The sequence below is a fragment of the Maylandia zebra genome, linkage group LG10, assembly GCF_041146795.1.
Source record: "Maylandia zebra isolate NMK-2024a linkage group LG10, Mzebra_GT3a, whole genome shotgun sequence".
Classification (NCBI taxonomy): Eukaryota; Metazoa; Chordata; class Actinopteri; order Cichliformes; family Cichlidae; genus Maylandia; species Maylandia zebra.
Window position 1 is genome coordinate 33170121 of NC_135176.1, and position 139812 is coordinate 33309932.

The 139812-nt window shown below is 44.9% G+C and overlaps 10 protein-coding genes across 21 annotated transcripts; 6 read left to right on the plus strand and 4 right to left on the minus strand.

Annotated features, from left to right (window-relative positions):
• Positions 1-8099: 8099 nt before the first annotated feature.
• LOC101473547 (Na(+)/citrate cotransporter) lies at positions 8100-28837 on the plus strand. Its single transcript, XM_004556879.4, has 13 exons — positions 8100-8364; positions 15329-15457; positions 15621-15757; positions 15855-16087; positions 16699-16866; positions 21551-21734; positions 21821-21943; positions 22068-22280; positions 25638-25741; positions 25831-25952; positions 26379-26540; positions 26766-26903; positions 26997-28837. The coding sequence occupies exons 1-13, from the start codon at positions 8119-8121 to the stop codon at positions 27123-27125; spliced, it is 2088 nt and encodes a 695-aa protein (XP_004556936.2). The 5' UTR covers positions 8100-8118; the 3' UTR covers positions 27126-28837.
• An 11557-nt stretch (positions 28838-40394) lies between these two features.
• med31 (mediator complex subunit 31) lies at positions 40395-42412 on the plus strand. Its single transcript, XM_004556880.2, has 4 exons — positions 40395-40636; positions 41445-41519; positions 41598-41694; positions 41810-42412. The coding sequence occupies exons 1-4, from the start codon at positions 40627-40629 to the stop codon at positions 42024-42026; spliced, it is 399 nt and encodes a 132-aa protein (XP_004556937.2). The 5' UTR covers positions 40395-40626; the 3' UTR covers positions 42027-42412.
• A 1241-nt stretch (positions 42413-43653) lies between these two features.
• On the plus strand, positions 43654-53574 carry LOC101474141 (uncharacterized). 2 transcript variants are annotated; one of them, XM_004556881.3, is made up of 9 exons: positions 43654-43833; positions 44600-44830; positions 45106-45244; positions 46571-46716; positions 47276-47328; positions 48723-48847; positions 49218-49325; positions 50707-50916; positions 51067-53574. In XM_004556881.3, the coding sequence occupies exons 2-9, from the start codon at positions 44628-44630 to the stop codon at positions 51376-51378; spliced, it is 1296 nt and encodes a 431-aa protein (XP_004556938.1). In that variant the 5' UTR covers positions 43654-43833; positions 44600-44627; the 3' UTR covers positions 51379-53574. The 2 variants fall into 2 exon arrangements, with proteins under 2 accessions (XP_004556938.1, XP_023010810.1); XM_023155042.2 differs by having other exon boundaries at positions 44605-44830.
• Positions 53575-55019: 1445 nt separating this feature from the next.
• Positions 55020-66640, minus strand: LOC101474425 (P2Y purinoceptor 3). Of its 4 annotated transcripts, none has more exons than XM_076889466.1 (7): positions 66504-66640; positions 63545-63606; positions 62744-63033; positions 60022-60122; positions 59839-59953; positions 58410-58995; positions 55020-57326 (listed from the first exon to the last, which is right to left on the minus strand). In XM_076889466.1, exons 6-7 carry the CDS (start codon positions 58850-58852, stop codon positions 56417-56419), a joined length of 1353 nt encoding a protein of 450 aa, XP_076745581.1. In that variant the 5' UTR covers positions 58853-58995; positions 59839-59953; positions 60022-60122; positions 62744-63033; positions 63545-63606; positions 66504-66640; the 3' UTR covers positions 55020-56416. The 4 variants fall into 4 exon arrangements, with proteins under 4 accessions (XP_076745581.1, XP_004556941.1, XP_076745582.1 ...); XM_004556884.6 differs by having other exon boundaries at positions 60022-60185; XM_076889467.1 differs by lacking the exon at positions 66504-66640 and adding an exon at positions 64180-64314 and having other exon boundaries at positions 60022-60185.
• im:7136398 (uncharacterized) lies at positions 64634-73079 on the minus strand. 3 transcript variants are annotated; one of them, XM_004556885.6, is made up of 8 exons: positions 72940-73079; positions 71956-72020; positions 71638-71833; positions 70030-70142; positions 69177-69258; positions 68241-68351; positions 68045-68162; positions 64634-67307 (listed from the first exon to the last, which is right to left on the minus strand). In XM_004556885.6, the coding sequence occupies exons 3-8, from the start codon at positions 71827-71829 to the stop codon at positions 67213-67215; spliced, it is 711 nt and encodes a 236-aa protein (XP_004556942.1). In that variant the 5' UTR covers positions 71830-71833; positions 71956-72020; positions 72940-73079; the 3' UTR covers positions 64634-67212. The 3 variants fall into 3 exon arrangements, with proteins under 3 accessions (XP_004556942.1, XP_012776139.1, XP_012776138.1); XM_012920685.5 differs by lacking the exon at positions 71956-72020 and having other exon boundaries at positions 72940-73074; XM_012920684.4 differs by lacking the exons at positions 71956-72020; positions 72940-73079 and having other exon boundaries at positions 71638-71945.
• Positions 70138-83401, plus strand: LOC101475361 (P2R1A-PPP2R2A-interacting phosphatase regulator 1). Of its 4 annotated transcripts, none has more exons than XM_076889470.1 (10): positions 70138-70272; positions 73817-76423; positions 77126-77210; positions 78319-78375; positions 78514-78560; positions 78632-78689; positions 78936-79000; positions 79079-79134; positions 79218-79302; positions 79377-83401. In XM_076889470.1, the coding sequence occupies exons 2-10, from the start codon at positions 76335-76337 to the stop codon at positions 79498-79500; spliced, it is 666 nt and encodes a 221-aa protein (XP_076745585.1). In that variant the 5' UTR covers positions 70138-70272; positions 73817-76334; the 3' UTR covers positions 79501-83401. The 4 variants fall into 4 exon arrangements, with proteins under 4 accessions (XP_076745585.1, XP_076745586.1, XP_076745584.1 ...); XM_076889471.1 differs by lacking the exon at positions 70138-70272 and adding an exon at positions 73121-73188; XM_076889469.1 differs by lacking the exon at positions 70138-70272 and adding an exon at positions 73145-73224.
• A 329-nt stretch (positions 83402-83730) lies between these two features.
• Positions 83731-87096, minus strand: bacc1 (BPTF associated chromatin complex component 1). Its single transcript, XM_076889472.1, has 6 exons — positions 86813-87096; positions 86051-86145; positions 85717-85818; positions 85070-85299; positions 84726-84830; positions 83731-84644 (listed from the first exon to the last, which is right to left on the minus strand). Exons 1-6 carry the CDS (start codon positions 86831-86833, stop codon positions 84580-84582), a joined length of 618 nt encoding a protein of 205 aa, XP_076745587.1. The 5' UTR covers positions 86834-87096; the 3' UTR covers positions 83731-84579.
• An 86-nt stretch (positions 87097-87182) lies between these two features.
• On the plus strand, positions 87183-89233 carry rnasekb (ribonuclease, RNase K b). The gene is made up of 3 exons (XM_076889473.1): positions 87183-87412; positions 88377-88459; positions 88613-89233. Exons 1-3 carry the CDS (start codon positions 87335-87337, stop codon positions 88755-88757), a joined length of 306 nt encoding a protein of 101 aa, XP_076745588.1. The 5' UTR covers positions 87183-87334; the 3' UTR covers positions 88758-89233.
• A 1641-nt stretch (positions 89234-90874) lies between these two features.
• LOC101479067 (uncharacterized) lies at positions 90875-102924 on the plus strand. The gene is made up of 9 exons (XM_076889474.1): positions 90875-90975; positions 96455-96749; positions 98906-98965; positions 99075-99137; positions 100022-100050; positions 100304-100324; positions 100422-100844; positions 101678-101908; positions 102376-102924. Exons 2-9 carry the CDS (start codon positions 96455-96457, stop codon positions 102634-102636), a joined length of 1383 nt encoding a protein of 460 aa, XP_076745589.1. The 5' UTR covers positions 90875-90975; the 3' UTR covers positions 102637-102924.
• Positions 102925-113471: 10547 nt separating this feature from the next.
• Positions 113472-135141, minus strand: nup98 (nucleoporin 98 and 96 precursor). Of its 3 annotated transcripts, none has more exons than XM_024799982.2 (35): positions 134978-135141; positions 132948-133056; positions 132428-132523; positions 131937-132122; positions 131583-131725; positions 131374-131481; positions 131106-131286; positions 130853-131019; positions 129281-129418; positions 128228-128360; positions 128050-128142; positions 127793-127930; positions 127504-127637; positions 124522-124709; positions 124321-124437; positions 123986-124178; positions 123537-123636; positions 123335-123448; positions 123082-123220; positions 122062-122239; positions 121694-121849; positions 119945-120184; positions 119501-119633; positions 119153-119400; positions 118758-118942; positions 118239-118501; positions 117896-118165; positions 117615-117772; positions 117135-117275; positions 116818-116954; positions 116522-116743; positions 116002-116243; positions 115573-115727; positions 115006-115117; positions 113472-114801 (listed from the first exon to the last, which is right to left on the minus strand). In XM_024799982.2, the coding sequence occupies exons 2-35, from the start codon at positions 133024-133026 to the stop codon at positions 114605-114607; spliced, it is 5484 nt and encodes a 1827-aa protein (XP_024655750.2). In that variant the 5' UTR covers positions 133027-133056; positions 134978-135141; the 3' UTR covers positions 113472-114604. The 3 variants fall into 3 exon arrangements, with proteins under 3 accessions (XP_024655750.2, XP_076745591.1, XP_076745590.1); XM_076889476.1 differs by having other exon boundaries at positions 127793-127927; positions 128228-128363; XM_076889475.1 differs by having other exon boundaries at positions 128228-128363.
• Between the last annotated feature and the right edge of the window lie 4671 nt (positions 135142-139812).

Genomic DNA, 139812 nt, shown 5'->3' on the forward strand with positions numbered 1-139812 from the left:
GACTCTTTCCTATAAAGTATCTAAATGTGAATCTAAGTATGACATTTTATCACCTTCTTTTCATCATTTTTGGCATTAATTTGACAAAATGTTCAGTTCAGCAGGCTTCAGTTTACAGTAGGTGCCCCACACCATGTGAGTCAAACACACTAAAACACACGTGGTGTTAGTATTGTAGTTAATATTCAGTATTTTCACTAGACATACCCGTGCTCACCTCAACGCCCAGCTCTGGGGTTGGACTCTGTTCTAGTCTGGAGTTGGTGAAAGGCAGTGAGCAGGGTATGCTGCAGGTTTCACTGAGGGATGAGAAGGTTGCTTACAGTTTGGTCAGTGAGTGGGGCAGTGGAGCTGCTTCATCTGGTGACTGTGTTGTTCTTCTGGGAGATTTCTACGCTCACATTGGCAAAGAGACCTGGAGGGTGTGTTTGGGAGGAGGTTTTCTGTAAAAGCGCGCCACTTTGGGTGTGTATACGTTCCAAGACAAGTTAACTTCTGAAAAAATTTATAATTTCGTGTTGTTTTTTCACAGTATTCACAGCGTGTGAAGGCTATGAGGCTGATAAAGTGTGGATGCACTGTGTCACTCCTAATCAGCACACTCCTCAGGGACAGCAACACTTATAGGGCTTTGGAGCGTGATGTCACAGGGGTGGGCGTGGAAAGGATTTTGGCCTGATGCGCCATTTCCGGGTCCAAACAAAGCGCAAGCGACAAAGGAGCGAAAGCACACACAACAGCCGTGGTTCGTACTTGCTGTGTGGTCGGCTGCAATGTTCGATCGCACAACCGGCACAGGAATACGCTTAAAAAGGGTTTGTGTTTTTATTCTTTGCCAATCTGGAAGCACCATGAGGCAGCTCATATGGCGGCGTTACAAAAAGAAGGCGTCCAGCCTGGATAGCAGCCGTGAGACGAGCTGATATCCAGTTCACTTAACTTACCGGACATTTTCATTCCAGTAAGTTCTACATACTGTATGTGTTCATATCACTCTTTATAGCTTAATAATATTATCGTTGGTGGTTTCGGAGGTCATAGAAATTGCGAACCAACATCGAATGGAGTGACTTTGCAGACATGCGTGTTATGTAACGATTCGCTAATTCTTTCGCACAACTGTAGGGAAGCCTGCCTATGAAATGGATGTAATATGTTGCCCGATTATCAATGTGGGAGTTTGCATCAACTTTACAATTATGGACACATAATATGACAACGAGATTTTAGCAGTTCATTGATTAATGTATAACATCAACTGTGGTGGGGGGTGAACCATGGCTATTACACTCGATGCGCTCCAGCTGACTTACCCTGGTTTGAATGATGACGTACTCACAGTTTGGCGGCTTGAAAATAGCCAAATCTGCACCCAGCCGTTAGTAAATTGGATGTGAGCCTCCAGCGACTTGTAATTACGAAACTGGTTCGCAGTGTAAGCGCGTACTCCACAAACAAGATATGTGAAGGTAGGACAGTGGCGGTAAGTGGTCGGGGTCTTTACTCCACGGCCGTATTTCATACGGGTCCACATTTGCGATGCACTCTATTTTTTTCAAGTAGGGGAGACCGGGGATAGTTGTAACATTTTTGACATTTCTATCTGTAAATTGAAGCTCTTTTAAGGTAGTGGATTCAAAATGTAATGCAAAGTATTTACATGTCTCGGCTATTAAATAGTGCAGCTATTTTCTCTGCAGCACAATTACCCATTGCATGGTATGGCCTCAAACACAAAGAGTGAAATGTTATAATTAACCCCATAGTGTGGGTTAGTTGTAACATATCCTGGGGTGAAATGTAACACAATGAAATAAGGGTACTAACAAAACATTAACATGTAATCTTTGTTTATTCAACACATGAATGCACTTAGAGCCATTTATGTAGCTGTGTGTGTGTGTGTGTGTGTGTGTGTGTGTGTGTGTGTGTGTGTGTGTGTGTGTGTGTGTGTGTGTGTGTGTGTGTGTGTGTGTGTGTGTGACAGAATGCAGAAATCTAGCTTTTGAACATATTCCAACCCCCCAAAAAAGACAAATTATGGAATTTTCTGCAACTGAATATTTCCTTAATTTTGGTTGGTCTTCCTTGAGTTTGGCCTCATTGGCTCAGTGGGCATTATAACCTACAACTCTTGCACCAATTTTGAACATAACAATGAAGCTGAAAAAATGTAGTTGTTCACCAGCATCGCAATTCCATTACTTTTTATCATGGCTTACCTTGGTGTGGTTTGCAAAGTGCTTCAGAAAGATGAGGAAATCTGTTTCTTGCACCCATCCTGACTTATTTCCACTACCAGTACTTCCTACTGGTCCATCTCTGACACAGTGGTCTGCATAATGTATGTGTGGGAACACAAACAGTGGAGGAATTGTGTTGCCAATGGCATTAACCACATATACAAATGCGACCAGTGAAGCTCTCTCTGCTGATGTCGTTGCCTCAACTTGTTTAATATAAGTTAAAGTAATAGTGTGGTAAGTTGTAACATCTGCATTATTGTTACAACTAACCCAGACTGTTGCTGTTACAACTGACCCAGACTCCTATAGCCATGAACTAGCTAACATTACAGCCAACGGCTAAAACATTAGCACTAAAGACCTACACAGAATATATCCCCATAGACATACAAATAACATAATTTAAGTTTGATGAGTTTAACTGCAAAGCAGATAATGCTATTACAAATTGAAATAAAGTAGAAAAACTTACTTTTTGGCATACAAATTACTTTTTTTCATGTTAAATTGTCTGTGTTTGACAAAATGTGCTGATTTTTCACATGTGATAGCAGAACTGAATTGGGCATGCACAGGACGAGTCACATCATTTGAAACTTAGCCCTGATTGGAGAAATTGGAAGTGTTACAACTGACCCACGTTACAACTATCCCCGGTCTCCCCTACCGCCGCTTCGCCTCTGGACGCAGTCGGTCTCTATACCATCTGTTTTCTTTTGAGCTGCTTTTAACCGTGTTTCTTGTCGTCGTCGTTCCAACACAGTGTGTTTGTTTTGATTTGTGGCGCCGCGCTCCCACTATACATTGCGGCGTGACGTCAACTCCAAAGCCCTATAAGGTGTTGAGACCCCACAAGCAGCTGCTAGAACAAAGTCACTTCCCAAACAGAAGCAGAAAAAGCCATCATCCACCCTACACACCACCCATATCCTGGGGACACGACACCTGCGTGTATGGACCTCTGAAGAGTCGCAGCGTGATCTCAACTACCTACAACACTCACTGCCATCACACAAACACTGTGAAGCACAGCAGACCGTGACTAAGTGTGACACCAATGAATAACAATAAATAATATTATTAGCTTCAAAGGTTTTATCTGCTGAATATGATACGACAAAATTACATTCACACTCAATCAAGAAATACTACAGATGAGTTGGTAGTGAACAGTTTTAATTCAGTGTTTTAGTTGGAATAAAGGCGAGAAAAAATGAATGCAACAAACTTAAAATGAACCAGTGTGAACTCACATCAGTTTGGCACAACAATCCACATTTACTATGAAACATAAACTGAGTAAAATTTAATGTCTCAAAATATAAAGTTTTCTTTTTTTCTAATTAAATTCCAAAGCAGTCATCAAAGCCTCATACTGCATATTTTATGTGGGTCCATATGTAAAGGTCCACTTTCATGATTGTTCTGAGTTACAGCAGTTTTTCACATACTGCAGTTCGGTACATGAACACTGAATTTCATGTTCAGGAACATGAACCAGTGGATGAAATTCATTTCATGCTGCTATGAGTCTGTGTTGCTATTTAATATCTCAAACTATAAACCAGCACACTCGTCAAACAGACTCTCCAGATTAAAATAAATGATCAGAGCTGTGGACAGACGATCTCAGGCTTATGTTGTTCGCCAGCCGGCACTGGTTTACTTTTTTAAACTCTTTCTTTGGACAGGTGATTTTGGCCTTCAAGAGTTTGCCAAGTGAGACACCAGATATCTGCTCTGTGACTTTAATAACTGAAAACAGATAAATGTTGAAAAGCTGAAGGAGGCTTGGTGCAGTTCAACCTGTGTCCACTGAGCGGCAGCAGAGGACCAACTGCAGACCGTAAAAGCGACAGAAGCCAAACATTTTATCCAGCTGTCATTTTTCCAAACACACTACGAACTGATTTGAATCGACGTGCATCTGTAACATGCCTGTGACCTTTCTCTCCAAATAAACTAAAACTTGTATTTCTCAATTTAATTCTGGCAAAAAGAGTAAAGTCTAAAAAAAAGGATAAAATAACATTAAAAGGTGATGGAATATTATTAAAACATTTAGTTAACGACAGTAGCAAAACAGTGCAGGTGTGCAGCACAGCACACAGATTGTCTGAACATATGCACTATATACGTGCATGTTGCACTGTGGTGTTGGAGCTGCTCTATGCTACAGTTAGTTTAGCTTTAGATTCTAGCTGTTAATGAAATGGGACCAAACGGAGCAGCAAACTGAGATGAAACATTTATCTCCATAAAACAAACAGTCCAAAGACCACTGGATGACATCACTGTGGTTTCATCCTGTCACGGTTCTGGGTCGGTTCGACCCGGCATTTTGAGTTTATTATGTTTTCGTTTATCTCTTGAATGATCGTTGTGTTACCTTTGTGATTTGTTGGTTACTATTTAAGTTCCATGTTTCTGTTCACTCGTGGTTAAGGATTTGTGTCATGTTTTGTGTGAGTTTAGTTCTGCGTCCTCGTGTAGTGATCGCTTGTTTCCTGTTTTATTGTGAAGGTCTGTCTCATGTGAGTGTTCAGTTTTACCTCTCGTCTCGTTGATTATTCCCAGCTGTGTTATTCCCCTGTGTTTCTCTGCGTGTATTTTAGTCGTGTCCTCTGTCATTGTAGTTGCTGGTCTGTCTGTGTATCTGCCATGTTTCATCCGTGTGGTCCCTGCCGGCATCATCATGTACCATTGTCTTCCTTCCTTTATGTTCAGGTTCGTGTTCGTGCTCAGTAGTTTAGTTCTCCGTTTGTCTCTCTTTATTTTCGTGTTCAATAAATCACCTTCACGGCTGCCTGCGTTTGGATCCTCCTTTTCCTTTTCCACACGGCTCTTCTCAATCGCCGTGACACATCCATCTTTTACATACTAAACAAATGAATGTGTGCTGGATTTAAAGTAAGAAATGCACAGAATGAGAAAACCCAAGCAAAGCATACAGAGCCTGTATCTACTGACCCTGCGGCGTTTAACCCCCTTGCGGTCACAAGTGTTGTTCGTCTTTTATAGTTTAGTTCAACCCTTTTATCAGTAACAGATTGGGGTTTTTTATTCAGCTGACTTCATTATGTTGGTACCAGTGTCTTGTATTTTAATCCACGTATGTGCCAGAACCCGATTTTTCTACTTGTGACTAACTTGTTTATCCAGACTGTTTAAAAGGTGTTTCCATGTCTACTGACATGGCCTTAACTGCTGATTATTAGGTCAGGGTTAGAGAATATTTATTTGTGTAATGCAGCGTTGCCCCAATTACAAAGACAGATGGCCTTTGTCTGACTCAGCTGGTCTCACTGAGTCTAAAACACAGCAGGAGGACGACAGAACAAATAATCAGAGTTGGAGAGAGGGGAGCAAAAGCTGGAGTGAAGAGGAAGAACAAGGAAGGTCATTTTAGGGCAGGAATTACAAAAGAAGAAGAAATGTTTGAGAGAAAAACTCAGTTGTACATAATGATGTTAATTTTTAGTTTAGTTTCACTCATTTGAACTGCAAATATTTTAATAACCAAAAGGCCTCTGTTGGCCAAGAACAAAAAAGTTCTGGTTGATTGGAAATCTTAGAGAAAATGACTCTTTGTAAACACTTTGTCTGCACTTTTGGTCTCAGTCACTAGTTTAAAGTCTTATTGAGTACAGCAATGATCACTTTGTAAGTTATGGTCTGATTGGAGTCAAAAAGGCTGCCAACTGTCCAATGACCATGCAGCGTCCTTCAGTTTCATCTGTGCTTGTGGCGTCTGATTTCAAGCATGGTGACAGGAATAAAGGGGGGGTCATGATTTTAGAAACACTGTTTAATTGGAGCATAATATCAAGCTGGGATATTGATCTGGTCAATGTGTGTGTGTGTGTGGGGGGGGGGGCTAGTTTCAATTCTCCAGGATGGCACATGAATACGTGCCATTGCCTGAAGGTTTGCTGTGTCTCCCAACAGTCTGAGGAGCATGGAGGAGATTCCAGCTGGCAGGCGGTTACCCTACGAGAGCTGGACAGAGCCATAGAAGGCCTTAACCCATCAGTGGGTCTGGTATATACTCTGTACAGGATGAGCATGCCCAGAGCTATAAAAGGAGCTCCAGCAGGCTGCTGGTGTGAATGTCTCTGACCAAACAGATAACTTCATGAGGGTGGCCTGAGGGTCCAATGTGCTCTTATGGCCCCTGTGCTCCTTTTTTGGCACTGTGGAGTCCGAATGGCATTTTGCCATAGAATACCAGAATTGGTGCCCTGTTCTTTTCATAGTGGCAGCAGGTTCACCCTGAGCACATTCAGAGAAGCCACGCCTGTAACATCCTTCAGTGTGATCAGCTTGGTGCTGGTCAGTGATGGTCTGGGGAGGCATATCCATGTTGGGAGACACAGACATCCTCAGGCAACAACATCCTGAATGGCATTAGGTATCAGGGATGAAATCCTTGGACTCACTGTAAGACCCTGCGCTGATGGTTCCTGGTTTCCTCCTGGTGCATGAGAACGTCCGGCCTCATGTGACGAGAGTATGCAGGCAGTTCCTGGAGGATGAAGGAATTAATACCACTGACTTTCCCCTGCACTCGCCAGACCTTAATCCAGTCGAACACCTCTGGGACTTTTTAGTTCATCTGTCCAGGAGGTCAACGATGAGCTCTCCCTAAACATCCCTTGTCTCATTAGAAGCATGCCCCAACATTGTCAGGCATGCAAACAAACTGGTACTTTTTGGAGTTGCTTCAATGAAATTTCAGCAAAACGAACTAACCTGCCGTTGATTTTTCGGGTGTCTTTGAATTCAGCCCTCTTGATCATTTTATTTTCCATCAAACGATGTGACGCCCTTTAGTGCCGAACACGTTGCCCAGTCCATTTCAGTAGAGAGATCCTGCCTGATTTTTCTCCCATTGAGATTTTTTGAGCAGTGTATATTTGCTTGGACTACACCCTACTGTCTATTGGGGGCTCAGTGCCATTTCTCTCAATGCCATTGGATGGGAGCATCAATAGGGCCGGAGTTTGACTGTAAGTACAATTTTAATGTCCTTGTGACATAATCAACAGTCAACGGGACAGAAAGCGTACACTACAGACAGGCAGAGCTAAACATAAAAAGCAACATCCAATGGTGGTTAGAAAGTAGTCCAAAGTCCAACAAGCAGATGTAAGAACATCAAGTCTGGGACAAAGGCTATGTAAGCACACAGGATGTCTGTAGTTTCTCACTCCTCCAGGTCATGGTAGTCTCAAGAGCTTGAACAAAGAAAGCAGACGGACGTCTTTAAGTTTGTGGAGATGTTTCATCTTTAGCCTAAGATGCTTCTTTGGTTCTAAAAAAGGAAAAGGTGGAGAGTCAACTTCTTTGTTTGTGTGTCTCTTGTCTTTGGATCTAGACATTTAAGGGTTCTTTCGTGGTTTGTCTGTGTTTATGTCTCAGTCTGATGTCTTTCCCCCTTAAATCTAATCCTTTTTTCTCATTTAAATCGAATTGGTTATGAAACATTAATGGATAAAAAAAAAATTGATCCTGGACAGTAGGCTACTTTACTTTAACTATATTTTTATTCTTCAACATGTCCTTTGTTTCATTTAAACATTTTAAAAATGTTGAACTTTTATCCAGCTCCGCTTTTCATGTGATCCATCCGAGTGCTGGCACAGTGAGGATGAAGAAGTGCTCGGATGTGTTGACCCCGAGCAGCAAGATAACAGGTGAGACTGACGCAAACGGATCTGATTTCCACTTCAGTGTTTGTTCTGCTGAGAGTTTAGATAAAGTGTGTGTGTGTGTGTGTGTGTGTGTGTGTGTGTGTGTGTGTGTGTGTGTGTGTGTGTGTGTGCTGTAACACACATAAAGTTAATATTTAGTGTTGTGAAATGCATCACAAATGTGCCGGAGACAGAGTGAGAGAGAAACCCGGGAGCAGCCTGCGAGCAGGACGCAGCTGCGAGGCACCGATTCGGCTTCATTCAGCACTGACTTTTTGTTTTCATCTTCATCTTCATCACCACCATCAGCCATGTCAGTTCTTCCTCTGCGGGTGAAAATGCTGCGACAGGTCTGGAGGCTGAAGGGCGTCGTGATTCTCGTCTGCAGCCCGTTCCTCCTGCTGCCGCTCGCCGTCAGCACCACGGTGAGACGCTTCACTGACCAGTTTAACCCACCAGTTTACTGAGAGGTGACCAGTTCACTGAGCACTTTAACTAGTTTTCATGAACAATGACTGGTTAAAGTTACCAGTGAACCAATGTACAGGACAAACTCATTTTAACCTGTTAACTGACAAGTAACCAGTTATACTTCCAACTTTACTGAGTACTAGCTGTCCTGAATAACCATCTCACAGAGAAATGCTCGGGTTAGTACTAACTGGTGTAAATAACCAGTTTATGGCACAACAAAGAGTCAGTTTGGCAATGCAGCCTAAAAGTCCCAAACAGATCACCTCCAACCTACCAGTGTAACATAAGTGATCTAAATATCAAATTTGAAGAACGATGATTAAAATAATTTAATTACAAAATTATTATTTTCTGTTTTTTTTATTAAACTGAACACTAACCAGCTCTCCTCCATTCTTGCTACTGCTGTAGCTTCTGCCGACTTTGCTATTTGTGAACTAGTGCAGCATAGTTACAGGTTTAATGAGCACTTATTGGTCTAAATATTACCAAGAACAAACTTTCAACCAATCAGCACTCATCTAAGTAATCTGTTTAAATAATCAGTTTTCTGAAACAGTGACCAGTTCAAGTTATTGATTTACACTCAAGAGAACAAACCTGTTTAATGAAACTGTTAATGAGAACCTGCCAGTTTAAACTGAGCAGCAACCAGTTTAAATAGCCAGTTTTCTGAGAAATTACCAACTCCAGTTAAGAGTTTACTGAGCAGTTTATTAACTAGTACATCCTAAAAGTTTCAGAGCGTGTTTGAGCAACCAGTTTAGTCTAAAGAGATCAAGTTTCCCGAACAATGACCAGTGAAAGTCACCAGTTTATCAGGACAGAGACGAAACTGGTTACATTCACCTGGTTTTGATCACTAACACATCAATAAGTGCTGTTTACAAGCGTTTGAGCACTAACCAGTATGAATGGCCAGTTTACTGAGACTGTAATGCAGCAGTGAACCAGCCTAACTGATGTCATACCCGTGTGTGTTTAAAATGACCAGTTTTCTGTATGATTAGTTAAAGTTAGCAGTTTAGTGAACACGTGAATAAATACCAACATAAACTCAGAGTGTGAAAGAACCTCTACGATCGGACAATCAGCCTTGTGTCGCTGTTTCATCATCGTTTTCTACTTTATTTTGATCTCAGTTTTACACAAGCATAGGTGTCAAACTCTGGCCCGCGGGCCAAATGTGGCCTGCAGCCTAATTACATTTGGCCCTCGAAGCCATACCAAATTACTATCAGAGCTGGCCTACTGCTATACAGCTAATATATATATTGTTTAGTATTAAGCTTTGCTTGTTCCATATTCAGTTTTCCAGCAAAACGTGTCCATAAGAAAAGATTCATTCTTATATCAGGAGGAAGATTTTGTTTTTCAGTAAATATTAGCGTTAGCCCGCGACTTTGTTCCAGTTGTGAATTTTGGCCCACTGTGTATTTGAGTTTGACAGCCCTGCACTAAAGTGCCTTTTACTCTTTACTGGGTTTGATTTAGAAACCAAGGTCAAAATGAAGACACGGGAGGTAGCTAATATTTTGCTCTCCTCAGGTGTATTAGTTAACCTTAGTTAGTTAACCTTTGAACCTTTGTTCTGATTTGCGCTCAGCGTGAGCTGAAAAACAACAAACAGCAGATTTTCTGGAAACGCTGAAGTTTTGTAAAAGTGTTCACAGCAGAGGTGTTCCTAATAATCTGCTCTCAGATAAGAGCTCATGAAAGTTTGGAATAACTGCAGCTGTGTGTGTAATAGAAACAGTGTCTTTGTTTTCCTGTCACTGGCCGTTGTGAGCTCGATGCTTCGGTGATGAATAACCTGAGCGCTGCGCTGATGTGCAGCCGCTGCGTGTTTGCACAGCAGCTTCTTTCACAGTTTCTTGTCACTGATTGACAAACAGACTGCAGACGGTCTGAAAGGTCACGGAGACGCTCTCTGAAAACACAGAGTGCATTTCTACAAACCTGAGAAGACTTTGGGGGGTTTATTTAAACTCATTTGAAAATGATTTCACACTGTCGTGTATTTCACACTCCAAACATCTCGTCCACTTTGCAGTTTTTAGGCGTTTTCGTGGATTCCTGGTAGTTTTTCGCAGCAGCTCTTCGTCACTCACACAGCAGTCAGTCCGGCCTTTGCACAGGGCAGCTGGACTGTTGGCAGGTCGAAGGCTGCTTGGTGCCCGATGTGATCAGGACTGATGCAGTCAGATTATTAGAGATTAGGCCAACCAACAGCAGGGGAGCTGAGGGAGGTGAGAATAGAGCCAATGAGTTGAATCTGTTTTTCAATAGATTCGACACCACAGTGTCTGCTCCCACCACCACAACCTCACCTGCAGTCAGCCTGGAATCCAGAGCCACACCACTGTGCCAGCCTCTCTCCTCACATGTTGCCTCCTGTGAGATTCCTGACACCCCTCCCCCACCCATCACCTTCACTCAATACCAGGTTGAGATGCAAATGAGGAGACTTCACTCAGGCAAGTCTGCTGGACCAGACGGAGTGAGTCCCCTTGTCCTCAAGACCTGTGCCCCCCAGCTGTGTGGAGTCTTTCATAAACTGTTTATGCTGAGTCTGAGTCTGCAGAGGGTCCCGGTGATGTGGAAGACATCATGCCTCGTCCCTGTACCAAAGACGCCTCGTCCCAGTGGCCCCCAGGATTACAGGCCCGTGGCACTGACCTCCCACATCATGAAGACCCTGGAAAGGCTCATCCTGGACCAGCTGCGACCCATAGTAAGACCACATCTGGATCCCCTTCAGTTCGCTTATCAGCCTCGTCTCGGAACTGAGGACGCCATCATCTACCTGCTCAATCGTGTCTACACCCATCTGGACCAGCCGGCGAGCACTGTGAGGGTCATGTTTTTTGACTTTTCCAGTGCTTTCAACACCATCAGGCCGACCCTCCTGGGTGATAAGTTAGCAGCGATGCAGGTGGATGCTTCTCTGGTGTCCTGGATTGTGGATTACCTGACAGGAAGACCACAATATGTACGTCTCCCACAGTGTGTGTCTGACAAGGTGATTAGCAACACAGGGGCACCACAGGGGACTGTCCTCTCCCCCTTCCTCTTCACCCTCTACACCACAGACTTCAGCCACTGCACAGAGACCTCCATCTTCAGAAGTTTTCTGATGACTCTGCGGTGGTTGGATGCATCAGCAGGGATGATGAGACAGAGTACCGGGCTGTGGTCGACTCCTTTGTCACGTGGTGTGAGCAGAATCATCTGCAGCTCAACGTGGCAAAGACCAAGGAACTGATCGTGGACTTCAGGAAGACCAGGAAACACTTGACCCCTGTTTCAATCCAGGGGGTCAGTGTTGACATTGTGGAGGACTATAAATACCTTGGAGTACACATTGACAATAAACTGGACTGGGCTAAAAACACCACAGCACTTTACAGGAAGGGCCAGAGTCGTCTCTATTTTTTGAGGCGACTGAGGTCCTTCAACATCTGCCAGAAAATGCTGAGGATTTTCTATGAGTCTGTGGTGGCCAGTGCGATCCTCTATGCTGTTGCATGCTGGGGGAGCAGGCTGAGGGTCGCAGATGCCAACAGACTTAATAAACTGATCCGTAAGGCCAGCAATGTTGTGGGGATGGAGCTGGACTCCCTCAAGGTGGTGTCGGAGAGGCGGATGCTGTCCAAGATAAAGACAATGTTGGATAACACCTCCCACCCACTCCATGACATGCTGGTCAGTCACAGGAGCTCGTTCAGTGAGAGACTGAGATTACCCATGATGCACCACTGAACGACACAGGAAATCTTTCCTGCCTGTGCAACTCATCCACTTAACACACTGTATACTGCTACAGCTACACGTTTCTTTTCCAGCTATTTATTTATGAGTGACTTATGTATGTATGTATATATATCTATATATTGTACTATTCTTAGTTAGTGTATTGTCTGTCTTGTCTTAATGTTGGTTTATAATGGCGCACTGTAACAAAAAATAATTTCCCCCAGGGATCAATAAAGTATTCTGATTCTGATGATTCTGATTATAAAATCCCTCCAAAGATTGAATTAAATTGTATTTATATACTGCTAATGTACAACAATGATGTCACCAAACATGATATTATCAGATAAAGAAATATAAAGAAATTACAATATCTGAGAGACATCCTCTATCAGCAGTACGTGGCAAAGGTGAGGAAGAAGAATCCAGTTTTGACAGGAAGAGACGTCCAGCAGAGCCAAGGGGCAGGAGGGGCGGCCGTCTGCAGCTGGAAAGGAGAGAAAAGAGGAGAAAGGCTCAATGCATCATGGGAAGTTCCCAAACAGCTAATAACTGCCAGAGGTTTCTTCCTGTTAAAAGGGAGTTTTTCCTTCCCACTGTTGCCAAAGTGCTTGCTCATAGGGGGTCATATGATTGTTGGGCTGCACCTCCTCAGCACGCCAAAGATCCGGGTCACACGGCACCAAGTTGTTAAAATCTCCCAATTCTTTTAATCTTTGGGCTGAAGGAAGGACAATACTCGGTGTATAAATGCTCAATCAACAATTCTTTATTTCCATACAATTCAACAATCAGAGCATTACAGCGTCCGGACGGGAGAGATGCCTGCAGAGGGTCAACAGCATGTCTCAAAATGGTAGCAACTTTCACAGACTTTTATAGCTAGTAACAGCCCCCCTCTTTGTCCTAAAAGCTGCATCTTCACATGTTTTTCTAATTCTTAGCGAGCCTGGCTCCTGACCTTGCCTCCCTGTCTTTCTGTGTGAAGTAGGAAGGGGGGTAAGGAATGTGGTTTTATCTCTTCTCCCCAGACACCAAGTCCCCTGCTTACAACCTTCTTCATATGATTCAGCAATAAAACATTTCAAGAAAACAGTGTAAGACATTCACAGCCGATCAAGGATACAGAGTAATGCACACTTTATCTAATGAACTACAAAATGATTATGTTTCTTTTATTCAAGAGTATAATAAAGACTAAACTACATACATAGCACACCATCAGAACTAAAGGATAATATATGGCCTACAGCTGTTAACCTAATTTACTACATTGACTACTGGTCATAAAATGGCATATGTTTAACTACTAGTCTCAACACTCTGTATCTATGAAGCGCCTTGAGGCGACTTATGTTGTGATTTGGCGCTATATAAATAAAATTGAATTGAATTGAACAGAATAAATAACGAAGTCACCTGATCACAGGACTAAAACCTTTATGAAAGTTTGGAGGGTGAATGAATGAATCAGTCCTCTGAAATACAACATCTGGATGTAAAGAAATAACATCTGGTGTGGGATGTAAAGCTGCTATTGGGGAAACAAACACAACGAGTTAATGAAAACACAACGAAGGAAATCCTTAACCAGTGACAGCAGGGTCCACGTCTGAGACTTTAGTCACGTTTCCCAGACTTGCTCACAGTGTTATTGCAGGTTTCATTGTCTTTCACTTTGTTTGGACTCAGTGGGTCCTGTCAGCAGACTCCCAGCAGCCTCTGGGGCTCTGCTCATAGAAAGAAATACAATCTTTCCCCTCATCGTCACGCACTCTTCCCCCGTCTCCTCAGAATTACAAGTTTCCACCAGCTCGATGTATGGAGGTGGGTACAGTACTAGTAAATCCTGACACGTGTTGGGTTCAGCACCTTAAGCCCTCTGAGTCCTGATCAACACATCTCCTCTTCTACAACAACAACTTCAACGTGTTTTTACAGTTTTGGGTATCGACAGGCTGGAAAGTGAAAAGAGCGTCACGGTTTAAACCTGACAGCTTAGAGGTGTGTGATCCTGCTCCAAGCCTCAGTTAGACAGAGTTTGGTTAGATTAATAGACTCGAATAGAATAGAATAGAATAGAATAGAATAGAATAGCCCTTTATTGTCATTGCCCATGTAACACAGTTGTGGGTGCTCCACACCAACTGTGCCAGATTAAACAATAAATAGTAAAACAGCAAGAATAAATAAAAAACTGAGAAATACATACAAATATATTTAATATTTAAATGTCATTCAGACACAAAAGCAAGAAGAGAGCCGAAACATTTCTATTTGATAATTAAGCCTTTGATTCATCTCCTGACTCTGTGCAGCAGTGTCAGAAACGACTACAGCAAAACCATAGATACTAATTTCCTGTGCGTTTGTTCCAAAAACAAGCAGAGGCTGGAAGTGAGGTCATGTCACAGCACACACTCTATTTTCCAAAATATTTCAGTGTAAAAAAAAGAAAAAATTACTGTATTACAAACCATTCCTACCATTTTGTGGCTAAATGGACCTCAGTAAAGAATAGTAAGGTGCTCTGAGAGGTCCCGTGGGGTAGAAGAGCACGTTTACCTTTTAAGTCTGTGTGTTGGAGAGCCAGCCATCCACCCAGACCTCCTCCCTTGGGGGAGGGGGGTGTAAAGTAAGCTTACATAAATATCATCCTTGCTGAGCTCAACATGTGCAGTGAAACTGGACTGGATGTTTTCTGTTGGCAGCAAAGTGCTGGATGAATTTTCTTTTGTCACAACGAAAGACTCAAAAAATGCGAGTAACATTTTATTAATACACAGAGAAGAAAGCTAATTGCAAAAACGTGGTCTGAGCGCTAGCACGCTACTGCGTAACACGTTACACCTGTGAGATCAGTCACGGTTACACGTGTCCGTTTGAAGCATCTGTCTGAAAGTTTTGTCTGTTTGTTTGTTTGTTTGTTTGTTTGTTTGTTTGTTTGTTTGTTTGTTTGTTTGTTTGTTTGTTTAACCATCATTTATTCTGCAGAAGCTTAATAACAGCCACTGGAGCATTAGCGCCCTCTGCTGTATTATACGAACACTACGTTAGTGCATTGAAACACCCATTTGTTCACATCTTGTGGATGTTGTGTTAAAGCTGCAGGTTTCAGGTTACATTTTGACCTGGACGTGTTTTCTGATGTGTGCATAGGAGGCAGCCTGTGCTTATGTCATAGCCCTCATGGCGGTATATTGGTGCACGGAGGTGTTGCCGCTGGCGGTGACAGCGCTGCTGCCAACCATCCTGTTCCCAGTCCTGGGCGTCATGGAGTCCAAAGAAGTAAGACCGTGCACATACACATCGTATACTACATCTGGTACTACAACTTTACATGTACATTTATACAAATAATGATACCGAATTATCAAACTGATTTTTTTTTGTCCTGCTGCATGCTAACTTTGTATTTCCATTATTTTGTCTCCTCCTTGTTTTTGTCCAGGTGTGTATGCAGTACCTGAAGGACACCAACATGCTGTTTGTCGGGGGCCTGATGGTCGCCGTAGCCGTCGAGCACTGGAACCTCCACAAACGCATCGCGCTCCGGGTGCTGCTGATAGTTGGAGTCCGACCTGCCCTGTGAGTCAGCTGAACCTAATCTGTCCCCACAGGGCTGCAGTGGAAGCCGATCACTTCCCCTGTTTCTCAGGCTTAATCCAATCCCTTCCCCTCACAGGTTGATGCTGGGGTTCATGGGAGTGACGGCCTTCCTGTCCATGTGGATCAGCAACACGGCAACCACCGCCATGATGGTTCCCATCGTCCAGGCCGTCCTGGATCAGCTCCACAGTAACGTAGACCCTGAGCATTCGGCCAAGAGTAAGAACAGGAGTGAGGCACTACCTCAGGAGCATCAGGAGAAAACCATCAGCATCCTTCAAGCTGTTAACCCAAACATGATGGAGATAGGTACGATGTAGGCTTCTGGCATATAGCTACTTTCTAACCACATGGAAGCGATGCCAGAAAAAGCATTCCTCTAAGGTACTGATAAAGTACTAAACGTACTGCATTACAAAGACAGTGGAGCACCTGTCAGGTTGGTCTATCACAGACTACATGCTAGCAGTTTTGTGAGACAGGTTTTAAAGTGGCCTTATTCTGCCTTTCCTTATTTTCTCTCATTTAACAGAACATTGAGGTAGTACAGGTGCTGCCCCTCAGCAGGCTTCCAAAAAGTGAGCTGTTAGAGAGGGTGGCCTTCAAGAGACGCTTATTTCAAACTTACCATAAATTGAGGGGGTGCATGAGTGGTCAGAATAATAACTGTGAATCACGAGGAAACTCTGGTCAAGACCCTGAATACAAAGTACAGAATAGGTCCTCGTTCAGGGAAACAGTCAGGCTGAGTCTGATAAAGTTTGCTTGAATGAAAGCATTAAAGAAAGGAAAGAGGAAGAAAAGTCACTTTGATGTTGATGTGAAAACCCTAAACATGTCGTCACTAACACTGCATGAGACAGCTCAAATATTCCTCTGTAGTCTGACCCCGAGGTATTAACTTATAGGTTTGTTTTTAGGTCTGAATCTATCAACCCAAACTCAAGGCAACTCAGAGAAAACCAGAGACCTACAAGACAACATGTTGCCTGAGCATAAAGTGGTGTCACTGGGTCAGATGGATACAAAGGAGATTGTCAAACCAGCACCACAAGACAAACCTCCATCAGACAGCAGCAGCAGTCCCGGTAAGTCCACAGAGGCAAGGAAACCTGACATCTATGGGAAACAGACAGATGAGCAGATACAGAAATCACCTTGAAGAAAAAGCTGTAATCAAACGTTTTTGTTTCTGAGTTAAGTGAGTCACAACCTTTGGACCAACTGTCCAAATGGCTGAAGTAGCCTGAGGGAGGAATGCTTGTTCTGTCACTGTTAAAGAAAAGAAGGTCATCGAAGGAATCGTAGGGCCTCTCAATATTTGCAACTTCAGAATGTTCCAAACAAAATGCTAAAGTTGTGCCGCTGTACAAAACCGGGGATAGACGCCACTTCACAAATTACAGGCCTGTTTCTTTACTACCACAATTCTCCAAAATCCTAGAAAACCTGTTTAATAAACGATTAGACAAATTCTTAGATAAATATAAATTACTCTCTGACAATCAATATGGATTCAGATCAAAAAGATCAACATCTCTGGCATTAATTGAATCAATTGACGAGATTACAAGTGCTATAGATCAGAAACGCTCTTTGGTTCTGTCCACCAGTGCAAAAGTTTTGGCGCGAGATATGTGAAGACTTATCAAAGTGTCTGAAATGTAACATTCCAACTTCCCCCTTAGTGTGTCTACTGGGCAGCTTAGATAATGTCACTTCAGAAAAGAATATAGCCCATATGATCTTCACTGCCCTATGCATAGCCAAGAAAACAGTCCTCATGAACTGGAAAAATAAAAATAATCTTAATTCTAACCAATATAGAAATTATCTATTAGATTACATTAGTCTTGACACAGCCTCTGCCACCACATCAGATCAATTGCTCTGGGCCCCTTTTATCAGCTCCATCACCTAGTAGGGGTGGGGGGTCATAGTTTGGTCCCGCCTTCACTGTTGTGATTGGTGAGGGGGTAGGGACAGGCTTAGGGCGTCGGGGGGTTCCCCGGAGGCATCTTCCTTGGGGGGCTCAACCCGGGGTAGCGGTCATGTCTGGTTGGGGGCTCTGTTGGCTCTCAGGTGACTGTTTCCTTGCGGCTGCATGCAGCGGGGCTAGGGGAGGGTCTGTGCTGACGGACGTGGGTTACTGACCTGGCAACCTGGCTGCCCCTGGGTGGGTCCGGGATGGGCGTGAGGTTCTGGGGGCGCTCCGTCTCTGGGCTGGGGCCCGGGCCGGGCCTCGGGGGCTTGGGTCCTGGTTGGTGTGTTGCCGGGGTTGTGGGCGGGTGGGTGCATGGGGGCCCGGCCCTGGAGCAGGGTGCCGCCGGTGCGTCGAGCCGCCTGGGGGGCTCTTCATCTGGTGGGGGGGATGGTCACATCTTGCAGGAGCTTTCTTCTCTTCAGGAACTCTCTGCGGGAGGGGGAGATACAGGAGAGGTGGAGGAAGATCTCAGCCTGGGCGTTTACCGTCTTATGTAGTCTGGAAGATGTGTGGATGGTGGGGTGGGTGCAGTTTTCTCTGTGGTGGGGTTGGGTGGACTGTCCAGGGCTCTGTGGAGCCGGAGGGCGCTACTGCACTGGGCCCCGGTCTGATGGGCCTGGGCCCCCCTTCCCTGGCGGGTCGCGGAGGGTGGGAGTGCCTACTGGGGTCAGCGGGGGAGCTGGCCCCAGGGAGGGGTTACCTGCCCCTCCCTTCCTTCCCTCCCCATCTCCAGCTGCCTCCCTCTTCCCGCTCCTCCACAACCACCCACACATGCAGGGCCTTGGAGTGGGGGTATGTCACCAGGGTGCAGAGGAGGCATGAGGGTGGGAATGGATGTTTGTGTCTGTGTGTGCCTGTATGTCTGTGTCTATATGTCAGGTTGGGTATCAGACGCCACCTCTCTGGGGACACCTCAGGCCCTCCAAGGTTTGGAGGCCTATCTCCACCCACCACCACTTCCCCTGCCGGTGGCGGACTCCCTCAGGTGTCGGTGTGTTGGTGGTTCTTTGTGTCTGGGGATGGGCGTCCGGGTACACACCGGCTCACTCCTTGGCGGCCGCTTGTCGGGGCCTGGGGCCTGGGGCTCGCTCGGGCCCCCTTTGGAGGTGGGGTGCCCCCGGCCTCTCGGCCTGGGGCTCGGTCACTCAGGCGCAGCTGGCTGCCGGCGGAGCTCACGGGCGCGTCACTGCAACTCCCCCTGGCTTCTGCCCCGCGGCTGCTGGGCGAGCCCTCATCTGGGACTCTCCTCAGCTCTTACTGGAACAGTGGCGCGGCTGCCCCTCTGTTGGTCTTCCTTGGTCTCTTGTGTTCTGGGGGCCTCTGGATATCTGGAGTTTTGATCTCCTCCATACCCGCTTCACACCCTGGAGGACGGGGCTGTGGCCCCCCCACACTCCCTAGCAGATCATTACATGGAGAAACCTTTGGAATGCAAGCATGCTGATCCACACAGGTATGCACACATGGGTATTCACAGACGCGGACTAAAGCTTTCTTGGCTGCTACCTCAAAGCACACTGTGCGCTGTCTATCTTGCGTGCTGCACAATATCGTTTATTATTTAGTAAATATTGATATCTATGGCTAGCTAGTTTATTGTGATGGTGCTTTGTTTTCTCTATTATTATGTTGCTCTTTGTTGTTTGCTGTCTCCTCTGTTTGTTTTTTTTTTGTTTGTTTGTTTTTTTTTCTCCATACAGGTGACCCAGGAGTTCTTTTTTTTTTTTTTTTTTTTTCTCTCTCTTCCCCCCCCTTCTCACCGTCTCTTCTCCCCTTTGGTTTTCTTTCTTTCTCTCCCCCTCTTTCTCTCATTCATTCCCCCTGTCCTATTTATTAAAAAAAAAAAAAATGACAAAGGATGAACTGAAGCTCTGCCATCACGTAATGTTGCATACTGCTGTTTCTGATGTCATTTAGAAAAAAAAAAAAAAAAAAAAAAAAAAAAAAAGAAACAGTATGCAGCTGGAGTATCTGTGGATCTCAAGAAAGCATTCGACACAATCAATCATGACATATTAATTAATAAACTGGAATGGTATGGGATCAGGGGGGTTGTACTGCACTGGTGAAAAATTATTTATGTAACAGGAAACTATTTGTGAAGCTGGGTGTCCATTCCTCATCATGCTTGTGGTGTTCCACAAGGCTCTTTACTGGGTCCAAAGTTATTTATTATTTATATAAATGATATTTGTAAGGCATCTGATATATTAAAATTAGTATTATTTGCAGACAACACAAATATTTTCTGTTCTGGGGGGAAAATAAGGAGCTGCTGGATACAATTACATCAGAAATGTGCAAAACTGAAAAATGGTTTAACAGGAACAAACTATCGCTAAATCCATCCATCCATCCATCCATCCATCCATTCGCTACCTCTTATCCTTTTCAGGGTCGCGGGGGGCGCTGGAGCCAATCCCAGCTGTCTCGCTAAATCTAAGTAAAACTAAAATAATCTTATTTGGGAATTCCCTTAGAAAGGCACAAGTGCAGATTCATATAGATCAGGGGTCCCCAATCCCAGTCCACGAGGGCCGGTGTCCCTGTAGGTTTTAGATCTCACCCTGGGTCAACACACCTGAATCACATGATTAGTTCATTACCAGGCCTCTGGAGAACTTCAAGACATGTTTAGAAGGTAATTTATCCATTTAAATCAGCTGTGATGGATCAAGGACACATCTAAAACCTGCAGGGACACCGGCCCTCGTGGACTGGGATTGGGGACCCCTGATATAGATGGTGTGGAACTGAAAGAGTACTTGAACATAAGTTTCTTGGTGTGATTATAGATGATAAATTAAACTGGAAGTCTCATATAAATCATATACATAACAAAATTTCAAGAAGTGTCTCAATCTTGAGTAAAGTAAAACACATTCTGGACCACAAATCACTCCACATTCTCTATTGTTCCCTGATTGCACCGTATTTGAATTACTGTGCAGAGGTTTGGGGCAATACTTACAAATGTTCGCTATCATCAATCTTTATATTACAAAAAAGGGCCATAAGGATAATTCATAAAACTGGTTACAGAGATCATACAAATCCACTATTCTTAAACTCAAAAATTCTAAAATGCACAGATCTGGTTAATTTTCTCACTGCACACATTATGTATAAAGCAATAAATAACCTGCTTCCTGACAATATTCTAAAAATGTTATCTAGAAGGGAACGGGGATACAATTTGAGGGGGGAATTAAATTGAAAACATCCTCGTATCCGTACAACATTAAAAAGTTTCTGCATCTCTGTGTGTGGAGTGAAGCTGTGGAACAGACTAAGTAAAGATATGAAGCAAAGTCCGAGCATGGCGCAGTTTAAACAGCGGTTTAAGGATGTTGGTTTTTACAGCGTACAGGGAGGAGGTGGAGATCTGAGCGGCTGTTCTTGTCCAATACTTTCATGTATCATATCTGTAGGTTGTGTATCCTTTGAGGTGTTACTGGGGTTATTGAAAATGTGTATATAAATGTGTATGTATATATGTATATATGTATGGGATTATATGAGCTTATGCTTCTTCCTGCTCCTTTTTGAACATGAAAGTTATTTGTAGTTGTGGTTGCTCGTTTTCCTTTTGTTTTGCTTTGTTTCTATGTTGTTGTACTTTTTCAACATGTTCACAATAAAGATTTAATCAATCTATCTAAATGAGTCCAAATCAGAAATAAAGAGTCAAACATAACGTGGAGAATACATTCAGATAAATGCGAGTGTTCGCTCAGTAGCTGTTGTGGGTAATAGGTTCATTGGTTAACACTGTTAACTGTTTTCAGCGGTCGTGACCGTGGAGAGCAACTTCTGTCAGATGGAGCTGGAGGAGCTGAGTGACGTGGAGGAGGAGACAAGGAGGATGAGTAAAGGCCTCCTACTGTCGGTCTGCTACGCCGCCAGCATCGGAGGCATCGCTACCCTGACAGGAACCGGGCCAAACCTGGTCCTCATCGGACAGATGAACCAGTACGAACTCACAGCAACGGCACCCACATCATGTGACCACGTGTCCTGTGAGGCCTGACTCTCAACTTCCTGTTTCTTCCTCGCAGGCTCTTCCCTCAGAACGGTGACGTGATCAACTTTGCCTCCTGGTTTGCCTTTGCTTTCCCCACCATGGTGCTAACGCTGACCCTGGCCTGGTTCTGGCTGCAGTTCCTCTACGTGGGCTGCAAGTAAGTCATTCACCAAAACACAACCCCAACATTACTGTGACATCTCCCACAGCTCCCACAGCTCCCACAACTCAACTTTACAGTTACAAACATGATTGGGTTTTTTTGCTTTTGTGCACCACAGCCTGAGGAAGACGTGGGGTTGCGGTGCGGTCAAGTCGCAGAAGGAGCGGGCAGCATACCAGGTCATCAGGGACGAGCATTCCCGTCTGGGACCCATGAGCTACGGAGAGTTCAGCGTTCTGGCACTTTTCATCCTCATGGTGGCGCTGTGGTTCACACGAGACCCGCGCTTCATGGACGGCTGGGCGACGCACATGTTCAACTCCAAAGCTGAGTGAGTACCAGCGAAACCTTCATGAGTGCTCGCTGCTGAAGCTGTTTTAGTGTTTTGGGCGGTTCAGAGAGCGGCGCAGACCAAACCCAAATCAGTCACGTCCTCGTGCGTGGCTCCGCCCAGATCTCCACCGCCATCTCAGCCTTTTAATAAAGCAGACTAACTGAGACTCTGAGGGCCCAGCCTCCTCGGCCAACGAGCTGTGACCGGCAGGTCACTGACACCTGCTCATCCAGTGTTACCCGCTCGGCCGGGTCGGCGAGCTTTCGGCTTTAACAGCGCTCAGGGTCGGAGGGTCTGCTGCAAGCTTTCTGCCAGTGTTACTTTAGCAGCAGGAAGCTGTAACCAGGCGACGAACATCACCCAACAGAATAACATCTGAGTTTCACACAGGAGCCGCTCTATTGGTCAGATAGTGTCATTAAAAAAAGACCAGATTACTTCCTTTTTAAATTACGTCCTGTTTTATTTCCAAGGTGTGTTTTTTTTAAAATGCACTTTTCTTGTTCTGGTTCATGTTTTTAGATGAATCTGCCTCTCCACGTTATCGTAACAACTTTCTAAGCTTGTAGTTTATTCATTTGTTTATTGTGTTAAATGAAAATATAAGAATTTGGATTTAAGTCTCATTTTCAAACTGAAAGTAGATCTTTTGTGAAGCACTGGAATGATCCTTTAAAGGGGTGTTTTGAGTTTTTTTGAGCAGAAACTCTGAGGTCCAACTTTCACGTGTTCGTCTCTGTTCCTGCAGTAATGTGAGATGGAAAGAAAGGGCCTGCCTCGGGGCAAACTCCCAGAATAAACAGGACTCAGAGGCGAGGAACAAACACTGGACGTGTCCTGGGTACAAATGCTGGACTTTAGTGTCACAGCTGCAGCTTTGACCCGTGTTACACAAATGCAGGAGGCATGAACTGAGCTCACCTCCACACCGCACATCGGGCCTAGTTAGTCTGATTTTTCTTTCAATTAAATGTTATTATCTCAGCTTTTATTATTCAACCCTTTCAGCAGCATTTGCATGATTAGTTTTTGTGAATTAAATTTTAGTGTATCAGCTGGTGATACTGGACTCACTGGTTTCCAAATTAGGTTAACCATGTATTTAATCCATTAGATTATATTAATAGTTAGAAGCTTTTCCGTGTAGTCGGTTCTTTGCCTGCAGCTGCGACTCTCTGACGCCTGCACAGTGTTCGTGTTGTTGCACTTTGCAGAGTTTCTGCGTTTGAGAAAACGTCCAGAACAAAATCACAGAAACAAGCAGCAGCCTGAGGGTTGTCACGTTTATTTGCTTCGCTTCTGCAGTATCAGAAATCATATATGTCTGACTGTATGTGAGTATAGCACAAGCTCATAAATAAGGAAGCAGAGTCTGTCTGTCTGACTCATACAGGAAGATTTTTAATCTGTAAATGTATGTTTTGTAACTCTGAGACGTTAAAGTTGACTTTAAACCCCGACCAGCACCACCACAGCTAAACACACATGCGTATTTAACCATGTGGGAAATTGGCAACACATGACATGACTTTCCTGTTCATTCATAAACTCCCGGTGGGGTCACATGACCAGCGAGAGTAGCGCAGACGTCACGCATCGACCTGTTTGTTTCTGTCGTGTTGTTGTTAAGGCCGAGACGGGAAATAAAAAAATCCTCAGTTTCTGAGAAAAATGTGAGATTTAACACGTAAACAGAAACATTTAGAATATTCAAAAACATCAATAATCAGTTTAACTGAGAAATACAACAGCTTTGGGGGGGTTTTCTTGTCACTGAATTCACAGTTTAGTCCCATCAGAGCGTTTTTCTCTTTGGAGCATGAATGTGGAGACAAAGTCTTGAAGAAGCTTCCAGAAACCATGAGCTCGTGTTCAGAGCTTTCATCATAAAACACGTTAAAATGAAGAAACAGCTGGATGGCAGATGTTTGCCCTCTGTGGACTGAAGCTTTAGGGTTTTGTTGGAAAGCTTTTTCAGACTTTTTCCGATTTTTCTCCGAGCGGTCGCAGTTCTGGATGTTACTGAGCATCAGTTTGCAGGTTGCTGATGAAGCGAAGGAGCATTAGCCTTCAACTTTTCAGCAAAGATGAAAAATATCAATATGCTCCCAAAGAAACCTGCGAGTCAGCAGGTCTGTGTCCACCGATGAAGGCTGCAGGAAAAGCTCATAATTATTTTTATTATTGTCATTATTTCTTAGACATGAGGACTTTTTAACTCCCTCTTCCGTCTTAAGTGAAAGCCCTTCAGCTGTCATTGACTCTGTTCACCTCCCGTCTAATATCGACCGCTGAGTTCGTGAGAAGGAGTTTCACCACAGCCGGAGGTTTGGTATTTGCACACACTCAGTGACCATGCAACCACTGGGTTTATGTTTCTACATCCACCTCCTGTGAGCTTTGTACTTTTTGACCTTTTAGGGGTTTCAGTTATTTGAAATACTGATTTGGAGACAGGAAGCAGGCCGTGCCCTGTGCCTGGTAACATCTGTGTGGAAGCAGTCAGCTGCAGGCAGACTCTGAGATCTGAATGTCTTGTTTTCACTGAAGGAAAATTCCTTTGTTGCTGCACAGTCATTGATGACGTAGTTCACTGTAGATATTTATTATAGTTATAGTTACTGAAAATAGTTGCTGCTCATGTTATTGTCAGGCTGTGACATCAGCTGAGGGCGACTGCACGTCGACTGTAAACCTGTGTAATCAGGAAACATTTCAAAATCCTCTGTTTGCACAAACCAAAGGTCCAAGGTAACCAAAACTAGACCCCTCCCCCTTCAACACCAGGTCAGGTGATTTGGCTCCTGTGTCTGACCCAGACCTGAGTTCAAAGTATTGGTTATTGTTTATAAGTCATTAAATGACCTGGACCCTGAACACACAGCTGGGATGTTTCATGAATACAACCCTGGGATCAGGCATTCACCTGCTATGCTGTCACATCTTCTCCTCGGCAGATTTTAAACAGAAGCTGAACAGTGTTCCTCTTTCAAAGCCCCGTGACCGACTGTAGTGTTTAGAAGGTGCTAGAACCTGTTGCTTCAGTCGCAGGAAGCAGCAGGAGGCTCCGAGTTTTGTTATTCCTGTTACAGAGAATCTTATTTGCACTTTGACCGTGATATCGCGTAATGAGTCAGTGAATAAGCATAACCATTTTGCAAAAGCTACCATGGTGATCTTGCCAGATTACAGCACAGCCATTAGAGTCCCAGATGTTCGACTCAACATAACTCTTTAAGGCTTTAATCTTCCCGAACCACCTGTGGTCTTTGGAAGTGACAGTATCTAGTTTGTTGTTTGATGCTGAGTGGATGAAAGTAGATCCTGCATTGAGCTCTCTCTCTGTGTCTGCAGGTTCGTCACAGATGCAACCGTTGCCTTGTTTGTTGCTGTTTTGTTGTTTGTTCTTCCCTCCGAGCCGCCGCGATACCTCTGCTTCTGGAGGCGCTCCGACACAGGTACCACAAACACACAACATGTGGATGGGACACAAAGGCAATTTATGTTTTTATGTTCGTGATTTAAATTGTTCGTTTGATCCAATTAGAGTCTCAGGTCTCTCGAGGCCCCGCCCCTTCTCTGCTCACCTGGCAGGTGACTCAGAAGAAGATGCCCTGGAATATTGTCCTGCTGCTGGGAGGCGGCTTTGCTTTGGCCAAAGGCAGTGAGGTAAAACCTTTGAAGAGTAAACAAGGACCAATAAGACAAATCGCTCCACCAAGTGCACCACAAGGCTTTTTTACTACATCAGCCTTGATTTATAGTTGCTGACACTTCAAAGACATTTACAGATTCCGGCCTTCTGTTACATTCTTTTATGCAGCCTTAGTTTGTATATTTTTAGAAGGAATAAACTAAAAGTACATTTTGAATAGCCAAGAGAACAACACAACTAAGACTTTGTGAGTAAATGAAAATGACGCTTCTGCTCTGTATGGGCACAGTGCAGATGGTTTGATGAGATTAAGTAAATCTTATATATATTTTGGAAAAGTGAAGACACCAGATGGAGTTTTCATTCAAAGTAAAGACCACAGAGAAACCTTTGCTTTCAGACTCAGACTGAAGTCCGGCTTTTTCTTGTTGGTTTTTCAGGAGTCGGGTTTGTCGCGTTGGCTCGGTGATCAGATGACGCCGCTCCACTCAATCCCTCCATGGGCCATTGCCATCATCCTCTGCCTGCTCGTTGCCACCTTCACTGAATGTGCAAGCAACGTTGCAACAGCAACTCTCTTCCTGCCCATCCTGGCTTCCATGGTACCAAAAACACAGCCAGCACAGACTATATTTGTTATTTGCAGATGTTCCTACAGATGTTTCATATCATAAGGTGACAGAGAACAGAAGGAGCTTCACCCTTGAACCACTGACAGACTTTTATTATGATACATCTAAACAGGAAGTGTTGAAATGTAACAAGAAAAAAGCCATTGAAGCCAGTTTATGGGTAAAGTTGATGACTCTGTTGTTTTCCCAACCCAGTCCCAGTCCATCAGCTTGAACCCTCTGTACGTGATGATCCCCTGCACCCTCAGCGCCTCCTTCGCCTTCATGCTGCCAGTGGCCACTCCACCCAATGCCATTGTGTTTTCCTCCGGTTTCCTCAAAGTGTCCGACATGGTGAGTTCTTCATTTCTTCCAGTTGGAAAGAAATAATCATTCTGATTCATTATGTCATCATAGCCCCCCCCCCCCCCACTGTGCCCCCTACAGGCAAAAACAGGGGTGGTGATGAATATCATCGGCATCGGCTGCATTAGTCTGGCCATCAACAGCTGGGGTCGGGTCATGTTTTCTCTGGACACTTTCCCCTCGTGGGCCAACGTCACTGCACCCGTATAGGAGCAACATCCTCCCACATCTTTATTTATGCACATAAAGACCTTTTCAGATTTGATCTTTCAGCTCCAGCATCTGGCATTTCCCAGCCAGGAGTTTGTTTTTTATATTCGTGTTACACCCACAAGAAACATCATCTCGATTTTGTTGTTTGTGTCATTGTGCGTGTACACGTTCTAGTAAACTGTCTACAAAGTAGTAATAATGGCAATTAATGGACTTCCACACACAAGCAATGTAGTCGACGTTACCTTTGGTGGATTGAAAAACTAGATCTACCTTTATATGTTTGTACAGATGGTGTAAGAGAAATACACACAAACTGAGGTCACAGTATTCGTTCTTAGTGTCTTTAAAGCAATCTTAGGGCCAGACAACAGTGACAATAAGTCCCCAAGTTTTAAATAGATTCTCAAAATGTTTTCTGAGCTGGACTGTGGACTCTAACTACAAACATTCACATTCCTGTTGACCCTTTAATTTAAAAAAAGAACTCTTCAGTGATAATAATGGATTGCATTTATATAGCGCTTTTCGAGAACCTCAAAGCGCTTTACAATTCCACTATTCATTCACTCTCACATTCACACACTGGTGGAGGCAGCTACAGTTGTAGCCACAGTTGCCCTGGGCAGACTGACAGAAGCGAGGCTGCCATATCGCGCCATCTGGCCAACACCAGTAGGCAAGTAGGGTAAAGTGTCTTGCCCAAGGACACAACGACCCGGACAGAAAGCCCAGGGATCGAACCGGCGACCTTCCGGTTACAGATGCGATTCCCAACCCCCTGACCCACGGTCGCCCTAGCCACGATCTGTCACTGCGCCCCAGGGCGGCTGTGGCTACAATGTAGCTGCCATCACCAGTGTGTGAATGTGTGTGACTGGGTGGATGACTGGATGTGTAAAGCGCTTTGGGGGCCTTGGGGACTAGTAAAGTGCTATACAAATACAGGCCATTTTTACCATTTTACCATATTGATGAAAATTTAACAGCTGAAAGAAACCTGAATTTCAACAAAAAAAAATCACCGGCTTTTAATTTGAAACATCTGCAGAAAGCTGACTGTCAGTGGTGTAATATTATTTTGTTTAAAGGCAGTGAAACAGAAGAAGCTGTGAAGAATGAGAGGATGAAAGCACAGTGTGAGGAATGCGAGGAAACCACGGAAACATGGAAGAAGTTTAACAGAGGGTGAAAACAGGATGATTATAAAACACTTAGTGTTGTCTGTAAGAACCATGTCATTTAAAATTGTTCTTTTTGTTTGAAGTCCTGATATTTATTTGCTCATCATAAATGTGTGAAACTGCTTGTTAGCAGGCGTGCCACCGGGCTCTGTTCCAGGTCTGCAGTTTATGTTAATGAGACTGATTCTTCTGCAGATGATGCTGTATTAAAACTTTCTTCCAGATTGCTGGTCTTTTATTTTCTTTGTGATTATTTCACTGTTGGAGGACTGACTCTAGCACAGCTGCAGCAGAACTGTACTGACTGGGAAAATTCCCAGTGAAGAAACTATTTTCCCTGTGAACTGGAATTATTTGAGCATAATTACTAAATATGTTTCGCATTTTTAAGGTTCATATTTAAACATAATAACACCATTTTTATGCGAGCTGATGAGTGTTCTGTACATACATGACATTTCAGAGTTTTGTACCATCTTGTTGACAGTTTTATTTCATATTAATAAAAATTGATCTTTAAATGCAGCTTTTGTAAATTCTGCTGTTTTTTTTTTTAAACAAAAATCTTCCAAAATGAACTAAAGTTAGAACAGAAACAAACAGAAGCTTGGACTTGATGTCCAAAACGTCTGTTTTATATTGAAGTGATATCAGCTGAAGTTTAACTGATGCCAGTGTAGCTGTTGCTGTTCTGAGAGTCTATTGTGCAAGTGGTGTGATATGCCCATGTAGAAAGGACGGCACTGCAACGCTGGACTTGCCCTTACTCTGGGCTCCCTCTTTATTCTGGCAACTGGTACAAAGAAAACAGCACACAGTCTTCATTAACAATCTGCAAAGCAACTGCAACATTCAGTTCACCAGCTTGGGAGTTTTTTTCCTTTTTCCTTTTCCAAACATAACACTTAACAAATGACTAAGATATATTTATACAACACAACATCAACAAAATCTTTCTTTTAAAAGTTCTAGCTGAAACCAAACTTGTGATCGTATAGTAGCAATATTATTTATTTATTTTTCTCCTTTTTCCTAACCAACAACAACAATAACATATAAAAACAGCTTTTCTATTATAAAACAATCATCATTGTTCATCATTTTTTTTCCTATACAACAGCATCAATTAAAACTTATACTTAACAGCGCCTACCTGGTACAAAGAAAACAGCACACAGTCTTCATTAACAATCTGCAAAGCAACTGCAACATTCAGTTCTGTTAAAAAGAATTAGAACAATCACAATCTCATAGAGAAGCATTAGAGCTGAGTGCAAGTCAAAAAGCACCCGACTAGCTAACGAGTATTAGCTTAGCATGCTAACTAAAAATGCTACTCGTGAATAAAGTTACTACCCATGCATCAAAATGCCTGTAACTTTCGGGATACATGCTAGTACTGCTTACAATCAAAATACATGTTGACAATTACCACTATGAGGGTGTTTTCATTAATACAATTACAAAATTGACAACAGTATCGCTCACTAGCACCTACCACCAGCTTGGGAGTTTTTTTCCTTTGCTGAGGCATGCGCTGTGCAGCAATTTGGAACCTTAACAGTTGCAGTTGCTGTGTTTGTCCACCAGGTGGCTCCAACTATTCACAAAGCACATCAATTTTGAGGAAATTCATTAAGCTATTTTCTAACTCTGTTACATCCACCCCCGCAGAATTTCACTCAAAATTAAAGATGCACAACCCACAGCATCCACCAAAATCAACAAAACAAAAGAGAAACCCAAAAGAAAACAGACCCGACATGGTTATATAGACACACCAACTCAAGAAGTATCCCCAAAAGGATGAAGCAGAGTGAGCGGCGCCAACTCACTACCAGCTCCTGGATGCAGGATGCTGTCTACACCCCACACAAACCATGCCCCACAGAAAAAGAAATGTCCCCGCATCGGGACCGAAGTTCAAACATGGTGGTGCAATGGAAAACCAGAATGGAACAAAGAATACACCAAACTGGAAACCACAATGTAGAAAATAAAAAAAACTTACTGAAAAGCCTGACATAATGACTTAGAGACTTTGCCAATCATCTGACTTGCATCATTAACAACCTCTTGAGTGGACATTACATGGAGCAACCGATTGACTGGTTTGACAATGCGTCCAAAACGAGATCTGACTGGTTGTACATCGCCAGGACCAGAGTGGGTGGAAGGCGTGAGTTGTCTGTTCCCTCCCTGAGTGATAGTCGAGGGGGCCGATAAGCAGTCTCGTTCAGAGGTCACTGAACCGGCTTGATGGTGCAAATCACTCACACTCTCAGGCTCATCAGCCATGCTCAAAACATGACCAGAGGGCTCAGCGCCCTCACAGCTGTCCGAACGTGCAGCCGACAATTTGTCAACCCATTGCCGAGTTCTGTTCACAGAATCCCCACTCTCTGAGAAAGACAGCAATCCCGTCGCATCCATGGCATCGCCAGATCCAGCTTCAGAAGAAGACTGAAAGGTGCGATCTGCGTGACTGTCCACGTCCACAGGCAAGAAGTTAACAAGCATCAACAGGTTACGGTGCACAACCCTCTCCTGTCCAGTGATAGGATTCTTGATCACATATGTGTGAGTAGCAGGTTTCACACCAACGACAGTGTATATGGTGGACTCCCACCTGTCTGCTGTTTTTCGCTTCCCTCTCTCACGTCTGTTGGAAACCAGGACTCTATCACCCGTAGCGATCAAGTTCCCCTTCACACGGCGGTTATAGAGCTCAGCCTGACGTCTCTGTTCTTTGTCAACATGTCCTTGAGCAATAGCCATTGCCTCTTGAAGATCCTTTGTCAGGGACACCACGTAGCTATCATAACAACCGATTTCAGGATCTTTCAGTATGTTTTTGAACAGCACATCAACTGGAAGACGGGGGACCCTACCAAACATGAGATAGAAAGGAGCGTAACCTGTTGTCTCATGCACAGTACAGTTATACATGAATGTCAGGGTCTGGAGGCGCCGGGGCCAGTCGTGTTTCGCATCAGGAGGGAGGGCACGAATCATGTTGCCCAGTGTCCTGTTAAAACGTTCCACACTACCGTTGCCCATTGGATGGTACGGCGGCGTCCGAGACTTCTTCACACCAGCAACCCTGAGCAATTCGGCAACCAGCTGACTTTCGAATGATGCGCCCTGGTCAGAATGGACCCTCTCTGGGAATCCATAAATGCAGAAATACTTGTCCCAGAGTTGCTTCGCAACCTGTTTAGCAGACTGATCTCGGCAAGGGAAGGCCTGGGCCATCCTAGTAAAATGGTCTGTCACTACCAGCACATCAACAGGTTTCTTGTTAGAATCCTCCGCAGTCCAAAAATCAATGCACACAATTTCCAAAGGTGCAGATGTCTTGATACTCTCCAGGGGTGCCCTCCCCTCAGGATCAGCTGCCTTACCAATGACACACCGCTGGCATTGTCGCACATAATCCTTCACATCTCTGTCAATGTGCGGCCAAAAGAACCTCTGGCGGGCCAGACACAAGCTCCTAAACTGCCCCTGGTGGCCAGCATTGTCATGTGTGCCCTGGAGGACCTCGGGTTTAAGGGCATCAGGAACAACAAATTGGTATCTCTTCTTCTTGGAGACCTGATCCCTAGATACTCTGTAAAGGACACCATTACACATCGTCAGTTTGTCCCAGTGTTTAAGGTACCTAATGACCATGGCACACTCACTGGATCTTTCCCTCCGGGAAGGTCGACGGCCACGTTCCACAAAGTACAGCACTCTGGAGAGGACAGGATCCCTCAACTGCCCCTCACGAAGCTCACTCTCAGAGAACACAGGTTGAGCATCCGTTGCAGGGAGAAGTAGCTGTGGAAGCTGTTGGAGGATGTCAACAGCACGCGTTCTGGCACCCGACTCCCAAAGGGTATGTGTCTCAAAGATGGCAGAGACCTCTTCTTTAGTCAAGGACTGGTTCTTAGCATGCACCGACACATTAGGCTCCTCCTCGACCTGGCCATCGAAGAGATGTCGACTGGAGTTCGACTGTCGAAATGCCTCCTGTACTGAGCCAACAGAGATGGGAAGAGCTTCTCCAACTAGGTTGCTATAGGGACAGCAGAGCAACCTCTCTCCGACAGCCAACTTCACAAACGGTCGACGGCTTAGTGCATCTGCGACAATGTTCTTAGAACCAGGGACATATTTTATATCAAACTCGTAAGATGCCAGCTTCGCCACCCACCGCTGCTCACAGGCGTCCAGATGAGGTTTAGTCATAATGTGTGTAAGTGGATTATTATCAGTCCACACCCTGAAGGCATGTCCCTTGAGCCAGTGGCTGAACTTGTCACACACAGACCATTTCAACGCAAGGAATTCAAGGCGATGAGCAGGGTAATTACGCTGGGCACGGGAAAGGGATTTACTGGCAAATGCAACTGGTCTAGCCACAAAATCACCTTCCTGAACTTGTGAAAGAACTGCTCCCAGCCCATCCAAGGAGGCGTCGGTGGACAAGACAAAAGGGCGAGCAAAGTCAGGATGGGCCAAAACTACTGAGGACACCAAAGCAGCCTTCAGATCCTCAAATGACTGTTGATGATCATGTGTCCAGTCAGTAGGTGTCAGCTTCCGAGATTGCATAGCACGGCTCACACGTGCCCGCCCCTTGCGCTTCTGCTTCTGGCCAGACAGAAGGTCAAAGAGGGGCCTTGCCAAGGCAGAGCAATTGGGCACAAAATGCTGGTAATAGTTCACCATCCCCAGAAATGATCTGACACGGGACTGTGACGGGGTGATCCCATCAGGCTCCATTAGGTCCGCAATGGTCATATTGCTGACAGCCTCGACCTTAGCAGGATCTGTGGACACACCAGACTCATTAATGATGTGCCCGAGGAATTTCATCGTCCTCCTGAGAAGCCAGCACTTCTTTGGGGCCAATTTCAGGTTGTGTTGGCGAAGTCGGCTGAAAACCATTTCCAATCTTTCCAAAGCCAACTGCTCAGATGGTGCAAAGACCAACAGGTCATCAAGGTAGCACAGCAGGCTGAGGAAATTTTGATCGCCAAAAATGCAGGTCATCATTCTCATGAAGCTGGCTGGGCTGTTGCACAAACCCTGAGGGAGGCGGTTATACTCGTACAAACCCATGGGTGTTGTGAATGCAGAGTATTTGCGATCCTCCTCATGTAGCGGCATGTTATAGAAGCCAGAAGTCAAGTCCATCGTGCTAAAAAACGCATTGCCACCAAGGGCTGCCAAGCAATCAGCTTGATGTGGCAGGGGATGAGCGTCCTTTAGCGTCCGCCTGTTGAGCCATCGAAAATCGGTGCACACTCGCAAGTCGCCATTTCTCTTCCACACAAGGACAAGAGGTGAGGCAAACTCGCTAGTAGACTTCCTGATTATGTCTCTCTCCTCCATCTCGTTAAGAACCTGGCGGAGCTTGTGGTATTCGGCAGGAGGCACACGCCTGTAGGGGAGACGAAATGGCCTGTCATCTGTCAGTCGAATCCTGTGTACAAAGCCCTTAGCCTCACCACAGTCCAGATGATGGCGGGAAAAGACATCTTGATAATTGACCACAAGGTCAGCCAACTTTTCTTGCCAGTCCGATGACACATCACAGGATTTCAGGTCCAGGTCACCCAGGCCAACACGGTCCAGCCTCCCCTGTACAGTACCAACATCCACTGTGGGTACAGATGTCCCAGTGGGCTCTGTACGAGTAGACTGTTGACTGAGCTCTGGAACCTCCATATCCTCCAATGCAAGGCAGGTGTAGACATCAGCAAGCTTGGCATTCCTCCGCAGAATAACAGGGTTGTCTGTGACATTAAGGAGCTTGAGTGGGACCCACCTGTCTCCCCAGAGAGGAGTCACCACTCTAGCGACCATGATGCCCCTGGGTGCAGAGCGAGAGGTGGTTGGCTCAGTAACTACAGTAGAGCCGGGAGATATCTTAACATCTTTCGGAAGTTTCCCCCATACAAGAAACTCACTGTTACCTGGCAGGGTGACAGCCCTGTTGCACCTGACTGTGCCCACTTTGTCTGGTATCTCAGTACCAGACCAGCGTTCCAGGCCAGCAAGCAGAGAGAGGAACTGTTCAAGTTCCTGATGCCCTGAACGCGACATCGAAACTGCCTCCCAGTAGCTTGCATCTTTCTTGAACTGACGGATTAAATGTCTGATGACATTCGAGCCAACTATTAAGTCATCTTGTTGATTCTCAACAACAAAGGTTGGAACCAAGATACGACACCCATACACTTCCATGTCAAGCTCCACCACTGATTTAGGCTTCACTCGTACACCACCACAGCCAACAAAAACAACAGTGGGCGCCCCCTGATTTCTCAAATCAATAGCACCAGCAGCAGCAAGCCTCTGCAGCGCTACTTCACTCAAAGAACAGGCCATTGAACCACTATCCAACATAGCACCAAGGGATGACTTGCCTCCGATTGTAACAGGAGTGTAGAACAGGCTGTCACTGCTGCTGATTCTCTGTGTGTCCTGAAAAATAACTCTCTCAGACTTGTCTAAGTCCTTTACATTGTCATACAGTTCTGCTGCATCATGTGTGTGGGAGTGTTCTTCATGACCTGTACAGCCTCCCTCAAAGCACAGGTCGTCTAGTTTCCCTGGGCATTGTCACCCGTAGAGGCCCCATTGGCACACGAGCGACGTGTGTGACCGGGCTGAAAGCATGTGAAACAGAGTCGGGCAAAGCGGCAATGGGACTGTGTAGTGTGGTCCTCCTTATTACAGACCTGACAGCTCCTGCCATTGAACAAAGGGGCCCGATTCTGTACTCGTCTGCCACCCTGCCGTGAGGGGGAATGTCCATCCCCAGCCTTCGCTTTATTCAACAGCTCCCTGAGCATCGACATCATCTCACCAAGCACAGCATTGTCGCTGGGCTGCTGACTGTGGGGGAACTGCTGCTCAGGAGCAGGGAGGGCAGACTGCTTCTGGTAATGCAGGGGAATAGTCTGGCATCTATTCTGAGTTGAGGTCGTCGGATTCCGTTCCCCATCCTGTGACAATAGAGGAGGAACAGTGGGACAGCTTGGAGCAAGAAACATCTGCTGCGTCTGGGACAAGAGAGGAGAGGGTGAGACAGAGGGTCCTACCCCAGGTGACGGGGGTGACGTAGGAAGCGCGTCAACACCAGAAGACTTCCTGTCATCGTTATTCAAGAGCTCAACACGCGTGTCATCACGAATTAGCGCTGCTGCATGGGCCTCAACCACGCGCACTCTCACAGAAGACACCCTCTCGCGCCGATACTCATCTATCCTCTCCTGAATCTCCTTGCACGTCCACTCATGTATCTGTTTGTACTTAAACACAGATGCGAGCTCAGGATCTGGGCAGTGTTTCACAAACATTTTAGCGATCTCACCACCAATGTCCTCCATTCGCCTGCCTTGACGCTTCAAACCTTCCTCAGCCATATCAGCAGCCTTGTTGAGGCGTATCCAGTAATCAACAGGATTCTCCCTGTGAGAAGGCAGAGTTGAGTAGAAGTCCTGCAGGGGTAGGCAAGAGGAAGTGCTGCTGAAGTACCTTATCAGCATGTTGAATATGACATCAGGGGCGCAGGAAGTAATAAGCGCAGGATCACTTCTCAAGCCTATCTTAACTACATCCCTGGCCTTCCCCATTAGCCTCCCCATCACCTCCTCTGTCTGCAACGACACATCAAGACTCTGCTTCCTGATGTATGATTTCATCAACTCAACCCATTCAGTCACTGTGTACTTGTCTGTACCATCACCCCTGAAAATGACAGGTTCCCTGTCGGATTTTACAATAACACTGAATTGAGTGTTTTCACTAGGTGTATTCGTATCGCCACCCGAATGTGAAGTCTGGTTATGTGAGTGAGCATTATTTCGGTCGACATCACCAACAGCTCCACTAGACATAAGTCTGGCCGCAATAGATTCACCTATCTGTGAACCAAGTTGAAAGATCATGTCACTAAACTGGTTTAATGTGTCATTCCCATCACCGGGAGTGGAGTGACGTGCTTCGCCCCGCAAAAATTGCCCCACGGGAGACTCATCCGGATCTAAATCCGACCCAAAGGCTCCAACCCTCCCAGGCAACACAGGTGAAGCTCCCTCATCCCTCCCAACTGACCCATGTGACAGTAAATGAGCACGTGCTGCACCTCTACCCCGCCCAACAGAGGAGAGAACATTTTCACATATATCACTCAGCTGGAATTTGCTTGCCATATTAGCATATAAACAGAAAAAAAAAGGAAAAGCAAGAAAAACAAACCAAAACAAAACGTAGACAATAACAAATATTCAGAGTTGCAGGTGTCAGCACAAGCAGTCCGGAGAGAGTCCCATCAAATCAAAGAACAAACAGTCCAGTACCTCAACGTAATTCACAGTCCAAGACGAGCAAAGGATGAATCTTTAAGCACAATACACTGCAACCTGGGTTGGAGATCTGCATCAAGTTGATCTCAAATCACAGAGTCACGGCACCAATGTAGCTGTTGCTGTTCTGAGAGTCTATTGTGCAAGTGGTGTGATATGCCCATGTAGAAAGGACGGCACTGCAACGCTGGACTTGCCCTTACTCTGGGCTCCCTCTTTATTCTGGCAACTGGTACAAAGAAAACAGCACACAGTCTTCATTAACAATCTGCAAAGCAACTGCAACATTCAGTTCACCAGCTTGGGAGTTTTTTTCCTTTTTCCTTTTCCAAACATAACACTTAACAAATGACTAAGATATATTTATACAACACAACATCAACAAAATCTTTCTTTTAAAAGTTCTAGCTGAAACCAAACTTGTGATCGTATAGTAGCAATATTATTTATTTATTTTTCTCCTTTTTCCTAACCAACAACAACAATAACATATAAAAACAGCTTTTCTATTATAAAACAATCATCATTGTTCATCATTTTTTTTCCTATACAACAGCATCAATTAAAACTTATACTTAACAGCGCCTACCTGGTACAAAGAAAACAGCACACAGTCTTCATTAACAATCTGCAAAGCAACTGCAACATTCAGTTCTGTTAAAAAGAATTAGAACAATCACAATCTCATAGAGAAGCATTAGAGCTGAGTGCAAGTCAAAAAGCACCCGACTAGCTAACGAGTATTAGCTTAGCATGCTAACTAAAAATGCTACTCGTGAATAAAGTTACTACCCATGCATCAAAATGCCTGTAACTTTCGGGATACATGCTAGTACTGCTTACAATCAAAATACATGTTGACAATTACCACTATGAGGGTGTTTTCATTAATACAATTACAAAATTGACAACAGTATCGCTCACTAGCACCTACCACCAGCTTGGGAGTTTTTTTCCTTTGCTGAGGCATGCGCTGTGCAGCAATTTGGAACCTTAACAGTTGCAGTTGCTGTGTTTGTCCACCAGGTGGCTCCAACTATTCACAAAGCACATCAATTTTGAGGAAATTCATTAAGCTATTTTCTAACTCTGTTACACCAGGCTGTATGGAGGACCACAAGAGCCACGCGCATCGAAATAAAAAGTTCTGTGCTTAATTAATGAATTGTAGAATAAAATCTGTATTTGTAAATTCATTTTTGAATTCCAATTTAATAAACTGCATTTCAACTCCAGAGAATACCACCTGGTTCAACAATCTTTTCATCTGATAATTGGGAAAACCGTTTTCTTCTGAGAGATGCTGCTAGAGCTGAAATTGAGCCCAAAGAAACAACAAAGTTCAGTTCCTCTGGATTTTCCATGGAAAATTGTTTTTTCACTCATCCAGGTGACTTCTCCGGTGTCAGGGATGAGTGATGAATGTATCTCCTCACCAGTGTTGGGAAGGTTACTTTTAAAATGTATTCCATTACAGATTACAGATTACATGCCCCAAAATGTATTCCGTAACGAATTCCGTTACGTTACTCAATGAGAGTAACGTATTCTGAATACTTTGGATTACTTAATATATTATCATGCTTTTTACAACTACGTGAATGTACTATTGCTGTGTGATTTATTACTATTACTGAAGGTCCGCGACTCCGAACTGTAGTAAAGGGACCTCTGACTAATACGGCGGGGTCCCTGTCGGCTCGTAGCCGAAAAATAGCTTTACTTTCTTGTGTGGGTCAACTTTTCTTGCGAGAGACAGAGAGAGGCGTTGAAAGGCTGCTCCAACGGAACTTATTGTTTTTGGAGGAAAACAGGAACACGGTGTACAGTCGAGTCTTAATAGCTTACTTACAACTGGGCTCGTCAGGCTCTCTTCTTGGCTGCAGTGGTTATTATTATATTTACATGCTTCCAGCTCCCGTTTTTCCTCGATGTCAACTCGTACCTTTCCACTCCCCTTTTTCTCCCTCCTCGCGCTCACAGACCCATAACGTGTATGGCAGTCCATTCTCCCTGCAACACGGACTACACTGCCCATGATGCTACATTCTTTAGAGCTATACCTGTAGCATTCTGCCTGTTAGCTTAGCACAACAACAACAACAACAACGAAAAGGCCTCTCTCACCCAGGAAACACACAGTCACAGAGAGAGAGAGAGAGCGTCGCCCTGTAACCATGGCAACCGTAACCCTGCCGCCTGGAACAACAGAACGTAGCTGTCAAACAAAACCCAAACAGTCCTGACCCGCAACAATATGAAACAGGAAAGTACCGCAGTGTAATCCATTTATTTCAACAAAGTAACTGTATTCTGAATACCACCTTTTTAAACGGTAACTGTAACGGAATACAGTTACTCATATTTTGTATTTCAAATACGTAACGGCGGTACATGTATTCCGTTACTCCCCAACACTGCTCCCACTGGAAACCATTGTGTCCAGTTAAAGTCAATCGACTTTTGTAAAGGAGAGTTGTTAGATGCTGTGCTCATGAGGACAATGGTTTTTAACTTGCAGCACAACACAAAGCTGCCGTACTGGATCAACGATCAAAACACTTAATTGAGCAGAATTAGGTCAAAATGTAATATCCTCATATGATGACACATCACACATGACCAGCATTGTTCTAAGAATGCAAACTTTCTTATTGGACGTTTCCACAGCTGCCAGAAAGGGACAGATTTCTGGCTGCTCTTAACAAGTGCTCGTTGCTCTCGTTTTCTTTGGAATTCCTGCACAGAGGATGTAACACCCATGATAAGCACTGAGGTGCGTCCTTGTCAGCAATCAGCCATCCTCAGCTTCCAGGTTAGGAAAAGTGGAACCAGAAGATATTCAAATGCATCTCTCCACAGCTGCCGATGAATTCTACAAAAAACAAAGTTTGTTAAAAACATTTGCAGGTGAATCACCACTGATTTATCACTGACATCCATTTACTCAAAGATTACTGACAAGTGGACAACTAGAATATATAGTTTATAATTTCAACAATGTACTGTAAAAAATGGAACTTTATATGACAAACGTGGTGCTTGTGGAATTTTTAACAAGGACCCTACAAAACTTTACAGTACTCATGCTGCCAAACTTCTGACAGCTAGGTGTGCAGTTCCTGCTTTAAATGCATTCACTGTTAAGATTAAGGAATCTAAGTGATAAGAGGCCAGAAGTGTTTGAACTCGCTTATGAACCTAAATCACTGAGGCCGTCTCTCCTGCATGAAGTCCAGGTGCTGGTTTTCCAGTGTGTGCGTCTGATGCCCCAAAGCTGCCTCAGAGCTGTAACACCATCAATGGCTGCAGTATGGAACAGATGTGGGTGTGTCCTCATCTCTCAGAGTCCAAACCGTCATCAAACAGCCCTACAGACACAAAAACTGTCCCTGTGTGTTGGCCCTGCGACAGACTGGCGACCTGTCCAGGGTGTACCCCGCCTCTCGCCCTATGACAGCTGGGATAGGCTCCAGCGCCCCCCGCGACCCTGAAAAGGAGAAGCGGAAGCGAATGGATGGATGGATTAATTAAATATGTCAATAATTATTAAATGTGCCAATAATTATTGAATTAAATGAGTTGTAAATATTTATTTAATTAATTATTGCCACATTTAATTAATTATTTAATGGTGTATTTATTAATTCATTATGTCAGTCCTGGCGTTCCATATCTGTGGGAGTCTGAAGGCGCTTATCTTTTGCCTGCTGTTGCCTCCCTCTTGAGGCCAAACAACGAACAGCAGGCAGCGTAAAGCGACGTGGATGTCGCGAAGGCGGAAGTTTAACGTTTTACGTTTTAGTCTGCACACGTTTGATGGCGGCGATTAAACCCGAAAAGGGCAAAACCCGGCTTTCTGTTCTTATTTGTGCTTCTTAAGTTTTTATACAGTTTATCTGACATTTAAGTCCTTCATCTACATACTGCTGCCTTCAGGCTGTAGCCATGGAAACAGGTTTGTAGCAGATTGTTTGGTCAATGCTAATCTGCTAGGCTAATATTTCCTGTAAGACAAAACGCCATAAATAAATCCGTAAGTTTTACTTTGTTGGCTTTAAAAGCGTGTCTGTGAGCAGCTGATGGTATTTACATGTGCTCCGTCTTGTTTTTCTACTTTGACTACGAAGCATTCCGCAAACAGACAAAGCGGCGTTAAATTGAATGGAGTCTGGCGGCGCTGGGATTACGTTTTATTTAAGGGAGTTAAAGGGAGTAAAGGTTCTGGTTGTTTTTAAATGTAATTGAATGTGTTGTTAAAGACGTTGGTACACTCATGATTAGCTTTAAGTCAGGCTGCAGAGTGTCGGCCTTTTCTGTCCTGATCACAACGTCCCAAGAAATTATTCCGATTGACAACAAACCTGATTTATCAGCTAACGTAAGTGTGTTTGAAGATGACCTGGCATGGACGCTGAAGACTGTACTCCGAGACTCGCTCTTTAATTCGGCTCTCAATAATTCATCCTTATATTAAATTTAATTTCCGAGCTGCCTGTTTAAAGTTTTCAGGTTGAATTAAAACAATGTGCCTCTAAATTGCTTTTTTTCTAATGGAGTCTGGTATAGAAACATGCGTTCTCGTGGGTGTGTTACGTTGGCGTGTGTGTAGTGTGGATTGAATCCTTCGAGATATTATTGAGGTTTAGATTTAATGTAATTAAATAATAGAAGTTAAAAGCATGTGCTCCTGATGATCTCAGGATAATCTGTGCTGTGGGTTTGAATGTCGTGTTGCTGATTAACTCGTGTGCTTCCCGGTGCAGACGAGCAGGCCAGGAACCGTTTCCAGTTGGAGCTCGAGTTCGTCCAGTGTTTGGCGAATCCCAACTACCTGAACTGTGAGTGACTCTGTGATCAGAAACTCGCAGCTTCACATTTGCCAGAGTTTAACGTAGGTTTTGTGTGTTTGTTTCCAGTTCTGGCTCAGAGAGGCATCCTGAGGGACAGATCCTTCATCAACTACCTGAAGTACCTGCTGTACTGGAAGGAGCCTGAGTATGCCAAGTTCCTCAAGTACGGCGACGTGTTTGATCCTCAGTTTAGATGATTTTCTCTTTGAGGATAAAGTTGTGATGTTTGTAAACCCTTCTGTCAGCTGACCTCTGCTCTGTGACTCCGCCCCCTGCAGGTACCCCCACTGCCTGCACATGCTGGAGCTGCTGCAGTACGAGCACTTCAGGAAGGAGCTGGTGAACGCTCAGTGCGCCAAGTTCATCGACGAGCAGCAGCTGCTGCACTGGCAGCACTACTCACGAAAACGCATGCGGCTGCAGCAGGCGCTCGCTGAGCAAACGCAGGTGCAGCCACAGACGGCCCCGCCGCACGGCAATGCTGCCGCAAAATGACGACGGAGTTGGAGTGCTGCTGGGATACCGAGGTTATTTCTCCATTCACGTGAACATTAAAGACCGTGGGGGAGGAACTGAGGTGGGAGCTGATCAGCTGATGGGAAGCATCAAGCTTTCAAGCTAAAATTTCTCCTGGATTTATGGATGTAACTATTTCCTGGAACTTGTCAGTCCTATGGTCTCAGCAGGAACAGACTGAAAACAAAAAGGCAGCAGAGGTTTTCATTTAAAGTCCCGCTGCTCAGCTGCAGAGTGAGCTCCTGCCTGATGGGGGCGTGCTTTTATCTGCGGCGATCACCTGAGTGTGACTGAAGTGTTCCGGGAGAGGGGAGTGGCTCGGCCTGTTTTCATCCTTTGTTCTAATAAAATGTTTGAAATGTGAAGAGTTTGTTTCTGTTTGCGTGTTGATTAAACCAATAAAGTTATGCAGGCTTTCTTTGAGTTAGTCTGCTCAATAACAACAATGACCTACCTCCTTTTCCTAACCACTTTTCCTTGACCTGAAATATCCTGACGTGAGGGAAAGAGGAGGTGCTCTGATGCAGGTCACATGAACAAGATCTCACTTCATCACAAAGTTTCCCTCCATCGTCACTTCTACAGCAGAGCATTAAACAGTGATTCAGTGAGGGTAAATGGTAAATGGCCTGTATTTATATATAGCACTTTACTCGTCCCTAAGGACCCCAAAGCGCTTTACATATCCAGTCATCCACCCATTCACACACTGGTGATGGCAGCTACATTGTAGCCACAGCCACCCTGGGGCGCACTGACAGAGGCGAGGCTGCCGGACACTGGCGCCACCGGGCCCTCTGACCACCACCAGGGTGGCTCATGATGTGCATTTAAAGAGGAAACTCAATATTTCTTTTCTATTTTTAGATCCCGTTAGATTTAGATCCCGAAAACAGATCCGGTGGAAAAGAGCAGAGCAACAAGACAAAGCATCCCTGGCTGCAGAGCCTTGAGCACAAACACAGACAGAGAGCCCTCCTGGTCCCTCTGTTTATTGACTGAGGGTGCGTTGTTACCTGCTGCTCTCACCTGTAAGAGTGTAAGCGCGTGTTTATGACAGGACATCTAAAGCAGCGGGAACCAAAACGGATGAAGGACCGAGGACTGAACGTGCAGTGAGGAGTGCAAACACCATTCTCAGAGGTCAGCTGGCTGATACAGCTAACAAACATTTTATTATAAAATTAACTTCAAAAGAAACCCGGACATGTAGTTTAAGTCATTTTTGTTAAATACTGACACGACAAGCAGCCGTAATAGGATGGTTAATACACTAAAACCTAAACTATCATCGAACTATTTTTTCAAAATAAAGTCCGTTTATCTAAAAACAGGAAGCGTTGATCGGAGGACTGTTCAGCTAAAATAAATACACAAATAGTTCGATAGATAAATAAAATAATACCAGCAATAAAATGTAACAGAGGAAACAAAATCATAATAATACATCTGAGTAAAGTAAATCCACTCAGGAAACTAAATGAAGCTAAAATGTATTGAAAATAGAATAAAATAAAATATTATTTTTGCCGTTTTCTGGCGCTAAACGTCCTTATCTGCTTTTATTGTGAAGGACTCCGGAAGTTTTTTGATTACGTTAGCGGAAGACACGGGACCGTTTTCTCCGTAACACCAGGGCCGTTGTGCGGTAACCGAGCGGTGTTGAGACGTGAGTCGTGCCTCGGTACCTGGATGGACGCCCAGCGGTTCAGTTAGCTAACGTTTAAGCGATGTTTTCGCTGATTTCCGCGGACACCGGGACGGGAAACGGTTGAGCGGGACGACGGTAACTCCTTGTTTCTTCATCATCACTGATTAATCGGGGTGTTTTGTTTAAAAGTGCCGACTTTAATGTAGCAACGGAGCGATCTGCACTGACAGGTAGACTTAAAAAGTTTGTGGCCGCCTGGTGTGGGCATGCGCAGTTTGCAATATGGGGTTGAATAAACGTGATTTATGAAACTGTGGCTGAGTTAGCTTGTTAGCATTCTGATAAGGGAGTTGTTCATATTTGCTCATCTGTGAAGTGTGGAGGAGCGGAGCTAATGGCTCGGACTGTAAAGTGGCAGCCTGCAGGTCCAAGTCCAGGCTGGGTTAAACTGTAAATTAGAGTCACAGCGTCACCTGTGACCTTTAGACTCACATACCTTTTATTCTTTGACTCTAACAGGGTTCAAAATAATCAGAGCTTCAGTTCCGCTAGTTTCAACTCCTGCCTCTTTATGCCAGTTTTCTTCTGATTGGCTGCCCCTCATAAACAGAACATTTAATCAGCAGGTGGGCGGGGCTTCTTCTGGAGCGCAAAGCCAAAACCAGCAAAATGATCATTTTGATGCTCGGAAATATTTCACATTAATCAGTTATCACCTAGTTATCCGTCTGTGTGCTGTGTTTGATGTGAGCACGTAGCACTGGAACATAGATTTACAACAGGAAATGAGGTGGAGCAGATCAGCACGTACTGTATTCATACAGCATGCACACTCATTATTAGCTGTTTACTCACTGTGATAACCAGACCTCATCTCGAGCGTTTGTGTCTCCGTGCTCAGTTCAGGTGGAGTCACCAGCACAGACCTGATGTTGCAGCGGGTGGCGGTGGTCGGTGCCGGAGCAGCCGGACTCTGCGCAGCCAGGCACATCCTGTCCCGTTCAGGCCGCTTCGCTCCTCCGGTGGTGTTCGAGCTCTCTGAAAACGTAGGCGGCACCTGGTGTTACGACGAACGTGTTGGAAAGCTTGATAACGGGCTGCCGGTGCACAGCAGCATGTACAGAGACCTCAGGTAGGCTCACCTGTCTGCAGACCATCGATGGGCTCGCTGCGAGGGCCGGCTCCACGTTTCACGAGAGCAGCTTTGCATAATTTATGTTGTAAAGTCATCCTTAACGCTTCAGTCCTGACTCGACTAAAGCCTAAAGTCACAGTTGTTTCTGGTCCTTTCCTGTGGGCTCGTTCTCTCTGCAGTCTCCTACATTGACATGAACATGAGAGAAAGGCTGAGCTGCAGTGAAGTTTCCTTTCTGTGCTCGCAGTTAATGTTTTCTGATATTCCGACAGGACCAACCTGCCCAAGGAGGTGATGATGTTCCCGGACTTCCCCTTTGAACCCCAGCTTAGCAGCTTCCTGCCCCATCAGGAGGTCCAGAGGTACCTGGAGAGGTACTGCCAGAGCCACGGCATCCGGCCTCACATCCGGGTGAGTCGCCCGGGATTCTTCTGAGTCAGATTTAAGCTGCTGGCTCTCATAACACAGTCTGTGATGTCATGTAGTGAAGGGTGCAGGTGGCTGCTTTGTGATACGTGTAGACTTTACGATTCAGTTAAAATCTTTATCGATGGCAGCATTTTGTATTTAATGCCCTTCGAGTGCAGAAAGGAAAATATCGACTCAGTAATGTTTTATTCCTTTCTTTGTTTTATTGTAGAGTCTTTACAGTATAAAGCGCCTGGAGGCAGCTGTTGTTTTAAATAACATTGATTGGATTGAAAATTGAAAAATGTCTGCATCTGTAAAAAGTAAGAGTGTGGAGTTTGTGGGAAAGACCACAGCCGTGACCATGGAGATGTTAACTCCGAGCCACAGTCTGAAGCGAGGCTCCAACCAGCTCGACTGCTTCTTGTATTTAACCAAGAGAGTAAAATCTGGTTCAACAGAGACCTGATCAGGATCACAGACGCACTCTGCAGTAGAAGATCTGAGGTTTCAAGTTTCCCAGCTGGATAAAAGCAGCTTTCGTTCGTTTGAACTTTCTGTTTTAACTCCTGGTACCAGAAACACGAGCGACAATCCTAACAGCTGTTCATAGGCAATAAAGATAATCAAGGCGATTACCCAGCATGCTTTGTACATGAAAATGTACCAGCGGTGTTGCTTCCTCAGGCTTAATGAAAGCTGTTCATAAAGCCTGGTGTGACACACCGAACTCAAACTCAAAACAAAGTTTTCATTTCCTTTTTCTTTATTCATCATCTCATTTATCTTCCCTCTGCAGGCACACGCTGTATTAAATAAACCATAAAACCCAAATAAAGATCCAGCAGTTACACAAACACTACGTCACAGCACTAAACACAAAGTCCATCCATCCAATAGTAGTCCTGACCTGGTTAATGTTACGTGGCTGGTTATTTTTCAGAATCCCTGAAAGAAACAAGTGTGATTGTGGTTTGTTGTCCTGAGTTTTTTTAGTTCTGGTTTATGAAGCCGTGACAGTGATCTGATTGGCTGTAACAGGGTGTTAAACATAAGGAAACATCGCTGCATCCAGGAACAGCCTGATGCTTCATCACTGATGGAGTTTCTAATATGACTAAACTGCTCTCTAGTATAAAGCCAACACCTGAGTACCTGCCACCGGTGTGGACCCCAGGATCATCAGAGACTTGGAGACGATTTCAGCTCCGTCAATAAAAATCTGCTCGCCTTGAATTTTCTAAGAGATCTGATTTGTCTCAAATATGATACAATACAAAAGTAAACCTCCCGCGGCGCCACTGTCCTCACTGTGACTCTTTTTGTCAGTTCAACACTGTCGTGGAAAGCGTGAAGCCCGTCAATGTGACGACAGAGGGCGAGGTGGAGGAGAGGACGGCGTGGGAAGTGACATCATCTGATTCTTCAGGTCATCAGAAAACTGAGACGTTTGACTCTGTCTTCGTCTGCTCGGGGTGAGATCACACACTGTGTTCTAATGACCAGCAGGGGGCGATGGCAAATAAAAGTAATAGTGCAGAAACATATGAATCTGGTTCTGTGACCAACACTTCGCCCATGAGTTGATGGTCTCAGACGTAGTTTAAAGTTTCATTAAATCAAAGGTTAAACTACAGCATCTCATTGGCTAATGAGCCGTAACACCTGGTCAGCGTGTGGCTGCGATTCAACATATTTGCATTCACTAATTATTCCAGAGTGCAACTTTAATACGATGTCTTTTTTTAAAAGTCTTTAAATGTTGACATTTACAAATAAAAGTGTGAATCTTGTGAAGTCTAAGATTTTGTGTTTTGGAGAAAGAAAAAGATTTTATCCAAAAGCAGAAAGTTACAAAGTGTGTATTAAAGCTCTTAATTTGAAGGTGAGCATTTTATTTTGAAATGACTCTGTAGGCTTTACTTCAGAATAAAAGCCTCTGCCCCCTGCTGCCACTTGAGGGTGCCAAAGCTCTGAGTTCACCTGCTTCAGCGGCTCTTATTATTTTGACTCTTATTCTCGTCTGTTTTAAAGGCACTACTCAGACCCTCACATCCCACTCATACCAGGCATCGAGAACTTTAAAGGTAAAACAAACATTTATGCCTTCATAACAAAAACAAAGCTTTTACAACATGCAAGTATTTTAATGAAAAGTTCCTGATATGATAGAAATTAGTTTTTCTGAGGAGATTGAATGAATGCAGTGAACTGCTGATGACTTCATCAGGTTTATTCTTGTGTTTAAGCCTCAGTAACATCTGTAAACACTCAGTCGTGATTAGCATTAATCTGTGTCAGTTTAGTAAATCGAGGTTCGCTGGTGCTAGTTTGGATCAGCGGAAGGACTGCGCTCAGAGCTCAGTCCTCTCCTTTCTGTCTGCTGCACACTGAAGGTGTGGACAGTTTTGCGAGTTCACAGCAGATCGTGACACTTCAAACTGAGCCGCATCGGTGTGAGCTTCAGGAATGTTTGTGCGGCTGGTTAGACACACCAGCATTGTTCTCATTTTGTGCTGAATCCCCACAAAGCGTACCTCCGGGTGTGTTCAGACACCTCCGGGAAACCTTCGTGTTTCAGTCAGTTGGTAAAATCAGAGGTTTCAGAGGCTTCTGGACACCAAAGAAGTTTGAATGAAAGCTCAACAGGCAGCTCAGCCAAGTCAGTCAGAGAGACTTTATTTATCTCCAAGGGGCAATTAAGACACGACACCCTGCCGACCGTATATACAATGCACAAACATCACATTGGGGAGACCGGTCAGGCTAGGTAGCTCTGGCCGGTCGACCCCACGAGCAGCCACCCGAACCGAAACCATGGAAAATGCACAACATGAGGAAAGACGAGGAGAAGAAAAGAACTCCTCCCAGACTGAGCTCCAACAGGGAGAACAGAAAAAAACACCTCAACACACGAATCAGCACATCTCACAACATAAAGACATAAGCTTCGAAGGCGTTTGGAGGGGGTGGAGGTGAGTGTAGGTCTGCATCAGTGTACATGCGTGTGTGTTCCGTGTTCAGCGGAGAGAAAGTGTCCCTTCACCCGGTTATACAAAAGTCAGCAATCTTCGGTCGGCGCCGGTGACCTTGAATGAGGAGTCACAGCAGCTGTTTTGTTATCTAACGGAGAGTTGTGTTATTCCCGTCAGCTTTTGCCTTGAGCATCCAGCTGGCGCCAGGGGGGCCGCATCAGATGAAGATGGTAGTTGTTGTGGTTAGTGCGAACAAACTGCCTCCAGTTTTACAGCTGGTCTAACGTCCATCACTGGTCACCAGGTCTCTTAATTCTCGTTGTTCTTCTCCATACTGCGTTCAATAAACACAGTCTTGAGTATTCACAGCCCTGCCCATCGTCTATCATGTCGGCCAGCCTTGTGGGACAACTTTTACCCCGCCTACTCTGGAACAGCTGTCACCGCTGCACAGAGCATCCCTCCCAGTGATCCATTCTAGAACCAGTGTGCCTCTCTGTGTGCAGGGAAAGTGCTCCACAGTCACTCGTATCGATTCGCGGAGCCGTTTGCGGGTCAGTCGGTGGTCGTTCTGGGAGCCAAAGCATCAGGTCTGGATATTTCCCTCGAGTTGGCCAATGTGGGTGCCCAGGTAACAACTAACATCTGCATGCAGATGTATTATTTTTATTATCTTTATTTCTTGCATATTTTAGTTGACCTACCAGAATGCCTGACGAGCTGGGCACCAGTGGGTTCCTCCTCTGATGGGAGGAAGGTGCCAGGTGATAGACAGAGGGTGCATGTTCCTACATTTGTATTAACTGTTTGACAAAGCCACAGGAAGCCTCTGGTTAGAGAGCAGGAGGAAGAGGAGCGAGAGCAAAGACGTATAATTGTGTCTTTAAAGAAGTTAACAGCAGGTTACGCTGCATAACTGCAGCCTGGGACGAGCAGCGAGTGCAGAAAGCGTGTGACGGAGCTTTAGACTCACGGCGTGTTTTTCTTTCTTCATCTCACAGGTGACTCTGAGTCACCGCCGCCCTCGGATCACCTTCCCTCTGCCTGATGGGATTCAACAGTCCAGCTCAGTAGAGGCCGTCGAGGACGACGGCAGAATTCGCTTCCAGGTGACTGACCTCAACTGTATTAATCCTCCACTGCAGGAAGTCCACCTGAGACAGTGGCTTGTGAAAGTATTCGGCCCTCCAGCTCAGTCAGATTAGTGTTTGTGAACAGCAGTTTTCAGATCTTGCCACAGATTCTGGATTGGATTTAGATCTGGACTTTGACTGGGCCGTTCTAACACATGGATATGTTTTGTTTTAAACCATCCCATTGTTTCCTGGCTTTATGTTCAGGGTCGTTGTCCTGCTGGAAGCTGAACCTCCGCCCCAGTCTCAAGTCTTTTGCAGACTCCAAGAGGTTTTCTTCCAAGACTGCCCTGTATTTGGCTCCATCCATCTTCCCATCAACTCTGACCAGCTTCCCCGTCCCTGCTGAAGAGAAGCCCCCCCAGAGCATGATGCTGCCACCACCATATCTGACAGTGGGGATGGTGTGTTCAGAGTGATGTGCAGTGTTAGTTTTCCACACATAGCGTTTTGCATGTTGGTCTCATCTGACCAGAGCAGCTTCTTCCACATGTTTGCTGTGTCCCCACATGGCTCGTGGCAAACTGCAAACAGGACTTCTTATGGTTTTCTGTTAACAATGGCTTTCTTCTTGCCACTCTGCCATAAAGGCCAACTTTGTGCAGTGCACGACTAATAGTTGTCCTGTGGACAGATTCCCCCACCTGAGCTGTAGATCTCTGCAGCTCGTCCAGAGTCACCATGGGCCTCGTGGCTGCATTTCTGATCAGCGCTCTCCTTGTTCGGCCTGTGAGTTTAGGTGGACGGCCTTGTCTTGGTAGGTTTACAGTTGTGCCATACTCCTTCCATTTCTGAGTGATGGATTGAACAGTGCTCTGTGGGATGTTCAAGGCTTGGGAAATCTTTTTGTAGCCTAAGCCTGCTTTAAATGTCTCAATAACTTTATCCCTGACCTGTCTGCTGTGTTCTTTGGACTTCATGGTGTTGTTGCTCCCAATATTCTCTTAGACAACCTCTGAGGCCGTCACAGAGCAGCTGTATTTGTACTGACATTAGATTACACACAGGTGCACTCTGTTTAGTCATTAGCACTCATCAGGCAACGTCTATGTGCAACTGACTGCACTCAGACCAAAGGGGCTGAATAATTACGCACACCCCACTTTGCAGTTATTTATTTGTAAAAGATGTTTGAATCATGTCTGATTTTCGTTCCACTTCTCACGTGTGCACCACTTTGTGTTGGTCTTTCACCTGGAAGTCCAATAAAACTGATTCATGTTTGTGGCTGTAATGTGACAAAATGTGGGAAAGTTCAAGGGGGCCGAATACTTTTGCAAGCCACGGCATATAATAAAGTTCAAGCAGACGCCTCCTGTGATTGGTTGGTTGTATTTGACACTGTGATGGGTTCCAGGACGGCTCGGTGACGGAGGCGGATGTCCTGATGTTCTGCACCGGGTATAACTTCAGGTTTCCATTCTTGGACGCAGCCCAGCTGGGTCTGGACATCCAGGACCAGATGATGTCACCTCTGTACCGCTTTCTGGTGCCACCCGCCTTCCCCTCGCTCTTTTTCATCGGCATCTGCAAGATCATCTGCCCCTTCCCCAACTTCAACTGCCAGGTGAGCGGCAGTGTACCGTCATACCCACTGTTCTCCACTGCAGCAGTCCCAGTGTCGACTTTCTAAGAAGCAGAGCGGACTTACTCTGGTTTGAATGCCGTTTGTTAGGTAGCTTCGGTTGTTAGGTTCGTTTGTCTTCTATCGCTGCAGGTCCAGTTCGCCCTGGCCGTGTTGGAGGGCTCGGTCACGTTACCCTCTCGAGTTCAGATGGAGGATGAGGTCCGGCGGGAGCTGCAGGAGAAGCTGGAGCGGGGAGTCCAGCATCGCCACCTGCTGATCTTGGACCAGGATCAGTGGGAGTACTGCAACACACTGGCTCGCACCGCTGGCTTCCCACTGCTGCCTACGGTCATACGCAGCCTGTATGAGGAGGTGTGGCGGCAGCGACAGATTCACCCCAAAAACTACCGGAAGCTCAATTACAGGCTGATCAGCGACTTGGAGTGGGAGCTGATCAATTAATCGGTGAAGGGCAGGTGTGCAAAGGAAGCTGAGTCTCTAGCGCCGCATCAGGCTGTACCTGAGAGGCCTGCTCCCTCTGCCCCTCTTCAAATTTACTACACTTGCTTAGATTGAGGACTTCCACCCTCATCCGTAATTATACTGATTAGCCAATGAAAACCTTTTATATTTAAACTCCCGCTGCAGCTAATAAAGGCTAATAAGTCATCAAACCAAAATACATCGACACTTCACTTAAAAGCAGCATCATTGAACAAGCAAAGTTTATAGGATGCACAAATCTCGGATGAGCCCCCAATTTAGCTCAGAACACAAAGAGTGGTCTCAAGAACCACCTTACAAATATTCCAATGCTTCAACTTTTGTGCTTACTGTGTGATAAATGTTCTCGCCTGCTAAAGCCGCTGTTGAAAACACACCTCAGAATTTTATTGGTCTAAAAGTCCAAAGTATTTAATACATATTGATTTGTGAAGGCTGCTTTTACTCCCTGTGAGTCCGTGATGTAAACTGGTGTGACTCCAGAGCTGTCACTAATATATGTGACTGGAGTTTATAACAATGGCACTTTGCTTTTAGTTTTAATTACTATTATAAAGGACAGTTAGTGCTCACAGTTGTCCTGTGAAGAAACAGACACAGGAAGGGCGGTGCTGATTATTTGCAGGTTATAGAGACCTCCAGCACTGATGCTGCTACAGAGATGAGACTGTGAGTCTGTGCAACGAGGTGTTGGCAGGTTTTAGATGACACAAATAGAAGCAAATCTGTGACGCCGACAGGCAGAAAGCGAAGCACTGCAGTAGGTTTTACCTCACAGTCTGAAGGTGTGATTAGAGCGCAGAGCGCGGCAGGATCGCAGGCCCCGTTTCCTCTCAGGAGTCGATTCAGCTCATTTTAAATGAGCCAATCAAGCTGATTCTCAGGCCTTCAGAAATCATCTCACAGCATGAATCTAAATGTGTTTGCCCACAGCTGGCAGCAGGCAGAGTGAGCTCTACACAGTGACATTATCACTAACTGCACTTTATATGCTGAGATTTGGACGGTCACTGTGTTTTTAATGGGCTGATCCCTGCAGCGATATCCTATGATTCAGGGCTGACGGGAACTCTCAAAGTGTAATCAGATTACTGTGAAATCATGGTTCCAGCTCCACAGAGGACCAAGCTTTGTAGATTTAATCACCTTCTAGTGCCACCCTCTGCTGTGATTAGCAGAGCTGCCTCTAATAAACATTGTACACTCAAATCTACCTCAATCGTTACAATAAACGTTCATTATTTCAAGGACAAAGACTCGCTGTGGATGAGTCAGAGATTAATAAGCACTAATTATTAAATGCAGAGAGGTGTATAAACACATAGTGAGTGAAGAAGAAACACCCAGTGCATCATGGGAATCCCCGGCAGCCTACGTCTATTGCAGCATAACTAAGGGAGGATTCAGGGTCACCTGGTCCAGCCCTAACTATATGCTTTAGCAAAGAGGAAAGTTTGAAGCCTGATCTTGAAAGTAGAGATAGTGTCTGTCTCCTGAATCCAAACTGGAAGCTGGTTCCACAGAAGAGGGGCCTGAAAACTGAAGGCTCCGCCTCCCATTCTACTTTTAAATACTCTAGGAACAACAAGTAGGCCTGCAGAGCGAGAGCGAAGTGCTCTAATAGGGTGATATGGTACTACAAGGTCATTAAGATAAGATGGGGCCTGGACAATCACAGAGATTAGTCCGCTGTCAGAGGCCATAAGAGGATCAGTTATAATCGTCACTGTTTCTGTTCTGTGATAAGCTTTAAGTTTTTCTTTGGTAATTTAGTTCAATGAGTTCCTTAATTTTCTGATTTTTTGTTGAAGATCTTGGGTGTAGTGAGAGAAGTTATGGAGGCACCACCCTCCTAATAAAATACCTTAATGTTGCATCAGCTCTTGTTTTTAGAGGGAAACTCACTATTTGTCGTCCATCTCGTCATTTTACTTGTTTGTTTTGGTTATTTTTAGTTTAGTAAGTAATAAAAGTGTTCACTGTGTAAAGCTTAGTTTATCTTGGTGGGAGTGAGATCCGTGTTTGTTTTGTGTTAGCTCACCACACATGCTGTAGTCGTGTTGCAGTTTTGTTTCCTTTCTAATCTTAAGGTTTCTTTCTGTCGTGTTTATACAGCACGGCTCCTGTAAATAAACTTAATGAGTCCACACAGACTGTTTTTTGTGTCTCCAGAATAACTGTCTGCAGTTGGTGTAATATTAATTCTGTCCACTACACAGATATGCTCTAAGTGCAACTCAGGAATGCTTGTCTGCCAGCATGTGTCGGAAAAAGAATCTAATTGTTAGCTCTGAGAAAGCCTGGACAATAAGATGTCATTTCTGGTAAAGACGGCTCACTGTATTAGTCAAAAATACACGTGTGTGTGTGTGTGTGTGTGTGTGTGTGTGTTGGAAAACACTAAACATGGCAGCATAGGAACAAACTCTAAGTCCATGGAGGCTGGGGTCTGCCACACCAGACAAGACCCCAGCTGCAGGCTGCACATAACAGCAAGATGCCTGCAGACAGGGCATACATGGAACGCCATAGCCAAGTGGCCGGCATAGTGTACAGGAACATCTGTGCCGAGTATAACCTGGAAGTCCCGAGGTCAAAATGGGACACGCCCCCTATGGTGGTGGAGAATGACCGAGCTAAGATCCTGTGGGACTTCCAGATACAGACGGACAAACTGGTGGTGGCTAACCAACCGGACAGAGTGGTGGTAGACAAACAGAAGCAGACGGCCGTAGTGATCGATGTAGTGACCCTGAATGACAGCAACATCAGGAAGAAGAAACACGAGAATCTTGAGAATGGTGGTCCCAGTGGTAATCGGAGCACTAGGAGGGTGACTCCAGCAGATCCCGGGAACAACGTCGGAGATCTCTGTCCAGAAGAGCGCAGTCCTGGGAACAGCTAAGATACTGCAGGACCCTCAAGCTCCCAGGCCTCTGGAGAACTTAAAGACATGTTGAGGAGGTAATTTAGCCATTTAGATCAGCTGTGTTGGATCAAGGACACATCTGAACCCTGCAGGACACCGGCCCTTGAGGCCTGGAGTTCGACACCTGTGTGGTGTTAGTTTCTCATGCATGCACCTTAGAAGTAGGTGAAGTTGTGCCAAAGATTTCTGGTGCTATTTAATCTGTGTACAAAAAATAACGTCAGATGTGAGTTTTTTCCACTTTCTTCTGATTTTGGTGATGTGAAGATGTATTTGCAGCACGTTTGGAACATGAGTGAAAGATGAACACAGAGAGGGAAACCGCTGCCTCTGATTTAACCTTTGTTTCTCTGATGATAGTTTGAGGTTAACATTTGTTTAACAGTGAAAACACAATTGCTTGATTATGTCTGGGATGTTTTGGAGACGTGTTCCTGTGCAGTGACACCACTCAGCCACCAGTTTAGTATCCTGTCAGCTTCAGCTGGACTTTGTATGAACGTTTCACCCAGAATCTAAAACTGTGTAATAAATAACAGTGATGACATGAAGGCTGCTTAGTATTAGTTATTGTATGATGTCAGCAGAAGCCTGGCTGATTTGTCTCTGAAAAAGCTGATTAAACATTTCTGAGCAAAGACAGATCCACAAACAAGGCCGCACAGAGAGCTGAGTTCAACAACCCACTTTAATCCAGACAAAGTCCCACAAACACATCAAAGAAATGAGGTGTGATATCACAGAGTGACCCAGGCTGGACAACAACATGACAGGAAGCTGCAGCCGTGCCTCTGAAGGAGATCCATCCAAACAGCCGGGCCGGCACGGCTGCAGTCAGCAGGTGCAAAAGTCGCAGCATAAAATCATAATGGTCACTTTAAAATGTTAATAACTCAGTGCTGAAAACACAGTGTGTTTCTAAACTGACTAAAACGGACACAGCAGTTTCTACTGATTGGTCAGGACTCCGTGTCCTTGTGATCTGTATGCTTATTGTTTAAAATTCAACATATTTCACAGATATTTAACATGCAGCTTTAATCAAATTTGGCCTTCACTGGATTCATGTACAAATATTTTTCTTCTCTGCCTTTTTTCTGAGAGATTAAAGTACATAAAAAAGGATTCATATGTATTTTCAACATTGCAAACCCATCCATCTGTTTTTTTCTACTTATCCAAAGCAGCGCCGCTGTGGTCACAACCCTATCCCAGCTGTCAAAGGTGACATGCACCTGGGCAGGTGTAGCACAATGAGACAGCCAGGCATACATGTGTTTGGACTGTCGAAGGAAGGCGGAAGGAGAAAGGCGCGAGCCGCCCTCCCTTCAAGCTTTGACGATACAGCTGTGAATTGTTGAAATTCTTGATTTATTCGTTAAAAGCAAAAAATTGTCCCTCCCTCCTGTGTGAAGTGAAATGTTTCTGCTTTGTGAAAGCCACTACAGGGCTCGAGAGCGGCTGCCTGCGAGTCAAAGAAATAAATACAATAAATAAAAACAGATTAATGCAGGTAGCTAATCATTTCAGAATCATCCATACTGAGAGTATCAACGGGCAAATCAACATGGAAAAGCTCCTCTTAATGCACTTAAGGTAAATAGCCTACTATTTTAAAGAAAGGACCTCAACAATCAGATCATCCCATATAAGCACCACTTGGCAACAGTGGGGAGGAACCAAGCTCACTTTGCTGCTGGTCATGAAATCATCAGGAGCTCAAATCACTAAATTAAGAATAAATATATCAGAGTTTCTGTTGTTGGGACTTAACAATTTGACAGCTTTGTTTACAATTCAGTTACAGAATATTTGAAATAGACACCATCTCCTCCATCAGTTTGTCACTGTTTTCATTTTTACAAACAATTCCAGTGTTCAGACTGACTGGTAACAACGTCTGGCCAGGTATCGCTGCAGTTTTTTCGTATGCTTTAACAAGTTGGAAATGCTTCTTCTTAAGAAATTACCGATGCCATGTGTGGTGCATTGAGGAGTCTGTAGACATCCTCAAATCAAAAACAGCAATCCCACATGGCCTGTAACCCACTGAGGATCTATGGCATCCTAGAAGATAACTCTGGAGGACTTGGACTCGTTCTCTATGTGCACCTCCCTTTCAACCCTCTCGGCCACCTCGTGATCGTCTTCTCCCACTCCATCTCTTTTGAGGATCTTCAGCGGCCACCAGAGGGAGCCGTTCCGGCGGTCTCGATGGATGGTGCGTTCGGCTGGCCAGCAGCTGGGGCCACCTTTATCGCCCGTGAGGAAGTAGAGCAGAGCATTGAGCCATGCGTTGCAGGAGGCCAAAGGTCTGGTGACCTTGTAGCAGATGGAGACGGTCTTCATGGCATTGCAGCCGCCAAGCTGTCCCCGCCGCAGGAGCAGGAAGAGCGTGCGAGTCACATGGAAGGGTAGGAAGCAGAGTGCAAACAGCAGTGTGATAGTGACAATGGTTTTAATGGATTTCCGCCGCCGGCGGATGTAGTGTGAGTACTGTGAGCCAGAAATAGAGACGGAGGTTCTCTCGCGCCCTCGAACTCCTTCCACAGACCCGTCACCCACTGGTCCATCCTCGCCACCCTCTATTGAACTGGGAGGAGAGCGCAGGGTCTGAAATATTGTCCGGACCACGTGGGAGTAGCACCAGGCAATGATGACAAAGGGCACAAAGAAACCTAGAAGGTGGAGAACAATGCCATATGGGACGTAGTCTGCAAACTCCTTATCTATGGCATCATCCCAGCAGTTTATGTACTCCTCGCCGACCTGGTCTCCAGTTCTGTTCCCATAATCGCTCCCTTCTCCAGGCTCAACAGCCTCACCAGCTCTGCGCCTAACGTATCCGGTCTGGGCGAACCTGAAGATGGGGCAGGTGAGAATGAAGACCACCACCCAAACTAATGCGCAGATCCCCTTCACCACCCGCTTACTTTCCAGTGTGATGGTCCTCATTGGATGACAGATCCCCAGATACCTGTGGAGAGACGACTAGTGGTCAGTTCAGTCCATCAGTTTAACCTCTGCTTATTCAGCATTTACACTGAGGTTCATGTAAACTGTTTTCAGCCATCAAACAGAAATAACAGAAAACTCAGAAAGTCAAAAATCCATAGAAGAGTTGATCTGAAAGGAAACAGCTTCTCATCTCAGTTCAGCACCTGATTACTAACGTATAAGCCAACCTTTCACATAAATAGTATTTTTATGCAAATCTGACTGCAACATATCAGGTGATCCCGCTAACAAACTAACAGATAAACCACACCTACCTTAGAGGTAGTGAGCTAATGGAGCAAATGAGAACTAGCCTTTATTTAGTATGGACTGATGACAACGATGTCAGGTTCAGATTATCAGGGGTCGAATTATCAGCTGAAGCTTACCCATTCAAACCTACTGAACAATTATGTGGCTCTTTAACAGAATGGCTTTTGGTTAGGTCGGCAGTTTATTTTGATCACAAGCTTTGAGGTCAAACCCATCAGCTCACCTGTTGCAAACATCTGATCAACTTCCGATGGGCTCAAAGATCAGAAGAATCTGATAGCTTGCTAATTTCCTGTTAGCCAGTCAAAGTTCAAATAGCAAAGATGAGAAATCCATCAAAAATTAACATTACCAGGAAATAATATGAGCAGTAATTATTTGTTTGTAGTGTCGGTGAAAGTGTGCTTCTGGTTATGAGCTGGAAACAAAGGGGGAGGAGCTGGATATTTGAGTTACTAAACCAGTCTCATAATAACAACGATTACAAAACAATTTGATAAACAACAAAAAGCAGCAAGATGCCATCAAGCCGACTTTAACTTGAGCTTTAATGGCACCAACTGAAAATCTGCCACAACCAACTCTTGGTAAACTCTGAGAGTTGGTCGTGACAGGAAACTTAAATTAAACTCACAAAGTCTTACATTAAATCCAAATATTCACAAAACCTTCATTTTTTTGTATTTATTGTGCAGATTTTCTGGTATTTTGGTTAAAGTTTAGACAACATTTATGCGGAAGATAAACTTTTACATTTTCATTTTGCTGCACTGTTTCTAGGCTGTCCTACCTGTGCACAGAGATGCAGGTAAGGAAGAAGATGGAGCAGTAGAGATTGAAGTAGAACAGGAAGCGTACGAGGCGGCACATGAAGTCCCCAAACACCCAGCAGTCCCTCAGCACATAGCTTGCCACCAGGAAGGGCAGAGACAGGCCATACATCAGGTCAGTGGTGGCCAAGTTCACCATATAGATCAGGGAAGTGTTCCAACGACGTCCATGATGGCAGCAGGAGCGCAGGAGCACCACTGAGTTGAGGGTAAGGCTGAAAAGGAAGGTCAGCGAGTAGCAGACGGGTAGGAAGACATATTTGTAGGATTCATCGATACTGCATGAAGGCAGAGGGAGTGTCGAGGTGTGCGAGGTGCCTGACGTGTTGAGATGGTTGCTCGCCACAACTGCCGCCAGCAAGCTGATGTCTGGGGTGATGCTTGAGGTTTGACTCAACCCCATGATGAACCGCTGAGGCTATTTGTGGCAGAAGAGGATTAGTTCAGGCTTGTCTGGCATCATCTCAGCTCCTTCCTCTTCAGGTGCTATCTATCTAGCCATCTATCCATCCTCGGTCTCGGCTCAATGTTGACTGATCCATGTCTCTGTGACAAGAGAGGGAAAGAGAGCAAAGAAAACACAGCCTTATTGCCTCATTATTCTCGGGAAAGGTTGTTCAGAATGTACCACCAACGTTATGCTGATGAAGACTCTGTCTCGCTCAATTAGCCCCTCAATCATTAATGAAACTTTCCAGACCGTTCGTACAGCAGGCTGGTGGTCTGTTCTATGTTGGGGTCAGGTTTTTTTAAAGCCCGTGTCACAATAACTGAAGAAGTGCGGGTCAAGACGCCCCGTGCACAGCTGCTCAAATGGCTGAGTCATGTATATGTATGATTAAAGTCAGTATACAGTAGGGTAGAAACTCAGCTGTGAGCTCTACTTTGAATTTATATACTGCACATTATAGTGGCTTCGTGTAAAAACACAAAGTCTCTGAGAGGAAACAGCTGAAGCACAGGGTGTTATTTTTAGAGTATATTCCATGTTTATTAGTTGAGCTATTAATGGTTCCACGTGCAGATTGTTCTCTAACCTCTGAACAGCGATCAGAGTGTCAGTGCACATCTTAGGGTCAAGTTTGTGTTTCGGAATTTTTAACTGTTTAAAATGATCAAATATAAATCTTATAAAAGAAGAAGTGTGAGGTCAAAATAGAAGTGACTTGATTACAAGCTAACATATGAAGATGTTTAGTGTGTTGCACCAGCACAAACGTGGTTTTGCTGAGATTGACAATATTCTGTGTTAGAGGTGGGAACTCTGGGATTTTTGCAACTGACTCTGTTAGATATGGATTTCTGGGACTTCCTTTGTCAAGATCAAAACTATAGAGAGAAGAATACTTCAATCAAGCACACAGTTGGATTTACTAACTTTCACAACACCTGTTTTATTGCTATTTGCAGGGATATTCAACGCCGGAAAAAAGCTTGATGTGATGGCAGTTATTGCTGTGTGGAGGCATTGCAGAGATTAAAGACTGCCTTTGTTTCCATTTGCCTGGTCTCAAATATGGCCTGGTCTCAAATATGGCCTGGTCTCAAATATGGCCTGGTCTCAAATATGGCCTGGTCTCAAATATGGCCTGGTCTCGATGTGACTGACGAGAAGAGTTCAGAGTATGTGTCTTTCCGGGCACGCCCTTTAGCCGGTTCAGCAGGATTCCCATCTTTGGAGTAATTGACAGAACACATGTATTTTTAATTGTCCCATGTGAAACTGAGTGTGGGTTCTGTAATAAGAAGCACACACACTCAGTTTATGTGCAAATAGTCTCCAAATCCGTAAACATTATGTACATTATTACAACACTGTAGCAAAGCATCCAGGGTCTGTTCACAAAGTCTTCATTTTCCAGAATAACAAACATTTTAAAAACCTGCAGGTTAGAAAGTACGGAGATGGTTGGTCTTCAGGTGAGTCCACAGTATTTCACGTGTGGCTTGTTGAGCCACCGATTTTTGCTAAACCAGATGCTGCATGTTAGATTTGTGTTCTCATAAGTAAATATATTAATTTCTCTTATTTTGTAAAAGACGTTTTCTGATTGTCATCTTATTTTGGAAATGATTTTATTTTGGTGATTATAGGTGACTTCACTTCCTGTTCCTGATGTTTTGAAGCGCGAACTGCAAAAATGAATGTATGTTTTTTCCCTCCGGTGTTGCTGTCAATAAAGAAAAAGGGAAAAGTAAGCAACAAACCAAGTGTGCGCATTATTGAGAGAACATGGCCGAAGAAGAAGAAAACTCTTCGAGCTCAACACTCTGTAACAGGTAACTCCTGTTACCTGTTCAGATCTGAACCAATGAGTGTTGACTGTTTTGGTACTTCACCCACAGGACCTACAACCGTCTCCTCTGCTGACACCTTGTTGTACAGTTTTTGGTCTTGTGAGTCGCCTCAATCATTCCACCTTTCTTAACGTCTTCGGTGGAGCTGCACTGCATTCACCCTTTCTAAAAAAGAATAGCTCTCTGACAGCCAGACTGAACGCTCAGATTTTCATTAAACATGTTGTTTCGGTCAACTAGGACCTCCAGTTCAGGTGCAGAAAGTTTTTCTTTTCGCTGCTTCTCCTTATTTTCATTATTGTGGTCAACATGAGAGCGTCTGTGACCTTTACTTATGTACTTTTCTGATTCCTTTTAACAAACCAAATCATGCAGGTTTTGGCAGATTGGGCATGTCATGCTGAAAACAACTTTAACTGTGTTTAGAAAAAGCAACTTTTGTAAATCATCTGTAAAACCAAGTGCTCCTATTTTTGCCTCACTTAGTAAATCTGGCCCTTTATTCCAAACAGGACCTATCAGATGGGTTATCATGAAATTTAAAAGAGCATTCATGATCCCCAGAAAATAAATGATTTTGGTGATCAGTCTGCTTTTAAAAATTAGTCTGAGTGTATAATGCAAATATTTTTACTGTATTGATCTGATATTTATTTTGCTACACCAGCTGACATAATTATAAGGAGAAGGAGAAGCAAATGAGTCCACTGTACAGCACTCTGATGAATTCATGGTCTCAGTTACCTTTAGATCTTTACCATTGCCCCATTAGAGTCACAGAAGCCAGGGCAAGTTTTGGGCTGGGCTACCTTGAAGTTATTGCTGCATGAAGTTCTACTCTCATCCTTTAATTATGGATCATCCACAGAGGAAGTGATTTGATTTGCTGATGGGTGGTTACACTATCACGCTGGGCATTCATAGGACATGCTCTGGTTGCCTAGGTAACCATCTAATGTTTGTATTACTCTGACTTATGCGACTTGTGCGAAATCTCTGTGGGCAAGGGCAACTCAAGGGCATAATCTTAGGTATGGTGGCCACAGTAGGGCAAACAGCTGTTCGTCTGTAGTAAGTGTGGGCTGTCAGTCTGCTGTTTACCTCACCTCTCAGTATATGGCCAAATCTAATTACCCTGGAAGAGGCTGTAAAAGTTGTGAAAGCAGCCTGATAAGAGCCGTAAAGACAGTAAAGCTCCCTTCTGTACAATGACAATAATACCGAGGTGAATTGTAGAGAACATCCTTAACTTTTTTTTATCAGTGTGCTGCTGTTAGCCTCCATTAGCTGCTGTTAGCCTCTGTTAGCTGCTGTTAGCCTCCATTAGCTGCTGTTAGCCTCCATTAGCTGCTGTTAGCCTCTGTTAGATTCCACTGACCTTTGTTAGCTGCTAAACACTGGCAGTGTTTAGCCACATATTTTAAAGCATGAACGGATAGAACAGCAATCTCCATGTTGGCTACTTTTTCAGAATACACAATTACACACTAATCTATGCATTCATATGCTGCATGCACAATCTATGCATGCAGCCAGGACTGCTGAGCAGCTAGAAACCTCCATCAAACCAGAACAGGACAGCGTTCCTCTGTGAGCCCAGCAGCTGCTGTTAGCTCTCAAACGTTTACAGACTGATGCACAGTGGAAACACGAGTCTGTTCCAACTTTTTACAGATGTGTTGCTGCCATTACATCTTTCATGAAACAGTCTCAGTTTAAACTTTTTATGTTTTCTTTGTTCTGTTGTGAGTAAAATATGGGTTTACCAGCTTTGCAAATCATTGCATTTGTTTGTTATTTACACAACGTTTGTTGGGGTTATATTGTTTTTTTTATTCTTCTTTATAATTAAAAGAAGGAAATGTAAGTTGCTTTATAATTTATCACTCTCATTATGATCAGTTATAGCAATCATTCATTACTAAGTGAGCAAACACACCATCTCATCTGGAGGCAAGCAGAGGATTAAATCCAGTCTGTATGTTTGTGGACTCACCTGTGATGGTATTAACTGACAGAAGCTGACAGCAGCTGTCAGCTGGTGCCTGATTTCCATGAAGACATTCCTGGTCCACGGAAATTTAAGGGTGCGTTTGAAAGATTTGAAGCGAGTCTGGCCTGAAATTGATTCTGTTTCTAGTACTTCATCTTCCGAGCATCAGTGGATCAGAGCCTGTCGTCCTTTGAGCTTCCACCTCCGGCTTTTCTTGGTAGACTTGTGGTTAAGAAGTTTCTGTTTCGGGCCCAAAGGGTCTCTCTGGGTCTCTCTCCTGACCTTCAGCTTCTCTGTAAATAATTGATCAGCGTTCATTCAGCCACAGCTGCAGGAATGAAACCCAATACAGGGACTGCAGCGGGCGAGGAGGAAGAGGAGGAGGAGGTGCTCACAGCGCCAATGATTTTACACGAGCAGCCGAGGTTTGAATAATTCAGAGTAGACATAAAATATTTTAATGTCTCAAGTTTAAATGTTGATGCCACCCAATATTTGTTGAATTTATTAGGATGTTTTAATGTCTTTACTTTTTATTGCTGATTGAATGAAGTATTTGGATGCTGGATATACAAATTAGCTCGACGCCAACTCTCCTGTAATTGTGATGAACTGTCCTCCACATGACCCGAGATAAAATCAGTCACACATTTCAACTAATGAGCTCCTCGTCTTCTACAAGCAGCCAGAAAGTCAAAGGTTTATGTTCATAAATCCTCAGAGTCTACACGTTCAAAGGAATTAAAAATAATTTGATCAGAGTGGACTTTAAAAAGCTTCTCGTGTGGAAACAGGATCACTCACCTTCTCATCCGGAGGAGATCCTGAAGCTTTCAGCTCCTCGCTCTGCCTCCAGTTATCTGAGGCTTTAATTAGAGAGAAAAGTGAATGGATCAGCCCCTCCTCCTCTAACCCGTCCGCTCTCTTCTCTCCATCATCACCACCATCAGCTCTGATTCATACAGTAAATACTAAATAAACAGAGAGCTGAGGGGCAGACCAAACACTATCAGCTGTGTTGAGTGTGATCAAACACGGCAGCGGGATCAGTGTTCAAACAGCCGCGGTCTCCTCATTCTTGTCACATCCCCTCCTCCTGTTAAACACGGCCAAAGTTTCTAACACCGAGCTCAGTGTATGACAGTTTATCTCAGTTTTTTCTTCTCCCAGATCTCTGTGATGTCATAGTAAGGAAATACTTCTAATATAGTCATCTCAGACTGAAGAAGTGTGGGCTGGAGCTCGAAACAGCAGCTCCACATCAAACAACCGATGCACTGATCCAGGATCTGACAATACAAGCTGTCTGCTCCCATAACCACCAAGTCTTTGATTCATTTTTTGGGAAGAAGTGGAGCCAGGATTATTATGACCTGCAAATCCCAGAACAAAAATAATAATCATAATAATGATTTTTCTGATTATTTTTTTTACATTACCTGATCCAACCTAACTATAAACTCTATGAATAATAGAAGTGATAAGAACCAAGATGTTTAGGGCTGCATACAATAGCCTGAAGATAAAACACCTAATTTATCCTGCAGGTGTTTATGTGTCTAAAACAGGGGTGGAACTCCAGGATGTGTCCTTGATCCATCGCAGCCGATTTCAATGGCTGGTAATGAACTAATCATGTGATTCAGGTGTGTTGAGCCAGGGTGAGATCTAAAACCTGCAGGACACCGGCCCTCGAGGCCTGGAGGTCCCCACTCCTGCTCGAAGGCATTAAAATTAATAAAAGAAGTGATTTTTGTGTCTTTGCAGATAAACCTGGGTATCATCTGCATAGAAATGCACATACATGAAGAACTACAGCAAAGCACAGTAATATGACATCATTAAGTTTTGCTTTTAAAAATATATTTCAGAATTAATGTTTACATATACAAATATATTTGTAGTTAATTTTATTTACATTTTAAAATACTTCTCCAAATATTCTTAAAGTCACGGTGAAATGATTAACAGCCTTGTATCAGTGTCATAACCTTCCACAACCTCAAAACAGCACATTTCAGTGTGACTTTATATACTTTAAAGCACATTTCTCATTACAGTACATCGCTTTCAATGTAAATGACATTCAGCTTCTTATCACAGGCACGAGAGCACAATGCTAAATATCCTCGACTACTGTTTCAATGACTACTGTGCTCATGAAAACAGATTCAGGGAGTTATTTAAAGCACATGATGGATGAGATGCAAAACATTTAGTTTTAAGAAGAAAATGAAAGTAAGGCAGCAATCATGGCACATAGTTGGTTATATTCAGTGGATTCTTCCCTTACATTTAAAGTAAACAACGATAGCGCGATCACAGACGGTACCTGAAGAGTTTAGCATCAGTTAAAGAGGAATTTCACCACTGTGACAGAAACGCAACTTTGTTAGTCTGAAGTTGTTTCAGTTATTTATTTTCTGCTTTAATGTGATGATGACATCAAGTTTGGGTGAAATTCCCCTTTAATTAAAAAACAAAACAAAAACTAAGTATAATGTCCAATAATCAAGATATCATGTAAGCTCTTTAATTCCACGTGCTTATATCTGTGTGCTGTTCCCTTTTTATAGTAACAGGTAAAAGTGGTTCAGTAAGTAACACAATAAAACTTAAATAAGATAAGTTAGATCCCTTTTGTTGATTATGTCTAATTAGTCTCGCCGCAACTCAGAGAACACAGCGAAAATATGTGAAAATGGGATTTTTTTAGATGAAATTTGATCACCAAACTCCCAAATCTGAACGTAATGTTAGGAGTCAGAAAGTTGACCAATTTGACTTCGATGAGGATGTTTGAACCGATGAGTCACTGAGCTTTCAGCACGGTGTAAAGTAACACCGTTTTACCAAAATGCATCTTCTAAATGAACTGAGTAACATTCGTTGTCTAAGGTCCAAAGTTGGACAGGTCTAGAGACCGGTTGGCAACCACCTACCAACCACCAGGTGCTACAGAAAAATGTGTTTTAACCAACTGTGAGGTTGCTGGAGGTTGGTAGATGAGCTCAGAGGAAGACACCGACAAGCCTCTTTGTGGTTGGTTTGGCAGGCTGTCGCTCCCAGCTGTGATGTGACTTCTCTTCCTGTAAACACTCGACCAACAAGCCGAGTGGTAAAGCAAACAGGAAAGTGCAACACAAACCTGAAACCTCCACAGTAAAAGTTGCACCTTTTGAAATGTGTTGTTTTCAGTAGTAAGGTACAACTTTTACTTTGAAGGAGTTTCCTGTTTGCCTTTCCCGACCGCTTGGCTCAGTGTGAATGTTTGCAGACATGTTGTCTTCAACACAAACGTGGCAACCAAATCAATCACAGGGAGGTTTTTGGGTGCAGCGCTCCCTTTGCAACCCATTTTCACCCAGTGATAACCAGCAACCAATCACCACTTGGTGGGAATATACATGTACTGATAGCAACCGCAGGTTTCCAGGGGGTCGCTCACCACAAACGTTTGACTCGTGGGTTTATCAAAGTCATTGTTTTTGGTCTGCTGACCATGATTATGTCTCCCAAATTTCATCCTGTAGCTTTAAGACCTGTGTCTCAAGGCAAAAACACGGTTACAGGCTGTTTGACGAAGACAATGGATCCTCTGAGGAACATAAAGTCTCCACAAAAATCCTCTTGTAGGACAGAGTGAGGATAATAACACCGTGCTACCACGGTGGCTTAAAATGAGCATTTAGAGGAGCACAGGTATCAAAAAAGATTTGAAAAGCTCCAGCTTTCTCCAAACGTCACAGCAAAATATACTAACCTTTCCCAAAATGTCAGTTTCATTTTCAGAGGCCGAGCCTGTAAATCTGTGGTGCAGATGAAGACCCCTGTCATGCAGTTTTGGAGCAGAACGATTTAGTGATCCTGGAAACATGCTGAGAAAATGCTGCATGAACATGTCACCTGCTGAAAAACATGAAGAAGATTATCTGAGGTTTCCGTACAAGGGACTTAATAGATGACCAATCAGAAGAGAGTGTGCTTATAGAGAGGCGGGCCTTAAAGGAACATGAGCTCCAAGGATTGTTTGAGGCTGAGGATGAACTCGGGGCGTCACATACGGAGCTGCTGTGAGATGAACGAGCTGCTCTAACAACAGAAACATAACAAGCCCGATTGTCAGGAGTCAGAACAACGACCGAGACTTCGGTTTAAACTGTCACAAGCCAGCAGCTGATTGGCCGTCCCGATGAATGAATCTGACTTCACCAAAAAACCCTCCAACATCTGAGCTCTGTTATGAACGTTATTCCTTTCTGTGAATACCGACGTGAGTCCTCCAGGATCATGTCATCGTCGTTTCTCTGGATGGTGCTGATTGGTCAGTTTAGATGAACCGGCAGGTTGTCGCTGACGCAGTAAACAGCTGAGGGGCTGACACGCCCGAGCAGTCAGCCTGGTCCCAGAGAGGCTGAAAGAAGGAGCACTGGGCAGAGACTGTGCGAGGTGTCCGCCGTGCCGTTCTGGCGTTAGGTCAGGTCCTGGACGTCCAGCAGCATGGCGTCCTGCTTCGTCCTCAGCTGGTCTCGTACCAGGAGGTGGGCCACCAGCTCGGAGCTCAGAGCTGGAAAACAAGCAAAGCAGAGTGTGGGCTAACACGAGGCGTTTGTCCCCAGAACAAAGTGGAAGAAATTTCTGAGCCCGGTAGAGTCAGATAGAGGCCACAACAAGGTGAGGCTGAGAGATCAATCAGGTCTGATTATTAAAACCAGACAACTGTGATCAAACGCTCCCCTTTTCACAGAACAGCTCTGATTTTTGTGTCATAAATGAAACGCACCTGTTTCCTTCACTGCAGCACAAAACAGCCTTCAGTCTACAGGCTCTACAGGAAGTAAAGTCTCAGGGCTGTGGAAAGATTACTGACAGCTGCGATTAGCTTCACATCTTTTCTATTCAAAGTTTTAAAGTCTTCACGACAGAGTAAAAGATTCACTATGAGGCTAATGAGGAATGTCATTACTTAGAAAACCAGCCTGGCTTTTCCTGCAAATGGTAAATGTATTTGTAAAGCGCTTTACTAGTCCCTAAGGACCCCAAAGCGCTTTTAAACTACATCCAGTCATCCACCCATTCACACACTGGTGATGGCAGCTACATTGTAGCCACAGCCACCCTGGGGCGCACTGACAAATGTATAATTAACACAAATATATAAATTTGTTTCTTTATTTTCAAGAACAAATCTGTTGGACGTAAACCTAACAGAGACAAAGTTGTGAAATAAAGATTGACTCTAAATGAAACCCAGATGTGAGGCTGTGAGCAGCACCGTTGTGTTTCCGTTAAAGCTCTGCGTACCGTGAACGTCTCGTTCCAGCGACGCCCTCAAGCTGCCGAGCTGCTGCAGCGAGCGTTCCTGCAGCTCCCAGCGCTCCAGATGTTTCCGCTGGGCCACGCAGCTGCTGCCAGCCAGCCGCTGCAGCAAACACACACACACACACACAGATGAGCTTCAGGTCATCGATCTGCTGGTCGGGCTCGGGCTCGGACTCACCTCCTCCTTCTGTTCGGCCAGCAACTTGTCTCTCAACGTCCTCAGAGCCGTGGCCACTTCCTGTTTCAACCCAGCGGCATGGCAACCATTGTGCCCTGTTCCCTTTGTGACCTGACAGGGTCAGAGGTCAGAGGTCAGACTGTGGATAGCACCTGTTTGTGACTGTGTTTTAACCTGAGCATTAGGAAGTGGTGAGGTAAAGGCGAGCCTGGGTTCAGAAAAACAGCAACAAGACTCGCTGGAGAAACGCTGCCCCCTGCTGGTGACAGCTGCCGTTACGTTCTGCAGCAGATAATCACAAAAAGTAGCTTTAATAACAGTTAGAGTTACACTCCTTGTGCAGCGATGTGTTCAGACAGTGACGAGTGAGAACACGAGTTAGTGCCTGATAATGACTCAGAGACGAAGGAAAGGATTCCCACATGGAGCCCAGAGAACTAATCGTTTAACCCTCAGTGACTTCCAATCAGTGTTTCAGCTTCTTTTTAAAATTTGATCTCTCTGTACAATGGATTCCGAAAACTCTAAGGGTTGACCCCATTTTTCCGCGTGATCGAGCTGTTCTTTATTTTTATTGTTGCCTGGTGATGAACTGATGTTCTCCTGCTCTGGCTGGACTCTCCTGCAGATCTCTGGCAGTAACACTGGCTCGGCTGCTGCTCTCAAATGTTTAGCAGTGTCTAAATATCCTTTGAGAAAAGCTGTGTCCACACCCAGCTTTGCTGCCACTCTGCTAGAGGTTCACAGATCCCAAAAGCTTAAAATGTTCAGTGATTACAAACAGCAACACTGGAAGGTTTCACGAACAGACAAACTCTCCTTTCACTACATGAAACTTCTGAAGCTTAGATTCTGAATCAGTTTGTTGCATTTGCAGTAAAATCTGTCCCTGATCTGTGTCCTGAAACTCGCTGCAGCAAGCAGAGCAGGAAGCACCTTTTTATTGGCCCCCTCCTCCTCCTCTTCACTGTCGCTGTTGTTGATGAAGCACAGCTGCAGGTTTCTGTGGTTGTGAAATCTGTAAACAAATAAAATGCTTTATTTTCTTCACAAATGAGAGGGGAAGAAACGGTCATCAGCTAGCTGGATCTCATGGCCGAATCCACAGACGGTAACGGCACGGCCACGCTCGAATAAAAACAGGACGCCAACCTCCCCGTGACTACGGAAACTCAGTGGTTGCCAGGTGACCAAACTTATAACTTCAGACTGCCAACATGTTGCAGTCAGTCTGTAACAACTGTTATTACAGCACAGCACCACTAGGGGGTGTCATTCTACTATCGTGGTAGGAAGAGAGACCCCCAGAGTGAGTACAGCCCGTAGCCATTACAGTCGAGCTGGCTACTAACTTCTCACCTCTTTGTGAGGAAGACCATATCCCTGCAACGGGCTGACGCCAGCATCTGCCTCACCACAATCATTTATGCGACGCCACACGTTACCGGACGGTAACTTTAGCTGGAATTTACCGTGATTTGAAAACGTTCTGCTGAGTCATCGGATTATCAGAGTTTGGAAGAATTATCCGACCATATGCATCGATTTGATGCTGGAAACAAAAACATCGCTAATTTCTTGCAAAGATGATGAAAATGCATCTGGAGGCTTCACGGTGGGACCTCGCTAACCAGCAAGTGTTGCTTCCTCCATCCTGCATGATGGAGCACCGGTGTAGGAGCGAGCTGGCCTGCGAGGTCACCGTCATCACTGGGCAACACTTTGACAGATTCAAACCAACAAACACGAACTCAACAAAAAACAGAGATTATCCACGACGCTTCATTACCGTGATGTAACAACTGCCACTCGACACCTCCTGAAGTCTTCCTCCTCCTCTTCCCCCCAGACGTTGCTCCACACTCCATCGGGATTTCCCTCCGTCCTCAGCCCCGCCCCTCTCTGCAGGAAGACAACATAACCTGAGGATAATTCTCCACCGATCACCTGACGACTAACCATCAACATCCAGGACTGAAAAATGAAGCATCAAAAGTTGCAGTTCCCCCGATGACCACTAGATGCTCTAAAGGTGCATCCAGGACTTGGACCGGAAGGTTTAGTCTTATTGGTTGCTGTGTTTGGTTGCCTTAGTTTCAGTATTTTGGTTTAGTTACAGAAGTTGACATTTAGTTGCAGGCATTGCTGGCTTTGCACTGGTTTTGTTGGTTCAGTTGCACAAAAACTTAGTGTAGCACTGTTGCTCTAGTTGCAGCAGTTGGTTTAGTTGCTGAAGCTGAGACTATTTTGTGTTGCTGGTTGCAGGGGTTGGTTTATTAGAAGACGTTGCTGTGTTTAACTGCAGGTGTGAAATAATGTTAAATTGTTATGAAACTACAAATATGGTTCCTACTGGCTTTAAAAACCAACCATGAACTAACGTTGGCCTTTCAAAACTTAGTGAGTGACGCCACAGTGGTCACATCCATCTTTTATATACAGTTTATGTTGACAACAAACCACTCAGACTGGTTTCAGATTTTTCTGTGCAGCAAAGCAAGGGTGAAAGAAAAAAGTACTCCAGCAGCAGCAGATTCTCGCCAATCACAGGAAATGTAGTAAAAACTAAAGTGTGATGAGTATCAGCCCAAAAAGCAGCACAGATAAGAGGCTGTCGCCCAGAGCAAACAGGAAACTGATGTTGGGAAGTTCTGAGTGATCGTCGTGTCACCAGAGAACGTATAAACATGCAGCTGTGACACCAGGTCGTTGAACCACCTCCTCCTCCTTGTTTTAGCTCGGTGTGGATTACGGCAGCGGCTCTTCAGACACAACAAACACGATCTCATCCTGTTCAGGATCGAATTAAAAAACAGGGGAAACGGCAAAGACTATCAGGAACAAGCTCCTCAGAGACCTGAAGTAAAGAGCAGAGGGGGGGGCAAACCATGCTGGACACTACATTTCCCACAATGCAACTGAACAGCAGCAAACTAAAAATTTGAAGTGAAGCTTCTCTTTCAACCGGCAATGTTTACAGATGGGCAGTTTCCTGCGCTCAGCTCTGCTGGTTTAATTCTGCTCGTATTCCTGCAGATTCTGCTCTCAGGCTCTAACGCTTAGTTCCAGGTTACAGCCTGAAACTATGGAAACCACAGCTGGCTACGGATTGTGTGTGCTGCCCAACCTGTTGCCCAGTGGCTGCTGAAGGTGGCTGGCTGCTGCTAGGTGGTCGCTAAGAAGGCGATGCACCAAAAACCGCCTTGTTTTTGCTTGTTTTTGTTTTTACTTTAAAATTCGAACTAACTGCTGGAATCTCTCGTGGACATTAGATGAACTGCAGGTTTTGGTGCTTGATTTTTCCTTCTTTGTCCAGCGAAGTGCATCATGGGAAATGTAGTCTTTCCCACTGACTGAGAAACAGAGCCTCAAACTCTGAACATTATCTATAGCTGACCTTTGACCTTTCCCTCCGCTCCTGCTCCTGTTTCTCCAGCTCAGCTATCCGCTGGCTCAGTTCCTCCCAGTGCATGATGGGAAGGTCCTGGTCCAGAGAGGATGCCTCCATGGGGTGATCCTGATGAAGCTCCTTCTCCTCCCCCTCCTCTTCCTCCTCCTTCTCCTCAGACGTCTCTTTCTCTCCCTCCATCCTCCTTGAATGAACCAAAGCAAGATCAACAAAAAGTAAACAATAACATGTGTAAACACAGAAAGCAACAAACAGCGTTGTTTTCATTTAAAAACTCTGAAGACCAAGGTGGAAACTCAAACCTACAGAATGTCTGAGACGATTTATCCACAACACTCATTAACATGTTGCAGTTTTTTCTACTCCTGGATCTGTAAGAAGTCACACAGAGAAATACCTTATATGGTTATCTCAGGCAGCAAAGCCCCACCCATTTGCATTCTGTTTATGAGTGGCAGCCAATAATATGGAAGTGGCTTAAAGAGGGAGGGGCTAAAATGCTGTGCCACCGGTGCATATTTTTGTATCTATTTGATATTAAGCAAATATTGGGCCAGTATTGCCGATACCAATACTAATAATGTGGCAACCTCTCAGTGTGTCATAACATATTTGATAATTCTGGACATATTTTAATGATCACTAAATCACAGCGAATTTAACTTTCCACAACAAAAGTAGTAGTTTGAAGTAGTAGTAGTTTGAAACTGGGATTTTTTAGAGCTGGAATTTGAATGGTCCTGTCAGTGAAGCCCTTTGGCTCAGCTTCTGCTGTTTAAAGGTTTCACAGGCTGTTAATACAATATACAGTCAAAACACAAAGATATTTATCGTTACAGTATTAACATCAATGCTATTCTGTACGTTTGATGAACTGAAGGTCCAGTTTAAGATAAAGAGGGCTTATTTTGAACTTTAACTCATGTTAAGCTACTGTAGAAACCCAGGATAAACATCTGGAGCTGGGACTGAGCAGTGGTGTGAGCTAAAGTTATTAATATCATTAATAACCCAGCAATAATCATGTAAAGCTGCACACATGCCAAATACAATCAATAGAGATCAATAATTAAGGAATAGTTTCAACAATCTGGTAACGTTTAAATATGTTTACGGAAGATTTATTGGTTGTAAATGATCTGCCCATGTGGTTGCGGATAGAGGTGAATGATCAGAGTTGTGACTGCTGCTCTCTGAGCCCTCCCGGCGGCTGTGGCTCCGCAGTGTCCCGCTGCTGTCGCGCTGCTCTGGCCGCATGTTGTTTAGGAGCAGCGGGGACACCCCACCTACCAGTCACATCCAGGCGGCTCCGGTTCTCCCCGGCATGTCGCCGTCCGTGTGCGGCCCCCCGGGTCTCCGTGTGCGCCTCCCGCGAAGCTTCACAGTTTTTTCGGGAACCTCGAGTAAAGCAGCTCAAAGTTTCCTGAAACTATTTTAACTCCGTCTGAGGAAGGAGCACCTCCTCCACCTCCCCTTCCGCTCTCCCAGATTTAACCTCTCGTCTGATCGTTAAAGTGACCGACGGCACGAGCGCTAACGGTAACGGGACGGTACTTGGAGTACTCCGGTGTGCGGGTGCGTGCGTGGGGACTGTTAGGTGCAGTCAGGAGCGCGGTGTGGTTGCTTTAGTTGCAGGAGTTGCCCCATCTTGTTGCTGCTGCGATTAGCTTGGCTGCAGAAGTTGCTGTGTTTAATTGTACACTGTTGTGTCAATGGTTGCCTTGTGTGGTTAAGGTTGCAGCTACTGTTACTATGGCTACTTAGTTGCACCAATTACATAAGCTTGTTTTGCTTTAGTTGCTTTTATTTTTGGAATATTTGCCATCTTAGTTGCAAATTGTACTAGTTGGTGGTGTTGCTGTGAGTTGCATATGCAGGCATTCTCACTGTGGTTGCTGAGGCTGGTTACAGGTGTTGCTGTAGTCGTGTATGTTGTGCTTAGATATTTGGTTTTGGGGCAGAAGTTGCTGCATGCAGAGGTTGGCCAACTGAGGATGTTGCCGTGGTTGCCTCGATGTGAACCTGAAGGTTTGGGATGTTGAAATGATCTTTGTTGCTGGATGTGGATCAGAGTTGAACGGAGATTCGCTGAAACACACTCTGGGTGCTTTTCAGTAAAATATTGGAATCTTTTAATAACTTCATGTCTGTGTTGGACTCGGTCCAGGTGCGACTCTGGTCCAGGTTCAGGTCCAGCTGATTCTCTCCTCGTGGGAAACATCTGCACAGCGGCAGTGAAGGGGTTACGGTTGCCGGTGTCCAGTTTCACCATATTTTGGAGATGACGACTCAGCGCAGATGAAGAATTCACAACAACAGAGGAAACACCACAACATTCCTGCCATCGAAGCTCCGTCCTGACGCTCCGTGTTACTGAGCTCAGTCATGAGAACTTCCTGTCTGAGCTGATGAGCATTTAAACATAAAATACTAAACACTCAGTTTTTATGACTTTAACTGAGTTTAACTGCTTGAAGACGCCACCCTGGATGTATGACTGCTTCCTGAAAGTTTAGAGACCAGATTACAGATGGTATAAAATGAATAAATGAATGTCCCTCATTTCTTTTCCATCCATCTGTTAAAGTAAACTCAGGAAAAACAGAACTAATGATAATTAATAAAAAGACAAACGTGCTTTGTTTAAACAGTTACACCATTTTTTAAATTCATTTTTAATTTTTTTAAGAAACAAATTTTTAAATTTATTAAGCAAATAAACGTAGCTTACTTTAGCTTCACATTCAAAGTGTGGTTGTCTGGCTGCACCACGGCAGACAAAAAGGCACTTCAGAGGGTCATTAACATCAATCATTGGACATCCTGAAGGACCTGTGCAGCTGTCTCAGTGTACTCAGAGACCAGGTTACATCAAAAAACTCTATTTTCTGCAGTATTCGCTTGATTGTTACACCCCAGTCTACCGTCGTGTTTTTTTTTCATTGACCACTGACAAAAAAGCCTCATTTCTGCTGTTCAATAACAAAGAAATGTAAACTTTTACAAATGATTGCTTAGCTGTGTCTCTAATCAAACCTCTGTAACTTTGCTCTGCTTCATCTTCAGCAGCATCAGGTAATGTTCAGATGTTGATTCATGGTTTTCTTCTGTTTTTCATCTTTCTGTGTTACCTCAGTTACTTTGACACAAAGACATTGCTGTGATGCTCACACCTCCGAAGTCTCACAAGTGCCAGCTTTGTGTTTATACATGGATATAAAAATATAGACTGTACGGATAAATGACCAGAATTATAATATTTCTCACTGAATCTGAATTGAATCAGTTATAGAAATCGATACCCAGCCCTAGCAATAGCCCTAATCAGTGCTAACAGCTGGCATGACTGCCTCCCTGGACTTTTGGGGGGCAATAATGTGCAACAAACATCCATTCTAGAATTTATTATGTCATACTTTTTTGCACTTTTATCCACTTTAAATTTTACTGCGTTGTGTTTATTTCTGGCGTGGGACAATTTTCCAATGTCATTGTACTATTGTACTAAATATGACTGAAACGACAATAAAGAGTTATCTTAAAATTGTTTTATTTTAAAATCAGAACCAGACAGTAAAGGAAAACTAAATCACTGATCAAAACCAATACCAATGCTTCATTTTACCACTATAAAATTTAAAGTCATCACTGTTAACATTACAGTCATAAATCTTTTAAGAGATAATTTCACACAGAACTCAACTTCAATTTCAACACCCAGTGTGACAAACACTGATATAAACTACAGCTACATGCTATGATGTCACGCGTTGTTCTGTAGATTAGAATAATTAAAAATGATAATAATGATAAATCGGTGTGAGCTGGATTAACCATTGGACAATAAGAAAATGACCAATTCTTCACTAAATTAAAGGCATTTAGATTTTTTAGTGTATTAAATATCGGTGGATCTTATGTTAAAGTGTGGAAACGCTTGTCATGTATGATAATCTCTGAGTTTTGGAGGAAGAAACAGGACAGAACTTTTTATGTATTTGCATGGCAGGCTGCAGTTCCCCCTGTGGCCGGCCGGCGGCGCTGTTTCCACAGTTGGCGAACTGCCTGTATTTGGTTGAAGGACTATGTTGTAAAAATCTTTCAAACTGTTAATTTTCGGAGTTTTCGCGACTCCTCCGCAGGAGTGCTCGGTGGGTTCGGGGCCGGCGTGACCGCCTCTTCCCGGGGACAGGCGGACCGTCCCGCCTAGGACAGTGTGGCGCGGGTGCTTAGCGGTTTTCTGATCTCTGGAGGTTTTTGCTGTTAGCTCCGCAGCTAATCCTAAAAGTCGCATCAGCTGTGCGGATTAAAAGTTTCCCCACAAAGCCGGGCCCAGGAGGAGGCTCTGCTGGGCACATTTAGGGAACTTCATCGCGGCTGTTTCTGCGTATTTTTCGCGGTTTTACGCAGTCGTAAAAAATAACGTTAGCGGCGCAGCAAGTGAAGCCAGCTGTGGGTCATAAATGTCGCCGTGGCCCGCAGTCACACGCGGATAATAAGGTTTTCGTAAGGAGATGCGGTAAAGAGAGGCGAGCTTCGCTGTTCAGCCCGCTGACTCGGCGGCTCTGGGTTTGCTGCTAGCGAGGCCTGCGGGTCGGGCTTCCACCGGGCTCGAGTAGAGCCCGTAGCCGCCGTCAAGCGGTTGAAGGCCGGCAGACGGCGCAGTCGGGCCTGTGGACCAAAGTATGGAACGGATGGAAGTGGACCAGTGCGCAGGCGCAGGAGGCGGGGCACTTCGCAGGTCGAACAGCGCCCCCATGATCACGAGTGTCAGGTTAGTGGTTCTACACCACACGTTGAACTCCGTCCAAAAGAACTTAAATTTTAATGTATTGATCACAGAAAGCTCGAAGCTATTATTTTAATAGATAAAGTAAGTCATCTTAATACAACAGTCCTGGTCTTTTATTCGGCTTAATGCCAGGTGTGATGTAATAAAATTAAATGTTTATTTTACTTGTGCTTATTTTCACTTAGATAATAATAGAACTATACAGAAAGATTGTAAACATGGCCAACTTATTACTGTTTTTATGTTTGTTAATCTCCTGCTGTGAATACTAATGTCTTAGCTTGAAAGTAGCAGCCACTATAGTCCATATAATAATTAGTTTAAACTACAGTTTATTTACACATGAAATAATTTGCAAATCTAAAAAATGTAAATATGAGAAATTAAAAAATTCTGTGGCTACTTGGATAAAAATAAAAAACACTCCTGGCATCCTTTTTGATTTTTGTACTTTGAAAATCATTAAACAGATTTTAAAAATGACACGTACCATGAGGGCAGCAAGAATCAGTTTGAACCCTGAACATACGAGAACAAAATTTTAACATAATTGTTCATAATTGTTTAAGATACTGATGCCAATAAATAGTTATTTATATATTTAAATATCCAAACCTCGGCTCTGTGAAAATTACACGAGAGGTTATTGATTATCTTATTTATCACGTTATTGCTCTCTCTCAGTGACGGGATGACGGTCTTCAGTCCCGTGTCCTCGGCTCGGTACAGACGCAGCAGCATCTCCATCAACCCCAGCTGTCCCTCGCAGGTCAGTAGTGCTGCAAAAACTTTATTTACCGGAAAATGTTCATAAGCAGTGAGATAACACAGTGTTTAAGCACACCTGATCTGAAGCGTCAGGTGTTTCCTTTGAGCTGTAGAGGTCGACCGAAACTTAAACCAGAAGAGACAGAGAGCTGCACAGGAACCAGATGTGACAGCTGCACCAGCTTTGAGAAAAACCCTCTGATCTGGATATTAAAGTTTTTATCGAGGGCTGAAACTGGAAGGTCTCATCAACCAATCACAGCTCCCCTAACTGCACCCCATGCCGATGTTTATGACTGCTCGTACGCTTGCAGAAGGAAACAAGGAGCCAACTGCACTCATGTTTTACTGTTCAACATACTTTTAACTCAAAATGTTCAAGTACTGAGGAGAAATTATAAGATAAGCACCACATTTGACCTTTTAATCTGCCGTTGAAACACAGAGCAGAGCTAGTCTCTAATCTGACGATCATCATAGACGCTGGGCCAAACACCACGTTCTCCTCCGACTTCTCTGTAACTTTGTTTTTGTACTTTTGTCTTCACCACAAAGATCAGCAGCAAATATCCAGTCAGGACTTCCTGCTTGGATCCTTGAAGAACTCAGCAGGACTACAAACAGTGATAAAAGTCAGACTAAACTGTGATGAGCACTTTGACTGCATCTGTTCTGAAGTTAAAGGATAAACTGTGGAGATCACTCAGAGTTGGAAAAAATCTCGAGACAGTTTTCAGATCTAATAATAAAACGTTTATTCATGTTGCACCTTTTTAACTTAAGTTCAGACAGCAGGGCCAGAAATACACCAGGATGTAACAGAATAAAAAGGGTCAGACAATCGATTACAAAACGATCAGTGATGATAGAATCAAATCAAATGACCTTCTCTCTCGACTCAGCCTGATGGAAAAGCACAGTTCCAGCCTTCAAACAAAGATGGCAGCACAGCTTACAAACTCACAGCTCGTGACCTCTGACCTGCACAGTCTGAAGCTTGTCCTTTAAATGATGCTCTCTTCATTTCAGCTTCACGTAAACCTTTCAGTCCACTTTTTATCCGTTTTAGCCTCTTTGAGCTCCTGTTTTACACATTTTTCCTCTTTCAGCTCGTCCCTCTGTCTCCTTTCTCTCTGACCGGATACAGACTCGACCACAAGAGGCAGGTGAGGACAGACTTCCTGCTCTGCTTCCCGCCAGCACGCCACTTTCTTTCTCTTTTTGCTCAGCATCGTCTACAACATGTTTAAGCTATTTTTAAATCAAAGAGCAGTGCTTCAGTGTCTGTGTTTGCTTCACCTCAGGAGGAGAACACGGAGATGACGCTCAGAGGGACTCTGCAGAGACTTGGGTAATCCAGAAACTCTACTTCTATCTTTGAGGTTTAAACAAGCAGTCGGTAACCCTCTGTCTCTCTTCCAGTCCTTCCAGTCTGGTCCCAGTTCCTCCAGGCAGCCAGTGGCACAACCACACATCAGTGGTGAGCTTCTCCACTTCAGCTTTCATGCTGCCTCACTCTTATTTTGATGGTTTACAACTGCACTTCCTGTCAGGATGCTTTATTCTTTTCTAACCTGCTGAGCCTCATGGGTATTGTAGTTTTTAGACCAATAAGAAAGAGCTTTAGTTTCGAATGTAGTTTGAATCTCCTGACTTGGAGCCCTGAAACTAAACCCGATCAAACAGTGAATGAAGTTCATTTAAACTGGAGCTTTTTTTTCTTCAGTGGTTTCCGTCACACGACAGCGGCGTCACGCCCAACTCGTCCCCGAGTCCTACCAGGAGGTTCAGGTTTGTCTAACGCCTAAGCCTGATTTATTGTGTAGTCATTGCGCCACTGTGCTGACGAATGTGTCGATTGCCCCGCAGACCTGCGGTCAGCACCACGGTGAGGTGGCCGGCGTTGACTCCGCTGAAGAGGAAAGGTAACCAACATTTTACTGTGGATCATTCTTATTCTGCAGTCTTGAAACAAAAGTGTGTAAATCTGTGAAAACTCATCCCTCAGGGGGGGTGGAGTCAGATGGACCCCCAAAGAAGCTCTTTGTTGCTGGGGTGACAGACCCCACCCACCACAGCAGCTACACAGTTAGGTGAGGATGACCTGAGAGATGCATTGTGTTCAAAACCTAAAACGTGAAACCTGATCTTCCTCCTCTCTTCTCAGCGTCTCACAGTCAGCGGCAGACTCTCCTCCTGTGGGAGGGTCCATTCCTCAGTCCCACCCCCTGTCTCTCTCGCCCCCACCCGCCTTCACTCCCTTCACCTCCCACCAGCACCCTGGACACTAAAGACCAGCTCACCTCCCGACCCGTCACAGTGGGCACAGACCGCCCGTCAGCAGCTGGAGGAACTTCAACCTTCATCACATCGTAGATCTGTTCCAGTCATCCACCAGTGTCCCTGTAAGCCCCGCCTCTGTAGATTTCCAGCTGTCCCCATTGGCTGATTGAAGATTCATCTCCACAATCATGTCACTTTGTGGCTCCACCCCACTGCCATCAAACAGTGCCGAGAGGACTCGACATCAGTGTCATCGTGACATCATGAAGTAAACTCGGGAAACTTTGTAGGACTGAAGACACGCTGGTTGTGTAATCGGGTTGAACAAGCGCAGCTTGGAGTGAAGGGGTTTGTGGGTAATCCTTACGTGAACATGGAGCAGAAATTAGGACTGAAGAAGAAAAAGGAAAAGCCAGAGGATGTCCCATTCTTTTGCTTCCTTTCTTTAAAAACGCGTTGAAGACGGATCTCGGCTCGTGGAAGGATGAAACCTGGAGGCTCCTGTCCAAACGGACCAATCAGCTGATGCTGTTCATGTTCAACTTCCTGTTTCTCTGTAGTTTATTATTGAGATAGTTCAAATGAGGTCCTGAGTTGTATTCAGGACTTAAACGCAAACCGCTGTCCGGACGGTCTTTGGAGGCACTTCAGGAACATTTGATTTCCTCTTCAATCGACGGGATCGGAATCAAACTTGGAAACTTCAGCACAACTTTTGTTTCCTGAAGTTGCTTTTGTAAAATCTCAGAAATCTTTCTGTAAGGAAGACATAGAAATGATGAGGTTTATTTAGAGGAATTCATGAGTGTTCATGATCATCTGGACTCACAGCCCTTCATCGAATCAAGGATCATTCCCGATCCCAAAACCACATGAAGGTGGGCTGAAGCTCTGCCTCTGAACAACACTTCAGCCTTCGAAGGCTTTTTGTGTTTTAATGAAAACTTCCAGTTATGGGTGAGACTGGATCCTTCTGGTTTTGTCAGATCTCAGTTGGAGGCCGTTTTTAAGCCGGTCTCCAGTAAGAGGAAAGAGGTGGTTTCTTGTTAATAGTGTATCTATATGTGAATACTTTGAGCAGCTGGTGTGCGCTGACCTTCCTTCGGCCTGCAGAAAGAAGCCGTGCTCTTCCTCCTCTGATATACATTTATGATTGAACTCGTTCAACCCACTAAATGTCTGTGAAGGTTCTCAGTCATCCAGGTCATCGTAGTCAAAGGAGCTTGCAAAGAAAAGCGTCTGGACTTCTTTAAGTTGCTTTTCAAGCAACTTAAAGAAGTCCAGACGCTTTTCTTTGCAAGCTCCTTTGACTCAACCCACTAAAGTTAGTTTGCTTGAGTCTGCTCTGATTTATCAGCCACACCTGACCTACAGAGAGTTTAGAGTGTTGAGTGCTTCCTGAGGCCGTTTGACGGGGGAAGCTAGACTGTGCAGGTACAGGCCCCCATAAAGAGAGGGGCCGGTCAGTTCTTCAGCGTTAGCAGCATTTAGTTACATGAAAGCTCACTGACACCAAAGCAACAGTTACCAACATCAGTTGACTTGATGTGGTTTTGGATGTATGTGCCGTGTGGTGTTACCGTGAAGTATTATCCATGTGGTGCATGGTTCAAAGTTCACGCCGCATGTCAGTGAGCAGGTTTGTGCTGTAAGAATATTACAGCAATAAATAAAGGTGATATGGTATTCCTGCTGGAAGCACCAGTTCACCGGTCTGGATATAATGATGTTCCTGTGATGATGTGAGCACAAATCTGAGGTCAGAGGTCGGAGGCGATGCTTTATGTGGACGAGCTGCAGTTCTGCTTCCAGCGTTTGCACAGTGCTGTACAGTTTCCTACGATCACTCATCGTGCCTGAACATGTCTTCATTTGGGAGGAGCAGCGGTCGGGTCAAAGGTCAGGCCTGAGGTTCAGTGAGACATGTTTGTAAATAGTCTCTATAAGCTCTTTGATGAAGTGTCTTTATTCCCAGTTAAAGAGAAAGACCCGCTGAGCGTTGGTCGCCATCGGCGACGCAGACACAAAAGCTTTGTAGTTTTTTTTAGAGGCAGATTATATTTTGCCGTCACCACTTTGCACAGTGTGACCATTTTATCGTCCTTTCATTCAGAGACTGATGACATAACCTCGTGGAAGGATGCTGTCCAGTTCTGCTGCTTTTTCTGTTCTTGCTTTATTGTCACGACTCTGAGTCTGTCCTGTTCCAGACGCTGTCACATGGCGGCTCGGGGTTCGTGAGCAGGCCCACACCAAAGTCTTCACCTGCTAAAATGTCTAAAACAGGGGTGGGCACCTCCAGGCCTCGAGGGCCCCTGTCCCTGCAGGTTTTAGATGTGTCCTTGAAGCAGCACAGCTGATTTAAATGACTAAATTAGCTCCTGCAGTTCTCCAGAGGCCTGGTAACGAACTGATCATGTGATTCAGGTGTGAGATCTGAAACCTGCAGGACACCGGCCCTCGGGGCCTGGAGGTGCCCACCCCTGGTCTAAAAGGAAAAAATAAACTATTATTTAACTTTTTAAAAAAGCAAAACGTGTCAAAAAAGATGTAAATCAGACATTTACTGATTCTTCTGCTGCGTTTTTCATGCAGTTTGTCTGAATCAGGATTCATTTCCAGTTTGAAGCGTCTGAAGCAGGACAGACTTTCCTCAGAGGTCACGACACGCTGCCAAATTCTAGTCGCTGTTCAGACAGACCGTAGCTTTAAGACAACTTCCTGTGTGTGTGTGTGTGTGTGTGTGTGTGTGTGTGTGTGTGTGTGTGAGATAAACTTTGCACAAGCGCCATCCCATGCTGTCAGTAGCTCTGGTGAGAGGAGGTGTTATGTAGCGGGACAGAAATGTGACGGACTCTGGTTTAAACGTCTTTGGTGTTTCGTTGTCGAGACTCTCGTCCTGCAGGTGTCTGAAGTCCAATATCATGTTTTTATTTTTATATGTGATGCACGTGTCCCGTGTGATTGGAGGTTTTCGTGTTGGACATGAAGCTGTTATCCGTTACATCCTGACACGGACGGATTTTTATGCAGAGGCGAGGATGTGAGCGCTGTTCTCAGAGGTATTTGCTGAAAGTTTTTCAGTATTGAAGGAGTATTTCACTCTGGCAGAGCGCCGAGAGTCAAACGTCAGAAATGACCCTGGGGGGGCCCCGTAGTTCCCCCGCCTCCATCACACTGTAGAGCTTCAGTTTGACAGCAGCTCAGGCTTCACCTTCATCTGAGTCTCCATCAGTGGATGGAGTCCTCTGAGTTCCAGAAAACAAAACATCCTGTGTGGGAAATAATGTTTTGGCTCAGCCTGACACCACAGCGCCACCTTCAGGGCCCACACAAACTACGCCTTACCTACTGGGTTTTCAGACTGCAGAGGCGTCGCCTGTGATCATGTGACCAAGACTTCCCTGTCAGTCACATGGTAACAGCTGGCTGATACCTGTGTTTCAGTAAACAGGCTCCGCCTCTATGAACATCGAGAGCAACCTTCAGCTGGTTTCATAGTTTTTACTCACGCTCATCAGCAACATTAAATATTTAACTTTGTAATGAAGAGAAAAGCCTGTTTTTATTTTTCTGAAATTATGAAAGTCGGCGAAGGACCAGAGTGAGATACGACTTTAACAAAAGGGCTGCTAAGAGTTTTATTGTTGAGGACAAAGGGAACTAAAAGCACATCAGTCACACGTTCACGTGTAAATACTTGGACTTGTCTACGTGGATGAGACGATGTATTTTTATGCAACTGAAACATTAAAGTCTATATTCAAGTGTTCATTCCCTCGAGACGTTCTCACGGCTGTACGAGAAAAAGAACGACTTTAGTGGAAACTGTTCATGTACACACTATAAATATATATAAATATTATATTGTATATGAAAAATACCAATAAAAGAACGTCTGTACCTTCACATCGGCGAGTTTGTTCTCGTCATTGTTACGAGACTCTGGTGTCAACGTGGCAGCGTCACAGAGGGACGATCGCTCAGAGAACCTCTGCTCTGCTCGAGCGACGCACAAAATGAAGCTTTAAAAACAGATTTACTCATTTTATCAGCTTCGATTTCTTCCAGCTTCGACACACTTTAGTAAATATCAGGCGTCTGAAAATCAAGTTATAAACGTTTAAACTTCAGCCTGTCCCAAACCGTCCTCATCAGGTTACGAAACAAACTCGTATCCTCAGATTTGTGTCTGTTGTCCAAAGTTTGCCTCAAAGCAAAGGAAGAAAAACACGTCAAACAGTTGTGAGTCAAGTTTATTCAACATAATTCAAACTGCTTTTACATCAGACCCTCAGCGATGAGGTCACAAAGCTCGCTGCGGATACCGTCGTGGTTGCCATCCACTACCCTAAGGCGACTGAAGGAGACTTCCTGTCACCTGACCCCATGTGCCGAGTCATTTCAAGCCCCTCTGAGCCTTGAAGCTCCACCCACACCACCTCATCAAAAAGCCAGCTGACAGCCGCTCTCCTCTGAACAGGAAGTTGTAAATGCGCGATGATGTCAGCACGATGAGCAGAGCTCAGCAGGACGCCAGCTCAGAGCAAACCGAAGCTTCAGAGCGGTGGTCGCCTTTGTGGGGGGGTCAGAGTCGACCCTCTCAGTGCTTCACACTGAAACGAGCCAATCATGAAAAAAATCACGGCCGCCTTTTTGGTCGGCTTGTTGTCGTAGTGATGATGCTGGTCAGCACTCATAATGCTGGTGTGGGAGGGGCCACGCACTGTGTAGGGGCGTTCACACATCCAGGAGAGCGCTGAACCTCCTACCATCAAATCATGTTTACTCTGAAGGTGGAGGTTGGCCGCTGGCACCACGTCCTGCAGATTCAGGTGGGCGGTGCAGTCAGGGGTGGGGTCAAATTTGGAGGCTCAGAGGTCAGAGGTGAATCTGCACATGAGTATCTGCAGGCAAACGTCTTCACGATAACGACGCTCACAAACTGACCTGAAACTAAAACTGACTGAAAATAAAAAAAATATCTGCGTCACTACAACAGAAGAAAAGTCCGACTCGAGCTTCATCAGGAAAAAAATAAAATAAAACAAAGTGAGAAAGTGAGGCGGCTCTGGAGAGGTCAGAGGTCAGCGGGACAGGAGGGGGAGGTCACTGGAGTTCATGATGAGGCTGGAGTCCAGGTTGAGGCTCTCTGAGGAGAGAAGAGGAGTTTATGGACAAACTGACGTGAGTCTGCAGGAGCTCCACCCCTTCACACCCGCGCCACACTGACCTTGATCAAAGTTCAGCTTCTTATTGGACGAGCCATCTCCGAGGCCTTCGATGTCCACCAGGTCACTGTTGACGTCCGAGTCGTTCAGAGCGCTGAGCGTCACGTCTGCAGGCAGAAGGACAGCTCGGATTAACAGAGAGAACCTCGGAGCGTCTGAGGCCTCGGGGGTTAAAGGTCAGCACACAGTGGCAGGAAGTCCAGAGGTGCACGGTTCTTTATCTGCTCCTGGGCCTCAGCTCAACCTGTCTAAAACCAGCTGCTTTAGCTCCTCCCCCTCTTTCTAACCATCATCGTCCCCTCTCTGTGACATCACACAGATCAAAGAAAAACGCAGCGGATCTCACCTGCTGTCTTTTGCTTCTTGATGGGCGGGGCCAGGGAGGGGCTGCTCTGCATTCCAGTGGAAGCCACGACTTGCGAGGTCGGCACGGAGATGATGGCGGACGCGGCGGGCGCCGGGGTGGGTGTCATGGCGACTGGAGTTTTCTTGACGCTCTTCTTGGGAGACTCGGAGGAAATGGGCACCCGGCTGTCCTCATACAGCTTCCTCTTCACCGTGCTCTTTATCTGAGCTCTGCAGAGGAAGAGGAGCGGCTGTCAGCCAATCAAAGTTCATTCTGCTTTTACATCCTTAAAGGAAACGCTTGAAATTTTTTAACAGAAAATATTCAACAGTGAAGCCTTTAAACGCGTCACATGAGCATTTATTGGCGTATCTATGAGTTTTGCGTCTGCAGTCCTACAACAACAACCCGACACCAAAGAGTCTCACTCGTGTTTCCTACATTCATGTCCTCCGTCCATTTAACACAAACAGCAAACATGAAGTGACCTCCATGCGTTAGCGGAGCCCTCCTTTACTTTTGATTCCCTTCGTGTTGTCACGTTTCCTCCGGCGACCTCGTCTGATTCTCGTTTCCTGTTTTTGTTGAACGATTCTAAAACTAAACGTCTTCATTAATAAAAGGCAAACTGCTCCTTTAACACTCACACTGTGCGCTCTTTGATCACCGTGCTGATGTTGTTGAGGTCGTCTCCAAACCGACGCACAGCCAATCGCAGCATCTCGATCTCTGTCTCCGTCCACTTGGCCCTGAGGACACAAACACAGCATCAGTTCACAGAAAAACTCAAACATGTCGACAAACCGCTCACGTCCAAACACGTGAAACCACGCTGCTCGTTTCCAGCTGTGTTTTATCCCCCCTGCATGTGTGTGAGGCTCACATTCAGTTTATAGTTTACAGTTAGCTGTAGTGTTTGGTCACAACCAACTGACACTGTGTCAGTAATGCAGCCACTTCCTCTGTGTGTGTCTGTCTCACCCTGCAGGGCTGGAGTCGGACACTGGGTGGAGCTGCATGGTCAGCTCTCCCAGCTTGGTGAAAGCTGCGCCAGCTGCTGAGAAGATCTCGCCCACCTGCAGGAAACACAGCCATCAATGCTCCGATTTAAACGGTGACCGTAGACATGATCTACGCTGCACACCACCTTTAACTGCACACTCAGGTGCTACACCACCAGCTGTGTTTCCCTCACTGTAAACATGGAGACCTATCACAACCTGGATCAGGTGTGCACCACATACATATACACTCATTCACTGCATTTCTAAACAATCTGAGGAAAAAGTGAAGCACAAAGCAGATTTACTCTGAGCTGAAACAGTGAGCTGATTTATCAGGACTCTCTCTGCAGTACAGTCAGTGCGATGTGTGGCTGCATCTGAAAGCTGTTTCTGGTTCATCATTTGTCTCTGATAAGAACAACACAGCGTCACGTTTAACACATCTTGCTGTCATGGTGAGGCGATAGTACCGCACTGCTTCTAATCAACTGGATTTCTGCGCAAAAATAAAAAAAAAGCTCTGAGTGTTCAGTATGTGCCGAATTTGCCTCTACTTTTTATCATTTAGGGGTGAAAAGATATTAAAGTATATTTCATGAAGCTCTTCTTCATGATGCAGCAACTGAATTAAATTGAGTTATGTGTGCAGCTACATGACCGGTTCTCTACAAGTTGGCTGTTAAGCTCAATTTTTGCACTTACGTAAAAGAAAAAAAAACATAAGCAGGTGAAAGCTTACCTTAGCAGAGGCTGACGTCATTTCTGAGCCTCAGGTGAAAAAAAATATTATTTTGAAACAAACGGTAGCTAGCTGTTAGCTACAATTAGCTCCTATGATCTTAGCTAGCTGACTTCCGTTAGCGGGATTCCCAAGATTTAAGATCCTAAACTCGCGAAGCTGTGCGGGACTCGCGTCCGATGAGAAGTTGCGATTTAATTTGGTCATTTATGAATTACATATTCAGAAAGAAAAATTATAAATATCACAACAAAGACAAACGGGAAACAGAGAATGATGCGCGACTTTGCAACTTAAACGCCATTGGCCAATTTGACAGGAAAAGGCGGAGTGTATGGGCACAGGATATTTCATTGGTCGCTGGCCTGCGGCTTACGAACAGTAGCGACATTCGCCGAATAAAGCCGAGCGGTGAGATCAGCTGACCGAGAGGCTTCGTTCTTCGATGGGTCCTCTTTCAGTTTAGAGTATAATAATAGTAATAATAATAATAATCTTTTGATCGATCAAAGGGACGCGGACATGCCGTCGCTGCTGTTCTGCGGGCCGAAGATGGCCGCGTGCGGGATCGTGATCAGCATCTGGGGCGTCATCATGCTGGTAAGATCACGAAGGGACCGACTATTTCCTGGAAGGCTAAGGAACTACCAGTGGGGACTCTGTATTTGGATTAAATATAATGTTATTATGAGCAATTTCTTGCTGCTAATTTTATTCGAAGTTGGTAAAACTCTCAACGCATTTCAACGCTGACTGGCTAATCACTGAATTCCAGTACTTCTCGGGTACATAGACGGAGCCCACGTAGGCCGATCTGAATGTAGTTCTGCTGGTTTCACCCTCCTTGACCTCCTAAGACCCGAACTCTTCCATGGCATGGATTTTTAATTTCTCTTTGAAATTTGGGCTAATTGGGACCTGATGAATGTAAAAACAAAGAATCACGAGATTTGTTTATTTTTTTACCTGAATTTTGTTTCTAAGAAAAATGAGAGCCACATATGAGGATATTCGTTTAAAATTTTGATAAAACAGTAGCACCATAATGTCCTCGTAAGTGGATATCCTCCCAGCCCATTGTTCCTTCAGTGGGCTGGTTTCAGTCATTATGCAAATGTCCTGTTTGTAAGAGTAATGTTTATAACTTTCCTGGATGACTGAGATGCATCAACACATTTTGCGACTCATTTTATTTCTGTCTGATAAGAAAACTATTCAATCAGATATTTCATTCACCACAAATAACTACAGTTACACTTTCAAGCATTTTTAAACACCACATCTGAAATTCAAGCACTTTTCAAACCTTGAAAAGACAATATTAAAATTCAAGCATTTACAAGGATTTCAAGCACCTGTACGAACCCTGTTTAAAGGTTCTGAGGTCTCAGGTCTGTCAGTTAAAATATTTAGCAGATCACTTCCTGCTTTTCTTATCAGAATAAATCCTCGGTTGAAGCAGTGAACAGAAAACATTTAAACTCAGTGACGAGGTTCGATTCGTAGCTGTGGCCCTGACGGGTCCCCGAGCCTCATGTTGACCCCGTGTCTTGCTCTCTTGCAGGCGATGTTGGGAATCTTCTTCAGTGCCAAGTCAGCCGTGCTGATCGAAGACGTCCCGTTCACCGAGGATGACATCCATAACGAGTGAGTTGGGGGTTAAAAGCTGCTCGGTCGGTTCGACCCGAGCTTGAGACGCTGCGACGCGTCATAGATGCGACGGCAAATCAGAGGAAGCAGGGTCAGTCTGACCGATGACAAACAGCAGATAAACTCGTCTTCTCCTTTTTTTCCCCGCAGTAAAAATCCCCCTCAGAACATCTACAGTCTCTACAACCAGGTCGGCATCAACTGCTTCATCGCCGCTGCCGTCTACGTGGTGGTGGGCGCCATCTCGCTCTGCCAGGTCCGACTCAACAAGCGGCAGGAGTACATGGTGACATAAAGACCTGCGGCGATGGCCTGACCTTTGACCTCGAGCACCTGGTTCCTGTCCATAAAGTTTATTTATATCTCAACGCTGGAAAATCTGATTGGCTAAGATTAAAAAGGGGGCGGGGTCAGGTATCACCTGGATTATTTATTTTGTATTTACGTGTTTGTTGTTGTTGTTGTTGTTGTTGTTGGGTGAATTGTTGTTTCATTCCTTTCCGTTGGACATGAAAGTGACCAAAAGTGTGAAACACTCACGTCTGCTCGCCACATTAATCACATTAACAAGGAAACGGGGGGGCGGAGCCCCGAGGATGCCTCCACCATCAGCTGAGGCGGTTTTATCGTGTCACAAGAACAAAGACGAAGGCGTCGCTCGGGCGTCCTCTGCTCGAACAGATCGGAGGACATGAGGCGGTGCTGTGTCTCTGATGTGGGTCTGTGTTTGCTGGAACATCGTTTGCAATAAAGTGTGTGAGTGGAAAACTACAGGGAGTCGTCTTCATTTCAGTTACTGTGGAAAAATGTTCCTCATGGATTTAAATGGGGTTCGTTTTGTTTGGTTTGGTTTTAATTATGAAAGTAACATTTTTAAGAAACTTCTTCTGTGTTGATCTTTAGTTTAAATTATATATTTTTTACTGGAGTATTTTCAGAATTTGCTTCAGAACAATCTTTAGTTGCCATTAGTTCACATTTTTTGATGCTAAGATGGAGACTTGATGTTTTAGAAGATACCTTAGTGTTAATAGCGATAGGAATTTAAGCTTTCCTTTAAAAATAAAATGGTGTCACCTGTCCAGTGTGTTGAAACGAAATTGTGCACAACTAAAAACCAATATGGGGGAAAAGGATGTCATCAATGAATTCCTCTACAAATATTAAACCTGGGTTTTAAATACCCACCAAATCCAAGTTGGGTTAGTGAGTGTGGAATATAAAGTTGTGCTACAATATATCTACTGTTACTCTGTAAACATCTGAAACTAAAATAAGTCTGTTCTTCAAAAACGTCAGGGTAAACCAAAATGAGCCTTGTGAGGTTTTTTATGTGCATGTTTTTTTTTAATAAAACCTGAATGTGAGTCATCAATATTCCAAAGTCCAAAATTGAATTTCATCTTTTTACTAAAGTGAATGCTGGAGTTTTATAACAGCTAGTTTCCAGTATTAGAGAAGTTAGACGGTGAGTTCGGGCTGTGGAGAAGTGCAGTATCCACACTGTCCATATAAACATGTAATAGAAAGGCAGCTGCTTTACTTTGGGTGTATTCCTACACTGAATAATCTAAGCAGTAGTGATGTGTGGATCGATACTGAAATATCGATTCCTCCGATACCAATCATTCATATTCTAGAATCGATTCTCATATTAAAATATCGATAATTTAGTAATGTAGGGTAAATTTGTAGTTTATCATTAACAGGAACACAGTGGAAAGAAACTATATCATTTGGATTGTCTACATTGGAAGGGACTACTTCCTCTTCTGCCTTTAATAGTCATGTGCGAAATACAGCTGTATGAATGTGTTGCAGCCCCTTGTCGTGCGCACTCACAACAATGGCTGGGTGTAAATGGAGTAATGTGCGGACGTATTTTACCTCCACAAACAGCCAAGATGCGGTTTGTGATACATGTGGCAAGAAACCGAGGTGTTCTGGCAACACCATTTACCTCGTCAAACACCTCAGAGTAAATCATATCACAGAATATGATGAGCGTATGTTGAGGCGAACTGAAGACGAGGAGAGGGACAGGTGCTGCTGGGGCGAGACAGACGTCTCTCGAGGAGTCCTTTAGTGCTGCAGGCAGGCAACGTGTTCAAATGGCACACAACTTCAGTTTTCTGTATGATAATTCTGCATTATTAAGTGATAAGAACAAGTAATCTGAAGTCCTGTAATTATTATGAATCTATAATTTGAGATACAATAAAAGATACAGTTAAAAAAAAGTTTTTGCACAGAGTATCGGATCAGTATCGCCGATACCACCCTGAATTTTACTTGGTATCGGATCGGATGGCAAATCAGTGGTATCGCACATCACTGCTAAGCAGAGCTCTGGTAATAATACTACAATTATTATTATTACTAAGTTTTTTAAAAAGACAGGCACGCGGACGTTGACTCCGCCCCGGTGCGAAAATACCGCCAAACTCGAATGTACGGAGACCGGGAAGTAGTGACAGCAACAGGAAACAGGCTGTGGACGAAAACAAAGAAAGGTGAGCCTTCTTTCACTACTTTCTAATTGTTTTACTGCTGGAGAATGAACGAGACGACGCTATGTTAGTGCTCGCTTTCGCGAAAGTCTCTTTTTCTACAGTCGTTGCTTTTTACCCGCTAAATCACCGTGTTACCCTGAACACGTCGCGTCGGGAGCAGGTCGGAGTGTCCGTGTCTGTTTTCACGGACTCTGACGGACGGCATGCTCTCCGTGTAGACTCTCTGTAGGCGAACACGTTTTATGTGTTTGTGTGTTAATGCTGTTACTGGAACACAGAGAAAACATGTTCAACAAAACTTACTTCATTTGATCTGCGATAGAAACCAGAGGCGGAGCCAGACATTTGAAACACCCTAAAGGGTGGTATGCATGTGGGATTTTTTTTTTTTTTTTTTTGGGGGGGGGGGGTTAGAAATGACTGAAAGATTAATTGGCTCTGTTTTGAGTTTTGTTCAAAAAAGAATGACTTCATATAGGGAAAAATATATATCACATGTGCAGGACACCTTAAACTAGTTTTTCAATTAAGCAGCGAGGCAGAACAAAGTCGGGCTGTATCAAGACACGAGGACTAAACCCCGATTCAACCAGACCCAGAACTGATCCAGAATTAAAACCGGACTACAACAGTTCAAAATCAGCACTACTGAGGACTTAACCAAGACAGAACCAGAATCAGAACTAGATGATAGCAGCACTAAAAATCATCATAGACCTGCACTACACTTGTTTTTTAATAATACCAAAGTCCAATATTTAGATTGAGAAAAGTTTATATAATTATTCAGCCTTGTTGTGCAAACAAGCCTGCAGAACTTAATGAATATAGAATTTGAAAAATAACAAACCTAAAAAGAAACACGAGGTACGAGATACATGAGGACCTGTGATACGGTGATACTTTTGGCAAACAACCATGTGACTAACAGGTGTGTCTCACCTGCTCTTGTTCCCTCTTTGTGCTGACAATCATCAAATCTACAGTTGAAACCAGATATTTACTCTTCAGATAAAAACACTTTTTAATTGTAACATCAAATCAGACTAAATGTTTATTTTTTAGATAAATATAAAAACATATTTGTTAACTTTAAGAGTAAAGAGAGAAACTGTCTGTATTTCTTGTAAATGGCACCAAATTGTATTCAAACTGAGCCACACTTATGGAGCTCCACAGTTCTGTTCCTGCTGTTTTGGTTGACATCTCTTGATGTTCCCATGTCACAGAAACAGGCTCTGTGTTTTGGGGGTGTCTTATATGCATCCACAGCTGTGCCACCAATTTACTCACATGGACTCTACGAACCAATCAGAAGCTTCTTCAGCTCAGAATGGAATCGTCTGCAGTTTTCTTATTAATTAACAATAAACTTAGTGTACATGTACTCCTACATTTGATCAAAGTGATGATAAATAGAAGCTCTGTCTCTCTTTATTCTGACATTTAACTCATTCAAAATATATTTCAATATTTATCTAAAACAAAAGTTTACTCTAAATTGATGTTGTGCAGTAAAAATGTTTTGTTTTCTCCCTAAAGTGTAAATATCTGGTTATAAATGTGAATATCCTGCTGTGTACTGAAACCCCTCTTGTTTTGCATAGAAATATACTGAACAACATACAAAGCATAATATATAAAATAACATTTACCTGAGTTTTTTCTTTGAAAGAAGCCTCTAATGTCCATTCTTATATTTCAGTACATAACTGAAACCGATTTAGTCGGGGAGGGTAAAAACTGAGAATATGAAATAAACACACGTAAGCTAAGGCTACGTTCACACTGCAGGCGAAAGCGCATCAAATCCGATTTTTTGACCCTATGCGACCCATATCCGATCATGCTATGACAGTGTGAACGGCGCAAATCCGATATTTTCAAATCCGATCTGGGTCACTTTCGTATGTGGTACTGAATCCGATACATATCCGATGTTTTAGAAAGCGACTGCTGTTTGAACGGTCAAGTCGCATTAAATCCGCCTTTTACGTCACCGACACAAGACTGAAGCCAATTATCAGCGCCAGAGAAGACATCGCGAACGCTTCCTGGCCATCCAGTGTAGATGTCAGTGAAACTGTTGGGAAGACAACGTAAACATTTTATTTGTACTGTATAATCTGCAGATTCTGACAGAAATCTGCAGCTATCCTTTGAAGCAGCGCTCCTCTAAAACAGCAATAAGGATCATTATTAGGTTATTTACATTATTATGTAAATAACAAAATAACTTAAAGCAAAAATTGGGAAACATGAAGACCGAAGTCTTTATATTAAGGGCCATCAGTCAAACAATACTGTTGCTCTGGGTCTAAACAGAGCGCGTTGTGTGTGACATCTTCTTTTGCGCATGCGCCGCTTTGAGCGTTCACACTAGAGCGCGTTTGCTGTCGCATTTTATTTGTAGTGTGAACGAGCAGACAAAAAAATCGGATTTGATCAAAAAATCGGAATTGAGCATCAAGACCTGCAGTGTGAACGTAGCCTAAGACTCTCTATAGAAACAGCATTGTTGTTGTTCGGCTTTTCATTTCGCCATTTGTTGATTCACTTGAAGAGCGAGTAACGTAACATGGGTCAAGTGATCAGTTTGATATCAATCTTTCGTGATTCACCGTCATATTTACATTATTTGTACGGTACAAATGATTTGCTTTGGTACCTGGTAGAGCTGCACGATTAATCGTTAGAAAATCGCGATCTCATTTCCAAATGACAACGATTTAAAAAAAAAAAAAAAAAAAAAAAAAAAAGACAACGACGATTGTACCGCATTTTGGTCCGGGACGTAATCTGCATGAAAACAAGCGCTCACTCTTCCTGCTCAACAAATGACAAGGGCGGAGCCTTATACCATGTGATACAGAAGCTGTGCCGTGTGATGCTAAAATTAGCAGGGAAAACCAACGGAGAGCACGTCAGGGATGACGAGAAAGTGACAGGAGAAAATCCGTCCCGGTCAACCACCCAAACATCAATAACGGGAACCTTACACAGCGCTTCCCTATACCCGTCGACCTCCCGCAGGCACAAAGAAATTACGGAGGCTATCACTTATCACCTGACCAAAGATATGGCTCCCATCAACACTGTGCAAAACGAGGGATTTAGGAAAACGATCAACACCCTAGACAAACGCTACACAGTGCCGTCCCGCAACTATTTTTCTATCGTTGCACTACCTGCTCTGTACACGCAGCGTCGAGCAACGGTGGAGACGGAATTTCAAGCAGTACAACATTTGGCAACAACAAAACGTGAGACATTTATTGTTTTTATGTTTATGTATTGTTTTTATGTTCAGTCTCAACTGTTACGAAGTTGATGTGCAGTTAATAAGTGCAATAAATATTTATACTGGAAAAGAAAATGGTGAGAGAATCGTGATCTCAATTCTAAGCCAAAAAATCGTGATTCTCATTTTATGCAAAATCGTGCAGCCCTAAGTACCTGGTCAAACTTAAGCTCTCCTCTGTCTGCCTGGCTCCGTTTCTCCAACAGCGCACTCACAGGCAGCAGCTGCCCCGCCCCCTCGCTCAGTCGCTTAGTGTCTGAGTTCGGATCATACCAATATCAGGGGGGATTCACGCACAGTCGTAAATTCCCACAGTGTTCACTGTGTGCTTCGAATATTGCTTGCACTTTTTGTTTTATACAGTTGTCAGCCAGGCATCTAACTATGAAAAAATTACACTCCAAAAGATCCCGGGCTTCTGACAAAACAATCCGGGCTTAAGCCCAGTAAGCCACCCCCACGCTCTGCCCCTGCCGGGCAGTATGAAAGCAGCAGTGAGGGTTTTTTACGTGGTTAAAATGTTTAAAACATGTTCCGCGCCATCTTCGGTCAGCGAAGCGTGACGTCATCGGGTCGGCTGGTTGTTGCTAACAGACTTAGTTTTAGTTTTCTTTGTTTTATTTGTCATATGCAAGTTAGCACACGGTCAACATTGCAATAACGTGTTTGATGAGCAGGAGACAGTTACTCAGCAGTATAGCACCGTAATTAACAGTATTAACAGAGTAAATCTATATAAATACACACATGTATAAATAAATGTATCTTGAAGTGGCAGGAGTGAGCAGCACTACATCCTGAGCAGTGCAAGATTTTAGAGTGGCAGACTTAGAATAATAGATTACTTTATGTTAGCTAAATAGTGACAGAATCGATAACTGAGAGGAAAACAAGGACACCAGAACTAAAACTATCAGTTTAAGTCAGTCCTTCTCAAATAGTGTGACCCCTGGGAACAGGCTTTTTTTCCTGTTCTAGAATAAAGTGTAATTGCACATAGAGTACAGTAGGTGGCAGGGTTTGGGTTTTTTTGCACCGGGCATGCACACAGACAGAGCAGGAGATCTGAAGTGCAGTAAACAAACCCTCAAGAAAAATATTTAATAGTGATGAAAAGGCGGAGAGATACGTAGATAATGAAACGAAAGTCTCCCGAAGGCTAAGACGAGGACATATGATGAAGCGTATGTAGCGCTTGTACAAAAGTACAAAGTTGCAAAAGCGAGTGAGAGTTAAAGAATTTGAAGAAAAGCTTTGTGGAGCAGTACAGACTGATATTCATCTTTAACAGGGCTGTCAAACAAAAGAACTGCTGTATAATGTCCTCCGCTATCTCAGTTTAATTGGTCACATGACTGCATCACATGACTAAAATGTGTCATCGTTTTCACAAAGTCTCCGGTTTCGCTGTCCACACTGCAACGCAAAAGCACCATTTTCAAATGTGTGCGTTTTTGAGAGCGTTTTCAAAACACGGCGTTTTCCTTGAGCGAAAACGCCGTCTCAGTGTGGACGGGAGGCCAAAACGGAGAGAAAAGATGCGTTTTCTAAAGAAAACTTATTATTGTGGACGTAGCCTGAGTTTAAGACTGTTGGCAGTGCGCAGCACGAAGCCAAATAAATTAACTTTACTTGAGTAGTTAATGCTGCTGATCGATTTAAATGAGCTCATGAAAGCATCTTTACTTTTCGTTTTAAAATGTTCGTGTAGATTAAGTTGCAGCTCAGATGCTTCATGTTGTTCAAGTTCAGTTCAGGAATCTAGATTACTTTGAGTAGGGATAGTGTGTCTTGAAATCATTGTAATCTCTTCCACTTTGTGTAACTCACCAGATTCAAATTAGAAAATTTCCAAGTTGATGACAAATTTATTTTAATTTGTAGCATTGTTCCTAAACTTGTTACGGTGCTTGACCGGCAGAAACGGCAGATTCATTGTCTGTTTCACATCGACTTCATCATGCTTTTTTTTTTCCAGAGTTTTTGAGGTACCATAGTACACATGATATATACATACAACATGTATCCACACTACACAGAGTGGAATAAGAAGCATCCAAAATATAGACTACAAAGGCTCTGTGCTAGTCTATATGTTTTTACAAGGTTTTAGAGGCTTTAATATGCTACATACAACAGTATTAGTATGTTTTGCTTATTATTTTCTCTGTGCCTCAGATGTCATCAATTTCAGAGTCAGAGTGGAAAAAGGCACTGACCTTCATCATTGAGGATTTGGATAAGTCACAGCTCAAAAAGATGCTGGGATGTCTGAATATCCCCAAACAGAAGAAGACTATCAAGTGCAGAGAAACCATTCCTCAGACAATCATCGAGTGCTACGGAGTGGAAACGTCTATCCAGATAATCGATGAAGCAATGCTCTGGATACCAAGGAAGGATGAAGCAGTCCAGGGCCAGCTGCGCCCCTTTGTTGAAAAACTGAAGAACAAAGAAAACGAGGGGGGAAAAGGTGAGTTCACTCATTGATATTTCTTTTTTTTTTTTGGTCAGGTGTCTACAGGTTTTCCAAAGAATCTCATGTGTAATAGAATAAATCATGTTTAAATATATTCAAATTTGAATCTAACGTTTTATTATAATTGTCTTTATTACTTTGTCCTACCAAACTATTCATTGTAAAGCAGCAATTGAACAAATTCCAAATTAGCAGGAGTGGATCGAGCATTTGTGGAAGTTTTTTGTGTTATTCTGGTCAAAAGTAGTAAAGCATAGTACAAAAAGCAATTGGAGTTAAAAAGAAATCGTGGATCGTTACATGGAGAAACCTTTGGAATGCAAGCATGCTGATCCACACAGGTGTGCACATGGGTGTTCACAGACGCGGACTACAGCTTTCTTGGCTGCTGCCTCAAAGCACATTGTGCGCTGTCTATCTTGCGTGCTGCACAATATCGTTTATTATTTAGTATCTACTGTTATCTACTGCTAGCTAGTTTATTGTGATGGTGCCGTTTTTATTATGTTGCTCTTTGTTGTTTGCTTTCTCTTCTGTTTTTTTTTCTCCATACAGGTGATCCAGGTGTTTTTTTTTTCTTTCTTCCCCCCTTCTCACCATCTCTTCTCCCCTTTGGTTTTCTTTCTCTCCCTCTCTTTCTTTCATTCTTTCCCACAGTCATGTCTGTCCCGTTTGTAGCAACTGAAAATAAAATAAATTCATAATTATAATAAAGGTCAATCAAATGGACCAATATGGCAAGGCCATGATGATCCACTTGGTAAAATAAATCCGCTTGGCATCTTTCTTGGCCTTAAGACAACAATTCTGATGCTAAAGATCCAAACGGGACACAAAAAAGAAAGAAATTGTGGAATCAATTCATAGAATAAAATCTATTCTAAACTTCTGACTCATCAGAGTAGCCGCCTTTGGCAGATATAACAGCTGAACACAGCCGTGGCTTCTTTCTACAATAGAAATCAAATCTTCTCCCATATCTGTTACAGAAGTTCATAAATGTGCGACACTTGTAGGTTGTGTTGTTTTCACTCTCCTGTCTAGTTCATCCCAAACCGCACAGTGGCAAAAGCAGAGTTTTTTTTTTTTTTAAATATTTATATGTATGTATAAAAAAATTCCCTCTCGCCCCTGTGGGCGGTTTATCCTTCAAGCTCGGGTCCTCTACCAGAGGCCTGGGAGCTTGAGGGTCCTGCAGTATCTTAGCTGTTCCCAGGACTGCGCTCTTCTGGACAGAGATGTCCGATGTTATTCCCGGGATCTGCTGGAGTCATGTCACTCTCACTCAGACTCTGGGACCACAGTGTTGTTCCTGTGCAGCAGTTTTCCTTGTTGCTGGCTTTCAAAAATGACAGTTTTGATTTTCAAATGACTCATCAACCAGACCAGCCAATCAGTGGCTTGCAATCTGTTGACATCACATTTTCCAGATGGCCTTGGATTGTTTAGAAACCGCGGCGGAGTTGGTACTAAAAGGTACCTGGTACCATAACCTGCAAAATGGAAAACTTAGCGTGCCGAGCCGAGCCAAGTAGGTACTAGTGGAAAAAGGCTGTGAGTGAAGATGCCTATCAGAGTGTGAACGTTACCATGAAATCTGATCGGGGCTGAAACTGATTCTGTTTTCTAAGGAGCTGTTTTGTTGTAGTCGTGAAGAGAGAGACCACATCAGAGGACACGGTGGTTTCATCTGGGTCCAGTGCAAGTTTGTGGATCTCATTGGTGAAATTATTGGAGGTTTTGATGTGATGGGATGTGTTCTCACAAATGGAAGTAAAGTGATGATAAGGTGCTGGGAAACTTTGTAGGTGACAGAGTTTATACTGTTAACAGTGGGTCTGAGTGGGACCGCTTCTTTGTGGATCTTTGGAAGTCCATATATACGGGGTGTAACCTCTCTCCTTGTAGTTGCTGAAGGCAGATTATGACTCGTTGGTAAGATATTCTTACCAAAGTGCTTAAATTATGTATTATTTATAAAGCTGCTGCAGATGCAGAGTTACATGTGAACAGACTGAACAGTAATCACTGCTAGTGTTTTTACGTTTGCTCTGTGTAGGTATGAAAGAAACCGACTTTATGTTGACTGACTCTTCAGTGAAAACCTGACACACACATGCTCTCACAAGTTGGATTCATTTCTGTTTCAGGAAACAAGAGGAAACGCAGTGAAACTGAATCGGAGTCAGCAGAGAAAACGGCTGAAGCTGGTAGGCAAACACACCCTGAAACTGTGGCAGAGCCACTGAGCTGTGGCCACAATCATGAGAATAAATATTTTATTTGATGTAAGTCTGATGTTGAGCTGTGTGTGTTCAGGCTTTAAGAAGAACAACATTGTGAGTGATTCAAGTTCAGATGAAGAGCGAGAGGCTGAAACTGGTAAGTGCTGGAGGAAACAGTGCTGCTGGATTTTAGTGCTGCTTTCCATCTCAAGAGCTAACTATCCAACACACAGTGATGTCATTTGTTTAAAATGCTCAGTATCAATTTTTTAGATCCATTTCAATTCAGTTTATTTATACAGCACCAAATCACAATGAGTTGTATCAAAGGACTTTATATTGTAGTGTAAAGGCCCTACAATAATACAGAGAAAACCCCAACAATTACATGAAACTCTATGAGCAAGTGGTTGGCAATAGTGGGAAGGAGGGCATCTGCTGAGACCAGTTTGGCTGAGGGGGGAGATTGAGAAACAACACGCTGTGCATGAGGCCAGAGATTAATAAAAACTAATAGTTAAATGCAGAGAGGTCTATTGACACATAGTGAGTGAAGGAAAAACTCAATGCATCATGGGAATCCCCGGCAGCCTACGTCTATTGCAGCATAACTAAGGGAGGATTCAGGGTCACCTGGTCCAGCCCTAACTATATGCTTTAGCAAAAAGGAAAGTTTGAAGCCTAATCTTGAAAGTAGAGATAGTGTCTGTCTCCTGAATCCAAACTGGAAGCTGGTTCCACAGAAGAGGGGCCTGAAAACTGAAGGCTCTGCCTCCCATTCTACTTTTACTGGTACAGGAACCGGTACAAACAGGCTGCAGCCTGACTGTTACCTGTTAAAGTTCGGCTCTGGCTGCTGGACTGGAGTCTGCATACGCTCACCTTTGACGTGACTCTGGGTGTTTGACTAGCTTAGCATTAGCATGCTGTCTGTGCTTGTAAAGAGCTGGCGTTCTGTTAGCAGCATCACGCAGCTGTTTCTGTCCTGGATGCATTTTACACTTTACCTTTGTGCTTTTGTCATTTTACTTTGTTTTACAGATGGACTGAAGAGCCCTCAGCCTGACAAGGTAGAAGTTGTGATTTTTTTCAAAGTTAATGTAATACTGCATGTCACGTTACACCAAGTTTTACATAATTTTATTAACTTGTGGACATTTATGCTTTCTGTATGATAGAAGTAATTACACCAAAGAGATCAGCTCTGTGGGCTGGTAGGGATTTGATTCCCACATAACTGTTTGCACATTTCTGAAAACAGTTTCTTGAACATTTACAATATTCAGTCTATGAGTGACTTACTGTTTAACTCTTTCTTTTCAGGAGATAAAAATCCCTTCATGGGTGAGTGAATTTTTGAGTTTTCATTGGATGATCACAGCATCTGACTTGTTTTGTGATGTAAGTTTTGACTGCGAGCTGACTCTCCATCTGCCTGCAGAGGAAATCCATCCATGATGTAAAGATCAGCGGTGACCTTGGAAACAAAGTCATAGTTGGCAAAGTTGTGGCGAAATCTGTTCTGCGTACATACGAAACCAAAAAAAAGGAGAAGAAGTTTTTCTTTTACCTGGGAGTGGCTACTGAAACAGGCAGCATTAAAGTGATGGTGTATGGAAGAGAGCGCTATCAGCGTTTCCAGGAGAAGAGCTGCTACCTGTTCAGAGAGATCATCATGGACGAAAATGTCATGAAAGTGACCAAAAAGAGCGTCATATCAAAGACAGCAGCTATTGATGTTCCTGAGAACCTGGAGATGGAAGCTCAGATGTTCGTTTATTCCCAGACTCCAGTTTGCTCCATCGGACAGGCCATCGGATCAGCGGAGAAGACATCAGTGAGTGTTGAGGGAACAGTAAGAGAGGTAAGTGTGACCTGAATCTGCTGCAGTGAAGCTGTGAGGGCGCTCGTCATGTTTAGCTTAGTGTCCTGCTGAAGGCTGTGAAACTCTGATGACATCAACCTTTAAACTAACCTTTAATAGTCTTTGAGTGAAATGGACGGAGGTAGGACTGGGTGATATGACCCAAAATTCATATCTCGATATTCTTTAGCTGGATGGCGATATACGATATATCTCGATCTTCTTTTTTTTAAAGCCATAAAGTAAGAACAAACAGAGAGTTTAGTCACAGCTGTGTCCCAGATGTCACACAGGCACTTTTATTAACATACAGCGCAGATGTACATGAAAAATTACTCAAAAATAAATTATCAGCATTTATTAAATAATAATGCTCCATAAATAAAACAATGTTGTTTTTGTGCATAACAAAGAGCTCCCAACTGTGCAGTCAAATTGTAAACTAACAGACGCTGAGCATAATAACAAAGGTTTCACAGCTGCTCTGTTCCCAACTTCTACTGCGTGACTGACAGCCTGGAGTTTGAAATCCTCTTTTATAACGTAACATAGACAATATCGATATAAACGATATTGTCACATCTTATATCTCATAGAAAAATATATCGATATTTTTTAAAAACTCTATATCGCCCAGGCCTAGATGGAGGTTCTTGTTATTACATGAGTCAAACTCTGGCGCCGAGCAATGAAGCCATCACAGTGGCAACAGCTAAAGTTCCTCTAACAGCAGCTTGAGGCTGAATTTGTGATTCCAAACTTCACAGCAGAAATAAACATGCACAGGAGAGTTGTTGGTCTCTGAGTTGTTGTCATGTTGTTGGTTTGTTCAGATCGGCTCCGTTGAAACAGTCAAACTGAAGAACAAACGAAGAAAGAAAGACAAGCGAGAGTTCCAACTTGAGGACAGCACAGGCTCCATCTGGATCACTTTGTGGGGTGAAGACATCAAACAGCTCAGAGGAAAATCACCTGGAGACTCTGTCAGGGTGGTCAATGTAAAGACGAGTCACTACTATGATTCAGTATCGCTGAACTCAACAGATCTCACCAGAATTTTTAAGGTAATTTCTGATTCTGGCTTCAGTTTGAAATGTGTTTTATATTTGGTATTGATTCAAAGCAGAGACTGTCAGCTTTGACCTCCTACTGGAACATTTCCTCACTGTTGTTGAGTCTCTGCTCTCTAGTTAATCCAGCCGTACCTGTTCTAAGTGTCCCCATCAGGTGGTTCACTGTGAGGGTCTCCCTGTGGTCTGACAGACTCATCTCCACCATCTTGGACTCCAGCTGGTGACATCAGTCTTTGCTCTGCTCTGTGAGCTGGAGGGTGACTCCAGAACATGTTCATGTGCTGTTACCTGAGCAGAACCAGGACTGTCTGCTGCAGGACAAGATGGTGGATTTGGAGTTCTTCTGCAGGATGAGACTCACTATGAAATCATCATTGCTCACTTTTTTAAATAACAAGTTCTTCAGTTTTATTGGTTCAACATGTCCTGATCTCTACGGTCAATCTGGTGTTTTGCAGGTTCAAAGTGCCACAGTCGAGAACGTCACAATCGAGATCATTGGGATCAAAGACACCAAGAAGACTGAAACAGAGGTGGATGCACAGATCGGCAGCGGAGAGGTGCAGTCCTTTGTGGTGACTTCATCCCTGCTGGCAAAAGCGTTTGGTGTCAGACTGGAGGGCGACTTTGAGGACAGACTGCTGGAGAAAATGCCGTTCTCAGCAGATGTAGAAATAAAGGGAAACAAGATCATGAAGATTGAAGCGAAGGAGAAGTAAAGATGAGTTCCAGTGTTCAGGCTGCAGATTTTGAGTTTCAATAAAAAATGTAAATCTCTCTTGAATCAGTTTTATATTCCGAATCATGAAATGTGTGCTGTTTCTTTCTTCTTTCCTAACTGGTTATTCTGATTTTTCTTGTCATCTTTTTTCCTGTGTGTAAGAACTGTACGTTTATATTCATGTTGTCAGTGCTGTAATGCAGTAGATTCTCATAATCATAACTAATGGCTCTGATGTTGAGGATGGTGGAATGTTTATGTTGGAATAAAAAAGGCTCTGATTTAACTGTTTGTTCTGTAAATCTGTTTACAAAATCCTCCTGTGTCTGATTTCCTGTCACAGGAAAAGCAACAGTCAGCAGTAAAGTGACACAGATCCTCGTGCAGACAGAAAGCAGGGCGAGCACTCGTGGGGCTCAGAGGCAGTGAGCTCAGCTCTGTTGTGTGACTCTTTCCCAGCTCTCTGCTTCCATGGAGTCTCCTCATGGTGCCGGCCCACCGTGGCTTTTCCACCATGAAATATCATTACCATCCTTTATCTCAGTCTTGCTGTGTGTTAAGCTTCCTCCTTTAGTTGTTTTGAGATTAGTCAGGAAGCAAACACTAAAAAAGACAATATTCAAAATACAAAGATGCAGTTATAACGTAAACTGGGACAAACAGTAAAGGAGCAAAACTAGAGGAGAGTGAAGCCGTCAAAGAAATATTCAACCTACAGGGTGGGCCACTTATATGGATACAGCGTAATAACATGGGAATGGTTGGTGATACTAAAGTCCTGTTTGTGGCACATTAGTATATGTGAGGGGGCAAACGCCTCAAGATGGGCGGTGACCATGGTGGCCATTTAGAAGTCGGCCATCTTGGATACAACTTTTGTTTTTTCAACAGGAAGAGGGTCATGTGACACATCAAACTTATTGGTAATGTCACAAGAAAAACAATGGTGTGCTTGGTTTCAACGTAACTTTATTCTTTCATGAGTTATTTACAAGTTTCTGACCACTTATAAAATGTGTTCAATGTGCTGCCCATTGTGTTGGATTGTCAATGCAACCCTCTTCTCCCACTCTTCACACACTGATAGCAACACCGCAGGAGAAATGCCAGCACAGGCATCAAGTATCTGTAGTTTCAGGTGCTGCACATCTCGTATCTTCACACCACAGACAATTGCCTTCAGATGACCCCAAAGATAAAAGTCTAAGGGGGTCAGATCGGGAGACTTTGGGGCCATTCAACTGGCCCACAATGACCAATCCACTTTCCAGGAAACTGTTCATCTAGGATGCTCGGACCTGGCACCCATAATGTGGTGGTGCACCATCTTGCTGGAAAAACTCAGGGAACGTGCCAGCTTCAGTGCAGAAAGAGGGAAACACATCATCATGTAGCAATTTCAAATATCCAGTGGCCTTGAGGTTTCCATTGATGAAGAATGGACCCACTTTCATTGTACCCCATATACCACACCAAACCATCACTTTTGTTGGTCCAACAGTCTTGGAGGGATCCATCCAATGTGGGTTAGTGTCAGACCAATAGCGGTGGTTTTGTTTGTTAACTTCACCATTCACATAAAAGTTTGCCTCATCACTGAACAAAATCTTCTGCGTGAACTGAGGGTCCTGTTCCAATTTTTGTTTTGCTCATTCTGCAAATTCTGTGGCCGATCTGGGTCATCCTCGCTGAGATGCTGCAGTAGCTGGAGTTTGTAAGGGTGTCGTTTGTGAGTAGCTAATATCCACCGAAGGGATGTTCAACTAATGCCACTCTCCAGTGACATGCGGCGAGTGCTACGCTGTGGGCTCTGCTTGCTGCCTTTTATTGGAAAAAACAGTTACACAAGTTTGCACAAGCACCTCCCCTCGTAAAACCCCCCTTGGTTACAAAGACAAGGTACTGTGTGTGTGTGTGTGTGTGTGTGTGTGTGTGTGTGTGTGTGTGTGTGTGTGTGTAAAAGCATGTGCAAGAACTTGTGCGTGTGTGTATGTGAGAATGTGTGTGTGTGTGTCATGGGGGTGCGTTTGTGTGACCTCCTGATCACAACTGTTTCTAACAACATCCTTGGTCATAAAGGGGGTAATCTCCCCCACACCCAATATATGGTTCAATTCCTGTATTGGTTCACCATACACAACACAGTGAAACCATAAAAAGGGCAGGAAGCTTACCAAATATCAAACAAACCTTCACAAGGGATGTGCCTGTGATAAAATACTACAGCCTCCCCCCAGAACCTCGAGAGGCTGGGGAGGGGGACAAAGGAATGCCTTGATCACAGAGTTTGTGACCCACACCTGTTTTCACAGAGTTCTTTCAATCAGCCAGGGTTTCGGGTTTTTTCCCACCTTGGCTCATGTGATTAGGTAGAGGATCATCAGGGGGTCCTTTTGTCCCTCTGTGGGGGGAAACTCCCACTAGGTTTATATCTGGGACTCTCCACCATTTGACCTTAGAACTGAAGAAGCTTCTCGGATGAGAGGTGAAACGTCTTCAAGCAACTTAAAGAAGTCCAGACGCTTTTCTTTCCAAGCTCCTTAGACTACGATGACCTGGATGACTGAGAACCTTCACAGACATTTTCTTGCTTCCACTTTTTGGCAAATCCAACACTGAACCAGTTTCACCAAACTTAGCAAGCAGTTTGCTAACTGTAGCATGGGAGATGGGTGGTCTCGTAGGGTGTCTTACATTGAAATCTGCTGCAATGACCCGGTTACTGCGTTCACCAGATATCAACACGATTTCGATCCGCTCCTCACATGTTAACCTCTTCAACATTTCAATGGCTGTGAACAAAGAGAAACTTGTAAATAACTCATGAAAGAATAAAGTTACGTTGAAACCAAGCACACCATTGTTGTTCTTGTGACATTACCAATAAGTCTGATGTGTCACATGGCCCTCTTCCTATTGAAAAAACAAAAGTTGTATCCAAGATGGCCGACTTCTAAATGGCCACCATGGTCACCGCCCATCTTGAGGCGTTTGCCCCCTCACATATACTAATGTGCCACAAACAGGACTTTAATATCACCAACCATTCCCATGTTATTACGCTGTATCCATATAAATGGCCCACCCTGCACATCAGTGACAGCTGGTGCAAAAACACAAAGACTGTAGGAAGCTCCGGATTTGGAATATTTGACTGTAAAGTGCAGACCTGTCTACATACCCCGTGAGTTTACTGTTGTTATGGTAACAGCCATGACAACAGACTGTCAGACCGTGTACAGAGAGTTAAAGTGGGACCTCATCTTTCCTCAGCCCTCAGGCTTTAACATCGGCTCTCCACAAGACTGTGTACTGAGTCCCCGACTGTACACTGTACACACATGTACAATTTTGCAGATGATACCACTGTGGTGGGGCTCATCTCTGGGGGAGATGAGACGGCGTACAGAGCCGAGGTTCAGAGGCTGTCAGATTTGTGTGCAACAACAACCTGGACTTCAATACCACCAAGACAAAAGAACTTCAGAAGGAGAAAGTCTGAGCTGCAGCCCAGAGTGTGTGGAAAGGGTGTCCAGTTCCCTGTCCCTGGGTAGACACAGACCTCCAACAGAGCTCAAACACCTCTGTGGTTTTGGGGGTGTCCCACATTGTGCAGTTTCTAATTTCATTGTACTGGGTACGACTGTAAAATGACAATAAAGAGTTCTCTCTTATTTATGAATATTTTTTTATTTTTTATTTCTATTTATTCTATTTATCCCCTTCGTATATTTTATTTTTATTTATATTTGTCTCTGTATTTATATATATATGTGTGTGTGTGTGTGTGTGTGTGTGTGTGTGTGTGTGTGTGTGTGTGTGTGTGTGTGTGTTATGATCAGTGTGTATTTGACAAGCAAACGATATAAAAGCTAAGTTGGTATGTTCGACCTGCGCGCTGACATCACACAGACGCCGAGTAGTGAAATATGACACTGAGCAGCTTTCCCGCCTTCCTCAAACAGTTTGCTGCTCTGAAACTCGTGAACTAAGCTGCGGCTGAAAACCAGCAGGAGTGAGTATTACTTAAATGCTTTTCCCTGAAAGCTGTTACAAAAGAAATGTTTTATAGTCAAGAATTTTACATTTATAAACTATTGTTGATCTTGTGGTTTGAACAAAGAAATGTGAGAGCAGATTATCGCATGTTACGGGTTCTGTTTCCTGGTAGTGCGTGCCATTGGCACAGCAGCTCTGTCCTCGGGCAGCATCTCCTCCCATCAGGAAGTTTGTTTCAGGGAAGCTTTTTTTTCTGCAGACGATGAATAAAGCACCTCTGCAAAAGCCTGTATACAGTGTGTGTCGTATGTACCTGCTCCTTAGTGCAAGGAGGAACAGGATGAGCAGTGCCGGAGCTACAAAATGACCTGCAGCAGGTCAGTGCTGTGACAGACGGGGTCCTCGGGTCCTCCTGGTGAACAACACCCGCCCTCATGGAGAATAGAAAGGCTCAGTGCAAAGGAAACACTGACTATAGAGTCTCTGTGTAAATGTTGTTGTTCGTGATTCTGATCTGCTGCCGAGTCGATTTCCCACAGCTGGAAGCAGAACACACAGATCACTCTGTGTTTACATGACAGCTCTCAGAGGGCGGGGCCTTTAAACTGCGTTTCAATAAATGTTAAAACAAGGCTGAAAGTAGAAATGAAACTTCTCAGATGAATGTGAGGTGCAGTGAAAACTGCACAGTGTGCTTTCACCTCTCAGTGTGTTGGCTTCATGGAGCTGGTGTAACAGAGCGTTTCTGTCCGTGTGTCAGATGTCAACGATTTCAGAGGAAGAGTGGAAAATAGCTCTGACCAAGATCCTCGAAGAGCTCGATGGGTCACAGTACAAGAAGATGATGCTTTTTCTGTCGGGTATCCCCAAACATGTAAGGACGGACAAGCCCAGAGAAGAGATGCCCCAAGTAATCATCGAGCACTACGGAGTAGAAACATCTGTCCTTGAAATCAATAAAATAATGGATCGGATACCTCGGAGGGACCCAACAGTTCAGGACCAACTGCGCCCCTTTGTGGAAAGACTGAAGAAGAAACAGGAGAGTGAAAGAAGAGGTGAGTTCATCCTGTGACCTGATGTTTATGTGAAGTTTCTACAGATGGTCTGTGAGCAACAGCAGAAGCTTTAAAGGTCAGTGTAAGTGAAAATCAAGAGGTTTTTACAGATGTTTGATGTTTAGGTCTTTTTTTCTTTCTTCGTGTTAAAATGAGAATCTAAGATTTAATTATTCATGTTTATTTTATTGTAATTCCACATTTCTTGAAAGGTCGAAAAATGTTTTATGAAAGTGCCAGATACACAGCATCACATGATTAAACCAGGGACCACTGGGAGGGTTTCATGCTTACTTTGTGGAGAAAACTGGTAAAGTGTCTCCAGATTCACAGCTCTCATGTTGCTGAAGATGCAGATAACAGTGAGACTGGCAGGCAGGTTACAGATATAGAGTCATCAGTTCCAATCTGAGGAAGCAACAAGAAAGTAGAATTCCACAAACCAGGAGCAGATTTTAGAATTTAAGGAAGATGAAGCTGAGCACATGCAGACTACACACACCTGTAAGAGGGATAATAAAGCACTGGTGAACTCAGTCATAAAGAACAGCAAATGTAGGGAAAGGTTTTCCTTTCAAAAATATTGAACTTTGATTATAATGAAAGTGACACTAAATATACTTCGACATGCTCTGAAATCAGATATGCTAAGAAATGACTGGTACAACATTTACTCAGCTGACAAACCATTAAATTAGATTCTGCAGGCAGCACGTAAGACCAGGATGCAAAACCTCACATTTGCTGGAGTTCCTTCAGGTAGAGCAGGAGTGGGCAGAACAAACAAACTTGAGTCTGTTTACCTGTGTGGGTTTTTGTTGTTGCTATAGTTACAGCGGATGAGAGCAGTTGATTTGTTTAACAACCCAATTTTATTTTTCAGATGCAGGACCAACTGGTGTCAGAGCTCTGGCTGATGGTAGGCACACAGCTGTCCTCAGTAAATGTGTTTGATTAGAAACAGAAACGTGTCACAGCGTTTGTCACGTTCCTGAAGTTCAAACTGCAGACAGCAATGAGACGGTGATCAGGTGAAAAATAAAGAACTTTAATCAAAACTCCTGGGAGGCGAATAATACAGCACAAATGAATCACAGACAGTAATGACGATGGAAAAAGGAACAAAGGATAAAATCAGTAAAACACAGGCAGGCCACTCATACAATAACCCTCTGGTCTCATTACCAGAGAACCCAAACAATGACATCAATATTTCTGGATCTTTCTTTAACAAACTTCAGTGATTTATGTTTTTAAATAAAAATGTATTCTTGCATTTTGATATAAAAGCAATGAACCAAGACTCCAATCAGTCGCTGTCATTTTCCCCTCAGGACAAAAACACTTTGTGGATGCACATGAAGCCGAGCTGATCCAGAGAGTGAGCAACATCGAACCGATTCTGGATGAGCTAAAAGGAAAAATCATCCAACAAGAGGCTTATGATAAAATCAGAGCTCAGCAGACCCCTCAGGAGAAGATGAGGGCGCTCTACAACGGCCCTCTGAAAGCTGGCGATGCCGCCAAAGAAGCCTTCTACCAAAGCCTCAAGAAACATGAGCCGATGCTCATTGAGGACCTCAGCTGAAAGAACTTTGTGTTTTTAACATTTTATATTTGTGCATCTATTGTACATCTGTGGCACCTTATGTTGGGCTTCAATAAATTAAAATTTGTGTGGTAAATCACACACCAGCATGTCAGCGCTTACCTTTCTTTGGTCACAGAAAACAAGTTTCATCCAATAAAACACAAACTTCTACTCAACCAGGAAGTTACCAGACAGTTTTCAGTAAAATCATAATTCACGTCGGCAGTAATGACACCCGGTTACGCCAATTGGAGGTCACTAAAATCAATATTGAATTGGTGTGCAACTTTGTAGTTTTCTCTGGTCCCCTCCCCAATCAGACCAGGGGTGACATGTTTAGCCGCATGTTCCACTAATTACAGTAATACTTAGGCTGCGTTCACACTGCAGGAGAAAGCGCATCAAATACGATTTTTTTTTACCCTCTGCGACCATCTATCCCATCATGGTCTGTCAGTGTGAACGGCACAAATCCGATATTTTCAAATCCGATCTGGGTCACTTTTGTATGTGGTCCTGAATCGATACATATCCGATGTTTCAGAAAGCGACTGCTGCTTGACGGTCAAGTCGCATTAAATTCGTCTTTTACGTCACCGACACAAGACAGGCGCCAATTATCAGCGCCGGAGAAGACATCGCGAACGCTTCCTGGCCATCCGGTGTAGATGTCAGTGAAACTACACTACACTTTGAGCGTTCACACTAGAGCACGTTTGCTGTCGCATTTTATTTGTAGTGTGAACAAGCAGACAAAAAAAAATCGGATTTGATCAAAAAATCGGAATTGAGCATTAAGACCTGCAGAGTGAACGTAGCCTAAGTGTCGAATTATTATTCATTGAAAACCATCTATTGACATATTCAACCTTTAAAATCTCTGTTCAACTTTTTAAAGTGTAATTTTCAGGGAAGAAGAGGAAACGTGGTGAAGGTGATTCAAAATCAGCCGACGGAGCCTGAAGTCGGTACGTAAAAACACCTAAAGGGGTCACAGTGGGTCCGCTGTGGTTTTAGACACTTTCAGTGTGCGTTGGAGCTTTCGTGAGATAAGAAGTCTACCATTACCTCCCGTCATGAGCTCTGGGCCGGGGCCAGTGAACTCCTCCCCAGGCTCGCCTCCTGGGGAGTAAATTACATTTAAACAGCAGAAACTCATTTGACCTTTGAAAGTTTACCTCAAAACAAAAGTAACAGTTTCTTCTTTTAAAGGAAAAGCTTCCAGCCTGACAAGGTAAGAGTGAAATCACATTCATCCAGACAGACACATCTGTTAGAGCAAAGAAGTGGAATATCCTCCATGGCCCAGTCACTCACTGATCTTAACCCGAGTTTAGTCTTCACTTGTTGAAGAAAGGCCACCAAACAAACAGCAGCTGAGAGCTGCTGCAGAAACGCCCTGGCAGAGCGAAAGGAGGAAACCCAGCATACGCAGAAGAGTTCAAGACTTCCACCAAGTATTAGAAATGAACATTTTATGATTACTTATTTGTCGATTACTTTTGCGCCCCTGAAATTAAGGCATTGTGTTTAAAAAAAAAAGAAAAATCAAAGCTGAAAGTCTGCACTTCAACGGCATTGGAGTCGTTTCATTTAAACGTCACTGTGGCGATGTACAGAACCAAAATGAGAAAAAAAGTTAAATATTTTTGGACCAGACTGTATATCCAGCACTGGCAAGGTGACGCCATGGCAACCATTTATCATTTTTCTTTTTACTGCCCGTTTACCATCCCTGCACATGATCTGGTGTTTTAGTGTTTGTGCTGGTGTTCTCAGACTGTTCCTGCTCTCATATCTAAACCTTAGAGGTCCGTTTTAGAGCCCTCCCCATCAACCAAAATATTTCCAATCTTATATCCTGTGAGGGTCTTTTTTAAAATTCTGGCTCATTACAGGATCATGGTTTTATTTTGGCGGGGCTGCAGGAATAAGTTTATGCCTTAATATTAAAAACAAACTGGTCTGAGTGCCAGGTTAGCTCATGGTGTGAGCAGATCACCGTTTACCACAGAAAGTGAATGCAGCTGTCCGGGTTGGATTCAAACCTGCGGCCCTTTGCCGTCGGCTCTCTGCCATCAGATCCAATAAAAGGCAACAACTGTCTCAGAAAATAAACCAGAGTGCCCGCTTGGCTTTCCCCTCAAACGCTGTTCTGGTTTAAATATCTGACAACTGAAATATCTGATCTGCCAGCTCATCTTTTAACTTTGTGATGGTGGTTTGTTCAGGCTGCACTTGGTGGACCATCGAAGCCCAAAAAGAATAAGCGATCCAGCTCCAGAGGCAGCTCCAGCTGCTTCCAGCCTCAAAGCCACGTCAACTCGTTTGTACATTTTTCCTGTCTGAAACAATAAAGCTCAGTTTTTCTGGTCATGGTTTAATTTGAAGGTTGGTTCAAATTAAACCATGTGGGTCATTCTTCAGAGGCGCCATCACCTGACCAACCACACGCAAGCTCAGGACAAACCGTGCTCCTCACAGGGACCAATAAAGAACGAGCTCTGTGGTGAGTTCAGGTTCCACGGAGAACGTCAGTCTGACGGGGACGCTCGCAAGGCTGGACTGGGACAAAAAATCGGCCCGGGCATTTTGACTAGAGACCGGCCCACCAGGATAAAGATTGAAAATGTGACGTCATTCAGGGGTAAAACCGCAAAGGGTTCTGGGAACTTGTGGCAAGAGGTACTAGCGCACGCAGGCGTTCAATTGAACTCAGTTACACAGCGATAAAAAGAAACACAAAAAATGGCAAGAAGCTGTTGTATTATTAACTGCAATAGCCGGTCGCATGACAGCCACGGGAAGCCGACGGGTAAAGAGATCGTTTTTTTTAATCGGATTACGTCGTTGAAGAGAAATTTTTTAAGCCATGTTTCCGAAGTAAGAGCCGAGGGATGGTCTGGATATACCAAATATAACGTCCCAGAACACTCCAGCTCACAGGTTAGTCTGCTCCAAGCATTCCCACAAAGGTCAGAGTTTTGTAGTAGTTAATACGTCATTTTTCTTATAGGTTATAGGTTACAAGCAAGTCTGGCGCTGAACAGAAATTGTCGCGCTATGCTCCTTTGTTTATTGTGCATAAATAGTGAATTGTCCTGACACAATATTGTGTTTCGCTTCTGTTATTATGGTACATTGACGAAAACATATACTTTTATTCACAGGATAAAACAGGTTTTTTTGTGTATCACCAATTGTCCAGTACGATTACAGCATACAGTATTATTGTCACTGCTACATTTCTGTGATGAACCAGAAATTATTTCCACTACTAATTAATTACCGTTGAGCTCAAAGGTCCTATTAATAAACGGTTAAGGAACGTGTATTTATGACGACGATTTGTGAGACTGGTAAACTTACCTTTGTTCGTACGATGGTCTTGTGTTCTACACGGTGCGTTTCAAGGTCCTGCACCCATCCGTCGGTAAACTGTACCTGGGCTTGTTGCAGTGACCTGAAGTTACTAAACTTCATGAGTGTATGCACTCACTCCAAGAACCGTATGATTATAAATCTGAGCGTGGTGAAAGTTGGGCAGCACGCTGACGTCTTTTGTCCACTCTGTGTGCTCATAAGGGTCTGACACTTTCACTCCTTTGATTTTTTCCTCGTATCTTTTCTTTGGTCTTTTCGTCGAGTCTGTCTTTGTACGGACCGGCATTGTTCTCCGTTTTGTACATTCCTTTTTTGTGCGGCAAAGAAAAAGCAAGAAGGTATTGGAACCGGAGAATGAACGTTTTGCGGTGCTGCAAACGCTTGCATTTGCTGCGGTGCTTGGATTGTTTTGCCACGAGTTCCCGGCATGCAATGCGCGAAAATCACGTGATTGCTAAACAAGGGGGAGGGTGCATCCAGCCTCCTCGGCTGTAATTGGTCCAGCCCAGAGTCGATCATGACCAATTGGCCAATCCAACACCTTTCATTATATATACCCTTCCTAAAATCCATTGGCCCATCGGGCCGCTGGCCAGTCCGGCTATGGACACTCGTGACGGGCATTAAACCCACAACTCTGGTTCTGCTGTGGCTTTAATGTCTGTTTCTGACCTGTGCAGGTGAAGCAGCTTCACCCCGTGTGTCCGCTGGTTTGTTTTTAAGCTAGCTTTGTTAGCACGTTTATTCCCAGCTAGCTTTAGTTGATCCCGAGCTCAAAAAACAATAATGTGAAACAACCTGTTTATTTCTACTTGACTTTATTAAAAATATCAAACATGAGGAAAACAAGCAGACACACACACACACACTGCAGCATCGCTGAGTGAACGACAGTTTCAAACAGTCCAACCGATTTCACTTTGAAAAACAAAAACCCAAAAACATCGTTGGCGTTCATCTACAACAGAAAAATAAATGAGTAAGCAGAGTTTCACTTCCAAAGACTTTGCATCCGATCTGATAATAATCGAGGGATAAAAACGACCTGATGTTCCCGTTTGATTTCCAAAAATATACAATATTTATATAATTACAGTGAAACCTCGGGCCGGCGGCTCGCTTTGGGAGGAAACTCTTGACTTTAAAGCTGCGACACTAACGATCTGAGTTACATCCACACAGGAACACACCTACAAAAATAGAGCGTCAACATTTTACACATCCACCGCCGCCTGCTCTGTGATCACACACAGACGGCCGCTTCTAAACCCACCGAGGGGGAAACACCACGTCGACCCGCTCTCTGAAGGTCAGAGGTCAAACGAGTCGAGTCCAACACAAAGAGGAGGAGACTGCTGTTTCTGGAAGTTAAAGATTGAGCTTTGTTTACTCCGAACTGCTCGTGTCCCGTTTCTTCCCCCAGTTTCCTGTTTATTAATATTTACTCGTCGGCTTTAAGTCAGCAGGTTTGAGTCGGATCAAATGATCCTGATGTTTCAGGAGAAGCTAATGAAAGAATGGAAAAGAACAAATACCCCGAACGATTAAACTGAAGGTGTTTGATGGGAAAAATCATCTCCAGCCTCAGCCTGAGGCTCCTGCAGAGGAACGTCAGCGGTGGAGCGGCCTTTGGTGGGCGGGTCAAACCTGCAGCAGCCCTTCATCACGTTTGAGCTCGTTTTATTTCATTGAAAATAAAGTGAGGAAGAATAAATTCTGATGATCACTCAGGAAGTATTTGAACCTTTTTTCTCTGACTGCTTCCCTGCTGTCGCTGCAAATCTCGTGTCACTTCCTGTTTGGTTTTAAATCTGAGCACAAGCTAAAAGACTGACAGACGTGGGGTTAAAGGTCACACACTGCTCGCCTCATCTTTTATGGGGTCAGTTTCGAGATGTTTGAGCAGCCGAAGCTTCTCGTCCCGCTCTGCGCTCTCATTGGCTGACGATGAGCTGTCGCAGGTACGACTGCGTGAGGCCTCGCAGCTCCTCCAGCGTGTAGTCCTCGGGCATCGGCAGGCGGCTGATGTGCGGCGCCAGCTGGGCGAGCGGGATGCTGAGGGAGTCGGCCGTATCGCCCTGCTGCAGGCTCAGCACCGCACGCAGGATGTTCGCCACGCGCTTCGCCATTTCTGCAGAAAGGGAGGGGACCAGGGGGCGGGGCTTTGTTAGATCACCTGATGTAGCTGCAGAAGCTGTTCAGACTTTAAACTGCTCGTTTCTGTTAGAGAGGTGTGTGTGTGTCCGCTACTGCGCGCCTGGACAGTTTCAGTCACACACTCCTCCCCTCCATCTGACATCAGCCAATCAGGACAAAGATGCAGTTGTTCTCTTACCTGATTGGGCGAGGCGGTCTTTAGCGGTGCGGCAGGGCAGGAGCTCGATCCTGCTGCAGAGAGACGTCACATCGGTGTAGAGACGCTCCAGCTCGTAGCCGGCGTTTTCCATCTGACAGCGAGGACGGAAACACGAGATCAAACTCGGCGTGAGGACGAAACAGTTACAAAAACACGTGAAGACTTTACAGCACTTTACAACATTTCACAGCATTTTACAGCCCTGCTTTCAGATTTATTCTCCAAACACTGTTGGATGAAACCACGGCGTGCTGCGTGAAGCAGAGACTCGATGCTGCTCGTGTTCATCGCTCTAATGCAGACGACCAGAAATGAGCTCGAGCTGCGATCACATCGCCTCGTGTGAACGCCGCAGACGCCAGAGATGTGAGGAAAAGAAAAACCTGAGCTGAAAACGTGTTTCTGTAACTACTGCATCACTACTTTTACACTTACAGTAAGTTTGTGCTTCTACTTCAATAAGTATCATAATGAAGTACTTTTACTTTGAAAGAACAGTCGCCCTCATCGAGCTGAGCATCAGAAACACTCAGAGGTGTTTGGTACCTGCTGGATGTCCTGCAGAGTCTTTATGACTCTGATGTAGTCGAGGTAAACCCCCCCTGCTGTGTCCCAGTCCTGGATGGTGGCGCAGTGCTCGGGGAGCGCCAGACCCTCCAGGAACTCCAGGAGGTAGTCGTGGTTATCGTTGATGATGCAGTCTGAGAGGGGGAGAGAGAGCGAGATTCAGCAAACTGATCTCACACATGAAACATAGCGTGATGTGTGGACTCGAGCGCCTCAGCTTTTTAGACTTTGATGAATGAAAAAAAACGCAGCACTTGTTGGCTCATCGTGTTTTTTAACCAACAGGAACTTTAATTCTCTCTAATGTAACCATGTAATGATGCTAATTATTCAGATCAGAGGAGCCTGAAGTTTTTGACTCTTCTGCAGGACGTGGTTCAGACCGCGTGTGCAAACAGGCGGGTCTACCTGAGGCCAGGTGCTGGATCAGCAGGCGGTGGCACTGGTTCCAGTATCGGGCTCGGTACAGGTGCAGGGCCTGCTGGTGTCTGTCGCCATCGCGGTGGGCTCGGGTGGCCTTGGCCTCGTGGATCCACTGCTCCGGGATCAGCAGCTGCTCGGTCAGGAAGCGCTCCCTGCGGACCGAGTCCTCCGTCTCCAGCAGGGGGCAGTGCAGCGCCAGCATTTCCCTCACAGCTCGCTCCCTCTGACTGAAGACGCAGAGAAGAAGATCAGACAGGAAACAACGAGCTGAGATCTAAAGTGAGGACGGTCTTTAGAACAAAGCGGGCCGGAGCGCAACGACCACGTTCAACTCGACTGTTACTGAAGATCACCGAGCCAACACGCCTACAGCTGAGAGCCGTCAGCTGTTTCCATGAGACTCGAGGATTCAAAGCTCCGAGTCGTAAAACAACCTGAGCCCTGTTTGGCTCAGAGCCAAGCTGCTGTAGAAACGCCATAGCTGCTGGCGGCGCGGTGAACGTACGCGTGCTCGGGGATGTGCAGCAGGATGAAGACGGCCATGTGCCACAGGCCGGCGCTCTCCAGCTGCGCGGCGTAGCTGGCGTGGAGGAGGCCCTGCCGTGGGGCGCTCAGGTGGGTGTAGTGCAGCGCCTGCAGGACGCCCCACAGGTGCCAGCTCAGGCGGTAGTCCAGGCGCTCCCAGGTGACGGCGAGAGGCTCCAGCAGCTGCTGCAGGCCGTAGTGTCTGCAGGGCGACAGGAGAAGCGTTAAAGTAGCGCTCTGCACGTTTTACCCAACCAGCGGCTGAAGCCTGGTTACCTGTCGCTGTAGAGTTTGAGCAGGTGGAAGCAGAGGTCGTACAGCGGCCGTTTGGACGCCTCCTCCAGATCTGGCTGCTCCGCCTCCAGGTATGGAGGCAGGGGTGCACAGGCGTACTTCCCCACCTCACACAAGCCCTGCAGGACAGAAACAACGATCACCGATCAGCACGAACACAAGCAGGTCACTAGCTACACCCGTCACGCCGCACACGCCGCCCTCTGCTGAACACAGTGAAACGAAGCTTTACGAGTGTAAATGTAACCTGAACGCTCGACGGTCAGAAATGAAGTCAAAGAAAATCAGCGGCGGCTCACCTGAAAGGCGGCTTCGTATCTGGCGAGGGCGTCGGCCACAGAGGCAGTCGGGGGCAGCATGAACCAGAGGTGGACGGCCACGCAGCGCTTCCAGTCCAGCTCGCCGCACACGTTCACCAAAGAGTCGGTGGACTGCCACACCTGCAGAGAACACCGTCAGCATCCAACCACAGCTGAAGACTGAGTGGAGGTTGTGCAGATCTCTGCAGGCCCTGATTTCACCCTGACGTCAGCTTTATGATTTACAAGCATTATTAACATGGATGCAACGACTGAAGTCACTGAACAATAACCACGAGAGAAGCTCGTGAAAATATTTCTTGTTTTACACGCTGTTGATTCTTTCCTGGTAGACGTGATGCGCCAAAACCAGCAGAAGGTGGAACTAATTCAGGTCGTTAGCTGACGACCTCTAACACCACAGAAGAAGATACTGCATGTGTGACATTAGCTTTATAGACTCTGGTCATGGCGTCATACCGGTTTCCCGGCGAGCAGAGCGAAGATGCGGAGTCGCTCCTCGGGCAGGTAGCAGTCGGTCTGCATGCGGTGCCAATCGGCGAGCTGAAGGGCGAGAAGGTCCCTGCAGTACTGCGAGCCCACGGCCTGAGACAGCAGCAGGGACAGACGGTGGTCTCCTGGACGGACAAACAGTTCAGTCGGAGGTTTCATTACAGACGGGAAAACGTGTCGCCGTGTCTACTGAGCGCCACATTCAACACTCATCGCTGCTACTTCCTGTTTGAGGGAGTGAACCTCACCTTCCTTCTGGGCAAGTCGGCACGCCTCGCTGATGCGGTTTCCCGTCAGGTAGCTGAAAACCGCGTCGGCATGGTGACCTTTCCCGGCCAAAGCCACCTCCTCCTCCACCCTGTGGGAGGCACCGCGGGACAGCCAGGCCGAGAAGCTCCGCCTCCTCTCCAGCTGCTGCTCGTACTCGCTGAGCACCTCGGCCTCCTGATCCGAGGGGCCCAGCCGGCCCCACAGCGCGGCACACAGAGTCCAGACCTCGGCCCAGTACCCCAGCAGCGCTGCAGCAGAGAGAGCGTTTAAACCGGCGCCAACACCAACGCGTCATCTTTCGGCTGTGATGTCATCACTTACGCTCAGTGTCGCCTCGTCTGTCTTTCAGCTCGGCGATCCACTCGGCATACTCGTGCAGCGCCGCCACGCCGGGCTGTGGTCGCACCACAGGGCAAGCGGAGCTGTCGGGGACCTCCACGATGCTGTGCTTCAGGCAGATCTCCAGGGGGCGCTGCAGCACCGCCTGGCTCGCTTCATCTTCCTCTTCTTCAATGGTTTTCCCTCTGGGAGGCTCCAGACCCACCACCTGCTCCACCACTACCTTGTAGGGGCTTTCTGTGAGTCTGCAGAACCAAATCAAGCAGTTTAATGGAGCTGATCTGTGGAGGGCGCGCCCCTCCTCCTCGCCGGCGAGGAGGAGGGGCGCGCCGTGGAAGTAAAACCATTTAAGATCGACGGCACATTACATCAAGGTGAACCGTACAGGCAGATGAAAATGTGCCTGTACGGTTCACCTCACATAATGGAGCCATGTTGTCATGGTAACTATAGACGCAGCCTGGCTGATGTGTTGGCGTGCGGCGTGTTCGTGGCTCTTACGGTTTGCTCCTGGCAGGTTTCGGCAGGAAGCTGAAGTCAGTCTTTGCCGTCAGTTCTTGGTGCTCGAACTGCTTGGACGTTGGCGAGCTCAGCCGGCTGCCGCAGTGTGCGAGCGTCCAGCCGGGACCCCACCCGACCCGGAAGGAGCGCACGGCGAACAGCCCGGTGTCCATGAGTAAACCTCCCTGAAAAACAGCGGCCCGACTTTGAGCTTAGGGGGAGAACTTGTCTCCTCTCGGAGAACCTGCCGTTCACATGAAGATGATGCTTTACAGACTCTGACCTCTGACCTCTAAACTGGATTTCTAAGCGTTAACAGGACTCAGTGACATGTGACCGTCACTTTGAGCACTCGAGGTGTTTTCAGAGGAAACGCCGACCTCCTGAGCACCAACCTTCCCGTGAGTGATCGACTCTTTGAGGGGGACGGGGCCGCCGAGCCGCCGAACGCCAACCGTCCTAAATGAAGGCTCCGGAGTCCGGGAGGGCAGCGTGAAGGGGGACGGGCCAGGCCCCGCCCACTGCAGAGAGCGGGGGGCTTCAACGCTGGCTGGAGACGGCCGTGATGGAGGAAGGAGAGGGCGGGGAGAGTCTGACAGCTGAGAGAGGCCCGAGGTGAATCGAGCCTGAAGGAGACCGCCGACTGCAGAGAGACAGAAGTTTGATTACGTCGCCGCCATTTTTACTGAAGCCTGTTAACAGACTGATGAGAAACATCGTGTGAGGGAGCGAGCGTTTCATACCAGAGGGTCGGCCCTGAGCGGCCGGCAGGACGAGGCGAGGAGACGAGACGTCCGTGGAAACCTTCATCGCCGCGTGATCGTGGAACATGTCGCTGTCATCGTCGTCCTCAGCAAACAGAGACGCCTTCATGATCTGAAGACGAGACAATTTTACTGAACAGACAAACGGCAGAGTGAAGTAAAAGGCTCTGGTTGCCTCGGTAACCCCCTGATGCATCCTCACGTCTCTGAAACATGTTTAAACATGTTTGCTAAAGGAGGTCAGAGCGGATCGCCACGTGACTCCAAAACCATTTCCTGCCAGTCACACATTCATGGACTGCATTCATATAACATTATGTATGATAATGTTATAATACATTATTCACCATTTGGTCTTTAAAATAAAAAAAAAAACAACAGGCCCTGTGATGCACTTCCTGTGGGCGGAGCTCATAGCTGTACCTGGAGCGTGTGTGGGTTGATCCCCAGTGTAGAGGCTATGTGGCCGGATGCAGATACGCCGTCGAGCTCTGAGGAGGCCAGACCGCAGAGCTTGGAGATCGTCGTGTCCGTCTCGCACGGCAGCAGGTCGCAGTCTTCCTCTCCTCCCAGCATGCTCTCTGTCGGGAAGCTCTGGGTGATGTCAGCCATGTCGCTGTCGAGCTCGATGGCGCCGCCCTGGTGCTCCATGATGGCGATGGCCTAAAGGCAAACAGACATGGCAGTGATTTTGCTGTTTCTCAGAGTTTTCATATTCAGAGTTTACAGAGCGTGCTCTTTATAGACGATGTGGGCGGAGTTCAGAGATCGTGCCACCTGATGGCCCCGCCTCTATGTGTTACCTGTGGTTTTGTTACTTTAACACACCTTCATGTCGGATCCTGGACAAAACGTTTGAACGTCTCTTCTTGTGCCGTGTTCGGTCGTGTTCCAACCTCAGACGTTCAGATGAGTAAAAATAAAACCATCTCTGAATCGAGCCGAGCGCTCACCGACAAACAGCCCAAAAAACATTTTTGTCAAACCAGGCGGGAATAAAACAGGCGGGTTCTCCTCTTTATCAGCCAATCAGAGCTGAGCTTCTCTCTGGAGTAACGACCATCTTCACACAAAGTTTACAGACCAAAGTTCAAATGTCTTCATTAACTTTATTTGTTTTCATTCATTTCAACGAGGAAATGTTACATTTTGTCACAATTTAAATCAGGTTTCTATAAAAATCTCCCTCATGATATAAACTGAGTTTGTTTACAAAGATCAAACAGTCTGTCAGCGTCTAAACATCACAAAAACACAAAACAGCAAAACGTTTGCGTAGATGAGTGAGAGGCGATTGGACGCCCGGGCGCTGCCACAAAGAAAACTGACAACTCTGACCCTGAAACGCCCCTTTTTTTTTCTTCTACTTCACGGCTTCTGGTTGTAAGGCTGACCCGACCTTTCACCTCGCGACCCTCTCACAGGTGATAAGCCTGTCGTCTGTTTCTGACTCTCGGAGAATCGAGCGCCTGCGATCTTTAGTTCTGGAAACCTCTCGGACTAGCGCAGCGCTCGCCGAACATGAAGAGATGTGTCTGTTCTTGTTTCTCAGTTTATTGGTAAAAGAAAAAAGTGAGTTTTTTGCTTTGAATATAAATATTTTGGATTCTGTCTCGACATTCTTCGCCCTTCTGTCATCGTTAACGCTGAACTTCCTTCGTTAATCCTGTAAAACTCCTGAATGCGTCTCGTTATTCTCAGACTTCATTACAGCAGCTCAAAGTCGGCTCCTTATTGAGTGCTCTGTTCCTGACCTTTGACCTTTATGTCACACAACTCCTTCACTCATAAACGTCTGACAGTAAAAGGATTTAAAGCGTCACACGCTCGCAGCGGCGCCGTGGAGCCAGTTCTGCCTTTGTCCAACATTTCCCAAATGATTAATATGCGAGATCAGGGTCATGTGTAATCTGCATCCACGAATCAGTGGTGACTTTATAGAGCCACTGGTGGAACTGGTTCCACATCAGGCAGAGCGCTGACGCTGCACAGCTGCTCCGAGTGAAAATGATCAAAATCAAAAAGTTTCAAACTTTAAAAAGAAAAAACAAAAGACAGAAAACGTCTGGTTAAAATCGACCTGCAAGCACACCATTGGGTGAAGCGCTCCTTTAATCAGTGGCATCAGTGAGGAGGAGGAGGGTGAGTGTGGGAGGGCGCGGGCTGCTCTACCTGAGCCTGTGGCGCCACCTGCTGCTGAGAGGGGGGAAGCTGTTGCTGCTGCAGCCGGGAGGGAGGGAGCGTCTTCAGCTTCTTGGCTTCGGCTTTCGGCGGGACGTCCTCGTCTTCGTCCGAGTCCTGCAGGCCGTACTTGGAGAAGTGCGCCACCTGAGGAATAAAGAGGGGGAGGAGTCAAATACACCTGAGAACCACGCAAACAGAAGTGACTCCATCATTTTTATCTAAGTGTTGTGGATCTGAACCTGCTGAAAACATTCAAACATCAACGAACGTAAACGAGGACGGTGCTGACGTTCATCAGATCAACAGGTGTCGCTCCACAGCAGCGGGCAGCGAGCGTGCTTTAATCTGAAACTGACCTCGAACACCCAGGACCCGGTCTCAGGGCGGTACTCCAGGAAGCGAGCTCCCTGCTTGCGCGACGCCTTCTCCAGCCGGCCCTCGTAGTTCATGTCGCTCAGACGCTCGGGGCTCCTGATCTGGGTGCAGGCCGTCTTGTCGTTCGGCCAAACGCCGTCCAGAGTCACCTCCGCGCGCCTGCGAAAACACAGATCCACATCAGGACAGGAAGCAGAGGCAGAACGCCACAGGTTGATTAACCCTGTGGGGTCGAGGGTATGATCGCACGTTTTCGACTACTGTTGAACTGTTCGCTTCCTTTGGTATCATTTTTCATTTTAACATTAACATAAAATCCAAGTAGGAAAAAGTAATATTTACTCTAACAACCACAAACACGTTTAACAAACCATTTTCATGGTTTCGACTTGAAATGCAAACAAGTTCCATAAATCCATTCATCTAAAAATGCAGTTCAAGTGTTTTAACCATTTAAACCTATTTATAGAACAACTCCGTGTTCTGCCACACACGTGATTTGTGCCACTCCATGAAAGCGTCACAGGACAGAAGAGCACATCACTTCCTGTTTCCCACCTGGAGGCAGTGTTTACATCATAATCTGCCTTCGGTGGCTTTTTGGCAGAACGGTGACATTCAGCAGTCGCCTCAGAGTGCGGTGCTGCCGACTGCTTTGTTGTGCACGTCGAAACAATAAGTACACAACAAAACACTAACTACACATTCACACGCTGAACAACACATCTCAAAACTCTGTCCCCTAAACTTCCTCCTCTTCCTAAACAACCAGATGTCACATGTTGCCATATCATTTTGTGATTGGTCGATACGCTAAATTCTTCCACCAATAGGGAAGGGTGGATTTTTCTTCTCGCTGGCCAGCAGCGAGCGCCGTCCTTAGTTTTAGAAAAATGAGGTGAACGAATCCTGTAAGTTAGCTTGTTTTTAAACTGAAATCTTTTTTCCTTTGAGATGTTCGTTTTGGTTTGTAAGGTTTCCCGTCATCTCCTGTCGCTCACCTGTTAAGCCCCTCCCCCTCCAGTGGCTTGCTCTTGTCGTCCGGGTACACGATGACCTCTTTGCGTCTGAAGTGGACGATTTCGTCGAGGTTCAGTCCTGACACGTTCACCTCGCCGGGGAAGAAGATGGAGCCGTAACCTGGAAAAGCAGAGCGGTGAAGAGCGGTGAGACAGCTGTCCAATCAGAGCCAACTTCAGCTCAAACCTGTTAGCGTGCGACTGAAGTATGACATCACACGTGCGCAGGCGGTACCTTTCCTGCCGATGGTGAAGTTCTCCACGGTGCACTCCCCGTTTTCGTCCACCATGTCGGCGAGCTCGTCCATGGAGGGGATGGTGTAATAGCCCACACGATTCAGAACGATGCCTGAAAACAGGAAAGCAAACGCGCGTCTTTTACCGTCCAGCAAAGGAAATGCGGACGGAAGCTGAAATCAGCGAGCACGCTCAGTTACCTGCAGGGTGCGGAGACTGCTGGGACAGCTGCTGCTCCTCCTCTCGCTCCTCCTGCAGAGACTCCTCGCCGAAGGACGCAGACACGTCATCGTTGCTCAGCTGAAAAAACAAAAAGCTCAGAATTAGCCGTGATTCTAGCGTGCTGTGCCGCCTCGGGCCACTAGGTGGCAGCAAAATGTAAAAGTTCAGAAGCAGTGAAGAAAAGGAGGAGCTGCAAAACGGGATTAATGTTTCTAATTTGTTCAGCTGATGTTCGGGACTCGAACACTGATTTATTTGTGCCGCTGATTCTGCAGCTCAACTTAAATCGGCGGTTAGTTTCGTGTTCGTGGTTAAATCTCACAGCTGCTAGTTCATCGTCCGATATCGTAACTACGTTATTGTGGCGCTCGTTCTCTGCTAGCGACGACACGCTTGGGGAGGCGGTGATGTTTGTTCTGGTTCTGACCTCGAGGCCGTTCCTCGAGCCTTTGTGCATGTTCAGGTCGCTGATGGTGTCCTGCAGGCTGGCGTGGGCGCGGCCCTGTGGGATTGGCTTGGCGATGGGGTTGACGTAGAACTGGGTGACCTCCGGGTCGTCGTCGGCCCGCCTGCCGGGGCCCGCCACCCTCCTCAGCTGCTCCTCTTCCTCCTCCACGTGGCTGCAAATAGGAGAACATGGCGAGGGGAGGAGAGAGAAAGGAAACGTCAAAGTGGCTCACGCCTAAATCAGCGCTGCAGTTTCTACGGTCATGTTACACTTGACTCTCAGAGACGTGACAGCCAATAGGAACGTGGCGAGACCTGTGTCCGTTCTGTGGGTACTCTGACGGCGAGGCAAGGTCGTCGCTCTCCTTGTTCAGAGGACTGCTGTACTGACTGTTGTTCAGGTTCTTCAGCACGAGCTTCTTGATGCTCTTCCTGTGGAGGAAACGGACAGCGTTACCTGTCGGCATGCGCACAGTCATATTTAACTTTGCCGCTGCGTGGCGAGCGGAGGTGTACCTCGGCACGAAGGCTCCGTTGGTGAGCGACGGCTCGTCGTCATCCAGGCCGTCAAAAAGCTGCGACTTGGAGGCTCCGGAAGACGTCAGCGCTTTGGGCCGCACCCTGGTCGCAGGACGCGGAGTCAGCTTGTAGTGAGTGGGCGTGGTCAGAGCCTTCTGAGCCGTCGGATTGGTCGGTTTCAGGCGCTGTCAGAACAAAGAAGAGATGCAGATTTCAATTTACCTCACAGCTTTGTATTACTTTATGTAATAAATTCTACGTTCCCGTCACCTGTGAGGGGCGGAGCCTCCCAATGGTTTGTTTAGACGAGGTACCGACAGCGAGGAAGTGAAACCGCCGTGACGGCAGCAAAAGAAACTAGGGGTGGGCGGTATAAACTAAACAGAGATTTTTACTATACCACAATAACAAGTTGATGGTGTCATCATGGATTATCTCAGTTGTTCTCCTGACTGAAGTTTGGTCCTTTTACAGCATCCTGCCATGCGACTGCATTTGTCCCTGACCATCGGGAACCCTCATGTTAACTTTTATCCAGTGGAAAAAAGTTAGCGTATTTATATTATGCTAACATAGTTGTGTCGCTAGCGGTCACGTAGCACATCATTACATACCAGCTAGCCCAACTTCAGTAACCCTACAAACGTCACTGCTGTTTAGTTTTCTGTCTTCATTTATGTTGGAAGTGATAGCAGAGCTGTACGTTTGAATTTTTCATAAATCTCAGTCAGAACATGCTATATCATGCTTAGGTGGAAACTAGCGAGCTAACTTCCTGCTAACTTCTAACTCTGTTAAATGTAATAAATTCGGTTTTCATGGATGCCTGGATGTTACACCTGGTGGAGCAGAACGCTGATCATTTTGTCAAAGATGAAAGAATTTAGACAGTTTTTAACTCTTAGTGATGCTGCAGTGTTCGTTTGACTTTGGGACCAGAAGTAAACGGAGTTTAGGACCCAGATTCCTCAGCGAGGCTCCTGACTACGGTAGCCCTAATGCTCCGACAATCCATCAAGTGGCGCGGCTTCGTAGCTTAGCAAAGTTGTACTAAAACAGTTTGACTGATTGCTGTGCACCATGTACCACATAAAATCGGTTCAAGGTCAGTAAGCACAACCAGAATTCATACATAAGGCACACTGTCGACTTCTGAGAAAATTAAAGGATTTTAAGTGCGCCTTATAGTAGGGCTGTTCATATAACGATGTATATCGGATGACGATATAAAAACAACTATCGTTTCATTTTACGCTATCGTTTGTTTTGTGGTGTCACAAAATAAACTGTTCACAGCAATATTTTTTCATGGTTCTGATGGTCACTGTAGTGGCTATATTCATTTCTTAAAGTTCTCTCTTTCTCTTATATTTAATATAACCACACTACGGACGGACAAGCGCCTGTTTTTATGCGTTGTCGTTAGCAACAACAACTGTAACAGCATCGCATGTCCGCTTGTTTATGTTCCACATAAACCTTTCACAATAAAGTTCAAGATCCTGTTGAGACTTTTCAAAATAAACTGAATCACGTGAAAGAGGATGCAGAGAGTTTACAGAGGAGAAGCAAAAAAGGGCCGTCAGGTGCTAAAAAATAAACCTTAGACTCAAACGTTAGAACAGCACAGCCCTACCTTATAGTGCAAAAAATATGGTATACAATACAGTTTTATTTATATAGCACACCAAAGTGCTTCACAGTAATACAGAGAAACAACACAAGTCATTTTAAGTACAGATCGGACACTAGCACAGACAGAAGGGAGGCACTAATAGACAGGAAGAGTTAATTAAAATAGGCATCAACTAGGGCTGTGCGATATGACCAAAATCTCATTTCCCGATATAAGACTTCTATCGTCCGATAACGATATAATTCACAAAAATGTAACATTTTCTGTAAATTCTGTGAATCTCGGGCAGCTCGACTTGCCCGAAGTGTTTCCAGCTGGGCGTCGCGTAGCTGGAGTCGAGTGTTTTAACGATGTATGAAACTATACATTTTTAGACAGAAGTTGTAACGGCGCCGTTTTCTTTGTGAGTAATTATTACACGGCGTGCTGGGCGGAAACGCCTGTTCTGCCATCTTCTGTTTCAGTCCGTTATTACTCTTAAATCCTGCTACTTATTCCTGCGTCTTTTGGGATCTTACAAAGCTTCAAACGACGCGTCGACTATTAAATTAATGGTCGACGATTTTGATAGTCAACGATTGGTGGCAGCCCTACTCCCACTAATGTTTTTGTTTGATACATCTTTTTCCTCTGCGTTTTTGCCTCCCGTCCACACTGAGGCGTTTTGAAGATGCTCTCCAAAGCGAATACATTTGAAAACGCTGTGTTTGCATTGCAGTGTGGACAGCAAACCCGGAGCCTTCTCGAAAATAATGACACATTTTAGTCATATGATGCAGTCATGTGACAAACTAAGACAGCGGAGGGCATTACACAGCAGTTGTTTTGTTTGCTCTCAGTTTTGACGGCCCTGTTAAAGATCAACATCAGTCTGCACGTGTTTCAGAGAGCTTTTCTTCAAATCCTTTAAATTCTCACTCACTTTGCAACTTTGCACTTTTGTGTTACTCGCAGCAACAACTCCACCTCATTCTTAGTCCATTTAAAAACTTTCAAAGAGCCAGAAAGTAAATAAGCGGCAGACAGAAATGAGGCAGGTCGAATCTTCTTACGTTTCACGCATGCGCAACACTGGAACGTCAGCGTTTTTGGCCATTTCGATGTGGACGCACAACTCTGTGAAGACGACTGAAAAGTGTGGAGCGTTTTCAAATGAAAACACAGCTTTCAAATTTGTCTGGGTAAGTGTGGACGTAGCCTACTGTGGGGCAGAAGCTCGAGTTTGGCGGCTTCTTTGCCGTGAAGTTAAAACTGGAAGCAAATCCTCATCTTTGGATCTCGATACAATTTAAAAATAACTTCGTACATGAGCAGCTGGAGCTCATCGGCTACGCCACCCTTACCTCCTCCTTCTTCTTGGGGTCTGAGAGCGGGTTTCTGAAGAGCGGCGAGTCTCCGTATGGTGAGTACGCCAGCACGCTGAGCTGCTGCTGGAGCATGGCCTGCTGGGCAGCCGCTGCATTGGGATCTGTGAGGGCTGGAAATGAGAAGACGTTAACGCTTCACGTGTGCCCGTGGGGACGTGAAACAGTCACATCTTTACCAGCAGCATAAAACAAACATGAACGAACTAAATGATGACGTTTTAACAGCATCAATCTGTCCTCATCTCTAAAACATGTGGCCGCTCACCGACGGGCTGCGTCGCTCCGAATCCCAGGGTGCTCGTTCCACTGTTGAACCCAGTTGTTCCGAACGTTCCCATCGTTCCCAGCGCGGTGCCCAGTTTGTTCTGAGTGTTGCCAAACAGTGTCTGCCCGGGGCCGACTGCTGGACACACGGATGTGGACAAACTGACTGTTTAGTTTTTTTCTGGCTGACTGAGCAGAGGTGAGTGTCCTAGTTAAAGCAACAAGGCAGTTACTGGGTACCGTTGCTGGGTCTGTTACCTGTTCCGAAGCTGGTTCCCAGTCCGGTCCCCAGCGCTCCAGTGGTGGACTTGTTCCCAAACAGTCCTCCTCCAGCAGGGTTTGCACCGAAACCTGCAGCCAGACAATCAAACAGGACGAGCTGAAGAGCCGGAGGCGCAGAAACTTTGACATCGTCACATATTTTCAGCTGACTTACCGAAGGTGGAGGTGTTGGTTCCGGTTCCCAGTGTGAGGGTGGGCTTGTTCCCAAAAAGGCCGGAGGTGGTGCCGAAGGACGGGGCACTGGTGGTGGTGGTGCCGAACCCGGCTGTCTTGTTACCGAATAAACTCTGCTGCAGAAGCCAAAGTCACAGGATACGTAAAGGACCTGAAACTTATCACTCAAACTTAAACTCAGCCTCAGGACTACAAAAGAGCTGCGAGTGCTCAAAGAAGCATCTGCCTGGAAATACACGCGCTTCCCCGCGTGCTCTGGGATATTTGTTCTCGAGTCATTAAAGGCATCCTCCTGAAAACAGGCGCACCCGTTAACTCTGCTTTAACCTCGTGGTTTGGGATGTTTGGCGCTAACAGTGTGGAGGAAGCTAACAGCGAGGGTGCAGGGTAAGACTCTCACACTGAGCTGCAACCCAGCTTTAAACAGATCAGTAAATGATAAGTTATTTTTTTACAGTTTTGTCCTCCTGTCACTTCACTATGAAACACCATAATCGCTGATTTATTTTACAGTTAACAGGTCAGAGTTCACAGATTGTTAATCCACACCAGTAACAGCAGCTCTGCTCATGGATGATGCTTAAACGTGTTGGTTTTTAAAAGACTTGCTAACTTCTGCCAGTAAAGACATTAAAATCTATGTTATTGAGCTTCTATCTTTAGTTGTAAATGTGGTTGAAACTCTGCAGCACACGTCCTGCTGCATTTGATCATCCATCCCTTTCCCTGCTTTCATAGAATAAAGAATAAGTCGTTGCTTCTTTATATCAAACTGTCCTCACAAACAGCAGAGCATACAATCGCACACAGGCCGGACACGAACGAAGCGCCGTGTCCTTCAGACTGAAATCAGACTGTGCTTCACTTCAAACTGTATGGACAGAGTTGTTTGCCATCACAAACAAGAGTTTGATGAGGAAACATCTGATGAGGGGAGGAGCTGCTGCACGCCGGGGGCGCGCACGCACACACACACACACACACACACACACAATTCACAACTGGACAATAATGGGTCTGCTCTGATCCCAACCTGAGTGCCGACATTCCCAAATCCAGTGTTGGTTTGGCCGAACAGGCCCGTGGCTGTCCCGAAACCAGTGGCGGTGCTGGTCTGCGCTGAGCCGAACAAGCCGCCCGACTGAGACGCCGCCGTGTTCCCAAACAAACCCTGAAGAAACATCCAAACAACCTCACTGTGACTTCAAACAGCTTCAGAGTCAAGAGAAAACATGCTGCACCGCACCAACGCAGAGGCAGCTGAAAGTCAAACTGAGACGACAGCAGTGTTGGGCAAGTTACTTTGAAAAAGTAATTCATTATAGCTACTAGTTACTTCTTCAAAAAAGTAACTGAGTTACAAGATTCTAAAAGTAATTAATTAGTTGTAAAGTAACTATTGCGTTACTTTAAATTAAATAAAAAAACGTTTAACCCTCTGGGGTCCAGGGTATAATCGGCCATTTTTGACTAGTTTTGATGTTTCCTCCACATCTCACCTTTAAAAACTGTTTACTTTGTTTGGTCTCATCCTTTTCAGCACAGCCTCACGTGTCTGAATTTACAGTTATGTTTTCATTTTGACAGACTGTACTCACACAATTGATCTAACATCAGACAAACATAAGATCCAAGTAGAAAAAGTTATTTTTCTACTGTAACAACCAAACATGTTTATTGATCATATTTCATAACTTAAAATGCAAATATAAATTGTCAGTTTTAAAATCATATCCACACATTTTGCAAACAAAGTTATTTGCAGCCATTTACCTTTGACCTTTTTTTTTTTTTAACCATTTCAAACCATTTACAGAACAATCAGCTGTTCTGCATTCAACAAGATGCCACACAAAATGTCATGTTGCCATATCATGTTTTGATTGGTCGACATGGTGCATTTTCCACCAACGGGCTGTTTTTGTTTTGTTTATTTTGCTCATAGGCGGAGCGTGCTCGCTGCGCTGTCCTTAGAGAAACGTGACGAAACTATTGAGGAAAAACACGTTTATCATGACTGTGGTATATATCACCGTGTTGCTTTGTCATCTTGAAGTGGTCATGTGATTGGCTTACCACGACTACTTTATTCTTCCTCAGTCAAACAGCATGTGATTGTTTTGCCCCCTGAGCTCCAGGTGTTGTGCCAAAAAGTGATCGCAGGAGCGCGCAGCTGCTTAAAGCTGCAGCATCCAGATTACTTACAGCTACTTCCCTACAGCTGATATAAGATGCTGAACCAGCTGAACACAGCTTCAACCGTCTGTTTCTTGAAAAACAGTAACGCGACTGCGCTGCATTTTCTTGTTAGTAACAGTAACGCCGTTGTAACGATAGAAATAGTAAGTAGTTAGACTACTTGTTACTGAAAAAAGTAACACCATTACTTGTAACACCATTATTCCCATCACTGGACGACAGCGTGTGCTTTGGCTGCTAAACGAAAACTAAACTGTGCTAAACTGAATCAAAGTGAAGCCGAGTCTGCTGGCTTCCACCTGCAAGTCTTTACTTTTTGTGGCTGCAGGAGTGAAATTGTGTGAAAATGAGCAGCAATCAAACTCAACCTGATGTGTCAGGAACAGTGAAGCAGAGCTAATCTCACCATGCTGCTGGTGTTGGCCTGTCCTATCGTGTTGGTGTTTCCAAAAGAGAAGCCGGTGCTCTGGGCGGTGGTGGTCGCACCAAAGGGCTTGAAGAGGCTGCCGGCCTGCTGCTGGGTCTGCTGACTGAACAGGCCGCCTGTGGTCGCGCCAAAACTGCCGGTAGTTGCTGAACAGACAGAGACACGCACGTCACTTCACTTGCTGTCATCAACACTTCTTATTGTTTGTGGGCTCTACATCACAGCTACTTACGCCCTCCGAAGGTGCTCTTGTTCTGGCCGAAGGAGAAGCTGGTGTTGGGAGCCGAGGATCCGAAGAGGCCGGTGGTGGCGCTGGGCGTGGCCGTGGCCTGGCCGAAAAGACTGCCGGTTCCCGGGGCCATCGGGTTGGTTGGGCCTTTCCTGCCCGCCTGGTAGTCCTCCAGCCTCAACTCCTGCAGGGAGAGGAAGAAACAACATCGTCAAACAACAAAACTGAGTTTTTAGTGGCTGTGTTTAAGAGCCGCCGAGTGAAAACGGACCTCCAGAGACTTGTTCTCGTACTCCTTCATGGCAGTGATGCACTGGTGCTTCGTATTGATGCTCGTTGTCACGCCCGCCTTCACCATTGTGTCACTTCCTGTCGGAGGCTGAAGAAGGGAAAACAAATTTAACACAGAGCATAAAAACAGTGAGACGTTTAGTGTCTGAGGAGCAGAAAGACGATTAAAGGGGAAGAATAGTCACTCACGTTGAACTTCACGGTCGTTCCCGGCTGCTGAGTGGCGGAGAACCCCGAACCTCCAAACAGGGACGTAGCCCCGCCGAACGGGTTGGAGGTGGTGTTGGTGGAGCCGAAGAGGCCGCCGCTGCTGCTGGTGCTCGTCCCGAAGCCTGAAGAGACAGAGTTCACGTCATTACAGGCCGAACAGATGGAGAGTCGGAGCAGCTGCTTCAAATCCACAACAACGTCATTTTTCTCATATTTACATAAAACTGTAAACATGCTTTTTGTTCTTTAAGGTTTCTGATTTTCTCGTTGTCGTCGCTGCAGGGATTTATCGTTTTTAATGAAAACGAGAGTGAGGGTTTGGAGGGTTCTCACTTCCAAACGAGGTGGCTTGCTTGGCACCGAAAGCATTGTTCTGCTGGGAGAAGAGTCCGCCGGTGGTGCCTGTGCCAGTGTTGCCAAACAGGCTGGTGGAGGTGCCGCTCGCTGCGCCGAAACCGAAGCCGGTGCTGGTGGAGGAAGTTGCCGGCTGGCTGAACGTGCTGGACCCAAAGAGCCCACCTGAAGGAGCAACACGGACAGGTCAGCACTTACGAGCTTTCCTTCTTTAGACACGCCCCTCATGACTAAGCCGCCTCTGAAGGATCATTTTACTGGATTTGTACAGAACAGGCCGAGAGCAGAAAGGAAGCTTTGAACTGACAGTTTCTCTGCAGTCCTGCAGCCCATCACGCATCAACAAAGCAAAACTGAAAAACCACATGAATCCATCGGAGACAGCGCCGAGCTGCGTTCAGATGTTGTTGGAAAATCTCATCTCTGCACACTGAAGCACCACAAACATTGTTGCTGAATGAAACACAAACCTGGTTTATTCTGCGTGGATCCAAACAGTCCTCCAGTGTTTGTCGTCGCCCCGAACGCAGACGTGCCGAAGCCTCCCGCCGCCCCAAAGCCCGTGTCTGGAGAAAAGAGACCAGATGAAGACACGATGATTCATGTCCACCTCTATCAGAGGGAACTACGTTTTTCTATCTGTGAGATATTTAGTCTCTGCGTTATTGCGGGCCCTCGTGTTGCAATGATCAGTCTGCTAATAGTGAAAACATCGACTGTCTCCTGACGTTTCACTTTTGTTTTTGTCAATTTGAATCTCTATTACGCTTCAGGAATTCAAACTGAAGCGTAATAAAACTGTCTGTCTGTGTGTGTGTGTGTGTGTGTGTGTGTGTGTGTGTGTGTGTGTGTGTGTGTGTGTGTGTGTGTGTGTAAATCCTAATGATGTGCTGCTCTCATCATTTCTTCCACATTAGTTTGGATATTTGGCATTTCTGACTCGCCCGAGGCATCGAGCTCACGCTCCTGTACAAAAAGAAATTCACTTACTTTGCTGACCGAAGGTGGACGAGGTGCCAAATCCTCCCGCCCCGCCACCAAAGGGAGTCCCAAATGATTTGTTGAACATCTTGCCCTGCTAGCAGGACAGCATAAGTCTCTGTGGACACAAACACCACCGTACAGTTTAGATCAAACGTTTATCTTCAGTCCCGTCGACTAACCGATCGAGGCAGCAGCAGACGTGCAGCTTCTGTTTTCTGCTGCCGTGTTTGTGGATGGTGTCTGATGGAGAGCAACAGCTTCACTTAAACCCACACTGGATCTTTCAGGTTTAGCTTGTATGTCTGTTTGGGGGTGTGGTTTACTGCTGCAGGTAACACACATGCCTTAAAGACACTTTAGTGTCCCAGCTGAGGAAAAACCTTCTGAACAGCAGGAGGAAAACTTCTCTGACGTCACTCAAATTAAATGTTCGGTATCAGCTTCTGCTCTGAGAAACCGCATTTACAAACACAACTTTGGCTTCAGCCTCACATCCACAGAGGACTTTAGAAGAGCCAATGAGCATGACTCATAGTGTCACGTCTTTGGATGGTGGGAGGAGCCGGAACCAGAGGAAATGCGGAGCTCTGTTTTTAACCCAGACGTGACGACAGAGGAGCGTGTCCAACCGTGACACTACACTCTCACTGGTTCAGACCAGAAGCTCCATCCAGCTGTTAAACTGCACAGGCAGCAGCTGTTACAGGCAGAAGAACAGCAGGACGCAGCATTTGCAGTGTTACTCTCTACAACAACACTTACACTCAGCCGCTGCAAGGCTTGGACCAAAAGCTCTACAGCCCTTCAGCAAGTGTTTGTGGGAAGGAATTTAATTACAACAGTACTCACAATCCTGTGATTTAGGCCTGTGACTACAGTGTTACGATGAGAACACAAGGACAATGACTGCTCTCACTCCTGATTAGAAATCACTGCACTTCCTGTTCTAAAGCATCTTTAGTGCAGGTTAAGTGTTCTGGAGCTCTCGATCTCCTCTGAGTACATTTGACACACGACACATCGGCTCTGATGCGTTTTAGATGAAAAACAAATCTTTGTGTTGGATAATTAACTCTGAGCTCTTTCTACATGTTCGAACATGCAACAGCATTTCTCCTACAGAGACACTGAAAATCAAATCAAATCAAATTCAAATTTTATTTGTCACGTACACAGTCATACACAGTACGATATGTAGTGAAATCACACATTCACTGACTTTTATACCTTTACTCATTCAATATTCGCACCTTGTTTTTACTGTGGTTCATGACCCTCTTACACACAAGAAATGCCAGGTGTTGATTCCAGCTGTGGTTTGTTGTTTTGTTTTATATCATGTTTTTCATTTATTCTCTTTGTCAGGGATGGAAACAGACACATGAGTCAAACCTCTGATCTTCATCTCGCTCCACGAATCCACAGTCAGGAAGCATTTGAGGTGGAATTCTTTAAATGCTTCACGGGTACAAAATGACCCCAGCTGACGGAAACTGCGCGCGTTTACCCTTACCCTTGTTTTAATGACTTCTGTGAGCACATTATCACGCTATCGCTTATTTCTCGCCGACCTCGATTCGCCTCCACGTGCGGCTAACCGAGCTGATCCGCCGGTTAGTCACAAACATCCGAAACACAAACGTTAATGTTGGAAAAACTGGGCGGGTTTACAGTAGGTACTATTCCGGCTCCTAACCGGGCGAGTCCGAGCCAGACCAAACCAGCTCCAAACCGCAGGTGAAGTCATGTAGCATTATTTCCGCTCCCGCTAACAACAAGTTAGCTCAGCGAATCTAGCCGACACACACCGAGCTACCAAACAGCTGCGTCGCCCGGTGAAGAGGACGGTGTAAAGGTTTATATTACCCCGTTACAAACTCACCGTTGTCCTGGACGTTTACAGGCGCGCAGTTTAATCGCTGTTACGAGTTACCTGCGTCAAGCTAATGCTAAGCAGCTAGCTAGCTTTGCGGCTAAGTGAACGATAGCAAAACAAAACTAAGACAGACAAAAGAAACGTTTTAAAAGACACTGACCTTTAACACCAATGTGACACCCGCCTCTCTGTTTGCCTTCCGTCCACACTGACCAAGCTACAGAGTCAGAAAGTTCAGCGATGGAAGCGCTTTAGCTCAACATCCACCGCACAGCTTTGTCAACGAGGAGGGAAAACGGCCCCACGCAGCGTCAGCACGCACTTTCATACGTCAAACGTCACGATGACGCTGCAAATAGCGCCTAAAACAAAATCACATGAAAATAATTAAATAGTAATATATCTATATGTATTTAAAAAAACATGAAATCGCAACCTGTCTATATTTATTCAACAATACACAGGAAGTCTGTCCGATCACGAACTCAGCAATGAAGGAGCCACCGATAACGCGTTAAATATGATATTCATATAAATCGGTGGTGCAGCATTGGCTGAAAACGTGCAAGAAAACATTTTGCCACCTCTTTCATGCTGTGCTGAGAAGATTAAAGATCAATACACTTAAAGAAGATCAATACAAATAACTCTGCTTTTGTGTCCGAAGGTCTCAAAGGCAGCCGTCGGCGGTGAAGCAACAGACAGTAACGCGAAGCCTGTTTATGTACGAAAAAAGGAACAGCAACGATATTCTAATGCTATATATACTTTTTATATTTATTTCGGAGGTCTCTGTTTCCCTCACCATCAGTCTGAGGTTCTGAAACTAACAGCAGCATCGCTTTTAGTTGAAAACACTCCAGGTTTAGTGAATATCCTCCTGCAGAAACCTGAAAAAGAACAACATCGGTCTCTGGGGATGAGAGACATGAGGAAAAAGTTTGAAATAGATACTTTTCTTTATTGTCACTCCATTAAACGTGGACAGCCCAAAAGGTTCATCTAGACCAGGGGTCCTCAATCCCAGTCCGCGAGGGCCGGTGTCCTGCAGGTTTTAGATCTCACCCTGGGTCAACACACCTGAATCACATGATTAGTTCATTACCAGGCCTCTGGAGAACTTCAAGACACGTTGAGAAGGCAATTTATTCTTTTAAATCAGCTGTGATGAATCAAGGACACACCTAAAACCTGCAGGGACACCGGCCCCCGTGGACTGGGATTGGGGACCCCTGATCTAGACATTTTCAGTGGGAGAAACGTTTCATCATCATCAGGTGACTTCTACAGTCTCAGCTGACTGCAGGTTTCCAACCTTATAAACAAGACATTTGTATAATGAGTGAAACCAGCACCACTGAATGAACAATGCGCAGTGAGGTCAGCTCCTTGATCATTAATATGATTTGTTTGTGTCAGGGGACCCGATCCTTGGGGTGGACCGATTTTTGGCAGAGTGTGTTTTGGGTTTAAAAGCCAATAAGACTGCTATATGTGCAATTCTTGTACAATTCTTCTCCTGACAAAGTTGTACTTTTGTATTTTCTTACTCAGTGGTATATAGCATTTGTATTTCTATTTTATTCTATTGTATATAGTATTTTATTTTATTTTATTGCATTCCAGTGTTTTCTAATTTCTGCTACATAACTTTGCACTTTTTGTCACGGCTGGCGGAGTGAGCCGTGTGGTGTGGAGGAAAAGGAGGACCCAAAATGCAGCAAACTGATGATTCGAGTGACGTTTATTTACAGAGGTGGCAGTGGCAAAAAAAAAACAGGCAACGAAGCATGAGTAATGACAAACGGAAACCTAAACTGGGAGAAACTAAGTGACAAACCTGAGACAAAAGGGGTGCGGGGCAGAGAGACGCAGAGACAGGAACACCATAGAACGCAGAGATACACGGAAGAATGCAGACGAGCCAACAACGAACACAGACCGACACCCACTAAATATACACACACAAGGTAATCAGGTAATCACACACAGGAGGGAAGAACAGCTGAACCTAATACACATGAGGACCGGAGGACACAAGCTGAACACAATGACAACAGACCTTCAGAATAGAACAGGAAATCCAGAACATGAGCCTTCGAAGTAAAGCGGGAAACACACAGACTGATTTGCAACACAACACGGGGACATGAACAGAGCACCAAGGACAGACACAGGTAGGGCTGAATATACACCAAACTACAGGTTCAACCCTAAACTAATACAAAATCAGAATAAACACAAGGCACAAAAATGAACTTCAAGGAAACACAAAACGCTGGGCCAAAATGACCCAGGACCATGACACTTTTGCTGTAACAAAACAAATTTCCCACCTGTGGGACTAATAAAGGTCATCTTATCTTATCTTAGTGCAGAAATGTTTTGAAATGATTTGTTTTTATTTTGCATGTCTCGATAAAATCTACAGCGAAGTTCATATTAAACCAGGCTGACTGCAGGTGGACACGGAAACAGGAGAAACACAGCTGCACTGTCTACCAGTTTGTGGATTTGGACATGAAAAACTACAGCTGGGCACCCTGTTCTTAAACGTAACAGCAACAACAAGAAGTATCTATCGGCCTGATGTCCTGAGGGCAGACCTCAGCCTTCACTCAGCCTTCAGGATGAGTCTGATGCTCTGGTCTCCGAGCTCATAGATAAGGCTGCTCAGAGCTCTGCAAAGAACGATAAGACACGTAGAAGCATTCTGCACCAGCACAGACACTCTTCTTGAAACTGTTTTTGAGGTAAAAAACGGTTCACAGTTGAAGAAAGGCTGAAGCTCAGCAGTGTGTTACGAGGATTCAGGGCCAAAGCTGTGTCTGTGGAGGCCGGCCTGTCTAACACAATACCAGCAGACACACCGAATGTAAGGATGTATGAGAGAAACAGACGCATTTGTTCATCTGAAGAACCAAACCATACCGATGGTGGTGGCACGCCTCAGTAACACACTCCAGAGACCTCAGTGAGAGCAGAGTGAGGAGGAGGTAACAGCTGCTGCAGTCAGAGAGGAAAAGGCTCCGTCAGAGTCAGTTAATACAGTCGACTTGGACTGAGATGGACATTTTAATAGAAGCATTTAAGAAGCTGGACCATAAATGCTTATGGATATCATAACAATCAAACACCACACTCTCAAAAATCCAGAATCGAGAACCAGGCAGCTCTGAAGTCTGGTGTGAATTCCTGATCCCAGCAGGAAGTCGGAGCTGCTCTGTTTTCCCAGGGCACCACGCCGTGGTCGCTCGTTGCTCCTGATACTTACACAGACTGAAAGCAGAGTCTGATCCCCATAGCAGAAGTGCTGCCACGTGTGTGGACAGACAGAGATGGCCCGTGTGTTTATTTGGTAGTTCAATGAAAGGCTTCAGTTAAGACGGAGGAAAAAAAATTGAGTTCAGATTTTTTCATGTTATACAATATTTGAAATTTTATAAAAAAAACACTACATTTTCTGAAATATTTGTGGGTGTTTTCTTGTTTGTTTGTTTTTCCTACTGCTTGAACACTAAAGTGGCCCTCGCATGAGATAACAGTGCCAGCAGAGCCCACAGCTAATTTTTGTTTGAGACCCCCTGCTTTGGAACAACAGAGGTAAATTAGCAGTGAGTGCAGCTGTAGCCAATGTAGGCTGGAGTACTCATGCTGCTCGTGATCAGAGAGGATCTGGAGGGAAATCAGGATGTGACTGAGGTGGACAAAGATGAATCAGAATCAGAATACTTTATTGATCCCTGGGGGAAATTATTTTTTGTTACAGTGCTCCATTATAAACCAACATAAACCAACATTAAGACAAGACAGACAATACGCTAACTAAGAATAGTACAATATATATATATATATAAGTGGATGCATTGTACAGGGAGCCACAGGCAGGAATGATTTCCTGTGTCGTTCAGTGGTGCTTTTCCGTAATCTCAGTCTCTCACTGTGACTCCTGTGACTGACCAGCATGTCATGGAGTGGGTGGGAGGTGTTATCCAACATTGGAGTGGTTTCAGGAACTTTCTGATGATTTTATTAACAAAAGCCAGAAACAGAGCAGAGGTGTCACCAACAAGGTGCTAAAAATGCTTAAGAGGAGTGTTAGACACAGTCTTTAGGTCATCCTCTTCTCTGATGCACACCACGTAAGGAACTCTAACTTGAAACACAGGGTTTCTCACCACAGAGCTTCAGATATCTTGGTTTTTGATTAGTTTTTGTTTTTATTCTTGTTTTGCTAGGGAGACACTGACGAGGTGACCAGAGGTTCAAGCAGCCCGGGAAACAAATCAGCAGCACAACCTGCTCAATGAGAGAAGATAAGTCTGTGTTTAAGGAATCGATGGAGAAGTAGCGCCATCTGCTGGTGGCTAAGCAGATTGCATGCAGCAGTTGTACTCCGTTCCACAGAGACGGTGCATGAATCTGTGACACCTCCAGAGCCAACAATGAACTGAAGCCGGTTTTGTCTGAAGAAGGCTTTCTCTTTGGTAAATGGACTGATTCTTCATACAAGCACCTTTTCCACGCTTTCTATCTAACATTCACATTCTGATGGATGCATCAGAGAGACACTTGGCGTTAGCATCTTGCTTAAGGATATCTGACATGCAGACTGGAGCAGACAGGGGTCGTAACACCAATGACCTGCTCGACCTCCTAAACTACAGCCACCCCATTGTTAACCATTCCTCACCGTTGGTCTCGTGACCGTGGTCGGGAGACACAAGGGGAGATAAATGTGTTAGCCATTACTGCATATAAGGTGGGCATAGTTTTAACAAGTGCACCAGTGACAAAGAAAACATTAGCTCAACTACGGTGTACATACATGTACAAAATAAAGCATTTCAAGTGCCGTAAAGTAGGAAAGAAATTACACAATTGTAACTATTACATGGTGACCGGGAATAACTAACTTATGGACAAGTGCATGTAGATAGCCCCTTAGGTTTTTCAGTTACTTTTTTTTTCTTATATCAACACTCAAACAATTAA

Coding starts and splice junctions, on each gene's coding strand:
- LOC101475361 (XM_076889470.1), top strand. CDS start 76,335: ATGGAACGGATGGAAGTGGACCAGTGCGCAGGCGCAGGAGGCGGGGCA. Junction 78,561..78,631: donor GGGACTCTGCAGAGACTTGG/GTAATCCAGAAA, acceptor TCTCTCTTCCAG/TCCTTCCAGTCTGGTCCCAG. Junction 79,135..79,217: donor GACTCCGCTGAAGAGGAAAG/GTAACCAACATT, acceptor CTCATCCCTCAG/GGGGGGTGGAGTCAGATGGA.
- im:7136398 (XM_012920684.4), bottom strand. CDS start 71,916: ATGAAAACAACGCTGTTTGTTGCTTTCTGTGTTTACACATGTTATTGT. Junction 70,143..71,637: donor AGCGGAGGGAAAGGTCAAAG/GTCAGCTATAGA, acceptor GTCTTCCTGCAG/AGAGGGGCGGGGCTGAGGAC. Junction 68,163..68,240: donor TGGCCGAACAGAAGGAGGAG/GTGAGTCCGAGC, acceptor TGTTTGCTGCAG/CGGCTGGCTGGCAGCAGCTG.
- rnasekb (XM_076889473.1), top strand. CDS start 87,335: ATGCCGTCGCTGCTGTTCTGCGGGCCGAAGATGGCCGCGTGCGGGATC. Junction 87,413..88,376: donor TCTGGGGCGTCATCATGCTG/GTAAGATCACGA, acceptor GCTCTCTTGCAG/GCGATGTTGGGAATCTTCTT. Junction 88,460..88,612: donor GAGGATGACATCCATAACGA/GTGAGTTGGGGG, acceptor TTTTCCCCGCAG/TAAAAATCCCCCTCAGAACA.
- bacc1 (XM_076889472.1), bottom strand. CDS start 86,833: ATGACGTCAGCCTCTGCTAAG. Junction 85,300..85,716: donor GTGATCAAAGAGCGCACAGT/GTGAGTGTTAAA, acceptor CTTCCTCTGCAG/AGCTCAGATAAAGAGCACGG. Junction 84,645..84,725: donor GAAGCTGAACTTTGATCAAG/GTCAGTGTGGCG, acceptor TTCTCTCCTCAG/AGAGCCTCAACCTGGACTCC.
- nup98 (XM_076889475.1), bottom strand. CDS start 133,026: ATGTTCAACAAATCATTTGGGACTCCCTTTGGTGGCGGGGCGGGAGGA. Junction 129,419..130,852: donor AGGCCAACACCAGCAGCATG/GTGAGATTAGCT, acceptor ATGTTTCTTCAG/GGTTTGTTTGGGAACACGGC. Junction 115,728..116,001: donor GATCCAGCACCTGGCCTCAG/GTAGACCCGCCT, acceptor TCCCCCTCTCAG/ACTGCATCATCAACGATAAC.
- med31 (XM_004556880.2), top strand. Junction 41,520..41,597: donor GAATCCCAACTACCTGAACT/GTGAGTGACTCT, acceptor GTTTGTTTCCAG/TTCTGGCTCAGAGAGGCATC. Junction 41,695..41,809: donor GAGTATGCCAAGTTCCTCAA/GTACGGCGACGT, acceptor CGCCCCCTGCAG/GTACCCCCACTGCCTGCACA.
- LOC101474141 (XM_004556881.3), top strand. CDS start 44,628: ATGTTGCAGCGGGTGGCGGTGGTCGGTGCCGGAGCAGCCGGACTCTGC. Junction 44,831..45,105: donor AGCATGTACAGAGACCTCAG/GTAGGCTCACCT, acceptor ATATTCCGACAG/GACCAACCTGCCCAAGGAGG. Junction 50,917..51,066: donor TCCCCAACTTCAACTGCCAG/GTGAGCGGCAGT, acceptor CTATCGCTGCAG/GTCCAGTTCGCCCTGGCCGT.
- LOC101474425 (XM_076889468.1), bottom strand. CDS start 58,852: ATGGGGTTGAGTCAAACCTCAAGCATCACCCCAGACATCAGCTTGCTG. Junction 57,327..58,409: donor ACCTGCATCTCTGTGCACAG/GTAGGACAGCCT, acceptor GTCTCTCCACAG/GTATCTGGGGATCTGTCATC.
- LOC101473547 (XM_004556879.4), top strand. CDS start 8,119: ATGTGCCGGAGACAGAGTGAGAGAGAAACCCGGGAGCAGCCTGCGAGC. Junction 15,758..15,854: donor GTTGGAGTCCGACCTGCCCT/GTGAGTCAGCTG, acceptor TTCCCCTCACAG/GTTGATGCTGGGGTTCATGG. Junction 25,742..25,830: donor CTGGAGGCGCTCCGACACAG/GTACCACAAACA, acceptor TGATCCAATTAG/AGTCTCAGGTCTCTCGAGGC.
- LOC101479067 (XM_076889474.1), top strand. CDS start 96,455: ATGTCATCAATTTCAGAGTCAGAGTGGAAAAAGGCACTGACCTTCATC. Junction 99,138..100,021: donor AGAGCGAGAGGCTGAAACTG/GTAAGTGCTGGA, acceptor TTTGTTTTACAG/ATGGACTGAAGAGCCCTCAG. Junction 101,909..102,375: donor ATCTCACCAGAATTTTTAAG/GTAATTTCTGAT, acceptor GGTGTTTTGCAG/GTTCAAAGTGCCACAGTCGA.